The 132,401-nt window shown below is 42.4% G+C and overlaps 6 protein-coding genes across 11 annotated transcripts; 3 read left to right on the forward strand and 3 right to left on the reverse strand.

Annotated features, from left to right (window-relative positions):
- Positions 1–4,198: 4,198 nt before the first annotated feature.
- Positions 4,199–8,031, reverse strand: foxj1b (forkhead box J1b). The gene is made up of 3 exons (XM_082543249.1): positions 7,697–8,031; positions 6,861–7,523; positions 4,199–6,198 (listed from the first exon to the last, which is right to left on the reverse strand). Exons 2-3 carry the CDS (start codon positions 7,449–7,451, stop codon positions 5,290–5,292), a joined length of 1,500 nt encoding a protein of 499 aa, XP_082399375.1. The 5' UTR covers positions 7,452–7,523; positions 7,697–8,031; the 3' UTR covers positions 4,199–5,289.
- A 2,753-nt stretch (positions 8,032–10,784) lies between these two features.
- LOC309712451 (uncharacterized protein) lies at positions 10,785–90,575 on the forward strand. Of its 2 annotated transcripts, none has more exons than XM_082543255.1 (6): positions 10,785–10,839; positions 11,031–11,230; positions 11,647–11,712; positions 11,835–12,002; positions 12,241–12,336; positions 12,785–14,088. In XM_082543255.1, exons 3-6 carry the CDS (start codon positions 11,701–11,703, stop codon positions 13,097–13,099), a joined length of 591 nt encoding a protein of 196 aa, XP_082399381.1. In that variant the 5' UTR covers positions 10,785–10,839; positions 11,031–11,230; positions 11,647–11,700; the 3' UTR covers positions 13,100–14,088. The 2 variants fall into 2 exon arrangements, with proteins under 2 accessions (XP_082399381.1, XP_082399382.1); XM_082543256.1 differs by lacking the exon at positions 10,785–10,839 and adding an exon at positions 88,419–90,575 and having other exon boundaries at positions 11,025–11,230; positions 12,785–12,949.
- Positions 15,664–38,392, forward strand: ubald1a (UBA-like domain containing 1a). The gene is made up of 3 exons (XM_082543257.1): positions 15,664–15,921; positions 16,558–16,617; positions 36,024–38,392. The coding sequence occupies exons 1-3, from the start codon at positions 15,814–15,816 to the stop codon at positions 36,345–36,347; spliced, it is 492 nt and encodes a 163-aa protein (XP_082399383.1). The 5' UTR covers positions 15,664–15,813; the 3' UTR covers positions 36,348–38,392.
- On the forward strand, positions 46,559–62,688 carry LOC309713432 (uncharacterized protein). 4 transcript variants are annotated; one of them, XM_082545066.1, is made up of 8 exons: positions 46,559–46,728; positions 49,417–49,498; positions 56,709–56,857; positions 56,943–57,430; positions 57,721–57,849; positions 59,748–59,939; positions 60,203–60,329; positions 60,479–62,688. In XM_082545066.1, exons 4-8 carry the CDS (start codon positions 57,139–57,141, stop codon positions 60,585–60,587), a joined length of 849 nt encoding a protein of 282 aa, XP_082401192.1. In that variant the 5' UTR covers positions 46,559–46,728; positions 49,417–49,498; positions 56,709–56,857; positions 56,943–57,138; the 3' UTR covers positions 60,588–62,688. The 4 variants fall into 4 exon arrangements, with proteins under 4 accessions (XP_082401192.1, XP_082401194.1, XP_082401193.1 ...); XM_082545068.1 differs by having other exon boundaries at positions 56,963–57,430; XM_082545067.1 differs by having other exon boundaries at positions 56,966–57,430.
- mrtfba (myocardin related transcription factor Ba) lies at positions 66,740–93,109 on the reverse strand. 2 transcript variants are annotated; one of them, XM_082543231.1, is made up of 17 exons: positions 92,863–93,109; positions 85,143–85,224; positions 83,442–83,679; positions 77,587–77,652; positions 77,406–77,461; positions 77,231–77,306; positions 76,861–77,022; positions 76,588–76,751; positions 76,370–76,498; positions 75,654–75,901; positions 74,883–75,054; positions 72,786–73,793; positions 72,496–72,603; positions 72,244–72,393; positions 72,017–72,151; positions 71,782–71,842; positions 66,740–70,636 (listed from the first exon to the last, which is right to left on the reverse strand). In XM_082543231.1, the coding sequence occupies exons 3-17, from the start codon at positions 83,602–83,604 to the stop codon at positions 70,143–70,145; spliced, it is 3,192 nt and encodes a 1,063-aa protein (XP_082399357.1). In that variant the 5' UTR covers positions 83,605–83,679; positions 85,143–85,224; positions 92,863–93,109; the 3' UTR covers positions 66,740–70,142. The 2 variants fall into 2 exon arrangements, with proteins under 2 accessions (XP_082399357.1, XP_082399358.1); XM_082543232.1 differs by lacking the exon at positions 92,863–93,109 and adding an exon at positions 92,717–92,822.
- A 725-nt stretch (positions 93,110–93,834) lies between these two features.
- Positions 93,835–107,317, reverse strand: ercc4 (excision repair cross-complementation group 4). The gene is made up of 10 exons (XM_082543239.1): positions 106,991–107,317; positions 105,248–105,428; positions 98,414–98,609; positions 98,095–98,302; positions 97,420–97,600; positions 97,177–97,308; positions 96,957–97,061; positions 95,027–95,693; positions 94,823–94,935; positions 93,835–94,708 (listed from the first exon to the last, which is right to left on the reverse strand). The coding sequence occupies exons 1-10, from the start codon at positions 107,165–107,167 to the stop codon at positions 93,969–93,971; spliced, it is 2,700 nt and encodes an 899-aa protein (XP_082399365.1). The 5' UTR covers positions 107,168–107,317; the 3' UTR covers positions 93,835–93,968.
- Between the last annotated feature and the right edge of the window lie 25,084 nt (positions 107,318–132,401).

Raw genomic sequence — 132,401 nt, forward strand, 5'->3', positions numbered from 1 at the left:
GAATGGGCCGTGTAGTTTTCAACAGGCTTGACTTTATAAATGTGACGCTCCTACTGTCTCCTTCTGTAGTTCTTATTTTCACAACACTATTGCCACTATACAATAATGTATATCATATATAATACAAATCCCATAAAATAGATGCATATTGATTCGAAGATATATATGCATATCTAGGAATTTTAACATGAGGCTTTCTTAATTGTGTGTGCACAAAATTGCACATTAGAATGCTTTGTAACAGTACAATATATTTAATTTCCATAATCATTTGGAGTTGACAAAAGTGTTGATTAGAGAATTGTTGTTTGTCCTCTCATTACACTAATTTGACCCTGAAACCCACAATCAACACATTTAATTAGCTGCAAAGACTGTGAACTTGCCACAAACACAGATGCAATCACTGTACTTTGCATAGCATGCCAGTGACTTATCGTTTTTTAAACCTTTTGAGCTCTTATGCATTGAGAGTCCTCAAAGTTGTCCAGCACCTACAGATCATTCCTAATTTCAGGCCTCCAGGGTTTGAAAAACTTAGCCTCATCAGTACTATTTTTTAAATGCATTTATAAAGCGTCTAAACGCTGACTCCAGATCAGCTAAATTCTCATCTTGTTTCACTAGCAGGTTAATTTCTTTTTCACTTGGCCCGATACTTGATTTATATTTAGCATGCTTTGCTCAGTGTATCATGTTGAGCAGTCATTATGGCTGTATTAGCAATCCCAAGTTAGCATGTAGCCCAGGTCAAATGCTAACGCATGCTTTTAGCACAAGACACCCAGTTTTAACTTCAAAGTCTAAGCAAAATCAGAAGAAGCCTTAAAGTCTCTACTTTATGGAATAAAAACAAAAAGGTTATAAAGGATGAATCGATTATATCTGTTCGCAGCATGAGGTTTCTTTATTTTTAGCAATAAAACTGATCCATAAGCATCTACCTAACCTGTATCTTGACTTAAATAAGAGCTAGGTATTCTTTGCGCTGAGATGATCAAACATCTGCACCATCAGACAGCAGCAGGATCTATACGAGCGTCTCCTTTAGAACTGAAGTAGTCGTTTCTTTATTAAAGTGGGCATTCTGCAATCCTCTACAGAGCAGAGCTGTTCAGTAGAGACTCCAGAGCTCTGGGTTGGCTTATTTCCCAGTTAACCACATTTTAATGGGTATCCATACAGGAAGTTATTCACAGCAACATGGCAGCTCGAGACCACAGACTGTCAATGACATTTAACTGCTGGCAATTTGAAGAACGCTTGTCCTGTGTTAAAGTTTTCTCATCTTTGAGGCAAGCAATTGAAGTGACTGCCACAATGACAGGGAGGGATACTGCTGATTGACATCTGACAGGGTAATAGATACAATTGAGGGTTACCTGGGCAACTGGATTATGGAAATTCCACCAGTGACAGACCAGCAACAAGAAATATGCTGTGGACACGCTGTGGCTGTGGAACTTAAGAAGAATGGGTGGCTGTAGGTGATGGTAATACCTCCAACCTCATCAGCACCAGCACTGGATTATATTCTAATGGTGAAATTTTTAATACCACAGCTGTTCCAGTATGTTGCTTATACTGCAAAGAACACACTGTTGAGCCTTATTCATAGACCCTTACTGTACAGTTAAGGGGAATGCGTAACATAGAATAAGACAGGAAGATAATATGCAGAAGTTCATGCACTCAAAGGCCAATCACATGGTAGGAACTCAATATGTTTAGGCACGTACACATGGTCAAGAATCAGAATGATAAATAAAGGTGATTTAAGTAACTTTGAATGTGACTTGGTTGTTGGTGTCAGCTGATCAACCATCTCTAGGATTTACACAGGATGGTCCAAAAAAGTGTAAATGTCCAGTGAGCGGCAGTTCTGTGTGCAAAAATGCTTTATTGATGCCAGAGGTCAAAGGGAAATGGCCGGACTGCTTCAAGCTGACAGTAAGGCAGCAGTAACTCAAATAACCACTTGCTACAAACAGAGTAGACGGAAGAACATCTCCAAACATGTCAAACCTTGAAGCAGATGGGCTACACTCAGCTAAGATGAGGAAACTTGGGCTACAATTAGAACTGGCGCACCAAAATTGGACAACAGATGATTGGAAATTATGTTACCTGGTCTGATGAGTCGATTATGGTAGATTGAAAATATGGTGTAAACAACATGAAAGCATGGATCTCTCCTACCTTGTATCAGTGGTTCAGACTGGTGGCGGTAGTGCAGTGCTGTGGGAGCTTATTTTCTTGGCACACGTTAGGCCTCTTAGTACTAACTTGTAAATGCTGCAACCTAACTGAATATTGTTGTTGACCATGTCCATTGCTTTATGACCTCAGACTGGTTCTTTGAACTTGACAAAGAGTTCACTGTACTCAAATGTCCTCCACAGTCAGCAGATCTCAATCCATTAGAGCACCTTTGGTATGTGGTGGAACTTATGTCAATGAGGAATAAAACCTCTGAGAAATGTTTCCAGCACCTTGTTCAATCGATGAACAATTAAAACAGTTCTGAAGGCAAAGGGGGACCAAACAGGGACTAGCGAGGTGCTTCTCTGCAGTGAGTGCAATGATATAAACATACTTTTTATATTTATGGGGATGTCATCATAGTTTTTGTTCATAAAACTGATCATTTCCCACTTTATGACCAAACATATTAGCTATTTTTTTGGTCTGTTCGGGTTTCTTTGCATTTCAATAACATGACCAATAGTTCCTAGATTGTAAGATAGAGCTTGACCCCTATTCATCCAATGACCACACTGCAGAGTTTGGCTTGATTGTTGCATACTGAAAAAAAGCAAGCAAAGACTCAAAACTACATGCAAAACATGGTCAGCTTCATGGGTTACTGGCAGCTTCCTCCCAGAAGGTTTTGCTATGATAATGATTAATTTATATCCTCTTCAACCTCATTTAGAGTTAAAACCGCAGTGCCATTAGCTACTCAGCAAAATGAATATTATGTGAAAAAAGGTTGTGCCAGTCTAAAGGTAGAATGAGCTATTATCTTATGTTTGCTGTACAGGTGTTCATGCTATTATATCTACCCGGGTATGTTTCAAATGCCAGGCAAGTGCAGGCCTGTCTGGACTGATTAATGATAAACCCTGATAGACCTTTTATCTGTTGATTGCACACACACACACACACACACACACACACACACACACACACACACACACACACACACACACACACCTCTAACTCAAACAATAATCCTGACCACCCTGCTATGTTGCTCACCGCCACGTGTTGGTGTTTTAAGATATTTCAAGTAAAGGATGATTTCTTTAATTGACACCATTTATTGCATTAAGGCATGATTGCATTTTCAAACAGCTTAAAAAAGGTACAAATGAAATAACATGGTAAGATTAAAGAGGTCATGTCACCCACCATAATGATACAATAAGAAAGTCTGGCCATTAACTGATGAATTTATGCATCTGTCCCTAAACCCTCCTCCAAGATTTCTGATCGGATTTCTTTTAAACAAACCTCACAAATTAAAGAAAAGTAAAACCTACACTAATGTAATCAATAAGGTCAAAAGAATCCATCACCCTGTGATCGAAAACAGAACTCTGAGAAAACTCCAAGTTAGCTCCAAATCCTCTCACACAAGATCCATGTGCTGTGAGGGCACAACAGAGACGAGACACTTGGGAAAAATTCAGAAGTACAGGGAGTCCATAGGCCTCTATCATCAGGCTAAAGACTGATTTTCAAATCGTCAGCACAATGTGCTCGTTCCCACCTGATTTAAAAAAAAAAAAAAAGTACATTAGAAAGCAAACACCAGCGTTCTAACAATGCCAGTGACACTGATGTTATTAAATCTGCTCCTTAAAACAATCTCAGCTGCAACTCTGCCAAATGTGGCGCAACAGAACTGAAGCACAACAAATGCTACATCCATTTTAATCCTGGTGGTAGGCGGCCTCTTCGCCGTATGTGCTTGGCAGCCTTTCAAAAATGGCGGCTTGGCTGCTTTTTAATAACAGAGACGGCCCGGTAGTGGTGGGAAGGGTTAATCGTCACAGAAACTCCAATAAGCTGCATATCAACAAATTTGGCGGAATATTGTTTTATAAAAAATCCCTATATATATATATATATATATATATATATATATATATATATATATATATATATATATGAAGGAAAAGAGAACAACAAACAAACGCTTGCCAGTTTGACTTATTGCAGTGTCGAGTTCATTTGCAACACATGTGCATTGTTTTAATCATGTGGTCAGTAAATGTTCGAAAGTATGACTTTAATACCGTAAAAAATTAAACTAAACATCTTGAACATAAGCTGTCTTTCTTTCCTAGGAACTGCTGCCTATCAAAGTGCATAATGTCCCATTTCATGACCCACCAACTGCTCCGGTTTTAGCATTGCAATACATAACTGTAGACAAATGGCAAATGATCTTGCCTAGCTTCATGCTATATACTTATATATCTATATGTATATATAGATATATATATATTAAATTGACTATATAACAGCATCTTAAATGAATGAGTTCTAATCTCTTACAACGATTTTTTTTTTCCTTCTGTCTCCATTTTTGCTCCTTCATCCTACATTATCACACAACATGAACAATTGAGATGAATGGCTGATTTCACTGCATGTTAGTTAAAAAAAGAGTTAATGCTAATGTAGCACAATAGAATCCAGTATGTCAGTCCTGTAGTGACAGTGCTTTCTCAATAAGCTCAGAGGGACGAGAAGCTGCAGTCCGGCCGGGTTCAACGCTCATCCTTGTATTCAACCTCCACCAAATCCAATTTAAAGGGTGAGCATTTGTCTCTTCTTCATCATCCTTCCTCCTTCTATTCCTTCTACGCTGTGATATGAGTACATCTGAAAATTGAATTTGGTACGTAAAAGTCTTTCTGTTCTTTTTGTCAGTTCTCTTATTGTTTGAGTATCAGTGCTCCGTCATGCTGCATGCTGCTCCCTGTAAACTGACAGGGAAGACAATGGAAGTCTATGCCAGGTAATGATCAATAATCATCCAACAAGCTTTAAAGTCTTTTTAAGGGAAGAAAAAGTGACAAATTAAAAATGCAGAGTGCACTGCAGTAGAACTGAGGGATGGGATATGATTGTAAAATGGGGCTGTAGCTCTAACTTTTATCCTTAAAGATAATACAGACCACATGGACCAGCAATCAGAGAGGTCATTGAATGTAAAAAAACAAAACAAAAAACACCAAAATATCAAATAGAAGTCAGTGTGGTTAGGGTCAAAGGTCACAGGTAGCTCTCCACTCGTTCCCATGGCTGCATCTCTGTGAAGAAGCCCTCGCACAGGCTGAAGCCCTGATCCAGAGTCAGCGGAATAGCCTGTGCCTCCTCTTTTATCTCCTCCCATGTTTGCAGCATCGCTTCTTCTGGCTGCTCCGGGAAGAGGATGGAGGGCTCGTCGAAATGCTGCAGCTGCAGCTGATGGTGGTGGTGGTGTTGGTGGTGGCTCTGGAGCAAGCGATCTGGGTCCAGCTGCTGCTGCTGTGACTGCGGATGTGCGTGAGGCACGTGGAGCTCTCCCATGCTGACCGTACACTCCATGGAAGCAGCGCTTAGGTCCATGTAGCCATAGGATTGGTGATGAAGGTTCATGTGCTGGCTCTGACCCATAACGTCCACTCCTCCACACCATCTCCCCTGCCTGCCCGGCCCAGCGAGCTCCATCTCGCAGCCCAGGGAGCTCAGCGCCGTGTTGATGTCCAGATCTTCGAAGGTGCTGCAGCTACCGCCGAGGACGTCGTCAAACACGGAGGACAGGTCAAAGTCCCCTCTCAGGACGTCTGCCTTGTTGGCCTCTGTGGCTAGCAGAGGGGACTCCGTGGCCCTCATAACCTTACTGTTGCTGTTTTTTGAGGGCAGGTGCTTCCGTTTGCCTCCCACGCCCTGGTAGGGGCAGCCGTTTTGGCTGGCGTGGTAACTCTGAACTAGTTTGCTCTGCCTGTGGGCACCGCTGTTGGTTCCGCTGCCGCTGCTGTAGTGGTTGGCAGACATCCTCCTGCGCTTGAAGATGCCATTGACAAACATGTCAGCATACTGAGGATCAATCTGCCAGAAGCCTCCCTTTCCCGGCTCGTCCTTCTGTCTGGGGACCTTCTTGAAACACTTGTTGAGGGACAGGTTGTGACGAATCGAGTTCTGTAACACACACACAGGAACACAACGTGATTTAGCATGGACCCCACCGGCTTTGAGCAAATTTAAGTCAGTCATGCAAAAAAAACTGAACATGCCACTTTGAGAGGGAGATGGGCAGGTGGGTGTTGGGGAGGTGGGGCGGCGGGGGTGGGCATTGTTGTTGTTTGTATGGGGAAGCAAATGTACCTAATGAGGCTTTCTAGTAACAGGCAGCTCTGTGCATTTCAAACATGATCAGCTGTGCTTAGCTGCCATCTCTCTCAGGAGCCCTCATTAACACGCACGCACACACACACACAGATTGGAGTGCTTTCTCCACCCCATCACCGTTCCCTTCAGACAAAAACCCTGCGAAGAGCACTGTCTAGGAGGATGGAAATTTCAGATGGATTAAAAACACTTGTCATGGAACTCATCAAAGGCAGAAATGAGACACTAATCCTGCAAAGAGACAGAGAAGGGGGGTCTGAGGTTTTCAATTATTATAATTTAAGTTCCCCCCACACACACTGATAAAACAAAGGCCTCGTCTGATCTCCTGTGGCCTGAATATGCCGTGTATGGTGGTGACACTGAAGTCAAATTGCTGGCCCTTCTCTCCCTCACTCCACCATTTAGCAGATTCATAAATAATAGAAGAAGAGTTATCCGGTCTCTGTTACCTGCCAGCTGGGCTCCGCGTGTCTGTAGTAGCAGAAATTCTCCGTGATCCAGTTATAAATGGTGGACAGAGTCACTTTGGGCTGCTTGCTGGCCTGCATGGCCATGCAGATGAGAGAGGCGTAGGAATAGGGCGGCTTGACTTTGGGGTTGGTTTTGTAGTCGATCTCCACCGGCGGGCTCGGCTGAATCGGGATCTGCGGGTAGGCGGGCGTGGGGTGCGCGCCGCAGGGAAACCGCGGAGCCGCCGCGGTGGAGTCGCTGCCAGAGGTGACGGGGCTCCCGAGATACAGAGGCATCCCGGTTGCGGCGGTGTCCCCGGCTGGGGGGCTGGAAGGAGAGTCGGTGCCCGGTCCGGGGAAGGCGAGGCGTTTGATGAAGAGGTGCTGCTGCGAGGACGGACACTCGAGTCCCGCGCCGCTGGGACGCTCCGGGTCTGCGCTGAGGATGGAGAAATTCTGGAGCCAGTGGAGGCTGGTGAGGCTGTCGTCAAGGGGGGCAGACTCAGACCCAGAGACGTGATCTTCCGGGTAAGCCGCCAGCCATCTCTCCTTAAACTTGTTGGCGATGTCGGGGCTCGTCAACACCGGCATCCTGGCTTTGTACACGCGGCAGAGGCTGAAGACTGTCAGAGGCTCCTTAAAACTGGCATTTAAAGTTCAGCGCTGTCTCAAGGCGAGAGGAAAAGTAAAGGAAAAGAGCGCAAACACGGTCAGATAAACGGATCAAACCGTGCCTCGCGTAAAGGTGTCGAATGGATAATCAGCAATTAGATATTTGCGAGCATAACACTCAAAATGCGATCAATAAATGTGCTAAAGATGCCCGTTTGACCTACCTGCGATGTAGCCTCGCTGGAGGAGATGCTCCGTGTGTGCACCTGTTGCAGTGAGTCCCTGCCTCTCCTCTCCAAGGACTCAGCGGCGCATCCACTCTCTGCGCAACAAGTGCGGCGGGGAGGGTGGGGGCGAAGAGCATCCAGCAGCTGAGGCAAGCTCACATGGAGGCAAAAAAAAACAAAACATACAGAAGAGAGGCGGCACTTAGGACAGATCCATGCTACCGATTCGACCGCTCGGCACTACTGGAGTGTGGAGGGAGGTCAAAGACGTGAGGAGGTGTAGCGGTTGTGAAATAAGTCTCCGTAAAATCTCCAGGGACTGCTCACTATCCCTTTAAATGCGGTCTCGGGGAGAGATTTCTGATTGGTTGGCTGTATATCATGGCTTCTCGCCTTTACTTCAGGTCTCTCTCTCTCCCTCTCCCTCTAAAGACGTCCCCAGCAATGACTGTCAGAACACGAGTGGGGTTGGTGCACGCAGGCTGCGGTGCAATAAGGTCAGTTTAGTGGTTTCCTGTTTGTCTTTATTCTAGGAAGCAGGCTAAAACTGTGACACCCCCCACCTCCACCTCCTGCGCGCGCCTCACACACAGCATCCCCGCCGGCGCTGAAAGAGGCGCGCCACAGGTCCCGCGCGCAGTTTGCACCTGCAAAGAAAGCAGCAGTTAACTGATAAGCTCACGCTTCACGTAGCTTTTTTAATTACAGCTGATACTGTGGTGCTGTCAAGTTTGAAAAGGACACTGTTTAATCTGGCTTTAACCTGATGTGTGTTACTGGAAATGTTGATATCGATCAACATGTCGAGTAAATACAGAGCAAATATTGCAATACAGATACCGATACTTCTAACCGATGGCAGCTTACCTACGGGAGAGCGGTGCTGCATGACTTGCCAGATGAATCATAATCAGTTTTTCAAATTCTGAGTACATTTTAAGCACCATTAAATGACTGTGAGTTTTACTTTCCACAATAATTTGTTAATACAACAAAACACACCTTTTAGCTCTTCGTGTATTTTGAAACTAGGTTTTTTGGATATCTAAAATGTAAATATAGAAGCAGTTTGGGTCAGCTTCTGTTGTTTAATTGTGATGTGGACTATAAATCAAATAGATATTACAGCATAAAAAGGATCAGACATTTCTCATAGTGCATGTTTGAGGTATACTTTTTCAAACCTTCCCCCAAGAAAAAGAAAAAAATATTTTATTTAACGCAGTTCAGTGGGCTGCATACTGAATTTAGTGGATAGAAACAAGGTATCATGCTAGTATCGATCCAATACCGTGTTAATATCGATACTATTGATATGTGTATCTGTCAACTGCCACGGTTTGTTTTCTGGTGTTCTGCTCAGTGATGCATCACCACAGGTTCAGAGTATTCACTGGACTCTCATCAGACAGAAAAAATGAATGGATGGTTGTTTTTCTGCAGGTTTTGTTTTGCCCTCCAGGGAGTTTAAAATTATTTCTAAAAGGTTCTGCAAAATATGCACAAAATATTTTAATACTTTAATCAAGTGGCAGTATAAACCTAGATCTGTAAAGCCTAAAGTGATATTCATTGATTACTGTATCATTTTATGCATGCATATGTTTAGAGTAAGGTGCATAGAGCTTTCACACACACTGTGAATATTTTAAAATATGTGTGTGTGTGTGTGTGCTGTAGTCACATTCTGCGCAGGTTAAAAAACATTAGAGACCAATGTTTTTCAACTGTATGCAGAAGAGCATATTTGAATCATGAGGAAGCACTGCCTCCCCGTGGACCAATTCTGCATTGCACCTACAAACCAAATACAGGTAGAATGAATGGAAGAAAGCAAGCACTGATCACTTTCTGTTGGGGTACACTTTTCTTCCCCTTTTTTATTGTCACAGGCTCACGGAGTATCATGCAAAACTGTTTTGCAAAATGTGTGAAAGACTGGGACAGGGTTGGCAACGTATCTTTCTCTTGAAACATTGGATGCAAGTACCTGGGAATGTGAGGGGAAAAAAACTGTAATTAAACCTTGCATGTTACATCATTAATGGCATATTGCATGATTAATGGTCAACAGAGGCAATTTTACCACTGCTGTGGCCTGCATGCATTAATGATTTTCCTTAAATCCTGGGAATATTTTCAACAGTATGCAGAGCTAGCTAAATCTCTTCCTCCTCCTCCTCTGACTTACTTTAGCAACACATCTGCGTGAAGCTTGAACATTTGGAGTCCAGAGGCCGACAAGAGCTAGCACCAGCAAGCCCTTCAGGCTCTACAAAGCTTGTAGAGCCTGTGCATGTAGGCCAGGTGTCACATCTCTTCAAGGAAGCCTGATTTCTATAATGTTTCAGGTTTATTTAGGATCTTGACAAAGGGCTTGCTGGTGAGACAGGGAAATGTTTGTACAGCTGTCCTTATTGTTGCCAGGATTCCCACTGTCCCTCAGCAGAACCAAAGCACACATCTCAAGGGCTGAGATGTGTGCTGAGTTCAGTAATTCCCTGAACTGAAGTCCCCCACTTTGACTCAACAACCTAACATTACCAACATTTTGTTTTTAACACTGCAGGTCTTCCTGTATCCTTAAAGAGGACCTGTTGTCCATCTTCTTATGTCCTGTAGTAGTATGGAACATAAGTCTACATATACACATATTAAACATGGCTTAAGCTTTAAATAGTCAGTAATAGTCAGTTTTCTACCCATTTAATCTATGCCATGCTAAAACTTCCAGTTTCAGACAGTGGACAGACAGAAGTGCTGCATCACTGCACTGCCCAGCATAATATACATAAGGATCATTTTCATGTGTGAATCACACAAACAATCTAAGGATAAAAATATTTAGAAATGATAACAAAGGATCTCAGTACTGTACACTGTAAACCCGAATGTTCAAAGTAATTAAATAGATTAAATAGTGTATACTCAAAGTCTTTAAAAAGTTCTGTTAACTTAAATATGTCAAGTTCGTGTAACATGTTCTTCTTTTTGAGTAAATGAAACTAATAATATTTGATTGAATTGAACTATTTCTATATTAAGTAAGCATCACTTAAAATCATAACTTAAGCAAAACGTAACACAGTTAAGTTAGGACATATAAGAATGGTAAAGTCCTGTTATTTTTGTTGTTTCAAGTAGGTAGGATTTAATAATAAACTTAATTTATGTAGCACATGCTAAAATACAATAAAATCTCAAAGTGTTTCACCAAATAGGTAAAATCAAATTGTCTTAAATGCATTAGTGGAAGACAAAATGTATTTATTTTAATATTCATTGTTTTACTAATGTATCCTACATATATATTTTCAATTTTTTCCGTAAGTGTTGAGCAGCTGCAGGAATCAATTTTTATTCCGAGTTAATCTCTGATTCACCCTCCGAAGCGGAAGGCGGCGCTAATGAGCATTAATACGAAACACAGAAGAAGTAAAGGTATATGGGCGGGAACAGCACCAAAGAGGCAACACGGACGACTGGAGAAAGTTGGACCTAACGGCAGCAACTAGCATCACTGGACTTACAGTAAGTTTTCAATGTTGATATTAGTTTATTGTTAAAATACGAATATTTAGTTGTATTTTGGGTGCGTGTCAAAAAGAATAGCAGAAATATCGGGTCCGTGTTTTTTATGTGCTTTGCTGCTCTCCCCGAAGGAAAGTTTGTGCTTGCAGAGCTAGCATTAAGTTGTTGTAATGAGGGTCGCAGGCTGTTTAAAAAGTTAGATACTACTTGTTCTAGAGGTGGCGCCCGGTCGCCTAGTATGAAACAAAGTATTTTAATCTCTCTAAATTTTTAAACCCCCTCTCATGACTCAGAATAGTTGGGTCCAAACAAGCCCGTTGTCCCTGCAGTTACACAGCGGAGATACCTGTCTGCAGTGAGAGTGCTTTCAAGCCTTTTGCTTGTTAGAAACGCTATATTTTAAACTATATGTGCAGGGTTAGGGTTGTGAAGGAGTGAAGGAGCTCTTGGACCTCTGGCCTGCTCTAAAAATGGAGTCTGAGGTAATATGGATCAGCTCTGTTTAAAATGAAAATTGTAATTCTTACTCATGTGTCAGCTTTTTGCTGCTTTATAAAGGTGTGCGAGATTCTTCAAATTGAACTGTATTGTCCTTCTGCTGTAGTTGTATGCAGAGTTTCAGCGGATTACAAATCAGAACCTGCCCAATACATTCTACGCTGAACTTGACCGCCATCTTCCTCGACTGATGACCTTATTCAGACAGAAGGCATCAAAAACTGGGAAGACAGCAGATGCCCTGGCTGAAAGTCTAAGAATTCACAATTACCAGGTAATAATAGATTGTTACACATTTCATAGGTTGAACCAGTGGAACATTGGACAGGTTCAATGATTTAAATGAGCTTTTTGAATTTTGCTATTACTCCACTTTGTGTTTGCTATTTGTCTGACTGTATTAAAGATGTGAACAGGTTATTTGTGGACATATGTTCTGATTTGACTGTTGTTGTTGTTGTTGTTCAGTAAACTCACCAGTATATACAATTCTGTTTTTAATCTGGAAATAGGAAATCCATGATATCCACACCAAGCGCACTACCGTTCTCCACGCCCTTCCTGTCTATCTGCGTGAGGATGTCTCTGGATTTTTCAGAACCTGCACTGTGAGTATCCTTAAGTATCTAACAGATACTACTGTGTATATAAACAGTGCATCAAAGTACAAACATGTATTTTGATGCACTGTTTGGACTTACCTTTGTTTAGTCTACCCATACGGTTTCCATGTATGGTCTTTTCTGTCTCCTCACTATGAATGAACTGAATTGGTGTTTTGTTGAAAGTGATAAGATGTTTAGTAAAACATTTTCCTTTGTATTTCCTTTAGCTTAGTTTCAGTCTATCTCACACCACTTGATTCTCTGGTGAATTAGCTGATTTATGTGTGCAGAACATGGATCTTCTGTTTTTCACCTCTTACAGCGAGACTCAGGTCTCCCTTGTGAAAGAGGTATTGAATCTCAATGGGAGTTGGTAAAATGAGAAATTATATGTCGTCTGTTGTATTTCTTGGGTTAGATTGTGATTAGTATCTCTTTTTCATTAATTCAGGACGAATCTGATGAGTTGGAGCTTGATGGTGTTGAAGTGGCCCTCTTCACTGTCATCAGTGACCATGACACGACAAGTCCAGTTCACTACCAACCTGTGAAAATCTCTGTCGTCATTGAAAGTGATGCCGTGTTCAGTCTCCCCAGATTTGGTGAAGCCTTCCTGGTAATGTTTGGACTGATCTATTCACTTCACCTCAGCTACCCCAAAGCCCTGACCAACACTTTAGAATTTACTCAAAAGATTTTACTTGGTCTAGAAAGTGGTAAACTGTCACCCAGGTTACAGACCCTCAAGAATGACTTGGTTATGTAGGAACTCATCTGAAAGAAGGATGCAGGGTGAAGCATTATAAAAGGCTAGTTCAAAGTTCTCTCCTTTTATCTAAATAATGCCTCAAAACGTTATTGCATTACTCTACAGGTGTTCAGCCAATAGGTCCAAACTATACAACGTGCCTTTGTTCTCATTAACATAATGCAAACAACACTAATGTTTTGTATGTTTTAATGTTTTTCGTAATACTATTTCTAAAACATTGTGGGCTGCGCAAGATGACCTAAATTTCACTGTTTGATACTGGTTAATGTAAAACAAATAGCATTGTAATTCACTCAAGTTGCTGCCCTGTTGCCTTATTCAGATATTAGCCAGAGAGCCAAAAGCACATTTTGATATTATTTATTATTATTTGGCATTATTTTTCATTACCGTACTCTGACAGTTTTCCTGACTAAACAATTTTTGGTCTACTTATTTTAATTTATAAATGTTTTTGTTAATTATTTTTAATTTATTTAATTTTTTTTTTGAATGTATTTAATTTCAACATAGTGCTAAAAGGGAGCAGGCAAGATACTGTTCAATGGCAGATGTTTATGACTTTTGCATATTAAGTTACCGATACTCAGTGTAATTGAGGCAATCAATTGCCTCAAAAATTTTAAGTTTTGGGTCACATGTTTTTAAGTATCAAGTAGTCAACATATTTGACTAACGTGTACTTAAAATAATGACAACACAAACTAATAAACATTTGAGTTTTGTTAACATAAAAATGTTGTGGTTGTGTACTTATTTTTTATAAGTTCTGTGAACTTATTCCTTTGAATTTGTAAACTTGAAACTTTAAGTCATATTAACTGCAAATATTTGAGTTGACCGTTCTCAAAAGATACAAGTACCATGTAATCCAAACTTTTATGTTCTGGAAAAATTTGACTTTTGAGTTGATCAACTCAAAAAAATTGAGGCAATCGATTGCCTCAATTTTTTTGAGTTCTGGTAACTTATTCGGGTTTACAGTGTAGCTGTACTTTAACTTCAGTTTCTTTTTTTAAAACTTCCTTTGACCAGAAGGTGTCTCTGTTTCCACTCTTTGCTCCATCAAACAGCCACAGCTGCTACAAACAAATGTTTACAGTTTACATCCATCCATTCGCTTCCGCTTATCGTTTTTCAGGTCCGTGGGGGGCGCTGGAGCCTATGCCAGCTGTCTTAGTGCGAGAGGCAGGGTACACCGTGGACAGGTCGCCAGTCTGTCGCAGCAGGACTAACACATATACACAGACAACCATATGTACTCACATTCACTCTCTTTGGGCAATTTAGAGTTTCCAATTCTTTGGACTGTGAGAGGAAGCTGGGGAGAGAACATGCAAACTCCACACAGAAAGACCCCGCTTGATGGTGGAATTGAGCTCAGGACCTTCTTACTGTGAGGCACCGTGCTGCCCTTACAGTTTACACTTACCCACAATTCCAAGCGCCGTGTGTGATATCCGAAAGCTTGTTTTACACACAGTCTGCACTAAATCTGATGTTTTAGAAGTATGCTGCCTTTGCACACTCTAATCCGCCCACGTAGTTGCTCATTTATTGCCTTTGACTTAAATGCTGAGCGCAAACCAGACGGGAGTGTTTCCAGTCATTTAATCGGCCCAGTGTAACTACCCTAATAATCTATTGTTTATTCATTGTCACAGAAACCAGGACTCGACTGCGTTCTCACATTATTTCATATTAATTTCATTTGTTTAGAGATTTGAAATTATACCCTCATTATTGTGGTAACGGATATCTACTGAATAACTACATGTGGATTTAAAAAACAAAACAAAACAAAACACAGTGTCCTGTTTACTAAAAATAATGAAATGCTACCGATTAACTAACCTGTTGGCAAGTCCTTGGGCAAGTGAAAGGGAAAAAAGGGGAATTTGCCCTGCAACCCATCAATGTAAACAGAGACTGTTATTTCAACAAAGGAGAAATGAGGATGCGAAAGGCTGTAGTACCGCCGCAGTCCGCACTGATACGCTGCGGCACTGATATGACACACACACACAAACACACAAAAGTGAGAGGTAGTTTTGTGAGAAACTGCCCAGAGCAGACACGACGCTATTCACCCACGGCTGTCGACTGTCCCGAATTTAACTCGGAGCGATGTAATTGGCGATGGTGGATTTGTTTACCATATTTGGCGAGGTAGCGACACAGCGAGCCTGGGAATTGGACGAGAGCGGCCGTCATTCACAAAAAGCCTCGCCTTCTGGAACTTTACAAACAAAGCGCGTGCTCACGGGATTTGTAGTCCAAAACAAACCCTTTCTGAGATTCCTGCGGTGTGAGGTTAACCCCCGTTCGCGACGAATTTCGCACTGTGGGTGTGCCGTGTTTTCAAACCTTTTTACAAATGTGAACTGTTTTCGTTTAATGTGCGCGTAGGTGTCAAAATTAACCGGAAGCAGCCGGATAAACACACGCCGAAACGAGACCCTTCCCTTGCGGCATACAAGTCCCACCGGCGGTGCTCTCACGTGATTGGCTGCGTGCTTTTGTCAATCAAGTCTGGTTCCTTCCACTACCGCTCCTACAGTAAATATTTGTGTTTGCTCAACCGGCTGTAATGGTGGACGACTGAGGCAGAGGGAACGGAATACAACTCGAGTGAAGAAAGAGGAAAAAACGGTCGAAAGTCTGCTTCAGAGCCAGCCGCCGCGAGTAGGACACGGGCTTCGTCGAAAATGGATGAACTCAAACATCAAGTCATGATTAACCAGTTCGTCCTGACGGCGGGTTGTGCGGCAGACCAAGCGAAGCAGCTTTTGCAAGCGGCACATTGGCAGTTCGAGGTAAAGGAGTGTGGGGGGGAGCCAGAAAAGAAAATAAAGCTCGAGCGGCTTAACGTTAGCAGCCACACGGCTAATGTTTACGTCTCACCCACTGCTAGCTTTCATTTAAGCGTGTCTGCATACCCTTACCCATATTTATTTTTTAATTTTTTATGTCTTTTAAGCTTTTTAAAACTAAACAAAGCGCTAGTGTTACCCCCTCCCTCTTTTTTAATGTGGCTACTTTCATGCTATAACTTTGGCTGTATTTAAAGTAGAGCTATCTGTGCTTTAGCTGAAGTAAATCCGTTGAGAGTACACAGTAACGCAGTACAGCTATCCAATTAGACCTCACTCTAGATTAAATACTATAATCCGATACATGACAGCAGTGAACAGGCGAGGCTAGAGTACTATTACGCAATAAAGATGACCGCCGTGTTGTATCGACTAGCCTACAAAGGACTACTTTGGTACATTATAATCTGCGCTCAGTCGGCCATAGATCAAGCTGTACTTTTCTTTTTTCTCTTCACAACACGCTCGTTGTATTGTGTCATAAAAACGCGCATTACAGCAGAAATTGCCCGGTAGCTGTGTTTCTTGCTTCTGGCTGCTGGTTAAAAAATGTCATTTGTTTTCTGTGTTTCGTTTTAGACTGCCCTCAGTGCCTTTTTTCAAGAAACAAATATTCCATATGGCCATCATCATCAAATGGTGAGTGTGAGGAGGATGAAGAGGAGGAGGGGGTTGATGACAATCTAGTTCTTCTAAATACATACCCTTCCTTCTTCTCTTTAGACACAGAATGTTGTTTAGGCTGGTGTCTCTTTAAGGCTACCTGCTCTGCTTGTTTTGGGTGGGATGGGGGCAGGGGAACAGCCCTTATAGGCCTAGAGATATGATGTTGTACTAACAATAACAAAGCACATGTCGGCCATGTTGTGAGCTTCCAGAAATAAACACACTAGCAGGCATGCAGCAGCTACACACACAAAGCAGAAGAGAGAGAGGAAGAGAGATTGTGTGTGTACACAAAGGAGGAAGAATGTTGAATGTTGGATTAAAAAAACACCTCATTTTTCATTGTATTAGCTGGACTGCATAACGGAAGGAAGGGCCTCTGTTTCTGAGTAAGCGAGAAGAGGAAAAAAAAAAACCTCTTTCCAGGAAGACAGCTGCCTCTCTCAAATAGACCCTCGTGCTGCTGCTGCATTTGCCGTCAGTAATTCACCCGTTTTTGTCTCATTGCGTTGTAGCTGCTCCCCCCTCCAACACAGTGCACGTTACGGGGGAGACGAATCAGAGCACAGTTAACAGGAAGGCGTTTGTGCTGTAGGAGACTCTGTATACACAGACACACACACACACACACACACACACACACAGGGGTTGAATATTATGAAACATGAGCAGTATTTGGGCTCTTTGCAGCAGTGCACTTTGGCAGCACACATGCCTTTGTTTTCAGCTGCAGTGCATGGCAGCTGGAAGAGCCTGACGTAAACGTGAGAGTATTGTTTTTATGTTATTTATTTTGGACAAAATTGTCCGCCATTATGTTTTCGCATTCTCTCAAAGTCATTAAACTGCTGATCGTTTTAGCCTCAAGTATATGGAGGAGGGATAAAAGAAAAAAAGAGGATTTGATATTTTTTTTATTGCATTGTGTTTTAGTGTGCGCTCGTGTGCATTTCTGTGCTTTTGGGTGGTACGTGTTCACATTGATCGCAGTCTTTTTTCTTCTTTTTGTTTTTAAGTAAATCAGCATTTTCGTAAGAGAGCACGACAGGCCTCCTTTATCATCTGATCACTCAATAAGAGCATCTCAGGCTTCCATTTAGCTCATGAAATGTCTCACTTTAATTTGCGAGTAAGCACTTTGCCAAGAGCTGCCCTGTGCTGTGTGCCAAACGGGAGCTGAGCATGCTGCAGAGACCGGATGAGGAAAGTCAGAATGCGGCTCACCTGTGTGTCTATTGTGTTGTTGTTATGGATGTGATCTTGCATAATCACAGGTTCACGTTCCTCTTTTTTCCTTTTGCATATCTATTTGCGCTCGCACACTTTTTTCATACACAGATTTGTATTTTGTGCATGCACAAGTGTGGGTGTTTTTGTGTGAGTCACAACAGTACTACAGCAGGGCAGCGTGTCCAACCTTGCTGCAGCTTATCGTGCCACAGCGTTCGTTGGTATACACACCTAATCCACTTTGCTCTCACTCCTAACTCCAGCACACACTCTCTCTGCCATGCTGTCTCTCTTCAGCCAGATTTGTGTTTTAAATACGGTCGTTTTTTTTGTGTCGCAATACAAACTGAAGCCTTTAACCCACGCACAGGCATGGGTTTGTTGGCAGCGGAGCAACACTAGGACGCTACATAGATCAGTTGGTTTACAGATGCCATTCGGTGAACTGATTTGTGCCTTTGTGGGTTTTTGTTTGGGGGTTGTTTGTTTGTTTTTTGAGGGGGGTTAAAGTCCCAAAGACAATGTGTGAGCCAGAGTAAGGTTTGGCGAATCATGTTCCTATCTAAATTTGGCGTCCTGAAATTGAAATCACCTCAAGTTCAAAAGTGCTGTTGTTTAAGAACATGTGTATTATCTCTAAACAAAGTGCTGGCCGATAAGGATTTATAAGCTAGCTTGAGCCTGATTTTTGTTTATCTGCGCTTTGGTAATGAATCATTTGTGCCTTCTGTCAGAGGGTTATAGCCCATATCAAATAGTGGGGTTACTGGGTCCACTCACCAGTACAATCTTATGTAATGCTGTGAATGCTGGAGGAGTTGGCTAAAGCTCTTGTCATTATAATTTTCTTTTACTGACTCACAGGAGGGCCTGGGTGTTGGTGTATCATGTTAAAGAGCTGCAATTTCTGCACAGACATGCATTTACCTCCTGTTTGTTTCTACATACGTTGCTGCATGACTCACAGAGTACACAACCACATGTGGATGCTATCTGCACCAGATTGTCCATTCATTTTTGTGTTTTTGAATGAAGTCATCAAAGCTTGCACCTACTTCACATGGCCTAATCACAGCCTAATCTGCTCTGTTTTGTGTAACCTCCTCCCAGTCTACTCCCAGATTTCTCCTCCAAGCGCACACACACTGTACATACAAACACTGCAACCACATTACATTCCTGCAGGATGCAATGCTTGCACTAACCCAAAATGGACCCTTTCACATTGACCGTAGCAACTGCTCCTGGTGCTCAGTGTGCACGGCTCACTATGTTGGCTTTTTTACAGATCCAACACACAACAGTTCTAGAAATGATTCTGTATTTCCTGTTTTATAACCATCCTCTTTTCAGCAGCCCTACAACAACATATCGTTTCGTTTCATTCACACTTGGAACGTGTGTTTTCTGGGTTGTACGTCTGTTGCTGCGGGCTGTTTTGATGCTAATTCCTCATATCAAATATTATGCAAATTCTGTAGCACCTCTGCCCGTTTTATATGTATTTAAGAGCCGTTCTGAGCTTATTTTTCCAGGGATTTTATAAAAATTAATTGAAGGTTTAAAATTTTGAGCTATTTCTCATTTACTGTATCGTTTGTCCTGTTAAAAATCTGCCACATCAGCGGTCAGTAAATCCTCACCCTTTTCATTGTCTTGTCTCATGACTGTAATTAACAGAAAATGATTAGTCATTTGTTTGAAAAAAACAAAACAAATGATTTCATGGGAAAAATGTACACGAGCAAGTCTGCGAAAACCTCATCATCAATTCAGTCATCATGTTTTCTGATTAATGTTGTCTAGACGGTGTAACTCCCCGTCTCCATGTGGTTCTTTGTGTGTCTTTGTAGGGCAAACACTGATGCTGTGTGTTCACACTAGTATCACTGTTTTCCATGATTAATATTTCTCAATGTAGGGCATGCACAAACACACATACAGCCACAATAAAGTGAATGAATACTCATGTGACCACAGATGAGGAAGTAGCCCAACAGGATGACTTCCACATGTGACCCCCATCATGTGACTAAGCCCAGCGCAAACTAACTAAGCCACAGAGCCTGGTTTATATGAGTATGTTTTTTTGTCACTCACTGCTGTTAAAGGAAGTCTACTGAGGTCCTATTGAATGAAGTCAGGGCTGTGGTGTTAAAAACCATGTTGGCTTAGTAGGTCAGGATTAAAAAAAAAAAAAAAGGTCCTCAGGAAATATTTCACCCTCCCTTTTCCCCTTTGAACACATCTAAAGTCACGTCCTTTGTGACTGTCCCCTGTTCATGTCCTGTGGATCGGGCCTTGTCTCTTTCCGATTGTTTCTGAGTGTAATGGTTAAATACAAACAAAGTAACCTTCAAAACATGATTTTAAAGGCCTTTGAATAATTCTGCTCCTAAGACCAACTCATCCTGGCTTACATACTGGCAACACGATGCAGTCCAAAACAATGTGCTATATAGTTTGAATGATCACATTTTTATTGTTGCCTTTTGTTGCAAGCATCACGCGTGAGGTGGATGGAACCGATTTTATGAAGGGCAACGTTCAGCGCAGACTGGCTGCGTGCAGTGATGTAGAAAAACAGTCTAGAGCACTGCTGGGCAGTGATAAAAGTAGGTGTGAGGTTGTTTAAAGGCTGTTTCCCAGCAATATGAACACTCAGCAGGAGAAAAGAGGAAGGTTCTGTGTGTGATTGTGTGTTTGAGGTGGGTTTTTTTTTTTTTTTGTAACTACAAACAGTGGGTTTTCGGTGTCTGGGTGTGGCTTTAAAAACAAGATTTTTTTCGAAATCCCAACTTTTCCTCATCCATGTAAGAGCTAATTCCTGAGAAGTGTGCGGTGTGCTCATGCAGAAGAGCAGAGGTATAATTACCTCCATAAATCACTGTGTGACAACATGGACGACTGTCTGCTCCCATTTCTCTCCCTCTCAGTAGGGCTGAACGATATATCGCATTTGCGATAATATCGCGACATGATCAAGTGCAATTTTCTAACCGCAAAGGCTGCGATTATACTGCGATTATATTATACAATTCATGGGCTGCATCCTCCTGAGGCCGCATTTGTAGACCGATTACGTCACAGCGACGCGCCGAAGGCTGTCCAAATTACTACCATATCCCAGAATTCATAGCGCGGCCCAGCCAAACTCCAGTTTCCAGCAATGGCGGCCGCTACTAAGTTTTAAAATTACTCATACTAATCTTTCTGGGTCACAAAATAAACTTTTAACATATTTTCAGGCGAGAAAGTAGTTGTGTAAACATCAAATATCTGCTCGGTTTATCAAGATATCCCATATTTGCAAAAGTGCTTCGACGTTTTCAGAGGCGTCTGCTACCCACCAGCTCGACAGCTAGCCGGGAGCTCGAGGGTTACTGATGCGGCCGAGAACGGCACAACTCCCGGCACATCATTTTCAGATCACCGCGGAGTTTCGCTGCTCGGGTTAAACGTAATATATAAGTCACTTAGACAACCTAAAAATGTTATTGTTGGGCTTTTTTCAGTGTTTTGTTTGTTCGTGAGTAAATCGGTTTGGCTGAGATTAAAGTTATTAGATTAGATAAAATGAAACTTTATTAATCCCCCGGGTGGGTTCCTCCTTGGTTTTCACACAGCTGACTAAACGTCAAACAGAAAACTTATTAAACAGAAGTATGAGACAGTCGAGAATTTACACCAGTGTCTGGTTATATTTTAGATAGCAAGAAGCAGACGGCCGAGTTTATTAAACTCCACCGAGACAGCGGTGACGCTAATCAGAACTAGCCTTCTGATTAGCTAATCAGAAGGCTAGACCGTCCAATTTCACGCCTTTAAACTTTAAAGGCGTGTTTGTGTGTGTGTTTATACAATTGCTATTATGTTTGCACTTTATGTGTAATGTTACTGACTGCAGAGATCAGTAAGATGTGTGTATTTTTTATTTATTAGTTTTATTTATTTAATATTATTTTTTAATTGAATGACTGTCTAGTAGTTCACAGATGTCGAAAAACTGAGTGTGGTAAAGCCACTGATTTTTTTTATGTATATTTCTGCAATCTGCACATTGTACTGACTTTCATTTTAATGTTTACACCAGGGTTCCTCGTCAGCACTTTATGCTCAGATGTTTGTAAGCTAAAAATAAACTATTGTGTATGTTCAAATATACTGTTGTGATTGAAGAAGTTAAATAAAAATGTCAGTCATCAATTCATGCATCACCTCATGTCATCATAACAGAGGTCTGTCTTCCAGGAAAGAACAGTTTAAAATTAATGTAATATAGTATTGGCCATACTATATGATGTATTGCTTGTCTTTGTTTAATAATACAGAAGACAAATACCTTAAAAAATAATCGCATCGCAATCGCAATATTGGGGCAAAAAATCGCAATTAGATTATTTTCCATAATCGTTCAGCCCTACCTCTCAGTATCTCAACCTGTATCCGCTCATCAGGAAAGGCTAACCAAAGTTAATCAAGGATGCTTGGACTGTCTCTTTAATGCCAGTGAGGAATGAATGAAAACAAGCAACGCTGGGTGTTTAGCTTTGGGCTGAAATGAGGAAATGGCATGGCAATGCCAGGTATTTGGGTGGAAGATACAATAACAGAGTTAACACAAAGCTGCTTTGTGTCTCCGTCACAATCAAAACAGAGTGTCCTCTGTCCTGTTACAGACATTACTTACAGAAGTGCATTAATTTTAAATCCAGTTTGTTTTCTCACAGCGTTTTGTGATGTCATGTGTTCATGCTATGTAATCCCATGGGTGTGCATGCATCAGTGTCTCAGATTGCAGAGTTAATCGTGTCTAGATCTGCTAATGTTGTTAACGTGTGTGTGTGTGTGTGTGTGTGTGTGTCTCACATAGCCATGCCAAGCACCTAACCACATCAGAAGAGGCTTGGCCTGTGCTCTGCATGCTCCAGCATGTTGCCCTGCATGTTTCCAGGAGAACAACTTCCCAGAACCCTTACCACACACACAGACCCACAAACACACACAGAAAGACATGCATGCAGCTACACACACCCAAAGACACAGGAACTTTGGCTCAAGGGACTCAGGGAATGGGAATCCATGTGGGATGGTTGTGAGGACCAGATGTGTTTATGAGCGGTCGAGTTAGATTGGGTTTCACTGTTTCTAAGAGTCACAGGGTACACACACACACACACACACAAGTTAGGCATATGGCTCAGAAAACACAAGCAGCACATAGCACCCTTGTGTGTTGAATGAAGGCAGTGTTGCCACATTGTGTCTGCCCTGTTTTGCTCAGGTGGCTGCAGCACTGCAATCAGGCTGCGGTCAGCTGATTCTCAGCCATGTATCGCTGGTACTTAGTCCTGCTATTCCAGCGGGGTTCTTTCCGGGCCATATCCATCCCTTTCCTGCTTTCCCGACTCGCATTCCTGACCTTGAACTCATCACCAGTCTCTGATCTCTTTTGCTAGCTAGCAGTCTTGGATTTAATTGAAAAGTTAACAAATTTTGATGATACTTGATTTGCAATAATTTAATGCATTATTTTTTTTGGTAGTATTGTGAACAGGAATTTTGGATGGAAGATACACTTTGTGTTTTGTATGGAGCCAACACTTTGAACATTTGAACATTGAGCATTTTTTTTGTGTCTTAATATGTACAAAGGCTTTTAACTTCAGCATACTGATAATGTCTTTTTTACACTTGTAGTTGGCGTTATTGGTTTGCATCAATACTGATAACAAAGATCTGACATGTGTGTTTTTGAGGTAAAACAAAAGCTAATTGTGATGTATCTGAGTATGCACAGCTTTAAGAAGGGTGTCTTTTAGGCAGGCTGAATCCGAGTGCACCTGTGATTGGTTCTCTGTCACGATGACCTTTGGCCTAATTGTTTCCTTGCCAAACTCCTTTTTCTAGATATGAGTTCCACTGAACACCTATTGTTAGCCTGTTGTAAGGGGCACAGTGTGTGCAGCTGGTCACACTCCCAGTTCTCCCGTATTTGTATTTCTGTTGCTGTTATCTGACTTTCATTGCTTCTCACTTCTTTGTTTCTCTTTCTCATTCTCCTTCCTTATTTAACAGCGTCATAACACATGCACACCAAAACAGAACATCCGAGCTAATGATCAACGGAATTTCTCTGGAGCACATTCCAGACAGAGCTCTGTGCGAGTGTGTGTACAGTATTAGCTCACATGCATATGTTCAAAGAGTCAGCGGGACTCAGCTGCTAGAAACTGAGGGGAGGCGATGGTCACTTGAAACGTTCAGCGGCACCGGTTTTGCTTCCTTTATTTAGTTCAGCAAAAAAAACGGCCAGATCTGACGTCCAGCCACTCCCAGAAACCCCAACTGTCACCTCATTGTTGGTAAGCTGTGCGCTGGGATGATAAAAACAGAGAGAAGCTGCCTCGCCTGGTTTAGTTTACTGCGATAGTGTCGATAGGATGTCAGACCTCGAATACTAAAAGAATCTACAGTTTCTTTGAGTTAGCAAATGGATGAATGGAAATCCAGTTGTTTGGAGTTTCTCCACTAGGTGCAAGCGATACCTGAACTTTGAGAAGCATTTGTAGGAGTATTATAAATGTGTCAGGTGTGACAAGCAAACAGTTTTTGTGCTATCCTTGGTTTCATAAAGACTATTGTGTCTAAATGGTCACATCCTCTGTTTAAACAGGCAGCCTGCATGTTTGTTAAATAGCAGTTTTAATCACACGGCTTTTCAATTAACATAAAATCCTCATTAGCATTTCTACAAACATGAACAAAGCAGCTATTTTATATTTACTGATTTAGCATCAGAACCAGAAGAAGCTGATTTTAAAATGAAATGCCCGTTTATTCATTTTTCTTCTTCATAATAACGGCACTGGGACCTAACTACTGAGCTGCAGCTTCAAAACAAAAAACAGTAATGGCTCACACATAAGAACACTCCCTATTTAAACATTTAAAAGGCAGGCAGGCAGAATCATGTACTCTTAATGCAGCAATGGGCTATTCAGCGTTTTCTGCTTTTTTCTGTCTGCCCTCCTTTCCATTTTGTTTCAGCTTTGTCTTGCCAGAGCTCCTCCTGCTGCCATTAGCCTTTTAGCCATTTCTTCCTCTCTATAATTTCTCTTCAAGATTTATGTTGATCCATCTGTTTGTGTTTATGGTTTGCAATGTCAAATTACAAGTAAATCTGGTGTCGAACATCAGTAATTAAATGAACTTAAAAACAGTGATTTTATTTTTTTTTTAAATTTTTGCTGTTGTTGTTTTTTGTTTTAAATTGGGCATACTTTTGTTAAACTGTCGTCATGTTGAGGTTACCCCGTGTTTTAAAAGCATGCTATAGTCAACACTAATTCCAGCTCCCAGTCTCCACACTCTGCCAGCAGTTTAATAAATTAAGGAGGCATTTCATGTCATGTTGTTGTTCTTGGCTTTCAAGTTATAAATACTTCATGTCAGAGATTAATATCCATCCTCTTTTGCAGTAGTGTGCGCGGTCTCTCACAGTGCTGCAGTGTTCCTCACGAACGGACACAGATCTGTGTAGTTTAAAGCGGCATTTTTTCCCTTACAAGTCCAAACAAACACAATACAATTAAAGCGAATGTTTCACAAAGCATACACACTTCTCCAAACTTGTGTAATGTAAATAAACCTAAGACTAGTCCTGACCTGGTGTTGCTGGGAATCGCACATCTTCCCACACATCCAGCGCCTTAGAGCACTCATGCATATCCTGCTGTTTTCTTTTCTGCAGATCCAGAAGAGCACATTTAAGATCTGTGTGGTGGGGCGTGGTCTGCGGTGCCGTGCAGGGAGGGCGGACGCACCTGCACGGCATCCTTAATCACGCCCGCCTAGTTAAAAACACGGGGACTCAGGGGTTTGGAAATTGTTGTGGTGAGATGTGAATAAAGATGGCTTTGAATGATACTCCGTGGTCCCGCCGTGCCTTATTCTCGCCACATTGGTGCCGAAACCCAGGAGGCAGCACGGCGGGTCCATATCGGAGCCAGGGAATGGAGGAGCTGGCCCAGCGGGAGCAGGCGGCGGAGGTGCGACGCCAGCAGGAAGAGCTGCAGGACCAGTCTGAGCGCCACCTGGAAAGGATTGGGGAGCTGGCGGCGCTGCTCTGGGCCTGGGCGCCACCCCCACAGGTGTGTCTCGAGGACAGGGAAGCGGTGGAGGAGCCGCGTGAGGCACCTCAGCAGCCGGAGGTGGCAGACGAGGCGCGCGGGGATCTGCGCCTGCCGGAGGAGGGGGAACAGCCAGGTGAAGGGCTGCTCCTGCCGGGAGTGGTGGATGAGCCGCTCCAACCGGAGGCGGCAGACGAGGTGCGCGAGGGTCTGCGCCGGTTGGAGAAAGAGGAGCTGCACGAGGGGCTGCTCGAGCCGGGAGTGGCGGCGGAGGGAGCAGTAGTGACGGAGGAGTCGCGCTATGGGCTGCTCCAGCAGGGAGCGACAGCGGTGACGGAGGGGCCGCGCAAGGAGCTGGAGGTCCCAGTGCCAGGGGAGCTTGCTCGAGTGGAACTGGCGAGCGAGGCGTGCGCCACGCTTGAGATCGCTGTGCTCGCCAGACCGGCCTCACCACCACCAGAGGCCAGTACACGCCACACCTCTGCCCAGCCACCTGTGAGCTGGGGCTCACACTTGTGCCGGCCGTGCCGGGTGCACCTGTCACGTGTCCGACTTCCGAACCAGCTTTGCCTGCGCCGCTGGATTCGCGGGCGGCCGCCTGAACTCACACCTCCCCGTCGCTTGGCCGGGGCCTGGGGGTGCCAGCTGTCCGGGCTGATTCTCTCTCCCACTGGCGGTGGGGGAGTAGGTTCGGCCGGATGGCTCCCCGGCCTCAATCGGGCGATGGGGGTATGTGGTGGGGCGTGGTCTGCGGTGCCGTGCAGGGAGGGCGGATGCACCTGCACGGCATCCTTAATCACGCCCGCCTAGTTAAAAACACGGGGACTCAGGGGTTTGGAAATTGTTGTGGTGAGATGTGAATAAAGATGGCTTTGAATGATACTCCGTGGTCCCGCCGTGCCTTATTCTCGCCACAATCTGTAACTGGAAGCTGTGAAACAGTTGAATTAAGGCTAAGCACCTTTTTTATAATGGCATTGTTTGAAGACAAACAGCCAAACCCATGGACCCTGAATAAGATGCTCCTAAACATGAGTCTGATAGGAGCATGCAGGAATAGCCTGTCGTAAGGAAAGGAATGCCAAAATGATCCAAGGAATCCTACACAAGTGTTTGGGATCATTTGTAAAGGAAGTTAAATTTAGCGTACCTTTGTCTCAATGTTTGTAGATATATTTTGACTCGGTGTTTCCTAAGGATTAGCTGCTATTACAGTACAGTATGCAGACATGCATGTGTGCATTATTAAATGAATTGACAAGCAATACAGTTTAAGGTGCTCCTCTGCAAGTTTAAGCCAAAAAACTTGGTGACAGCTAAATTACACTTTAGTGGAGTCAGCTGTCTCTCCATTGAGTTTCTCAGCATGCAGATGAACTCCACCATCTTAGACTGTAGCTGGAGATGGAAGTCCTTGTGCTGTTTTCCTTGGTGCAGCCACACGTGAACCAGTGCTACACCGCCTTTCAGCTCAGTGTGGCTTGCAAAAAGAGACTCGCTGGAGATCGAGTCTCCAGTCTACCCTAGTGCCCCCTCCCACTCCCAGGAGCCATTACAAGTAGATGTCTGAATCACTTAATTTGACTTCTTTTCATGCTACAAAGGAGCAGTGACTCCACTTCAAGCTAACTCCAACTGTCTGAGCTTCTCACCCTTTTAGAGGGTACAGTTTAGGCTGTGCCATAGGAATCAATCCACTTCACTGCCCTCATTAAGATACTGTTGTCAGCTTTCAAAATAGCCCTCAGACTTGACGTGATATAACATTTTTTGACTATGAAACTGAACACTTGCTGTAAATATTAATGTGCAACAGATACATTCATAAATCCTAATTATCTAAAAATGTAAGAAGTTATCTGAAACAAAAAGCTGATTTTAAAAATTCATTTTTGGACGTGATGCACTCAGAAGTAATTTGTTTTTAGGTTAGAACTGTGCGTTCACATATATATGGCAAAGAGGATTTGAGCAGAGAGGATTTGCACGTCAGCTCTCACTATTCGTGTGTCTCTCAGATCTCACAGCTGAGTTTGCTGCGAGGGCTGACATAGAATGCGTGAAGTGTATCCAACAGGTCGTAGACAGAAGGGAGACGGGAAGAAGGAAGTGAGAGAAAAAGAGGTGAGAGAAAACGGATATGTCATAGACTTGCACTAATATTCACTTCAGTGGAAAACCATGGAGAAAAAGAAACTAGGATTACATGTCATGTGTTGCTGTCGGGCGGTGTGTTTGCGCAGGCTTTAATTTGGTTTCTTCCATGTTTAGATGTCTCTGTACTAGAGCTGGGCGATAGAACGATAACGATATGTATCGCGATATAACTTTTACTCGATAGAGAAATTAAGCTATCGCGATAGACCTCGCCGCTCTTGTCCTCTTAAAATAAAAAAATAAAAATTAAAAAAAAGGTCAGCCAATCCAAACTAAGTAGCGCAGAGCCGAACCAATCACAGCCGCAGCGTCACGTCGCGTGACTTGTTACATACAGCACAAGTGCCAAGCCGCACGTGTGTTTGTTTGGGAAGCAGCCAGCGGGTAATGGAGCCAGCGCATAATGGAGGAAATGAGTGTGCCGACTAGAAAAATCAACCGAGCGTGACCGAAGAGAAAACAGATGACGGTTCCAACGCCGGAGAGATTGTCGAACGGAAGAGCCATAGAAGTTCCGTAGTTTGAAGGTATTTCGGCTATTTCAAGTCTGACAAAAAACAGAGTAGCGTGCACTGTAAATTGTGCCGAAAGCAAGTCTGGAAATACAATAAACTGGTGCATGCGTCACACTGTGCGCCACGTTATGGTTTCGGTGAAATGAATTTCTACAATACTGTTACTGTTAATTCTACTCTCTGCAGTGTTTAAATGCTTACATATACACACAGTTACTGTCCCTCCACACATACGACTCGGTTCTGCTTCTATGCCGCAGCTTTGTTTACTTTTTCCCACCGAGGCTTCTAGACTTCTGATTGGCCAACATTTCTGCACGGTTAGGAATCTAGCGCCACCTGCTGCTTTGGCATGTTCATAGCAGTGTTTTCCTTCATTTCTGCCTTTATGTGTGGACGGGATTATTTTTTAAAACGAAAACGGAAAATCTCAGTTTTCAAAAATACCCGTGTACGTGTGGACGTAGCCTCAGTCTCTGACTGGAAGCGCTAATTCGTCATTCGGCTTTTGTCAGACTAAAGTAACTGTTAAAACTGTTTGAAAAGCTAAGCTATACAACAAGGAGAGATTGAGAATTTCCTTTTAGTTCTCAGTTTATTTGATATTGACAAAAGTTAGTCAGTTTTGTCTGTTCTTCTGTAAAACAAACTAAGATTTATTTTTAGAATTAATATTTTGTTTCTAAGTGGAATTGACAATTTAGTCTGTTTCGTTTGTTCTATTTTGAAACTTAAACGCTTTAGCGGCTGCCTTTTGTGTAGTTTGCAATATTTGCCTTTATTTATCTGAAAAAGTCTCATGTTCCTTAAGTACATCTACCCTGTTGAACTTATTATGGGAAATAAATATTTAAATAAAAACAAGCTGCTGATTATTTCACATTTTACTTGTGAGCAACGGCACATTTAAATCTTACAAATATAGTTATTTGGCTTATATCGTGATAGATATCGTTATCGCCTGAAATGAAAAAAACATATCGTGATATGAAAAAAATCTCATATCGCCCAGCTCTACTCTGTACGTGTATGTTCATGTTTGAAGGAAATAGACGAGTATTATTTGCTGTACATGAATATGAGACATTGTCTCATCAAAGGAGTGTTTGTTTGCCTCGGTTAGATTAATGGAAACAAACGGATGACGTTTCATCCGTTGCAGAATTTGGCTTAAAATCAGTCGGCTGGGCGGAAAAATCCAGAGAGGCTGAAAAGGGGCTGTGCGTGTGTGTATGTGTGTAAGTGTAAAAGGTTAATGTTACATGGAGGTGGTCGGTTAGGGTCGCCACTTGCAAAATGTAACCAGACCTTGAGCACAGCTTTGAAAGAGGATAAGCATGTCCTAGCTTTCAGCCTGCCTGCATGGCACTCAGACACACGCACACACTTGATATTTCTGAGGAATGTCTTTGGTTAGACTGGAAATAACTTCAGCTCATCTGTGTTTGTGGACACACACATGCACAAAATGAGGAGGTTTACGTAGCTCCAGCGCAGGCTCAGCCCAGGCGTCTTTCGAGCGGTCGCTGCCAGTAAGCCATACGTTTCTCCTCAAACGGTCTTGAAGAGAGCGAGAGTGGACGAGGCCGGGCTGCTGTGACCACAGAGTCTGCCTCAGTCCCGTCCCATCAACGGGAGATCTGTACTGCTTCCTCATAACAACCGTCCCCATGGCAACCTCTTTCTGTTGGCTCTGTTTTGAACACAAACTGCTTCTCGCTGTCTGTTATTCCTCCCCGTCTCTCCATCTGTATATCTGCTACCAATAGCCAGACCTCTGTGCTGTAGCACTTCTTATGCTGCTACTTTCACTTAAACACACAGTCTGCTGTCTTGAAGGTTGTCGCTTTAATGCAGCAGTAACATGTGCTTCTGTTTCGAAACATTGGCTGTCTGAACAGATTCGACTTGCAGGAATATAAGCTAGTATTTTACTCTTTTTATTTTGGGTTACTGATTTTTTTTCCCCCCTAGCTTCTTAACCCATTCAAGTAGTTTCACTTATCTTAGCAAGTTTACCTCATAGAACTAAGTTAAGTATCTCATATTCTTAGATATCTAACAAGTATTACTATCCCTAACTGAGCCATTCGAATACTCGAATGATTCCCATCCTACTTTACTTAAATGCGCATGACACAACTGCAAACCTCCCATGCAGACACATTTTATGTCAACATGTGTGTGACAACACGCACCCCCTGTGCGGTCTCACTTAAATGTTAAATTGTTGTACAATGACTGTTGCCTGAAAAGCACAAGAGCAACTGTGCAAGCTGTTTGCACATGTGCAAGCAGCTCCTTCACAAAGAAAAGACACTTTCGGCCACTCCCTTATTTTCCAAGGGGTTAGCGCAAGAAATGATCCACACATTTGATTTGGCACTGGATGCCCTTTATGATGGAACGCTCCTGTTTATCCGGGCTTGGAACCAGCATTGGGATTACGCTGGGTTGTGTTTCGTCACAGTTTCAAACCAGGGATTTTTTTTTCCTTTTTAATATCAGGTGACTGTGTTAACCTGTGCAGTTATACTTGCATCTCATCTTAATTAATTTTCATTTTAATAATCACCAAGAAATGCAAAGAAATGCATAAAATTATAATTATAAAATTATAATATTTTATTTACCATTACCTTATTATCTGCCACCTTTGCTGTTGTGGAACTTACCAAGAGATTTCATTCATCCATAGATAGGGGTTGTTTTTTAGTTTAGTTTTTTTGTCTCTCTAACAAGAGAAAAACAGTTATTTGATTCAGTTTAGTTTTGTTTATATACTGCCAAACCGCAACAACAATCACCTATCACAAGGTATTTAAGTTTGTAAGTTAAGACACTACAATAACACAGAGAAAATCCAACAATCAGATGACTCCATTGCATTTGGCAACAGTGAGAAGGAAAAAATTGCATTTAATGGGATCTCTGCAGATGTATGTCATATGAGCCACAGGTCAAAAGGCCTAAAAGGTTGTATAGATTAGTTTATAACCATATTTATGGAAATCAGAGGTGTATGGATTTTTTTAGTTACATTTATTCACCTTTTGTTGCATTTTTAACTTAGCATATGCTTACTGTGTGCGCCCGTTGCTTGTTCAAGGACCAGCTGGATTTGAACCCTGGCCTAAAGACTCCGGTCTCAGCAGGTCTTGCAGTGTTAGTCTGTCCTTGAGTTAATCTGCTACTTAATACACATGAAGAGAAAACACACATTAATCTGTTGCCTCAGTACGCTTCACCCGAGCCATGCCTTTAATCTCTGTAGGATGTGTGAGAGTTTACCTCTGCAGGTGGCAGGTCTGATGTTTTCTTTTTTCTCCCCACTCTAATGCTCTACACATAAAGCATACCACTTGTTGTCTGGAGACAAAACAAAGCCTAGCTGTGCTAATATCATATGGTATATCCCAAATTTGGTATGGAAGACTTCTGTGTGTGTATATAGATGGGTGATTGTGTGTTCCACTGTAGCAGTAGTGACACTGACAGGTCTGGGCGCTGCTGAAGCTTTTGTAAGTGTGAAGGTGTTTAATAATCCATCAGATCCAAACTGAGACATCCTGGCAGAGAAGACAGCTGCTGTGATTTTGAAGCAGATCCCCATGCCTGTGGGTCGATATCGTCTATGTCCAAGGTCTCCTGCAAGGACGACGCGCGATGTTTGAGGCTTTCTGTTTATAGCTGGTGAAATGTATTGTCGCATTGCTAACTGCAGGTGTATATTTGTACCTGCTTATGTGTGTGTTTATGGATGAGTGAGTCAGTTGCAATGGTCTCAGCAGACAAGCGCAAAGGTCACGTGTCAGCATTTTAATCCTCATTTTTCATTCCTGAGAAGAAGGAAAAGGAGGCATTGTTTTTTACCTGAGTTCACACGCTCACCGTGAGGCTTAAGAAATCCCGGTAGCACAGGAAGGATCACAGAGGTCACTTCAGCATTCCAGGGTGTCTTTTTACTGCAGGAAGCGGCCTCGGAGACATGAGCCAGCGTTTCCTGTCGGCACAGTGGATGCACTCACCTTTCATAGCGGTTTGCCTCTCAGAGAACCTCATGCTCAGGTTGGCCCGTCCCGGCCTGGAACCTGCACATTCACAGGACTAACCTGCAAGCTACAGCACTTTTAGGGGGCAAGGTGGTTTGATTACAGTCCCAAGGGGAATAATGGTGTTCCTGTCACTGTTTTCTTTTACTTTTCCCTATGATGGCTGTTTGTGTGCCAAGACTATGTGTCACAGTCTGCACATCCTGGGTGGTGGAGCTCAGGGCTGATTAGATACCACAAGCTGCCCTGAGTTCTGGTCATCAGCAAGGAAAACATTTTTTTCCCACCTTTGTCTTGTTAGCATTTTTGTTTTGTCTGATATCCATGTGTCACTGCAGCTGTTATTCCTCATAGCTGATTCATGGAGCCTGTGACTCTACATTCTGGGAAACTTCTAAAACAACTTCCAGTTAAATATGAAAGAGCCAAAAATGTTGGATATTTTGTTTGTAAGTGTTAAGGGGGGAAAAAGGCTTGGAGGATGATTATGGGAAAACTGGAAGTTTGTATTCAAAGTTCCAGTAACACCATGAAGAATGAAAAAGGGAACGAAAGATGTTTTTATAAAGCTGGTTAATTTGAAGAGTGGTCAGTTCCTAGCATATATCAAACAGTAATTTTCCTCGAGATGCCCATCCCAGCTCAGTCATACTTAAATAAATCCGGTGTTATATAACGCCGCTCCTCTGTGTTGCCAAGCTGTTTTCTTCCATTGTTCAGGCACGATGATTTAGGGTTATTTAGTCAAGCAGATGCTTGCCCTGCCCTCCCAGCCCTGGCTCTTATTTTTAGGTGGCGACGCTCCTGCCTAAACAGGGCTCCACCTCTGCTTCTCCCGAGGAACAGTAGGTTGTTGTTTTTCCGGTCATAAACTGAGGCTGGGACAGTGAGTAGGAAGCAGGTCATGAAGCAGTACGCGAGAAGCTGCGTTAGCGAGGATGATAAAGGCTTTCTATTTTTGATCTGCCAAACATGTTGTTTACATGGCCTGGTAACTGCAAGCTGGTTGGCACATGGGTGTAGTGTGTGTGAGTGTGCGCACACTCTGGGTGGCCACTGAAACAGCTCTTGTGTCACTAAAACAATAACAGTGCTGACACAGAGGAGGGTCAGAGCTCAGGAGTATAATAAAGTCAGGTAGACTGTGTGTGTCTTTTATATAAAGGTATATTGTAGCAAACAGTTTTTATTAGCACCTGTAAATGCTTTTACAGGTTCAAGTGGGGTATTTAAGTAAAGCTTTTAAGACATTAACAATAACTAAAAAAGACCCCATCTCCTAGTTATATGCATGCTGATTACTGTGAGCCAAAAGCTCAGGTCTGCTCTAAGCTCTGACTTTTTTCCCACCTGTTGAGTCTGTGTGACATCAGATAGAGAAGATATTCTTAAAATGGTCTTCTCAGGCACACAGTCTGATCACAGTAACCCCTCTAATCTACTGTTTAAACCAGGGGTCCCCAATCCCAGTCCACGAGGGCCGGTGTCCCTGCTGGTTTTAGATCTCACCTGGGTCAACACACCTGAATCATATGAGTAGTTCATTACCAGGCCTCTGGAGAACTTCAAGACATGTTGAGAAGGTAATTTATCCATTCAAGGACACATCTAAAACCTGCAGGGACACCGGCCCTCGTGGACTGGGATCGGGGACCCCTGGTTTAAACCTGTAGTTTGTGAGGGGCAACCTATCAGAAGCAAGTTGCCATAAAGGGAAATGGAGATTGTTCTTTTCAGACAGCGGAAGAACTGAAAGGCCTGCACTGGGGCCTGGTATAAGATGAATAACGATAATTTTGAACTGTGAATCATGAAGTAATAAACACACAGAGTTCAAAATGAGAACATCATGTGCACTTGTATGCTTTTTTTGTATGCGTCCACAAAGCAAGATCAGCAACCTAACCAAGTTTATTTGGTCTGCTAAATCAAATTGGAGGCCCTTCTAGAGATGAAACAGGAAGTGGACCTAAACAGCAGGCCGTTATGTTATCATTAGGACCCTCGGCAGGAAGCAGCGAGTGGCTGGGATTCCCCCTAAATTCCCTTTCAGTTATGTAAAACAGTCTGCCTCTCTTGGAGGAATAACTGCCTTTAAGTGCTGTTAAAGGCCACTTCTTATGTACATTTATGGAATAGGGCTTATTTTTATTATTTTTTTAAACTATAACTGGCATGTGCAGCTACATTTTTCTGCACCACAGCTGCACTGGTGTACAGCGAACTGGGTACACGAGTTCAGTTATAATATGAAAGGGAAAGCCTCTCTCTGGTCCTCCTTTGGCAGAGTTTTGTAGAAGAAATCATTAGACACTTGTGGAAACACTGGAAGTAGTGTTAATACTAAAGCACAAGTTATAGTGTCACAACTCAAATTGTGTCACTCTCTCAGCAGACTAAACTGCAGTTTGTTTGTTGTTTTTGTTCTTTACTATATTCAGTCATTAAGTGTAGAACATTAGAAAGTAGTGATGTTGTGTTTCAAAGAAGAGAAGCACAGATTTACACGTGAGAGGTTGGAGTGGTGCTTTCTCTGGCTGTTGCCTTGAAATAATCAAAACTGTTAACTAACAGTATTACAATAATATATTATCTGCTGTTTAACTGAATGATTTATTAACTTTTGAGGTCTGCTACTAATGCCAGGACAGTTTGTCCTTGCTTGCAGTTGGTTATACGTTATACAGTTATTATACAGTTTTGCAGTGTGACAGGGTGATAAAGCAATGTTGAAATTCTCCTGCAATTCAGTTACTGATGCACTGGAACCCAATTTGAAAAATCATAAAACCTGAAGGCACAATGTGACTTTACTGATGACTTCTGTTTTTTGTTTTTTTGTGTGTGTGACACCTATCAAATGAATGCCACGTTTACTGATTTGCAGTAAATACAGAGGAACTGAGAGCTGGGAAATAAGTGACTGCACAAGAAATAAATGGAGATATTAAAGTTCAGTAACAGTGAAAATTCACATATAAACTGACACCACAGTGCAGAGACTACATATATCATTCCTGCTTTAGCCTTTTAGTGATAATGTCAGTTCCACAAATAACATGATGTCTCACAGGTTATTGTATTGCAGTGCAGTGTGATTGTTATTTTATTTTTTTTTCTGACGTGTTACCCCTTATAAATAAAATTCGTTTGCTGCCCCACCCCCCATCCAGTTGGTTTCTGCCTGAAATGTCATTTATTAATAAACCACAACAGCTCTGTGAGGATGTGTGTACTCCTGTTTTGGACTCCTGCATTGATTGTTGTTGTGTTTTTTCCCTCTTCATCCTCAGATGTGCACCCCAGCCAACACACCAGCGACGCCCCCCAACTTCCCTGACGCGTTGACTATGTTCTCCCGGCTGAAGGCCTCCGAGAGCTTCAACAGCGGCAGTGGCGGAAGCCCCATGGCCGCCGCCATGGCCACCTCACCTCCACCCCACCAGGTTGGCGGCTGGGGGGTCTCATCAAATGTACCTAATGTGCCGCAGCCTCCACAGGGACTCTGGACTCAGGGGCAGCCCCCCACACAGCCCTGCCCAGCCTGGCCGACGGGAGTGAACCCGCATACGGGCGCAGAGCAGAAGGCTAGTGTAGCAATGGAGGCAGAGAGATGAAGGCCGCATGGGACTGAAGAGCCCGCCCCCCCCCACACTCCCATGTTGGAGAGGGGAGGGAAACGGGAAATGAATGTGGGAAGGGGGGGAGGGGGGTAAATGGCTAGAAGTGGGTTTGGGATTTCCCCCCACCTCCCAAAAAACAAAACAAAACAAAAAAAACTGATGATATTGAAAGAGACAGATTCTACGCAAACCAAGAAAAACTCAACGTGGACAATTTGAAGAGGAGAAAACCAATGCAAACGTCAATACAGAAAAAAAAGAATAAAAAAAAGATACGCACACATAGTAATAAGAGAGCAACTGAGATCTTTGTTAGTTTTTCCTAAGTAAATGCATAGATAAAAGAAATATTATTGAACTAAAAAATGAGAAATGGAAAAAAAAAAAAATCGTCACGCCCAAGGAATCTATGTGCAGTTCAAGGACATTCGAGGCAGCAAACATCAGTTTTTCATTTAGTTTCTTCTTCTTTTTTTTATCTTTTCTGCCGGTGTTTTTCAGCCACTGGTGTTTGTGTTTCCGCAACAGTCTTTGCTGCATGAGGAGACGGGACGTGCGATGCAGTTGTTTTTTTTAGTTTTTTTTAGATTGACTCAGAAACCATCACGCACTTGAGTGTGAGCGTGGACGCATGTGAGCAGATGTTCAGTTTGTAATCAGAAATGTACACACACACACACTTTAGGCTTTTAGAGGAAACACCTCCATACTATCATCCCCATCGTGAAGGTGGGACTTCTCTTACCTCACCTGGTGGTCACCTGACTTCTTTCAGCCAATCAGGGATTCTTCTTAAACCAACTGTTGCCACCGCTGCCGCAGGACATGTTTTTAAAAGGTTTTCTTCTTAAAGGCAGCAGCCGCTCTGGTTTATGCTCACTGATCCTCGCTACAATGGCTTTTCCAGACACAGATTTAAGACCTGGACTCAGACGCCCAACTGTCCACTGTATACATTTGTTTTGTTTTGGGGTTTTTCCCTTTTTTTCCTGGAGATTCTGGTTAGTACAAAAGGAAAAAAAAAATCATGGTTTAATATCGTTTCTAATGCTGATTGTTATGTTTTGTTAATGGGTAAAGGGAGAGGTGGCTTCAGAAATGGGTGGGATTTCAGGTAGATTTTTCTTTTTTGGGGGAGGGTGGTTGAATCAAATGCAGCTAAAATGGCTACAGATTTAAAACAAACACACACACATGACTACTCCATCTTTGTAAACCGAATTGCCACTTTGCATGATGTGTTCATAATGTGTAACATCTTTTGTAGCAAACATACATGAGGTCGAGACATGTTTCGGGGAGAGGGGTGGACGGAAAGGTGACGGTGGGATTCCCAAAGGTAACTGAAATGCAATAGATGTCTTGCTGTAAAGGCAGAATTGGACAAAGGTCTTAGATGCGAGGAGGAAAACGAAATGGGTGTGAGACAGCGTCAGGAAGCCCACCACGGGCAATATGGGGACACTACAGACTACTTTGAGATATACAGTATATATAAATATATATACATACCCTCAGATACTGTACTGTGGAGGGGTTTTTACAATATTTAGGTTTCTAGTTTTGACCAGTTTCGGTCCATTGATACTGCTGAGGGGGACACTTCAGGGATGACCCTGATATACGGCAATATTTTAAATGCAGGGTCTGCCCCTTTTTCTTTTTTTTTTGGATTATTTTTTACATTCATTAAAGATAAGTAAGAAGAAATATTTTGAATAGCTGAGGGACTTGTGTTTTTAAAGGCTTAAAAAAACTCATTTGGAAAATAATGGCTATAATAATGAAAAAAAGTAACCAACTTCCATTTTTTTTTCGTAGACTAAACCAATTTTTAAGTTCATCCTTTCTCCATGCTTCATACTTTATTTGGTAATATCAGAGCGTTTCTGGGTGGGCCTGTTCCTAAATGGTTTCTCATGTATGTTCCCCCCTGCCCCTTGTATGACTGTATGAGACCATTCCCACAATATTTGTGGACTACCTGATAATTAACTTATCATTTTTGTGAACCTAAATAAATATTGTATGTCAACCTATTTGGGATGGTTTACTTTTGTGTGCATGAAAGCTGAGAGAAATGGACCTGAGGCCTGTTAAGTATTCAGCATAACCAGGATATCTGGATTTACTTAGCCTAACATCAGTGATCAGGATAAGCGGTCGGAGGAAGCTGGATGTCAACTCAGTAAGTTAACCCAGGGTTTCCAGTGTGTGTTGCTATGCACTAGAAGGCACTAGAAGCATTTGACCAATCACAACCACAGATAAATCTACTGTCATGAAAGATGGCCGCGCCTCCTCAGGCCTGTTTCTGCTGGTGCTTTCCTGTTAAAAGGGAGTTTTTCCTTCCCACTCGCCTAGTGCTTGCTCATGGGGGATGGTCCTCTGATTGCTGGTGTTTTCTCTGTATTATTGTAGGGTCTGTACCTTAAAATACAAAGCGCCTTTAAGCTACTGATATTGTAATTTGGTGCTATACAAATAAAATTGTCAGCAGAGCAGCTCGTCTTCCATTAGGGGGTAAAACTATGAGAATCATTTAAAATATGACAAGGGTTACGTGCATAATACAGACTTGTAGTAACAGACAAAGCAGCAGCAGGAGTGTGTGTGAGAGAGGAAAAGCTCTCTGTGTTATAAGTGTGCAATTTAAGCACTCTGGATTTTCTATCCTTGTTTATAGAGCACTGACCATTTGTAGCCCATCATGGGAAAAACAAGTTGTCTAAGACTCCATCGCTGACATTATAAATGCTACTTAAACATTTTAGATCAGAGATGAGTCATTTTACATCATGGGCCGCATATCTTAAGTGACCAGTGAAACCAGGAAGAATATAAACAGAAAACTTTCTTTCATTTAAGTGTTAATCTGTTAGTTAATTACTTAGTAATTAGTAATGACGTGGTATGAATGGCTGTGGGGGGGGGGGTTTAGGAAAGATTTAGGAAAATACACTAACAAACTGCACTCCTTAACATTTTCAAAGCTGTCCAGTCTTCACTGGGCCGATTCAGGACCCCAAGGCTTCATGTTTGTCACTCCTGCTTTAGACCCTCCTGCTATTCTCAAACATAGGTCAGAGGAACCCTCGGCAATACTGACGTTACTTTCTAAAGAACTGATTGGTCAGCAGGCAGTTAATTTGTATCTGTTGACCTCTAATCTGGAATCTTGTTACTATGGCGATCTATACAGTGGGGGAAAAGTGAGCCATCGTTGTAGTACAGAAAACTTGGACAAGATGAAATCCATCTTTGTAATACAGGCCTCTTGTATAACTTGTCAGTCCCTGTTTGTGTGTGTGTGATTGTGTGTTAAATAATGACAGTAAGAAGATGGATGCATCATAATCTCACACTTGGCTACTTCTCAGTCAGCTGGATTTAATACAGTCGCCCAGCCAGACTACACAATCATGTTCTACAAACCTCATTTTCTGCTCCTCTGTCTGTCTTTCTCTCTATGTGACAGCTAAACAATCTACCTGACACTCTGCAGCGAAACATGAACGGGCAGGAGATGAAAGCTAAAACGGAGAGAAGGGGAAAGGAAAGCTTTTGAAAGCGGCCCCTTCGCTGTCTTCACCTCCTTCAATCCACAGCTCTGTGGATGTAAACACAAACAAATACCAGCTGTCCACACACACGCAATCGGCCATACGTAAACACCACACACCCACGCATGCCAGTGGTATAGTGGTGTTGGTGGTGGTAAACGAGGGGTCAGGGAGGCCTCCGTGTCCTTACTTCACCTCCTGATTTGCCTCCTCTGCTGGATTTGAAAGATTCCTCCATGCTGACTGTCTGTGCCAGGCTTTCTGAGAGGGTCACATGAGCTTGCATGAGTGTCAGCAACTTGGTATCGGGCTGGGAACAGTAATAAACATGGCAATAAACACACTCTGTCCAACAGCAGCACAGAATCGCCCTGTGTAACACAAAACATGAGGGTGTGAGGCCACTATAACCATCATGTCATAAATGAACGGCTATCTGTTCAGACGGGGCTTTGCTCGGTTTACATGTACCTTTGTAGTTCAGTGGGATCTTTAGCCAGTGTTTTTCCACAAAACAATTGTGGTTACTGTTTAGCTGCTCATGCCAAGTACCCGGTTCTTCTTCTGTTTACCCCCAAACAAACTGCACAATACAATGCATTTTATTCTTGCCACCACAGCAGGAGCTATATTTATCTTTTTAAAGATATGTCATAGCAATAGAGTTCTATCTTTTTATTTTTTTATATTATTATTTATTCTATTTCCAACCTGACAACCTTAGAATCAGCTCCTTTTTTTAATGTACAGAAACTTTAGTATATTTAATTGCTAGTATATTTAATGTGGCAATTGTACGTGACAATCGTGATAAAATGAGGGCGGGTTGATATTTTATGTTCTTTATTTGCCTCCTAAAAAACATAACATTTTAAAATGACTTAAACAATATCAATTTCACAACCACCAAGTGTCACAAATCGTTTGTTTTCTTTGTATAACCAACTTTAAACATCAGTATCATGGAAAATATCGTCTGGTTGGTGTGGTTTTAAAACTGAAACAAAACCACACCAATTTATCTATGATGTAGGAAGCAACCGAAGCAAGCGCCGATGTAGATATTTTCTGTTTTTCCGGTAAAGCGTCTGTGCCTTCCTCTACGATACTCTTGCATACAGAGGAGTTGACGTTTGACTCCGTGGCTGCGAGGTGCCCAGTCCCTGTGGCTGCAAAACAAGCCCAAATTATCACCCCTGCACCGCTGTGCTTGGCAGTAAGTGTTTGTGCTGATATCCTGCATTTGTTTGTTTTTTCCTCCAAATATGGAGCTGTGTATTATGGCCAAACATCTCTATTTTGGTCAATTCTGTCCACAGGACATTGTTCCAGAAGTCTTGCAGTTGTGTAAGATGCAACTGTGCAAAGCTAAACCATGCTGCCATGTTCTTTTCAGAGAGAAAAAACTTTTTCCTGGCAACCTTTTTAAACAAACCATACTTGTTCAGTCTTTTTCTAATTGTACTTTAACATTTAACATGCTAACTGAGACCTGTAGATTCTTAGATATAGCCCTTAGGCTTTGTGCAACTGCTCTGAGCATTGCACAATGGGTCTTGCTTGGATACCCACCCCTGTGACACTGTGTTAACAAACACACACGGATGCTCCAGGCCAGCAAACTGATGGTCAGTTAATCAAGCGTATTTGATTAGCAGCGCCTGGCTGGAAATGGTAAAGGTGTATCTTAAAAAGTGTGAAATGCTGATTGACTTTTTGCAAAGCCCACTTACACATTTCATGCACAGCTCTTTAAATCCATTGGTTGATAACTTACTTGCACATTTAAAAAGCAAAAGTTGCAAGCATTGTCTACACTTCAGTGTCTGACAGTTAGGCCTGGACACCAGTAAACACGAACATACACAAAAGATGTAAATCATGTCTGCAAATATTAAACACAGATACATAAATAAATTTCCTGGGAACAGGGGAGCCTCCAAGGGGGGGCCTGTGGGGGCACTCGCCACAGTGGCCCCCTCTGGGAAGACTGCCCTTTGTTGGTAATAATGTAATAAGGTTGCAGTAGAGCTAGTGCCAATCCCTGAACAGATTATTGGTGCTTCTCAGGGCCGACATAGAGACAGGCAACAGTTCCCATTCTTACATGATCTCATACTTATTTGTCTTTCCTGAACAAGTTTGCTCTTAAAATTAACTTCATTCTGTGAGAATGAATCCTGCGTCTGCTCAGCTCTGCTGAGAATCATTTAAGCAGTGGTTGTGACTTCCTGGAACTTTTTCATATGTATCTGTTTTCAGAGATATCAACTTTAATTGTAGGACATTAACTAGGCATAAAATTCTTTCATTTCTCTTTTTTGCCATATTTCTCACGTAACCTATATTTGACAACAGCATAATAAAGGTGGACATTCTGTTTTTGTGGTGTGCCGCCCAATGCGTTTAGTGGCCCACATGTGGCCACCCCTATGAAAAAGATTCTGGAGGCGACCCAGCCTGGAAGGAGGAGCCACAAATCCCCCCTCAACTTGCTCAAAGGAAACCTATGCCCTTGAGTATATGCACATTACCTCTTGTTAGCATAACAGAGTAATACAGCACAGTTCGTTTTATCTGTCTTTCATACACACAGCAGGCTGCTGTTTTCTGGGTCACTGAATGTTGTGGACTAAACACAGTAACACAGATGGCACACCACCAGCACCTGTCTTGTCTCATGTGCAAACATCACCATATTACCACGCTGCTGGAAGGAAATTAAGATTTTGCTGTTGGTAAATTTATTGGTTTGTCTATTTTCTGTAAATTAATTGAGGCTAGACTTGAGTAGCTTCTCCTGGTCATTGCAGTAAATGCAACAAGGTGTTTAAGATCAGCTTTGTGAATGTTTTATAAGGAATTTTGTATGTGAGAAGCAGTGAGCCTAAACAGAAACGGGTTTTGTTTCTGTTTCCACAGGTGTTTTTGTGTGTCAGATGTGTACACTGGGTAATAAATCTTGGTCTAAAACCTCCTGCTAATCCTCCAATTTCAAGACCTCAGTGGTGGAGCTCAAGAGACAGCAAATCAGCCTTGTTTAGACATGCTAAAATGTGTTAACAGTCTAAGGTGTTCCTCTCCTTCTAAGCTTCATTTCACAGTAGATAAATTGCTTTAAGCTTTCTTTTGGTTTGTGGCATCCACGGAACATTTGCCCAGAAGAACTGTGGTTTGTCTGAGTAATCGAAGATTGATTGTTCCTTATTTTGTGTCTTTTGTTTCTTATAAAACCCTTCTTGGTTCAGCATGCTTCATATTGTAAGTGTTGCAATCAGCACACCAGACTCTTCCAGGTCAGACCTCAGCTCCCTGGGTGTCTTAGGTAGTGGTTTTCCACTGTTCAAACCAACCTTTGAAGTATTCTCTATTCTATTTTCCTCTTCCTCCGTCTCTAGGTGGGGTTCTCGGCAGTTGCAAGTTAGTTACAAACTTCTTAATAATTCAAATACCGAGGTTTTTGAAGATGACCTCGTACCGTTTAGCGATCCGGCGTTCTCTGACAGCGCCCTTGTGTTTGCCATTGCGAAAAGGAACAGAGAAGCGGCTTTTGGAATTGTTTAAGTCTTTGCCGGCTAATTTGAGTCATGTGGACAAATACCATTTATCACTGCTGAGTCAGAAGTAGTTACGTTGTAATTGATATGAAGGGTGCCAATGGCAGATTCAGCTAATTAGAATGTTAAAGGCTGCTTGATTAAGATAATCGATAATAAAGTAAAAGTTAAATAATGATTATTGTTGAACGCTGACTCCCTTTATTCTTCAGCACAGCCTGATCTCTCTTAGGCAGCTTTCTAACCATTTTTAAGTAGTCCTCAGAAATAGTTCTTCAGACTTCTTGAAGGACATTCAAAGCTCTTCTTGGATGACTTTTGGTTCTGATCCCACACTGCTTCTATGATGTTGAAATACTGGCTCTGGGGAGGCCAATCCATGACTGACCATGTTCCATTGTGTTTTTCTATCCACATATGCTTTTACTGTTTGGCAATGTGTGATCATTGTCATGCTGACAAAACGAAGTGGCTGCCAGTCAGATGTTTTCCAGATGGTATTGCGTGGTGGATCAAAGTCTAATGGTACTTTCCTCTATTTATTATTCCATCTGTTTTGATAAGATCCTGAACACAACTGGCTGAAATGCTGTCTACACCATGACAGAGCCTCCACCTTGTTTTAGAGATAGCTGGAGACACTCACTGTTGTACCTCCATCCTGACCTCTGCTGTACGCATTCATAATGGTCTGAATCAAAGTCACCTTGTTGTTGCAAAACTATTCTTTTATGCCCGTCAAACTGTGTTATCTTTGGTGTTGTGTTTTAGTGACGTGTTGCAAGTAGGTGGCTTAAAAAGGTCATGTTCAAGGACTCACCTGAAAAAGGAGCCACTCTGTAAAAAGCCTGGAGAGCTATTGCTTTAAGACCACTTTAAAAAATGATGAGAAAGTCTGGCTCCTTAGAAGCATAATGTGAGCGGTGAATCACGACTTTTACAAAGTAATCATGTATTTTAAGCTCATATTGTGTCATATATCATGTATTAGGTATACTGTTAAAAGATTAGAGATATAGAAATGGGCAGGATGCCTGTGAGGTATGCAGACATGGGGAAGGCAGAGGACACTGTGCAGTCTGTGGAGGAGGGCAGGGGAGAAGAATGAACAGAGTGACATTGGGTGCATTTGTAACCTGGCACCTCACCATCCCCTGTTCTCCCTACAGGTGGAGGCTCCAGCTCAACACTGGACGAACTGCAGCAGGAAGTGGGGGAAAGGTGACACACACACAGGATACATACAGAGTGAATACACAGTGTCTAACAAAAACTGGGTGAAGAAAGTTCAGAATGAGAAAAATATTTCATACCTACTGGTGGTGTTCTCTCCAAAAAGGGAACTAAAAACAAAGGAATACTGAAAAAAGTAAATCGAAGGGGTATAGGGTGATAGCTTGAGAGATAAAAACAAACAAGAAGGCTCATAGATCCACTGCAGGAGCAATGCATCATGCTGTCTGGTTGGCAGCAGTCACAGTTCAGCACCGATAGAAATGACTTGGAAAAAATGAGCATCTGTGTCTTGATGTTGCCACAGTGATCACTCAGCCTGTCGTCTTTGTTCTCTAAGAAAAATAGCATTCGCTCCGGTATTACAGTATTTAGAAGTCACCTTGAAGCCTCCTACTAAAACTTACTAACACATTGAGATACTGCTACAAAGTTACACAGCTATAGCAAATATGGTAACTGTGGCTACCCTGCCCACACGGTGTCTGGCCCGCTTTCAGCAGTTATGGCTCTGGCCAGTGTTCTGTGAAGCTGCACATGTGGTCTACAAGTCACAGGCTGGGCTGGACATGAGTGACCCCAAGGACTGGGCTGCTGGCCAGAAATGGCACAAATGTCACAACGTGACATCTGGCAACATCTAGGTGGCTGTATGGTTGAGTTAAAGTAGCCAAAGTCAGTGGCTGGCTACTGGTGTGGAGAAAACTGCAGATATGGGCTTCATCTGGGCTGTCCTCGTGGCCTCAAAGGCCTTCCTCCATGAACAAATTTAGATATTTAAACTAGTTTGCTTATGCTTATAAAATCAATAGTGACAATCCATAAATATCAACTTGAATAAAAGCTTCTAAAACTGAATTTGAATTAGCGTAATTTGAAATCCAATGTATCCAGTCTTTAAGTCATGACGTGAAGAATGACTCTGCATTTAATAAGGCTGCTGTGTTTTTAACATGTTTTAATACTTTGTATCTTGTTCTACTTAATCTCCACACGCCCCTAAAAACAGTCAGTGATCACTGTCGGCTTGTCTCGGTTTCTATTACCGCTATTCATCTTAAAGCTCAGTTTTTAAAACCTTACGATGTAACTACAGCCCAGCCCATGCACCAGTATATTAATGACTAACCTTATTTTGCAGTTGTTCTCCTCACTGAAGTTTGGTCCGTTTAAAGAATCCTGCCATGCGATTGCATTTGTCCTTAACCATCGGGAACCCGTTAACGTTACGTCACGTTAACTTTTTAAAAAGTTATGATGGAAACTAGCGAGCTAGCTCCCTGCTAACTTCTAACCCCATAAATTCCATAATTTCTGTTTTCATGGATGCATGGATGTTTTACTTAATTGTTACACCTTGTAGAGCAGCCACACTGATCATTTTATTACAGATGAAAGAATTTTAGACAGTTTTTCAACTCTCAGTAATGCTGCAGTGATCGTTTGACTTTGGGACCTGCAGCAGAGTTTGGGCCCAGACATGGCTAATGACGTCAGACTTAAAGAACGGATTGGTTTGAAAATGATAGTCACTAAATTGAAATGTAATCTTATATTTTGAAAATGAATTAATTTAATTTGAAATTGTATTCCATACTTCTTTAAATGTAGCTCTTGAATGCTTTATACCAGTCTTGGTATTGATACAGTTGATACTTGGATCTATCTACTAGGGGTGCAACGATATTCGTATCGATATTGAACCGTTCGATACAGTGCTTTCGGTTCGGTACGCATATGTATCGAACAATACAACATTTGTAATTTATTTTATCAATTTTCCTTCTGACGATGCTGTCTGTGTTGAGCGCTCAGTGAATCTGTGTTCGACTACTCCGCCTAGGCTGCACTGTCCAGCGCAGATCCACTGAGCGCTCAACACAGACAGCATCAGAAGGAAGAGCGCAGGGCAAGCTAGCGAGACAGAAGTTAAGCTCTCCTTTTAACATGGACCTCCCCCACCCTCATTCAGATCTGGCGTTTGGAATTATTTTGGTTTTCATGTGACGTATGACCCTGAAGGTAAGCGAGTCATGGACTAAAGTAAAACAGTATGTTGGATGTGCCATGCAATGCTCAATTACATTGGTGTGAACTAGTGTGTTAGCGCAGTTAGCTCGTTAACGTGTTGGCCGTCTAGCCCCATGCACGGAGCGATCGGCGGTAGCTCGTTAACGGAGATTTGCCGTGTTGTGGCGTTAAGGTCATTTCAACGAGATTAACCTGAAAGCACTAGTGGGAACACAACGAATATGACTGCACATTTACGCCGACATCATCCTAGTGCAAAGACAAGTGGAAGCAGACAAAAAAAAGCAAGCATGCTACTAACTTTAGCCGAGTCATTTAGACAGCTGTTAGCACATGATTCTCCTTATGCTGCTGAGAATATAGCCCAGAAGAAGCGGATAGTATAGCTTTTATTTTGGAAAGAGCCATTTCTCTGTAATAAACTCTCTTTTCCAAAGATGAGTGATTCCTCAATCAGATACAGGGCTTGCAATATCGCTAGCCTGACGTCCTGGGGCTAGCGATTTTTTCAGTCGGGCTACCAAAATCTATCTCTTCCCTGCCCGTCGGGCTATTGTAAGAAGGAAAAATATATGTCAATGCTTTTGCATTCTTTCAGAAATGTAGCTGGGTAATTATGTCATTGGCATCGGTGAGCCACTGTCAATATGTGACATATTGAAGTCGCGTTTGAATTTGCGCTTGTTTTTTTGCTTTCACTTTGCAATCGTGCGAACTGTGTATAGAGAGCGACAGCACTGATCTGTGAGTGATGATAATTTGTGCACCAATTCCTCTGACATCGTCTTATTAATCGTTAGCTTACTATGCAAACATGACAAGTGAAATCTCCCGCAGCAAGCTTAAACATGTCTCTCACATGTTTGATCGCGCAGAGAATCGCTGAGCTTATGTGAGTGCGTGTGTAAAAGCATTTCAGTTCTGCTGAGCCAAATAAGACAGGTCAGGGTGAAGAAGTGACAGCCAAAGAAAAGCTTACCACAAAACGGAGAAGTTATGACAAATCAGACTATAAGGCAAAAAGAAAGTGCAGCTTTATGGTTTATATGGACAAAATAATTTCTGTGGCTGCAATATGACGAGCTAAATAACCAGGGCTGCACATAAGTGGTCCGCAGGTGCGCATTCGCTGTCAAAATAAAAAACACGCACAAGGGTTAGGGTTAAATTTAAAAACTGTACTTTTGAGTTAAAATATATATTTATAATTTTAATAAATGACAAATTAAAAATGCTTGAACATTTTTTTGTATCGAAAAAATATCGAACCGTGACACCAAAGTATCGAACCGAACCGAACCGTGAATTTTGTGTATCGTTGCACCCCTACTATCTACCCACCTCTACATTTAATTACCAGAGACATGCACAAAGACTTCTCAAAGGTCTCTTATGTGTTGTTGTTCTCACTGTCTCCTTTTCAAGTCTGCCTTGAGGACACTTTTGCATTTTAGTGCACTCTTGCTTGCAATTGTTTGTAGAAATCTTTCTTTAAGATGGAAAACTTATTGAAAGAGGGTTTTTTTATACACTATCATGGGTCCTCCTACCAAAGTGCACTCGATACCAAAGTAAAAAGCTGCAATAAGCATTAACAGTTTTAGTAACTTTGTGTCAGCTCATAGTTCTGGTTATGTAGCCTGCAGTGTTACCGTTTTCCTGCTGCCAAAAATCTCTCATCGGCCCTGTTTCCAGATGCAGCACGCAGCCGTTTTCTGCCAAAAACCTCCAATAAACACACACCCCATCACCAAATGGCAAAGTTAGCAGCTAGCTGGAGAACACTGAGGAGCTACTTTAGCAACAATTAAATATCAACTCCATATTCCATATTTGGCGTACAGTATAAAATCGGATCTGTTTTGTCCTTGTGCGTCAGTAGGCAACAGTCTCACTTGAAGAACAGCACTCTTTGTGCTTTATCACACAATCTTTCATATTTCCTCTGCAAACAGTTGCAGTAACATGTTTTTTAAAAAAGCCATTAAGTCAAATGATGGTTGTATTTATTTATAGTAATTGTCTCAAACAGTGTTGCAATTGCACCTTTAATATCTATGGTTTCAACCAGCACTAGTGTCGCCAGCTCTCTCTCTGTCTCTGTGTATATGACCGCAATGAACCTGTGACAATGGCTCCGTGCCATTTCAGCCACTCTGTGCCCGAGATCCTGAGTTGGACACAAAGCCGGCTTTATCCCTGCTCTCAGTGTTGTATCAGTGCTGCCTGGCTGGATGCATAAGCACCAGAATTAGCAGCCACACACACACACACACACACACACACACACACACACACACACACACACACACACACATGAGCACTAAAACAATACATTACACTTAGAATGGAAGCAGGGGAAGTTCTTTGTGCTCACACGTGAGCATGTGTGGGAATAACACCAGAGCCCTGACCGCCAGGGGAAGAGACAGACATGGACATGTGCTGTTTCAGTTCCGGTGTTGTGCGGTTGTAGTTGGAGAAAAAACATGAAGTAACATGATGTACAATCTGTCCATGCAAGCGGACGCTACACCTCAACGTGCCAGCTTTACAACAGGGCTGTGTATTAAAGTGTTCCTTTCAGTTTCTTTCTTTCTTTTTCACTTCCCTAGAAATCACCTCCACTGTCATTCCTTGCATGTGGTGGACACTCATTCTTCTTTGACTCCTTCACAGACGGGCAGAGACCAATAAATGTGGAGGGAGACATTTTGAAGACACAAGAGGATGGAAACAAGTCATAAACCTCATTTAAAAGGTGAATTAGCCAGTTGTTACGCTGCAGGATATCGCAGCCAGAAGGTTTTCACACGTAAAAGAGTGAATGTCACTTGTAACCTGCAGTGCCACACATCTGTTTCGCGGTTGTGTGAAACATACAACTGAATTTGAGCTTTTCCAATACGATTTTCTGTTACAGTCCTTGCTCAATGACTCTGCAGTGCTTTTATTTTATCTTGACTGTGAGGGAGCTCTGTGGTGACAGCAGGGGTTCGATTAGATCAGATGAAACTTTAATGATTTCTCTGGTGAATCAGGCCATTGCAACAAGCCAACACAGACAGCATACATCAAAGTTAAAGAGGGTGCAAACAGACAGACAGCAAATCAGGTATATATACATACAGACTGGAGTAATATCACCAGCAATTACATGTTTATATATATGTAGCAAGACTTGTCACATAACAGCAGTAAAATGAGAATAAATGCATTATTAAGAGTCCTTTTTTTAAATTTCTACAAAGTTAATTCCTAAAACATTTTTGAAAACTTGCCGTAAGACCAGACCCAAGCTGGTCTTACGGCAGTGCTCCTCTGCCTCATTTAAAGCTGTCAGAAGTTCAGAAATGATGAAACATATTTACATCAGAGTTATTCACTCACGATGCATCATTATTATTTCCGCTAAAGAGCTGAGAAAACCTGAGCTGATTGGCTAGTTTATCTCAAAACCTTTGCTAATCAGCTAATAATAGCTGCGTGCGGCTTAAGGGCTGTCCACATTTAAAATGCGTTACCTGTGGCCCCGCCTCTTTTTCAGGTAGTTGCCTTAATTATTTGCTTCAAAGTTAATGCTAGCTTAATTTGGTTTAGCTTAACTGTTATTTTATTTGTCATTGTTGTGAGTTTCATTGACATTGCGTATTTTGTAGCCACCATAACGATGCTAGCCTAGTCTAGATAAAAGCAGCATGTTTCAAAATGTGCAACTTTTACTTCACTTTAATTTTTAAGCAAATGCTTTCTGTTTCAAGTCTGCATTGCAATTTCAATTACGAGTGGTAGCGAGAGGTTGCAGTCTTAGATTCCAGCTATGGGTGAACATGGCAACAAGCTAGCAACCAAAGTAGTCACAAGGAGGTTTTTGGTACAGCTTTGTGACCAATTTCACCAAGCTAGCAACTTCTTGTAACCACTTGCCAACCAGCTTTTCCCCTAACGACTGGTGGTTCCCAGCCTGTGTGACCAGGGCCTTGGCTAGCAAATAGTACCCTGAAAATTGCTAATGTGCAATTTTTAAGAGAGGGTCCAGCTATTGTTTCCAGAATGTTTTTAAAAGGCCACAGCAGGCATAGAGGGTACAATGAAGTATAAGATGTGATGCCAAAGTCGTGGTAAATTATGGCCCATAATCAAATGTCAGAGTGGGCCAGTGCCTCCCTAGCTCCCCCCTTTAGCCCTGCCCCTGTTACCAAAACACTAGATCAGCGGTCCCCAACCCCCGGGCCTCAGACCGGTACCGGTCCGTGAGTCGTTTGGTACCGGGCTGCGAGAGTTGAGGCTCAGGTGTGAAATGTATGGTTTTCAGGGTTTTTATCGGTTTTCAGCGTTAATTTGTTATCGTTTTTATCGTTAACTCGGTTTTCCTGGGTCTTTTCACGTGTGTTATGAATAAATCTTATTTTTTTCGGTACCGGTACTAGTTTTATTTTGTTGTATTTATCCGCGACACCTTAAAGGCCGGTCCGTGAAAATACTGTCGGGCATAAACCGGTCCGTGGCGCAAAAAAGGTTGGAGACCGCTGCACTAGATCAATTAAACTGTTGATTTGGTGACTGTGCTAAATAGCAAGATCACCAAATTATTCAAGGTTTATCTTCAGGAGAACACATTAAATTTGAAGTTTAAGTTCATGGTAAATGTGGAACTCATCATGGATCTAGAGAAAAGCTAAATGGGCTGTATGGCCTGTATTTGTATAGCGCTTTACTAGTCCCTAAGGACCCCAAAGCGCTTTACACAACCTATCATCCACCCATTCACACACACATTCACACACTGGTGATGCAAGCTACATTGTAGCCACAGCCACACTGGGGCGCACTGACAGAGGCGAGGCCGCCGGACACTAAGGCTAACCAACCAATAGACCGACACTGTCACTCCTCATATCATATAATCCAGCCTTATCCTTTCAGATACACCAGATGAACAGATCCCACAAAATACTTCTTACTCTTTTTTATCTTTCCTACTGCAACCAAGTGGAAGCATCTACTTAGAACTGTTGAATGTCCATGTTCATTGCACATCTCAAATCCAACATGTCAGCCATGCTTTCATGTTAAAATGAGATATTTGTCTTGTTTAACAGCGTCTGCGGGCCATTTGCACACAACTGACTGCAGATGTGTAGACAAGTCAATCCACCTCGGGGTGGGGGGTGACGTCTGAGGGCGGGACAGCGTGGTAACCAAAGCTTGTGATTTGTTACAGAGATTTATCGCCGCTGTTATATGTTCGAGCTATAACAATGAGGTGCTGCATGGTTTTAATCTCTGAGCGTCACTGCTGAGGGATGCCGCACATAGATTTGGAGAGATGCCTTGTTACGCAACCCTCTCGTTCCACCAGACGATTTACAGCGGCGCTATGAGTGTGAGCATAAGTTGCGTGTCTGTGATATAGTGTCTTCGATGCAGAACAGGATCCATCCTCGCTCGCCTGTCGCTGCAGCCGCAGACATCGTTTTTCACATCAGACCTGCATGGCTGGCAGCGTGCCTGACACCCTCTCTCATGCCCTCCTTTCTCTCTGTCTCTCTCTCTCTGTCTTTCCTCCCTCATTTTCACCCTCCTCTCACATCCCTTTATATTTCTCTCCTCCCTCACTTACTTTACACAAACACACCGCACCTCCTTCATCTGAGTGTTGCAGAGATCTCGCCTGTCTGCCACCAACCTCCCAAAAAGAAAAGGTGGGGGCTGGTGGGTGACTGATGGCCCATTTTTGTGACATCATTGCTGCCACTCGCCTTCAGTCAGCATGCTCAAGACCGTGATGAGAACCAACTGCTGTGACCGTGAGAGCGTGTGTATTCAAATTCTCTTCCCATTAGTCAGTGTGAGAGTCCAGCTGCGAGCTGCTGCACAGGAAACGGTTCTTAGCATGGTTTTTCATTCAGACAAAGAGAAGAGGAACATCCGCACATTGACTCACTCCTGCTATAATAGGAAATGATGGCAAATAGTTTCTGGGTCTTTTTTTTTCTAGGAAGCTTTGTTTTGGTCTTCATAAGTACAGAAATACACACACACACACACTAATCCAGGCATGACGCAACCCTCTAAGCAACTCTACGTCATCCTCAGTGACGTCCTCTGGGAGGGAGCAGGCCAGTCCATCACACTGAATACTAAAGGATAAAGTGTTTGCTACAATAATCTCCATTACAATACAATGATGGCACAGCTGACACACACACACACACACACATATATATATATATATATATACTGTCCTGTTTAACTGCTTTGAACTACCACAGTGTTATTACAGTGATAGTTTAAGTTGATTTATGTGCCACCTCTGTCTGTCTGTTATGCAACAGTCCTCTGCCAGGGCCGGTAATTACAGAGGACTGTTCTAGCACTATGGAAAGAGTTACTCTGGTTTTTCTTGCTAATGTCTGTGTTGAGCCTTTTACTAATTATAGTGTTCTTTACTATACTCTTGCTGCTTTGAAACATTTAAGCCATGCTACTTTGGAAATAAATACCTGCCGCTTACTCCGTAGCTGTCGTGATTGTCCTTTTGTCAAACTGAATCTTTGTTTGTTTGTTTGTTTTTTAGATTTGCAGTAATCCATTTTTATTTGGACACTTGGGGGCAGGATAACAAGCTGATCAGTGCACAAAGCTAATGCATTACTAGCACTGATCAGCTGCCTGCATTGGAAAACCTGTCAGTCAATATGGTGGTGGCTCTAATCTCAAGGATGATTTCTTACAATATATATAGAAGAAGGGAAAGTGCCTGTAGTGGACAAAATGGGTTTTTTTCTTGTTTTTTTTTAAACAAAAAATATCCTTTGTATTGCTGTAACCTGATTTAACATGGCAGACTGATTTCCTTTTGGAGCCAGCTTCCTGTGGGACCTTGAGGAACTGCAGTTCCTAGAGGAACTCGTGTTGGCTTCATCGTTAAGCTCCAAAGGTTGCCCCTGGGTTTCTACTGATTAGCTATTGACAAATCGTGACTAGCCTCTGCTCCATAGTAATGCATTAGAGTGGAGACAGTGTGAGAGTTAAAATGGAAAGAGAGTGCAAAAAGCAGGCCATTCTGACTGATACCAGGCAAGCCATGAACATTTGTTGAAACAGAAAGTTGGAGTAGCAAAGATGAGAATCTGGAAATTAGTTTCGCATGAAAGTCACTCATTTTTAGGTCTATTTTTGGTCTCCAGTTTTGAGAAAATTATTTTGCTTTTTAGCACCTAAATGGTCCGCTGTGACCAATAGCTAGCTGCTCATGTTTAAGACCTGGCAGGAGATGCTTTCATCTCCAGATAATACCTGAAAGACCTACTTTGAAGCATTTAGGGTCCAATTATTTAACATTTGCGCTTTGACTGCAACACGACTGTCAAGTGACACACGAGGAGTTTTGGTTGTTGTATAATGAAGCTCATTAACCATCAATGAGTCTGTGTATCCTTCTCTGGATGACTAATACCCTGACAGGTGGTGCTCACACACGCTTTACTGTTACTTGATCTGTGTGTATCTCCCTTACACACACATGCACACACAGAGCAAAAAGTCAATTGAGAAGGTAGGTAAGTGCGTGTGTGTAAAGTGGATAAAAGGTAAGTCTGACCAAATGAAAGAAGAAAAAGGAAACACTGTGCATAAAGGTCCTGTGAAATGAAAGAGGAGGTGGAGGGATGGATATATAGAGGCTTGCAAGTGCCGAACCAGTGACGTCAAGCTGTAAACTAAAGACTTAATCCTCTGTGAGCCTGTCCAGCTCCTTGTTCTATCCTGACATCTAGTGGTCAAATCATAGAACAACATTCAGAGGATGAGCTCCATCATTTGGTAAGTAATATAATGTATTGTTGTGTGTTGCTGTTTATTCAGGCAAAGCCTGGTGACCCAAATAGCTTCCCGAGTGTCAACTAAGAAAAACAAGTAAATGATGACGCCTTATCCCACCGCAAAGCGGGAAGTGAAAATGAGATCATGGAGAAGGTTTATGAGAAAACCCTTTATGGCTTTAACCTTTTAACCTTACTAGAGTGCTTACATGGAGTGATTCGGTGGGTGGAGTTCGCTGCAATTTCCAGTGTGTGGGGATCATTTGTCACCAACTGCATCACGTGCTACAACCCTGGTCTACATATCACCGTTGATGAACAGCGAACTTATCAGTCTTTGCTCGATCACTGTGGGTGGACTTGTCATCAAAGCGTAGGTGTTGCATGATGTCTTGGAAGCGGTTTCGTGCCATAGTTCCAATTATCTGTGGGTTTCCCAGGTTTGCTGACCAGCAGTCATTTAGAGATGGAACCCTGTTAACCCCCCGCAAGATGACAATTGCAATAAATGCCATTAGTTCAGGGAGGTCCATGAACCAATGAACATGCTCCGTGCACCACTCAGCAGGCCATTTGTAAATATGTGTACAAATGGTTGGTTTTTTTGTACTGTTTTTATCAATAAATCTCAGCAACAAAGGACATACACCCATGTGTGTTGATTTCTCCCTAAGATGGCAAACTGAAACACTCCAAGTTGGTGACTTTTGGAGATTTATTTCCCTGGATGATTGAGAATGCATCAAGACGAACACAAAAGGAAGTTCACAGCTTTTAGCAGCTCGCCCACCCCCTCATCCACACACCCCCACTCCCCTCCCTCCAGAATTCCCAGGTAACAACCTAATTTACATATGAATGACTAGCCAACTTTATTACATACCTAATGTAATAAAGTACACCTCATAATGAGTTCCTGCTCGAACTGGGCTTCATCATTTGTTTACAGCACAACAGGACTCCAGAGCTAGTCAGAAGGATGTTAACGATCAATGGCCAGTGGAAGCCTATATTTACTTAGAATAGTATCATAAAATGATGTAATTCAGCCCTTTTATTGGGTTGTAAATTCTGTTTCACTGTCACATTTACATTTTGGTAACAGCATGAAGCCCGAGAGAGGAGGATAGAGAGGGTGAGAAGGAGAGAGAGCAGGATGAAGATAGCAAAAGTAGCAAAAGCTCAAAAAGAAACCGATAAGAACAGACATGCAGTCAAAGATCTGATATTGTGATATCCTGTGCTGATTCTATACACTAAGGGAGAAGTTATATGAATTTCAAATTTTAATGCAAAAGCAACTCCATTACCAGTTTGCTTTCTGTGCACGTATATGGAGTGTGAGTGTTTTTGTGTTTGCTTGTTTATTGTTTTTTATGTCAGTACTGAATTGTGCTATTTTCGTGGCTTACAGAAAAATGAAACTGAAAAATGTTGTGCATGTTTCTCGTCTTATCTGCTTTACTACAAAACAACTGAGCCTTTGCCACAGGCTTGATAACTGAACTGTCCACCAGATTATAGCTGATCTGCTGCTATGTTGAGATGATGTACAGGTTCCTTCCTGTTAAAAGGCAGTTTTTCCTTCCCACTGTCGCCAAATGCTTGCTCATAAGATAAGATAACCTTTATTAGTCCCACACGTGGGAAATTTGGATAGGAGAGCTTTTGATTGTTGGAGTTTTCTCTGTATTATTGTAGAGTCTTTACCTTACAATATTTAAACTTCCTTGGGTGTTTTAGCGCTGTAAAAACCAGAATTGAATTGAAAGAACTCTTAAATTGCCACACACAGGTCTGTTATAATGCGTTTTGTATGTGATAACAAAAGCAAATCTTTTAATGAGATTATTTTCATATTTACTTCAGTAAAATTATGATAAGTAAACTTTATTTACATTTATTCAAAGAAAGCCTAAAGTTTAAAATAAACACATATTAAAGCACTCTGGGGATGCAGCAAATGGAACCCTGACTTTTGGGGCAGGTAAATATACCTTCCAACTTCAGTGCATTGCATTTAAACGCTTAGTTTTCCAGTAATGTGGAGGAACAGTGCTTAGCTGGAATAGTTCCAGCAAGCCATTGCTTTTAGCCTCTGTTTCCATCTTCTAACATCTCTTATGATCACACTTTTCCTTTCAGCATATGACCTGCACATGCTCCAAGCTAGTGGCATTTGCATGGATTACGGACGTTTGGATCCTCATTTGTTTGTGCACACTGTTTACTTCATTTCAGCGGAGCTATCAGCCATGCTGACGTTTGTGCAAAGCTGCTATGAGCCCTCTGAGGTGAGAATGGACAGATGATGAAAATATTTCCATCTGATGAGTCTTTTTTTGAAACATTCAGAAGGTGGACTAATTCTTTTTACAGAAGAAATGTTTGTCTTCAAGCAGCTCTCCCCGATCTCTGAGAAAAACCAGAAGGGGAAGTCTGGAACCTAACCTTGCCACAGGCTGGCTTGAATTTGGATTAGGATCGTGGGTTTGAGCTGCGTTCTCTGTGGATTTTCTTTTGTTTTTACACCTCCATCGGTTTGAGGACTATATATTCAGATCTCTGTCCCAGGATGGAGAATCAAATCCTGGACATGGTGTCTGATCAGAATTTAGAGGAGCTTCCAAACATGGAGCCAGACGCAGGCGAGATGCAAAAGCCAGAGGAGGAGCAGCAGGACGAAGCTGACCCTGATCCCCAACCTGAATCTAGTCAGGAGACAATGCAGACGAGAAGCGGCCCTCCACCGCTGGCTGTCATTGAGTTCCGCATTCAGCAGCTTCAGAACCGCCGTTTCCTCCTGCAGAAGATGAGGGAATTTACCAAAAAGTCAGAGCAAAAGATGGACAGCGCTCCAAAGCAAAGTGAGTCAGATTAAAAAAACCCGACAGTTGGTGGTTGTTCCTATAAAAGGAAACCATTGTTAGGGTGCATGTTGACATATATTCATCAGCAGTTGACTTAAACAGCAACTTTACTTCATACACAAAAAGCTAAGAATCTAAAACTAGTGTGGCTGTAACTTACAGCCGATTCTGTGACTTGTGTTAGCTCATAAAACAAGCAATCTAATGCAGTAATCACTGAGTTAATGGACCAAGCAGCTTACTGTGCGTCAGTTTAACCTTTGGGGTACTTTGTGTGATGTCATCAGCAAACATCGAGGATGACGATGACAGCGAAGACGAGCTGGAGACCATTCAGAAAGAGCTGAATGTGCTGCTGCTTAAAAAGGAGGAGCTGTCGAAAGAGGAAGAGACTGCCACACCCACAGAAAACAGAGGTACGCTTAATTTCCACACTTTCTCATCTCACCTTTTTTGTTTTTGTTTTTTATTTAAAGCACCCTGAAATCAAATTTGAATATTAATGATCAAGAAACTGACACCAAAGCCTGTTGCTTGCCACTTTCAGTCATTATGCAAATGTACTGTTTATAAGGCTGGGAAACGTTTTCTCACTTGGATGACTGACGAAACGTCCCTCCCAGTGAAAACATTCGTTCCAGATGAACAGAATCAACTTTTTTGGGAGGCGGCCTTCAGCAATTTTTTTTAAATCCAATGTTATTTGCACAAAATCACAACAACCTTTGCCTGTCATAAGTTTGTGCTCCAGGTGAGGCTCGAACTCACAACCTCGGCATCACTCTGCAGGTTACTGTCTTATAAGTACCGCGCGCTGACCGATTGCGCCACTGGAGCCCCTGTAAGCGTTTCTTGAGGTATAGACTTGATGGCTTTCTGAAGGTCTTTCAACGCTTTTCTTTGGACATTGGCTGCTTTTTCATTCATTTTTAGCCCAGTTCTTTTTATTTGACCATTTCTATAAGAAAGAAGTCACAGAACCAATTCAAAACAGGATCTTTAGGGACTTTGTTACTAGTACATAAGTCATTCCTATTACTTTACTTGAATCTGCAGAAAATAACAAAAAGCTTGGGCTATCTCTTTTGGTGTGCAGTGCGCATTTAAAAGATTTGAAACAACTGGAGATGTCTTCGACAAAAGAAGATGTGGCATGGGTAAAAACTATCCACAGGAAATGAACGGTAACTGGAAGAAACAGAAAAGAATTTGAGCCTGAGAGATAGATTTGACCCTTCACTTGATCAGAAAAAGAAGAGAAACAGGGAGAAAAGGCTGAGATATGGCAAATTACACAAGGACTGGACTGGAAATGAAAGCTATTGGGTGTTTTGGAGTGATGAATCTTTGAAGTCATCATAAATATTATTGAAGCAGCTTAGGATCATCTTGACAGAAAACAGAACAAAGAAGAGCTTTGAATTTCCTTCAAGAAACCTGGAGGACTATTCCTGAAGACTACTTAAAAAAATGAAATGAAAGCTGCTTAGAAGAAGGTTGTGCTGAAGAATAAAGGCACTCATGCCAAAGACTGACTTTCAAGCTCATTAAAATGAGCTCGCCATACTCTGTTTTTGCCTCATATACATGGTTATTTGCATGTTTCAGTAAATCATTGCTTTAATTTCCCATTTTGCAAAATATAAAGAAATTAGCGGTGGCTCAAGACTTTTGCACAGTATATTCAGAATTCCTTACATATTTATATCTTCAAAATTGGGTAACTCACAGGAAGCGAGAGGCACATGGATGTATAATTAGTACTGAAAACCACAGATGAAAAATGTTGGATTAAACTGTCCCTTTAGAAACGACTGCCCCTCCCCAAGCCTGGTTCTGCTGGACGTTTCTTCCTCTTAAAAGGGAGTTTTTTCTTCCCACTTTCATCAAAGTTCCTGCTCATAGAGGGTCATATGATTATTTTCTTTGTGTTATTTTAGGATCTTTACCTTACAATGTAAAGCGACTTGAGGCATATAAACAAAACTAAATTGAATGGATTTGAAAGTATGAAAACTTTCATACTGTTACCAGTTTATGAAGAAAATAATATTCTTTTCCCTTTTTGTGTCCGTCTGTGTTTAATATATAATGATACACTGTCAGATTTTCATGTTAAACATATTAAAATAATCAGTGAAAGTGATGTAAAGGTAATCTGAAATGGAGATAATGGCATTTTAGGGGAGGGGCTTCATAGAGTAATGCGTTCATGGCTGAAGTGAAATAGACAGAATGAGATTTTCTTTTAAACATGGCCCATTTAAAGCTAAAGTTTGAACTGCTTTTGTTTTATTCTTTTTTAATCACCAAGTTCATCAAGCAGACCCCAGTTTTTATAAAAATGAAACACCCTGGGGAGGGATCTACACGCTGCCGCCTGCAGAGGTGACCCAGGAGGAGAGCATAGAACCCGAAGACCCCGAAGACCCTGAAGAACCTGTAGAACCTGTAGAAACTGAACCTGAAATACCAATAGAAACACCAGAAGATGACATCGCTCCAGGTGTGTTACACTTTTCCTCTACGACACAAACTAGTGTTTATATATGTCGACACATGGTTCCCTCTTTCTTTGAATATTGTGTAACTTTTTGGACAGATATTGCTGCAATGAAATATTTCCTTGTATACTGAATGCATCTGTTTACTAGCTGTACTGTATGAACACGCCGACACCTGCATTTGAATAAAACCAGGGGGCTGTTTTTGGTTTTTAATTAAGCTCATTCCAGTTTTTCTCTCTTTTTGTCTCTTTCCCCGGCAAAGTTGAAACTCTGTGCAGAGACGCCGGGCTCACCCAGTGTCCGACCTGCAAAGAGCTCATCATCACACAAACCCAAAGGAAAGTGGGCGAGACAACTTGGTTAGCGTGCTGCTTGTGCTCCATGTTAGGGTACGTCTTCTACCTGACCAGGATGATGTCAAAAAATTCATTCATTAAGAACGCATGCACATGATACAAGGCACACTGTAGCACTAACTAATAGCACCAAAAACAGTCGCCTCAGAATGATCTGTGACCTTTCCTTCTCTTTCTAACAGCTGTGTTGGCGGCTGCTGTATAATCCCTTTCTGCATGAAAAACTTCAAGGACGTTCTTCACCAGTGTCCACACTGTCAGTCCACAATACACACCTTCAAGCCATTCTGACAACAAGATTACTGGAGTAACAACAATACAATCCTCACTTCCTGCACTTGAGAGACTTTTCCTGCGTCTTGGAGCTGCTTGGGTCCAAACAGCCTTTGCTGCCCTGCAGTATTGCTGTCAAACTTTGACCTGCGAGCTGGAATAATATGGGACTGTGCACAACACCTGGAGAACTTTAGAACTTTTTTTTGGCATTGATGCTACATCTGTACTGTCCAAAGGCTCAGGATAGCAGAGCTGCTGTAAATAGTTCCTCTCCCTCTGAAAATCTGCTCATAATTCAGTGAGATATAGCTAAAGGATGTATGTTATCTGCTTATTCTATCTTCCAGTAAGCAGATGCAAATAGTGGTATTCAAATATTACTCCCTTCCACAGTTTGACGGCTACATGTTTGTTCCTCTTAGCCAGAAATAACTTTGAGCAAACTCAAATATAGGATCAAGATCTTCATGCTGCTATTTTTTGATCAATTATCTGACCGGTTTCCTTGATGAAGTGTATTTGTTGTACATACAGTTCTGTACAGATGCAAATGATTCACGCAGTGCCACAACAGCTTCACAAAATGCTGTTTGCTATGAGATAATCACTCCAACTCAGTGACTGAATGATCTCCTATTACACCAGGCACTTGGTGATAGTAGGGAGGAAGAACCCTCTTTTATTGTGAAAAAGTATTTTCTCTGATTTCTTTTCTTTTTACACATATTTGTCACACAAGTAAATTTTAATAGTAGTCAAAAATAACCAGAATAATTACAAAATGCAATTTTTTTATGATTTCATTCAAAAAGGGAAAAGGGCTAACCCAACCAGGCTGGCACAATGTGAAAAACTGATTGCCCCCCAGTTTTTAAATCATAAATTAACTACATTTTTAGCTGATTTCAGTTTGTCTAGCTACACTGGAGGGCAGCACGGTGGCTGCCCTATGACAGATGGGATAGGCTCCAGCACCCCCAGCGACCCTGAAAAGGATAAGCAAAAGCGAATGGATGGATGGATCGCTACACTGGATCACCACTGGAAAAGTGGTGAACCTTCCAAGGAGGTTCATGATTGAAAAATGGAATCCACTGCTGAGCAAAACGGGGGGCAAAAGGCTTCATCAAATGTTTTGATGATCCCCAAGACTTTTGATGAAAAATTCTCTGGCTTGATGAGACAGGATTGGAGTCCCATTACATCTGACGCAAAACCATCACGGCATTTCATAAAACACCAAACCAACAGTCAAACATGGAGGTGTTGTGTGATGGTCCGGGGCTGCTTTGCTGCTTTGGGACCTGGATGACTTGCTGTAAGTGACGGAACCATGAATTCTGCTCCCAGGAGAATATCCCTCCATTAGTTTGTGCCCTGAAGCCTAAGCAGACTTGGTTTATGCAGCAGGACAATCGTAAATAAACCAGTAAGTCCACCTCTGAATGGCTCCAATTACTAGTAAGGACTCAAATCCAACTGACAGACTTTGTACAGATCATAAAGAGGACATTAATGTTCAAAAATGTTCAAATATGGCTGAATAACAACAACTGTTCAAAGAAGAGTGGGCCAAAATTCCTCCACAGCGATGTGAAAGATTCATTACTAGTGATTACAAATGCTTTACTGCAGTTCTTGGTGCCAAGGGTGGCACAACCAGTCATTAGGTTTAGAGGTAATACTTTTTCACACAGGGCCAGGAAGGTTTGGATAACTTTTTATACCTTAATAAATTAAATAATCTTCTAAAAACTGAACTTTCTATATAGTTGGGTTATCTTCCTTGAATATTAAAATCTGTTTTTATGATCTGGAGCATGAAGTGTGAGAAATATACAAAAAATAATAATATCAGGAAGTAAAAATACTTTTTATTGACGACACTATATACAATACTGTATATTGATGAAGCTGACCATCCGTGTGTGTGTTCATAATTGTTACTCTTGATGCAAACAAATGCACTTTGAAATCATCCACTTTGATACACCTGTTCAACTGCTTGTTAAGATATAGGAGATTTAATCGGCCAATCACATTGCAGAAACCCAATTCATTTAGCCCAGGGGTCGGCAACTCTGGGCACGCAAAGGGTTAACTGATGGCACGACCATATGTGCCCGATGATTTTTTTTTTTTTAATTTCTGTAACAGTATAAACAATGAAAGGTGGAGGATTGACCAGGTGCTGGCAGATGTGTAAAAATGACTCAGTTGTTTGGTGGTGGCTATGGCGGAGCTTCCACAGAGGCCAGCAGGTGGATGAGGGAAAGGGGAGGCAGGAGGAGGAGTATCAGGTGAACTGAACTTCAGGTAAGAAGTTATGACCTGCAGTCTATCTGGGTCAGATATAAACCAAGTTTAGGTGTATAACTTGTACTGCGTGCTAGCTAGCATGATGGAGTTTATATACAGCTGGGTGGGTGCTTTGATGTTACTGATAGTGAACTTTATTTTATTCATAAGGTTAGTAGAGTTGCCAACCACCCCTTAAAAAACGGAATCGTCTCGTATTCAGAGAAAATATTACGCGTTTCGTATTTAGGTGAAAAGAAACACAGTTTGTCCCGGACTTCAGCTACAATGAAAAAGACACAAAGCTGGAGTTACTCTGTGTCTTTGCTGCACAGCTGCCTCTTCTACAGCTGTAAAGCTGCTGGTCATGATATTGGTTTGGATATGTGGTGAGAGGGAAACATGAGGATGAAACCAGGAGATGTTCTTACTGAACATCTCCGGGCCAGCGATGCACATCACAAATCACCTCGCATAGACACATTAGTTGTGCCACTTCTTGATGACGCTATCTTAGCTAATAACCCCAACTACCAGATTCAACTTGTAATTGGCTAAAAATAACTCGCCTACCGGTGAGAGGGACGTTGCTAGCTGTCAGTTTTTTCAAGCGATGTTGAAATTTCCACATTCCAACCAGAGGCGGAGCCAGACATTTGAAACACCCGGGGCTTAGCCCTAAAGGGTAGTATGCATGTGGGATTTTTTTTTTTTTTTTTGGGGGGGGGGGGGGGTTAGAAATGACTGAAAGATTGATAGGCTCTGTTTTGAGTTTTGTTCAAAAAAGAATGACTTCATATAGGGAAAAATATATATCACATATGCAGGACACCTTAAACTAGTTTTTTAATTAAGCAGCAAGGCAGAACAAAGTCGGGGCTGTATCAAGACACGAGGACTAAACCCCAATTCAACCAGACCCAGAACTGATCCGGAATTAAAACAGGACTACAACAGTTCAAAATCAGGACTACTTAGGATTTAACCAAGACAGAACCACAATCAGAACTAGATGATAGTAGCACTAAAAATCATCATAGACCTGCACTACACTTATTTTTTTAATTCTACCAAAGTCCACTATTTAGATTGAGAAAAGTTTATATAATTATTTAGCCTTGTTGTGCAAACAAGCCTGCAGAACTTAATAAATGTAGAATTTGAAAAATAGCAAACCTAAAAAGAAACACTAGGTACGAGATACATGAGGACCTATGATACGATGATACTTTTGGTAAACAACCATTTGACTAACATGTGTGTCTCACCTGCTCTTGTTCATCTCTGTTCTGTCCTCATTCTCCTCTCTCTCCCTCTTTGTGCTGACAATCATCAAATATACAGTTGAAACCAGATATTTACAAACTCTTCAGATCAAAACACAAACACTTTTTTAATTGTAACATCAAATCAGACTAAATGTTTATTTTTTTAGATTGATAAATATAAAAACATATTTGTTAACTTTAAGAGTAAAGAGAGAAACTATCTGTATTTCTTAATTGCAAATGGCACCAAATTGTATTCAACATTGAGCCACACTTATGGAGCTCCACAGTTGTCTTCCTGGTGTTTTGGTTGACATCTCTTGATTTTCCCATGTCACAGAAACAGGCTCTGTGTTTTGCCTTATATGCATCCACAGGTGTGCCACCAATTTACTCACATGGACTCTACTAACCTATCAGAAGCTTCTTCAGCTCAGAACAGAAACGTCTGGAGTTTCTTATTAATTAACAAACTTAGTGTACATGTACTCCTAAATTTGATCAAAGTGATAAAAATAGACAGCTCTGTCTCTCTTTATTCTGACATTTAACTAATTCAAAAGATATTTTCAATATTTATCTAAAAGTTTACTCTAAATTGATGTTGTACAGTAAAAATGTTTTGTGTTTTCTCCCTAAAGTGTAAATATCTGGTTACAAATGTGAATATCCTGCTGTGTACTGAAACCCCTCTTGTTTTGCATAGAAATATACTGAACAACATACAAAGCATAATATATAAAATAACATTTACCTGAGTTTTTTCTTTGAAAGAACCCTCTAATGTCCATTCTTATATTTCAGTACATAACTGAAACCGATTTAGTCGGGGAGGGTAAGAACTGAAAATATGAAATAAACACACGTAAGCTAAGACTCTAAAAAAATAGCATTTGTTCGGCTTTTCATTTCGCCATTTGTTGATTCACTTGAAGAGCAAGTAACGTAATATTGGTCAAGTGATCAGTTTGATATCAATCTTTCGTGATGCACCGTCATATTTACATTATTTGTACGGTACGAATGATTTGCTTTGGTACCTGGTCAAACTTAAGCTCTCCTTAGTATGGCTGGCTCCGTTTCTCCAACAGCGCACTCACAGGCAGCAGCTGCCCCGCCCTCTCACTCAGTCGCTTAGTGCCTGAGCTCGGATCATACCAATATCAGGGGGGATTCACGCACAGTCGTAAATTCCCACAGTGTGCACTATGTGCTTCGAATATTGTGTGTACTTTTTCTTTTATACAGTTGTCAGCCAGGCATCTAACTATGAAAAAATTACACTCCAAAAGACCCCGGGCTTCTGACAAAACTACCCGGGCTTAAGCCCAGTAAGCCACCCCCACGCTCCGCCCCTGATTCCGACACTTCAAAAGTTTCAGGAGCTGTCCGCTCAGCGCAGCATCAGCACCACGGAAATACACGGATACATCTGTAGACTCGAGACAGAATGCATTTTCGGGACTTTCAGATGTATGGACCAATGTTTTATTTTCTGATCAAACCAGAAAGCTTTAATGAGCAGCTGGGTTTGTCTCGCATTAACTGGCTGGACACAGAGGACATCGAAATGCAGCTGATTGAACTGAAAAGCTCGAGTCTGTGGGGGTCAAAGTTTGCAGAACTACAGACGCAGCTGGTGCATAGCTGTGCGTGTTCATGGAGCTTGTATTTTCACCTGATGGACATCACTACCTGACAAGTTTAACTGTCTTCAGAACACTGCAGAGGCCTTATTGACAGTAGTTGGCTCTACATATCTGTGTGAGCAGATTTTCTCTCACATGAGTGTCCTCAGGTAGCCGTCTGAATGCTGAACACTCGGAGACTTGTGTCTCTGAGTGGGAGACCAGAGATCAGAGTGTATTAACAAACATGCCATATTGGCTCAGTTTATTTTTCTTATCATTGTTGTGAGGAGACCATAAATAGCATTTGCATTTTCTGTTGTACAGTTCATTTGCTGTTATGGATAAAAAGTGTCTTTTTTTTGTTTGTTTCAAAATAGCTGATAACTATTCGCTGATAACTGCCAACATCTGCAAACAAATATAATTCTATAAAGTTCTATATAGTGTGTAACTGTTAATATAGAGCGTTATTGCTAATGCAATCATATGGCACATTGACTTCTGAGGAAAGTTTAGATGGCACTCATCATCAGAAAGGTCGCCGACCCCTGATTTAGCCAAACAGACATTTGGGGGGGGAAAAAACTGCTGAAGTTTAACCTGAGCACCAGAATGAGTTAGTAAGGTAAATGAGTGTGACGTAGTTGTTGGTGCCAGACAGGCTGATCTGAGTATCTGACAAACTGCTGACGAGCTGGGATTTTCCCCACACAACCATTATTAGTGTTCACAGACAAAATATTTTTCAATACAGAGAAAATATCCATTGAGCGTCATTTCTCTGGGTAAAATGCAATGACGTCATTTAAATGTCACAAAGCTCAAACAGGCTCTGTAAACATGACAGAGGTTACTGTCCTCAAACGGCCTTCACAGTCAGCAGATCTCAATCCAACAGACCATCTTTGGGATGTGATGTAGAGTCAAATAGTTCAGATAATGTCGACAAATCTCAATATGGACCAAAAGGTTTTCACAGTACACCAAATCTTTATTGACACAAAAGCATACAGTACTTATATACATCTTTTTGAGTATTTACAAAATAGAGAGCCCATGGATGTTACACATGTATAAAAATATGCATTACATCTATATAAATATGTACACAATGTGCAAAACATATGGCGTTACAAACAACAAGAGGCATGGCATGGGAGGCGGCGATAAAGAGAGGGGACTGGAACTACTAACAATGCGAAGCCTTAGTTTTTAACCTTTCAGCGTCAATCTGCGATTGAGGATGGAGCCTCTCAGTGCCTCATTTGTAAATTAAATATCCTCCACAGAGCTTTGTTCCACCAACAAATATACAGTGTTCACAGGATGATAAACAGTGCAGGTGAATAAAGAGAGCAGGAGCAGGCAGCTGAAGTCTAACAAGCAAACAGCAATGTTCAGAAAACCTGCAGGAATTCTTCCACGAGAAAAATGAGTTATTTCAATCCTGACACACACCCCTCCCTCCCCCTCGTGGGTAATGAAGTGCGTCTGAACTGTATTACTCTGTAGTAAAGGCTCTTACACGAATAAAATCAAGGCAGGATCTGACACACAGTACAGCATATGTCGAGGGAGAGCAGCTATTATTGCTTTTAGCTGTCCTTGCCTGGGCCAGTCAGCAGCCACAATAGCGAGCTGGGAGTTGCGTCGCATCACAAACGTGTGGATTTACTCCAGCAAAGAGATTTATGTTTATCTGATATGAAAGATTTTGTCTTAGAAAAACAAAAATATACACATAAAACAAGATTAAATGTTGAATCTTTTACTTTAATTCTACAAAGAGAAAAGAGATACAAAACATAAAAAAAATGAGAGTGAGAAATATAATGTTTCACTGCCTTTTTGGCAACAACGTATCGAACGTGACAGCCTTTAACGCTGACAATCAGAAGGAGGAAAAACGCGTTGAACATGAATCAGCCAGTGACTTTCACCGTACGTTTTACTCGTCGCAGTGCGCTCCACGAAGCAGAGGTAAACGAGAATACGAGCTCGTCTCTGAAGGAGCGTGGGATTGACGAGAGTTTGTTAAAACAAGCTGAAAGACGACGCAGCAGAAGCTGAGAAGGAAGTGTGTGCAGCATTTGGCGTTTCGCTTTTCGTTTGGGATCCGAGCACATCTGCGAGTCCTGGCCCGATCAGGTGATACAATGTGGGACCGCAGCAGGAAGAGAGTCCGCTCGGGCCTCCACATCACTGCTTTTACAGGCAAAAAAAAGAAGAAATCTAAACATTTTTGCCTAATTTGCTAGTTTTTTTTCCCTGTTTCTGTTACCCTGAAGTATCAACAGCTGCTGTTGAAGATGTGCCGTGAAGCCACAAGAGAAGTGAAACATCGCCCTCTACTGCCTGCGACCATAATAACAGGATAAAGTGGTTAAAATGTAAACGTGATTTCACTGACTGATATAAAAAGAACATTAAAAAAAGTCTTAAAATATAAAAAAGTCCCACACAGTTACACTGCATCTGTCCCAAAAACATAAACAAATACAAAGAATTAATATTCAGGTGAGTGAACTTTGATGCCTTCAATTAAAAGGCAGCCTTCACTGACTACTTCCTGCTGTGCATCACACTGTAAAGGTGTCTACGTTTCTCTTTTTTTAAAAACTTTACTCCGAATGAACGACACAGATACAAGAAAAAAAAAACAGTAAAACAGTCATCGGGAGCCTTACAAAGAGACAAATTTGGAATATTCAAAGCAGGTTGCAAATGATTGGAGTTGGGAGATGTTTTGCAAATTCCTTTAGACAACTTCAGGGCGGCAGCAGAGTTTGAAGCAGCCATAGACTAAACACGAGTACGATCATGCACACGGAGACACGGCTGTACATGCAAGAGACGGAAAGACAAAGACAAACAAACACAGTCACACACACACACACACACAGAGGGGCATGCTTCTCTCACACACTGCCCGGAAACTGACTTTGTCTACAAGCCACAGCAGCTGATGTATCGCCCTTAAACCAGCGGAGTATGATTTTAGAGTATTCCGATTCCTCCAATGAGCAGTCGATCCCGTATTGAAAAGGCTTGTGAACCAAAGCAACCCATCTCTTTTTTAAAAACTAGAGCAATTTCCTCTCCTGTCTCACACACACAAAGTGCAGGCATACTGCGGGACACCCAGATTTAAAGCTCAAAGACATCTTCCGATAACTGGCAGCACACCTATTACAGATGTGTGTCTGCAAATTGATACTTGTTCCCTTTCCTGTTTCGCTAATCAGAAGAAGAAGGAAAAAAAAAAGCTGCCAACTTTTTTTTAGAGTTAAGTCCCACTTTTTAAAAGTACATTCACAATTCGCGACTTGGACAACTGCAGTATCTGCGCAGCCAGTGGCAACGTGATCTTATGTCACAGTCGTGACGATCGCCTTGGATATGCAGTGTTCACATTTCCTTGTTCTGAGGTCAGCGAGGTGCGTCGTCAGATTTGTGCGCCTCTTTAGTGCATAGCTCTCACGTCGACGGGAGGAGCCGCCGCCGCCTCCTCTCGTCGTCGTGTTGTTCTTTAGAGTCATTGGTTGATCAGCTTGACTGATGGGAGTCAACGATAGGTCAGGAGAAAACAGTCACATCTGTTACAAACAAATCACGGACCAGTGCGAACAGAGGCTCGACTTCATTCAGACATTCCTTCACACCTCAGTCTGGCAGCTAGCTGAGTGTATAACCCCGGGCTTAGCATCGGGTGCGTCGTTATAGAGACTCGAGTCTCCTTTTACTTTAGTCTGAGCCTCCAGTCATGTTGTAATCACCAGCTTTTCTAACCTAGCATGTGACAGCACTCACGAGTGTAATTCATATCAGACCTTCAGGAACTGTCTGACACGTTGATCTATCACGATGAGTAAAACAGATGCCGTTTTCCTCTACTAGAAATGATCCCCTCAGCTCAGTTTTCTTAGTGTGGTTTAAACTATTTACAAACAGTCTGTTCTTCCATTTAGCATTTGGCTCTGTCTCCTTGGCTCTGTTTATGATTGCTAAAATCATGACATCAGACACTAAAAAGTCTATTCTGATTAAAAATCCCTTTATTGCAGCGCAGCGTGACCGCAGTCACCTTTCGGCGGACGCTTTCCAGGCCGCCGAGCCGTTACGGGACTCTCTCCTAAAGCTGTGCAAACTCCTGCTTGTAGTTCTGCTCGGATCAGCCTCTCTTCCTCTAGAGTAGTGGGAATATTACAGATGGTATGGATGTACTGGTAAGAGTGGTATGGCACTTAAAGGCCATGTTTTCTCCTTTTATGTATTATTATTACTATTCTTTTTTTATTTAAAATCTCTGAAGCTTTCCCTTCATCCATCCATCCATCTTTCACACTTCTCCATCTTCATCATCAAAGCCTCCATCAGTCCCAGTGCAGGTCATGTGTATCCAGGAAGTCCGTTGGGATCCCCAGTGGTGTCAGCATCCCGCCAGGACCCGGCGGCATGGTGAGGTCCAGCCACTCCATGTTGTCCAGGGCCGGGTCTGACAGGCCCATGTTGAGTGAGGACGAGGAGGAATCGCAGAAAGACAGCTCTGACGTGTCCATGGGTGAGAAGGGCTGCTGGTCCATGAGCTGGGCCTGCAGCTCCTCCATCAGGCCCTGCGTGCGAGGGTCTGACGCAGACGGCGTCTCGGCCAGCGTCCCCTCTAGAAAGGCTTCCAGCTGATTGTCTGTGGCCAGGGACGATAGACCGGGCAAGCACGGGTTCACAAGCATGGAAGGAGGGGCTACCTGGACCTGCGGGGGCGGTCTGGACAGGACGGTGTTGACTGGAAGGGTGGTGATGCTGGCTGTGACAGGGAGAGTCTTGGGGTGAGACACCGGTGAGTTCTGATGGATAAATGGAGTGATTTCTGCAGGCGGGAAAACAAAGATCAAATAAGGATGCAGATTAAAAACTGACATATTTAAACATGTTAGTTTGTCCACAGTGGATCTAAAAAAAGAACTCATTTATAAAGTGATCTTAGATCGTATCGGTTTTTAAAAAGAGTTCAGGCTGTAGAAATAAATCACATCCTTTAAGCCAATTATGAGGCTTACTTATGGGTCAATAACTTGCTGAAAAAAAAAACAGCCATTTCAAAGGATGTTTCCTTCTTTGATCATTGATCAGCTCGTGTGCTTTAAGTTATCGTCTTATTGCATCAGTCAATCTCTCCTAAGCTTCAGGATACAGACTCTTTCCCTGATCCTCTCCCTCAAATTACAGTTTTAAATGATTTGTTCCTTTAATGCTCACAAGGCATCCACACACTCATGTAGCAAAGCAGCACCGAGCCTTTGCCCCTCTGAAAACGAGCGCTTCACAGTTAAAAGAGTAACATGTGACTCTCACATGTCACACAACTTTGTTCGGGAGTTGTCAGCTTTGAACACTTGCACAGAGTTTTTAGTTGGACACGCCAACAAAGATTTCAGAGAAGTTATGGAGGTGGGTGTGGCTGCGTTAGTGCTCTCTTTAGGTTCTTCTTCACTTCTTTCAAGATTGTGTGTCACTCACAAGCAGAATAGCAGTGGTGCTTTGTGAAGTGGGTTTTTAGGGATGTGCATCTCTAATTTATTGAGGAGGTTTATTTTTAAAGGAGGAAAGCCTCCACGAAGGTCCCTTCTAATCTCGTCTCATTAACCTTAAAAACAACTCCTAGAAGCTTTTATAGAAGTCCCTGTCATGGTGAATTCAGAGTCTCTCGCTTTTTATTAGTCGGCAGTGTGAGGACGATCGGAGCATTTTATGACTCATCAATGCAGAAAAAGTCAAATTCACATTTCCAAATTACTTGAGTAAAAGTAACCCCTTTTGGCAGTCTGCAGTTTACACAGTACGTGGTCTCTGTTATACATAATATCCAAAAGGCTGATATCAGATCAGCCACAATCAGCTCGAATCTGCCCACACAGCAGCTTATTCACCGTTTCTCTGACACTTGGGGCTTTTTAAACTTCTTCACACTGAACAGAACGTTTTTCTTTGCACCGTCAGTGTGCACCAACTTACCTCCGCTCTCTATAAGGATGTCAAACAGGTCGTCCATTTGCTGGCTGGTTGCTGTGGGAACCTGAAAAGACATTTAAGGACGTTAAGAGACTCGACGCTTTGTAACCAAAAACGAAAAAGCTGCTCAAGGCTGGAAAAACTGGAAGTATACGCCTACGTTTTTTATGCTTCTCTGTACTCTGCACACATCAGTTTCAGTAGTGTGTGTGTCAGCTGTGGCTTGTTTTCATCTAACCTGTGAAACGTTGTTGATGTGAAGACTGCGGCTCTGTTTGATGGCCTCCTCATAGCGGGGAGGCTCTCTGGTCTTAGGAGGCTGGGGAACCAGGGAGGTGGGCTGGAAGATGAAGGTGGGCTGAGGAGAGGAAGGCTGCAAAGATGACAGAGAAAAGATCAAATCAGAGAAATATGTGAAGATCTGAAGAGTTAAGTTCAGAAAAATGCTGAATTCCTGACAGACACCTTATTGAGGGGCCCGTTGGAGATTTGATGGTTGGGTGATGCTCGTGGAGAGAGCTTATTCTCTGGGGAGCTTCTCAAAAAGCACTGGGGATTCATCTCAGGTCTACTCTGGTTCTCCAAGCCAGCAGTGTTATTGCACATAGTCAGAGTCTGCCAAGACATGAGAGAGTCTGACATCAGACCTCTGTGCATCACAGGTCTTTGAGGCTTTTGTGTAGAGCTAACTGGAACTACTAATGAGACGTGACTCACTTGTAGCAGCGGCTGCTGGCTGGGTGCCATCTCCACCTTGGTGGTCTGCAGCTGAGGGACTGAGGAATGGACCAGGCCTGGGTTTGAGACTGTGGCCTGGAGAACAGGCTAGTGCAGAGGAAAGACATGCGAGACCTTAAGACCTCAACTTTACAGAGGATGAGTCGAGATGGTTCTTTCTAGGTTTTATATTAAGATTATCATTAATAATGCCAAGATGAGTTTATAGTAGATCAACACGCACTTACTCTGTGACACCCTCTGCCATGCTACGCCACTGGCTCACTCACCTGCAGGCTGACGGTGGTGCTTGGCAGCTGGATTGCAGCAGCGTTGTTGGGCAGTGACACTGGAAGGAGGATCTGTGTTCCAGCTTGGCCAGTTGCTGTCAACAAAGTCCGAGGCTGACCCAACACCTGGGAAACACCACCCGAGTGGCTGATGAAGAACTGCTGCAGGCTGGGGGGTGTGGGCTGGGACTGTGGCTGGGCTCGGAGTTTGAGACTTTTCTGGGACTGCGAGAGGAGCTGTGGGCTGCTGGTTACTTGAGGCTGACCTGGGGCCTGGATTTGTGTGATGAGCTTGGTTTGGGTCTGCAGCGGCTTGCCAGAAGAAACGGTCACATCCTCCAACTTCACCACTCCTGCCACGGGTGCTGAGAGTGCCTGTGAACCCAGGATTGAGCTTGGGATAGCAGCAGTCGATGAACAATTTGACAGGACTGCACCTTCGACTTTCACCAGGTTAGAGTTGAGGACAGGAGGAACAGAGTTCACAGCAGCTCCTGGAGCGATCTTGGGGGACATAGAGGCAGAGTCACCCTGACCTCTCTTCTCCACTTCCAGTTGCATCTTCAGCACCTCCACCAGCTTCTGCTCCTGCTCCAGCTTCCTCATCAGCTCTTCTATCTGCCGCTCCTTCTCGTGGAGCCTTCTGTCCTTTTCCTCTGGGACTTTGAAAGACTGTGAGGACTGTGGCCCTAACGAGGTCAGCATTTGAATTTCAGACATCCCTACATCCTGCTGGAGGGCGGAGAGATCAAAAGGAACAGGTGAGACAGGCGGCGTAGAGCTCATGCTCTCTGGAGCCACCTGCTGGACTGGGACTACAGCAGGTGTGGTAGTTGTGGTAACCTCCATGGGGATGGCAGATAGGGTAGTAGTGGCAGGAGTGGGGATGCTGGCAGCAGCAGTGGTGCTGGGATTGTCCTGGAAAGGCTTCAGTCTTTCTATCAGATCCGTCTTTGTTCCCGACACTGGGAGGCCACGAAGCTTCAGCTCTAGTTTCAGCTCGGCCACCTGGGAAGACAAAAGGAGGATCACGTCAGCATCAGATTTTAGACTTTAGTAGTCTATTTTTACAGGAGCAGTTCACTCTCTTTGGAAATGTGCTCATTTTATTGCCAAGAATTAGAAGAAAAAAAAAGATTAACATAATTTATGTGTGTTTGTTAAATTTGTAGCTGGAGACAGCAGATGGTTGGCTTTGCATTAAGACGCGGAAAAATGTGGAAACATGTTGGCTGTGCTTAAAGGGACAACAATCCACCAAACAGCACGTCTAAAGCACATCATATCTTGTATGACTCATGATGAGCCATCATAAAACCAACAAATACCAGCCACAAACGCCTGACTTCATACGTGCTGCAGTTTTCAGGCTTTGTGCGAAGACACGCTGCTTCAGGTTGGAGTTTCTGATTTAGTGCGCAGGCAACATAGTGCCATTAATCTTCTCTAATAACACTGTAATAAAGCAAATACCACACTTCAGCACAGAGTCTTTCCTACAGACGTAAGTACTGTGGCACGGACACCTACAGGAGCTGTGAAACTGCAGTGTACAGTTTTTGTGCTGATGTTAATGTTTGGAACGCTGTAGTTACTGAGTCAGCAGAGCACAACTTTACACACTTTGTGCATCGGCACTCTGCAACTTTACATGATGTTAAGTTTTTAACGATTCAACAAAGATCGCACCCACAGGAGCTGCCAAGCAAACCTGTGTCAGGAAGCTCACGGTGCACCGTTTTTGTGCTGATGTTAATGCCAGAGGAGGCTAGGACTTCCTCTGCCAAACAAGCCAGACTTTTACATCTGCTCTGTAACTTTACATGGTCTGACACTTTGTGGCTTGTTGCAGGGTTGCATCTTATTATAGCAAAACACTTCAATTCAGTCAGTTCTTTAGAAGGCCCAGTTTTTTCACAAACATCTATAAAGGCTAAATGCATAGCTAGGTGACACCTGCAGCAATGGGACTGAAAAAAAAAAAAGAATTCAAAGATTAAGGAGTAGTCATCCAGTACTTTTGTCTATGTTATTTTTCTCTGGGTCAGTTAAACAGAAATTTCCAAAGTGCCTGGGAATGTGATTTTGAACAAATACCTTCATCTCTTCCAGGTTGGCAGGCAGGACACCGGGTTTGCGGTTGGACAGCGAGTTGTTTGGCCGGGCCATTGCTGAAGGCAGAGCAGCAGGGGGAGGTGCAGTGGGCAAAGACACCACAATAGAAGTTGGCAGTGTACTCCCACCGTTATTCTGACCCTCTGCCACAGGTCTGCAGCAGAGGGGGGAGGGGAAAAGACAAACAAAGATGAGGTGATTGTTTTTTTAAGGAAATCCTTTCTGAATTACAGGAATATGAAACAAAAAAAGAGGAAGTGGAGGTGGGAGAGAGGGACGGTGTTGTTATAGAGAGAAGAAAGGCAGAAAGAAGAAAACAAGGAGAGGAAATGGGTTCAAACAGTCCATCCATCCTGTTCCTCTTGCCTCACTAACAACACCAGTCAACCAAATCACAGGCCAACAGCGATTTCAAAGACAGCTTTGCTACACCGCTGCTGCCAGGACTTTCACGAAAACAGCAGCTGGTTCATCAACATCCTGTTAGTTATCAATATGATTAGGCACAAGCCTGTTATTGGCGCTCTGCCTCTCTGTGTTGTTGAAAACAACAATATTTGGCTTTGTTTCATAATTAAAAATCAAATGTCAAGCAAGCCAAACTAGTTTAGAAACACAAAAATAGAAAGAAACCCGTCTGAAGTACAGGTAGAAATAAAACTGCAGAATAACACTGGTTTCAATGTTAACACGGGGGGGGGGGGGGGGGGGGGGGGGGGGGGCTAGTATTTGTAATTTGCTTTGCACACGTACTTGAGCGGTGCTGGTAATATAGTTTGGTAGTTGTAATGCTGCTGCTGCTGGCTGAGGATCTGCAGCTGGAGAAACAGCTGCTGTTGCTGCAGTAACCGGGCGTATGAGGAGTCCATGGGTGCTTCGCTGGCCTCCTGCTTCTGGTCTGGGGGAACATACTGGTGGTACTTAAGCTTTTTCACCCTCGGCTTCGGCTCCTTGCCCTTCTTACTGCGACTCTTCTCTGAGGGAGCTTTCTGCTGACTTTGCTTTGGTGGAAGCAAACGTGGAGGGAAAAAGTATTAACATGTGTTAAACTCAACAACAGTCTCTCCCCTCCTCTCTGGAGGGGAGAGGGAGGGGAAACAGGAGGACAAAGGAGGGGGGAACAACTAAGCTGTAGTGCCTCTTCACCTCACTGTACAATACCTTGTGCAATACTTTTTGTAAATAGTCAACAGTGCAATAGACTCAATACTTGAAATGTGCAATTCACTTGTATTTTTATTTTTTATTCCTATTTATTCTATTTATCCCCTTTGTATATTTTATTTATATTTGTTTCTGTATTTATATATATATATAACAATTCTGTAACTGTAACTTCGGTCGTTGCTGTGCTTTTTTTGGAAATCGAATTTCCCAGAGGAACCCACCTGAGGGATTAATAAAGTTCTATCTTATCTCTTATCTTATCTTAGAAAAGCAGAAAATGGAAACAGATGCGTTGTGCTTACTTTCACCAGTGTTGGGGCTGGTTTTGGAGGTACAACTGTAGCGACTGGATGAGTGAGGGTGACAGCTGGGTGGCTGGCAGGCGGCTCATTGGTGGCGATTACTTTCATGAAGTCTGTTTTTGGGACGGGCTGCAAAGAAATAATGGGTGGAGGGGGACACACTTAAAACCTCCAATGTCACTGTCGTTAAATAACAACAGTCTGGGCCTCCAGCTGACCTGCAGGATGGTGCTGGGCAGTGCTACTGGAGAGGGCGTCTCTGGTGCTCTGCTCTCCACCGGTGAGGGTGCAGAGCTCTGGGACTCCTGGCTGGCCGGTTGCTCCGGGGACAAAGCGTCGTTGCTGTCTTCCTCAAGAACCTTTGGATAATTCACCTGGCCCACTGAAAGATAGTAAAAATTACAAATCTTTTATCATTATTCAAAGGATCAAACAAAGACATCTTTTTGTACCGATGAATTTAAACGTAAACTAAAATCATGTGTTCTCACCGATGATGGCTTGTTTAACGCTGGAATCCACCGGCAAAATGTTTTTCTCCACCAGCTCCATTGGGCCTGGTCGCTGGGCGATCTTCTCGTTGAGGTTGTCTGCTAGTCGGGCTCTCTTCAGTTTCATCTGAGTGGCCTGTAGTGAAGGTTCTGCTCCGGTCTCTGGGGACGACAATAAAAATTGTTATACAATCAGTCATAAATCAAATCAGCTAAATGCTCTAACATCAAGTTAAAAATACATCCTTTCTTGCTTAAATATGACATCAGTCTTTCTATTTCAACACTTTAAAGCACCACAGGAAACAATACTTAAAGCATTGTTAAAAAAAAGAAGTTTGTGCATTGTGAAATAGGCAATTATTAGAACCTTGCAGGATGTGCATCCTGACCAGCTCTGCTCTTTCTGGACGACTGCGGATCTTATGTTTGAGAAAATTCTCAGTCTGGAGAGGAAGGCAGACACAGATCAGTTAATTACTTAAATTTTACTGTTACTAACAACTCAAGTTTACATTTATGTAGTTTTTTCCCCATAAACTTACCCGGGCTCTCTCCAAGCTGCGAATCTGCCCGTGGAAAGCTGCCGGACTCTTCAAAGCTGCAATACAAAACATTTTCATCTACTTTATTTTTTTAAATGTCTCCTGAGTTATCAGTATGAACCAGGGTACCACTTTGTTATTATTTCCCACCCACGCCACAATAGCTGTTGCAGTTACTCACGTGGCATAATGCCCTGGTCCACCAGCTGCTCCCGGGTTCGCCTCTGCTGGAGTCTCAGCTGCAGCACTGAAAGCAAACATGGAAAAGCAAATTTAACTGCTATGTAGAGAAAAAGATGAGAAACCTTGCTTGATGCTTAATGAGAACTACGAAAGCGAGGAAATAAAATAAGGAAGACAAACACAGAAAACCCAAAAGATGACGAGAAAAATGTCTCACTAATGCAACTCATAGTGTACTCATCGTGCTGACGTTACGTATATTTTCATGTTTAGGATGACTGTGCAGACTTTCACGCTAAATGCTCTGCAGCTGATCACATCTTTACAAACGGGGTTAAACAAAGAGGTGCACGCTAGCGTGGCGAGTCTCTCCCAGGTATTAGAATTCTGCCGTTTTAGGCGATTGAACCTAAAACCCTGTTATTGTTTTGTTACTTCACTTCTCAAATCTGCCTGGTAAGACTCAAATCGTGACTGTAACAGTCGCTGCTGAGGGATGGGAGGCAATAAAAATTGCCCTGTCATAACTCATCACTGACAGCCTGCAGTGTGAAGATCTAAAGCACAGCTATCTCTTAGCTAAGCAAAGACACTCACGACTCAATACACAACATTTTGTTTCATTATTTTGTTGAAATGTTCTAAACTACATGAAAAATCATGGACAGGAATATTAATAATGGCATCATGTGTTTAGAGATATTCTATCAACCATTTATTCACCTTTGTTTAAAAGCTGAAAGCCAGTCAAATCCTCTCGACCACGGAGTAATAAGACCATCCAAAGAGCTTGTCCTCCCACAGTGGGATGTTTATGCTACAGAGCCTTTAACCTCTCCTCCACCTCTACTCCCACTACTCCCATTTTCACTGAAACCAATTTGAGATGAGTTTGTTTGCCTCGTCTGTATCGTCGACACATCATAAGACGTAAAAGTGTTTTTGTAACTGCAATACACTACAGGAGCAGTATCACCTATATCGCCTGCTAAGGCTGCACTCAACACTAATGAAGAAGAACGGAGCGCGAAACAGGAGGATGGAAGAAAATGTTAAAAATAAAAAATAAAAGTTTGGTTTCTCCCCCCCCCCCATGTAAAAGCACAGAAAACAAAGTTAAATGCAGAGTGCAAAGCATTGATGCTGCTTCATTACAAGCATTTAAATGCCGCATACTGGGGCTGTGATGTCATCACTGAACGGCGCAGTTTTAGAGCGCGCAGCGTTGATACCTCGTTTATGCTGCTGTTTGTACAGTAATGTTTATGTTAGCTTACCTGTAGGAAGCTTCTCAGAATGTTTGCTAAGCCAACACGAGTCAGTTTTGTTAGCTAATGAGTGAAATATGATAGTAAAGCATTAAACAGGGGCACTCGAAAAGAATCTGCACCTCTCAAATGGCTGAAGTCACGACAGAGAGCATTGTTATCAGCAGCTGGGAACATCGTCTCAAAGATAAGAGCAGGCCTCACTCCAGAGCACGTCCAATTAATCATCTGTAAACTTTGGAAACTTGTTATTTTGGACTAGAAAATAAAATCTTTTTGATTGAATTGGAAGCTTTATTTGAGCTTATGGGCAGCAGCCATTTTTACTTTCCTATCTGCACATTATTTTTTGTTTAAATACTATGAGGACTTTAATTTGTATTAAATAAAAATATTAGCCATTTCATTTTTATTCTGACGGTCTTATCGAGCAATGTTAAAAACACAGCTGATTATTTTAAAATTCATGTTTCCTGGGTCATTATTTGAATTTGCTGTGAGACGAGACAACAGGGTGATTTCACAGGTGGGCAGACTTCAGCAGGTGGAGCCTGGAACAGGAGGTTTGCCCAAAGGGAGCAGAGATTAGAGTTATTGAGATAATCGTCGACTAATTGAAGAAAATTTGCAGATTAGCCGGTCTTAAAAATAACGTTTAGTTGGAACCCTACACCAGACTGCACTGTTTCTTAGAGTTTCAAAGCAGTTGCTGACTCAGCGCTGCAAGACACTGAACGTAAAAAGGCAGCAACAACTGCATGCTCAGCAGAAACCGCTTCTCTCAGAAACACCAGCACACAGCTTTAATGGGATTTCATTAAGAGACAGTCACACAGGGACGTATACACTGAGTGGGAGTTGCAAATGCCCACAGATTAAGCACCGGGCACAAGTACAGTTACTTCTGTATTCACAGGAAGGGACACGTCAAAATTACTGTGAAATACAAACTCCTACAACACAACAGGAAACAGCTGCCTCACCAATATTTTGTCTTTCCCATCTGTTTACCGCCAATCGCTTTCATAACTGATGCCCATTTTACAGACGAAACTGGTATTAAAGGCAACGCAGCTCCGGTCAAAAATTTACAGAAATAATTGCCGATTCAAAAAAAGAAAAAGAAAAAAATCAGTAACGTGGACTCTCGCTGCGCTCTGTAAACACTGCGAGCCAGGTTTCGGTGGAGACATGTATGCTTAAGGTGATTCAGTTAAGACTTCCAGTAAACAACGTCCCCGAATTCCTCCGGGAAACGGCGCTCAGACTGACAAACACACGATGACCTGTGACCTCAGCAGTGTGAAGGGAAACTGTGGATATGAATGAGGCGTTTATGCGCTCACACAGAAATAAGGAAGTAAAAGAAATGAGTGTTGTTAAACCAGTACCACACACAATATATATTAGAGATTATGTGTAAGCAGACTAACGAAAAAACACTTTGGAGACACAGCAGGTTTGACTGCCTTTGTAAAGCGTTTGCTTTGCCTGCGCCTTCAGTGCAGCCTCTCTGCTCAGATTTGCTAAACTAAAAGAAATTAAAAGATAACTACTTAAACGTTTACAACTCAGGACACCTTTTGATTTTAAGCCCTTCTTTAAAGTTTTCCTAATAACAATCTGCAGCAATCAGACACTGAAAGCAAACTTGTGAGATAAGGAGAAATGAGACAGGAAAAAAACAGCATGGTTACTGTTAAAATATTTGAATGCTGGACAGTGCAAGTGTTTCAGAGTACGGAGGAAGTGGAGACAACCAGGGTGGAGTAAAAGATAAGGTCTTTATCACAGAGTCTCTGCTAAGTTCCAGTATTCTGTATGAATCAGGCATACTGATTGCTTCCCGGCTGCAGCTCCTAAAATGTGGAACAATTTGCCTTTGCACATTAGACGGGCCTCCTCTCAATAGTTTTTTAAACCCACCTTTGACACCTTGTGAGATGTTTTAATTTTACTTTTGTTCTATTGTCCTTCTCGTTTTACGTCTTTCGTGTATTATTCTGTATAGCACTTTGGTCCTTTGTGGCTGTGTAACAGTGCAGCCTGCTCGGAGTGTCTTTGAGTTAGTGTGAGCTGTCCTGAGACAATTAATTGCTCACAGTTGTTAATAAATTTAACAGTAGGGAGATTACACAGCTGCTGGCAGAGGCGTACATTAGCAAACACCCTGACAGCTGCTTAATATGACGCTGAAATGGAAAGTGTTGCTGGTGAGCTCAGCAGTTTGTCAAAAGCACTCCTAACCACCGCTGTGTATTTATTTGGACAGTATTAAATGAGTAATGATAACATCCTAATGAAACCCATCATAAATAAAGATTATACAGGGTGGGCCATTTATATGGATACACGTAATAACATGGGAATGGTTGGTGATATTAAAGTCCTGTTTGTGGCACATTAGTATATGTGAGGGGCAAACTCCTCAAGATGGGTGGTTTAGAAGTCGGCCATCTTGGATACAACTTTTGTTTTTTTTTCAATAGGAAGAGGGTCATGTGACACATCAAACTTATTGGCAATGTCACAAGAAAAACAATGGTGTGCTTGGTTTCAACGTAACTTCATTCTTTCATGAGTTATTTACAAGTTTCCCTCCCTGTGGGCTTCAAACTATTTTACATGATCTATATATAAGCTTCGACATGTGATCCTAAAAGAGAGAAGTCATTTGTATTTGTGGAAACGTGGCCTGTATTTATTTCTTTACTTGCTCTCAGTCTGATAAACAATAATTTCATAAAATACTCGATTAAAATCAGTCAGACACGTCCACACCATCTCTTCTACCAAAACCCTGTACAGGTTGGCAGGACAAACTTCACATCTTAGAAGAGAGCCGGAGATCAATAATAACTACTGATAAACACAGAGTGTGAAAAGGTAACTTAAGAAGAAACACTCAGTGCATTATGGGAAGTCCCCAGCAGCCCAGGCCTTTTTCAGAACAACTAAGGGAGGGTTCAGAGTCACCCGAAACAGGCCTAATTATAAGCTTTATCAAAAAAAAGTAGAGCTGGTGTCTGTTTCCTGTATCCAAACTGGTTCCACAGCAGAGGGCCTGAAATCTGACACTGATTAACACACCGTTACCCTGTTTCTGAGAGGCTTGTGAGCTGCCCACGTGACAGACCATCCAGCCATGAAACAGTCGTGCATTTCTGTATTACTCATGCTTAGGCACGTCAGCCTGTCATGTGACATCCAAACAGAGACAGAAAAGTTTGTGAGTTGCAAGAGATCAGCCAGCGCTACACTTGGCTAGAGAACACGTGCGATACGCGTCTATCACCCGTTCTGGTCCATTTCTTAAAACCGCGAATTCCAAAAATAAACACCTCAAGTGAGATGGACTTCCTGTTCAGAGAAGTCAGTTACTCAAAGCTAATTATAGGTAGAACTCACAATTCGCAAACATAAAAAGAAAATCAACAGCTTGGTGGAGATTCGTTTTATTCTTATTATTTGTTTGCATATAAACTTCTGCTTACCAACTTCAATTTTTAGGCTACTTCCTTTTCAGACTCCTAATCTTTGTCAAAACAACCTCAAAACCCTTAATCTCCAAACTCCATCCTGCTGATAGTGGTGCTGTAATTCTCCTCCTCTCCCTCCAGACTCTCTGAGCTCGCCACAGCTTAAGACTCAGAGCCGTCTGATGGCAGACAGATTAACACCTGCATGATAAAAGCCAATATGAGAGGAGGGACTCTGCGGTTGGCAAAGTGCTGTGGAGGGCTCAGAGGGTGGAAAGTATGAGGTATGTTTTCTCACTGGAGGGGAAATGACAAAAGCCGAGATGATGAGTGGGTGCTACTACTGTTGACATTCCACAGAAATTTTCCGCAGTCAAGCCGTTTCTCCTGCGAAATCCTACAGTCACCCAGAACGTGTTAAATCCAGTCTGGAGCAGCTTTGATTAAAACCCACTGCAGCATTTGTTGACTTGCATCTGACGAATTAAGATTTTCTTGGGAATCATGATCAATACCGCAGTGACTGGACTGAATGGCTTAACTGGTCTCCATACGCCAGTCTAAGCCACGATTAGAAGCTGGCGGTGAACCGAACCCGCTCCCAAAGCCTGGTATTTGCATAGCCATCCATCAGTGTCATATTCAGTCCCATGTGGATGCCAAAACAACACTGACACTGTGAGGATTTAGAAGCAGAGCTGGTGGAGGAATCAGGAGTTGAGGACTGAAGCGTGATTGGCTAATAGAGTGGCAGTTAGTGACTGCACATCTTTGTATTTACATTATTGGACAGTGTGTGCGCTATCAACGCATGCAATCTTCAAATACAGTATTTGGCATCTTCAGTTTACACGGTTTCTGCTGATTTTATCTACGAAACTATTTTGTCTGTGTTTTATCTGTATGCATGTAGCTGATAATAATGCTTGTTATTCTCTAACACCTTAGAGAATAACACAGAAAGAGGGATTTACACATATCACTTTTCTCCGTTTTTCACTGCTTTTTAAATAATGTCACTCAGTTTGTGCTGCAGCAGAGACAGGAAGTGTGGGAAGCCAACAGAGATGAACTGTGGAGGTTGTGTGGCAGCAGTGTATCCTCACCATTTTTGCGTTCACTGAGCGGAGGCAGGCTCTGTGTGGGCTGCAGCGACAGCTCCTCCATCTCATGGGTCACAGCCTCGCTCTGGGGACTGGGCACCAGTAGATTTGACATCTCGCAATCCCCCTCTGCTCCTAACTGCCTCTGGGAAGCCTGGGGCTCCATCCTGCCTCAGGAGGTTGGGGAGGCTCTGAGGCAACCAACGGATCACCGTCCCTGTGTGTAATGTCTCCCTGCTACCTGTGTAAGAGCAACAGGAAAGAAGAGAAAGAGGAGTATCAGTTAAAATCCTTCCTCAACAGGAGGAATGCGTCACTCAACGATACTTTGTGGGCTCCTCGAAAATAACGCTAATTCAGAATAACGAGCATCATCATCCTGTTGGTATGACTGCTTCACCCAACTGGTGAAATGCTAAGGGTGGCATTTCATTTCAGCCATCTGGAACAGCTCAGTCGCAGCCCAAATTATTCATTAAGCCAGCTGGGTTGGCTATTATACTGAATAATCACTTCAAACCGCTGCTCAAGAGAAACAACGCCAATTTGTGCATGAATGTTCTCTCTGTTCCGACAGGCTTCATAATCCGGAGCATGACGTCGTTGTGGTGGTTTCAAACGGAGGGAACGGAAACATTTCGGGGAGCAACACAAACAGTTTAGTATCCATGGCGTCCCAACAGTCTGCTCGGTCTGAGCCATTTATCGCTCTCCAGCAGCACCCAAATCTATCCATTCCTGGACCTAAGCACTCTTTAATAACCATCCTGATGTGCTGCTTTTGGCTGAGAAGCACCCTGTTCCTATTGCATCTTTATTTTCTCCCCTCAAGTGTCAAAGGCATCACACAGACCACAGAGTCTGCAGCACCATAAGACATGCAACAAATGCTTGGACTTGAAATCAGTTTTCATTTATAAGTCTCTGCTCTCGCAGCGCTCCACTACACTGTTTTCCTTTAAGATCTGTGCCAGTTTCACAGACCAACATCAAGAGTCTGCAGCTCCATTAATCTGGCATTAAGTACTAACAGGGGAGTCATTGCCAGTTAACTTGACATTTATTCTCAGTTGGTCCATGTTAACTGCTGCAACCACTACAAAATTCACCCCAGTCGCCAAAACTTTGGTTTCTAATCCATCACCACTCACTGCCTCTTATATGATGATTATGTGCTATTAAAACAACCTGGTTCAGCGACAATTCGGGCCTTGAAGTTCAGCAGTGTAACCTCAATGGCTTTCTGTGGTAAAACTGCAGAAACAGTGTTTCACACAGTGACTGTAGAGGTCAGACATTTTCTAAGAAGGGTGCATGCGTCTAAAGAGAGACACAAGCCTACTTTTTTAAGTTTGCAATTTAAATTACCAAGTACTTTGGAACAAAAAGCAACAGGGCGACATACTCCAGTGCATTTGCAGTGAGTCTCATCCTCTGGATGGACGACACACTCCTGGACCGGTTATCCCTCCAGTCTGTCCAAAAGACCAGACTTAAACGCAAAAACTGCCACGTAAACAAAAACAGCCTTGAAATAGAGAAGTGATCAAGCAAAATGGATGGATGGATGCTTGTTCCCACACTACGTTAAAACAAATGCAGTTTGTCTGTTAGCTTGCTGGCACACAGCTGGGACGCCGATGCAAAGAAAACCATCGCCTTGGGTGGTAACTGTATATGAGCTGTTGATGGGACCATTCCTACCTGAGGAAGCAGCAGACAAGGGACGGAGAAAGAAGTCTTGGCTAGTTGCTGTGAAGAGTCACACTAAGCCATTGAGTCGAATCTGGAAGGAGAGAGAAAAACAAACATCATGAGAATGAAACTCACAAGTGCAGCATGTTTTCCTTTTTTTCAGATGACTCAGTGACACTGGACAGTCAGTGTATAATCCTACACCACATTCAGTGCTAAGCCTGTTTCACTAAAAGTCTCTTCTGTTTCTGTCTAGTCATAATGGCTGTTACATTTAAAGAAGAAAAAAAAAAGCAGTAAGCTTTATTTTCCTTTATTTCTGAAAAGCGGTGGCTGAATATTAGCGTGTTTTCAGACCACCAAACCAGAGTTTAACATAATAGAGGGGCAAGAGAAACCACACTGAGAAACAACTACTTGAACCTAATGAGAAATCCGATCTGCAAAACATGGTGCCACTGTGATGCTGCTTTAAAAGGTGCGGCGAATAAAAGTAGTAAGCACCACTTCAAAATGCCGCAATGGATGCGGCCGACACTCAAAGCTTCATCTGGGTCTGAAAAATCACGTTCAAAGGTTGCACGGAAAACATGCACACTATGATCGTCTATACAAAGACAACAGAAACTGCAGCTGTAGTGCAGCATCATACTGCAGCATGAGGCAGAGAAAAGGAATCAATCAGCCACACAAAGAAGCTTTTAATCCTCTCTGAGATGTGTGCAAAGTAGATAACTTAATTAGGATAAGACTCATGCATCAATTCACTGACACTCTGGAAAGATAATGGCCTTGTGCCACATTTCTCATACTGCATGCCCATGTACATACCCGTGCTTCTGTATGGAGTGTTTGTGCAGTGTAAATGAAGCTTTTATAAAAAGGTATTCTACGTGCATAAATGCTAAAAGTTGGTTATTTTAGCCTATTGCTGTGTGGCTGCTAAGCAGTATGACAAGATCTTAATACAACAACCTTTAAGCACCTGTGTGCCACATCACGTTTGTGCATTACAGTAAGATTGCCAGTTATCTTGTTGATGCGGGTTCCTCCCTAACAGCAGTAACAAATGCAGTTTAGCATATTTTAGCCTGTTCAACAACTTCACTTCAAAAACTCACATCGGTCAGACTATAAAAATGAAGCTAGATGGATTTCGTATCACAAGAGTGAACGGCAGGAGAGAACAGCAGTGCAGCATTCCAGCAGCCAGACCTCCGTGACATGTGCGAGTACATGTTGAGCGAACAAGTGAGTGCGAGAAAGGGGGAAGTGAAAGAGAGAGGAAGGGCCCAACAACTGTCGCAGCTGAAGAGGTTTTGTGGGATAAACATCGGTGGTCCCCCTCGCAGAATCAAAGAGCAGATCCAGACGGCAGGCGCAGCATGTTGCTGTGCCCTCTGTTCTTTTAATGGCACGAGGCAACAAGCCGCACATTCCTCATCAAAGGGTAATGCGCACAAACACACCTCTAGAAACAAAAGGGTGCTTAACATTAGCGAGTGAGCGGTCGCTACTCATTCACACAGGTAATAGATGTGCCGCACGACTGGCTTCACCTTCCAGATGCAGAAGCTGCATGTATATTTTACTGTTTATGATTCTGCCCGTGGGCGTGTTACAGACACAGACCACTGTTTGGTGCAATCACAAACACATAAACAAGGACACCCTTCGCTTCCCTGTCAGCACACATTTGTCATCCAGTTTTCTCTACTGTAATGTGCAAAATAAGATCTTGAGCAACGCCTCACTTCTCTATATCATGATAGGAAAATGGGAAATGGGTGCAGTAACAAATTGAAATGTGTGCAAACACACATGGAAATAGATTATAGGAGGCTAAAACTATTTTTAAAATTCCAGTGAGCTTGAAAGTCAATATTTGTTCTACTGCACAGGCCGAACTCTCTTTTTCCAGGAACAGTTCTCCAGGCTTCTTGAAGGACACTCAAAGCTCTTCTTTGGATCCTGCACAAACACTGTACAGACTACGAATGTACAATACATCAGTTTGAGTTAATGCTAGGCTCGTTGATATTTACAGATGGCAGTGGCTGAAAAGATAAACACTTTTCACACGGGAATTCTGAACAATGATGCAAGAACCGGGTTAGCACACCGACTGCTGTCGTCTTCATATGTAGCGCACAACACGAGATGGTCACCTCAAGACAAGTACAGGAGGGAGCTGCCCGGGTAAGACATGAGCAGGCGGGAATTCACCGAACAACTACCACTGCCGTGCTCACGTGTACTTTAACTTTGCATTTGTTTTGGACAAAGACCATTTAATGGTTGATTTGCCTGCATCAGATTTTTCTCTTCTCACACGCAGCACCATTATGCAGTATTTACGAACGTTCAGGGCTGCGGCGCACATGTGCAAACATCCATTTCAAACCAGTTCAGATACAATTATTGTTACAATGTCTTATTTTGAGGAATTTCCCTTTCAACGACAAAATTAAAAAAAAAAAAAATGCCTGTACAGGGCGATGACGACGAACACAGTCAAGTTAACTTTAAGTATTTGCATAGGTAGGGATGAAGACAGCGAAAGGGGTTTTCAAAGTATTTGGAGCTCAGCCGAGGTACCATGGAAATAACAGCCTATGAATTAGAGCAGGGCGATATGGCCAAAAATATTTATCACGATATATATTTGAAAATTTGCGATAACGATATAACTGACGATATAATTGATGCGAGACAAAATACAACTCCACAACATTACTAGCGCAAAATACAACCTTCCATTTATTTTCACTTAAACAAGAAGCTGGTTTTTATGTACATTAAAGCTTTATAAAAATGTAACAGTGCAAATGCAAATTCCTTGCTGAAAGTTTAACCAAAAGGCATTTCCAGTAGAAATGGGCTGACATATCCTGAGCATAACCATGTATAATATCCACTGAAGTTAAAAAGAGGTGCTTTGCAACATTAAACTGCAGTGTGCAGTACGCATTTTTCGGACCATAAGGTGCACGGGATTATAAGGCACATTAAGCGAAACAAAGCAGTCAGATAAATCAAACTTTATTAAACTCATTCTTCTTGCTTCCGCCACTTCTGTACCATTGATTCATTAATGTTGAATTCTCTGGCAGCTGCTCTATTCCCATGTTGTTGCAGTATATTAATGACTGACCTCGTATTGTGGATGGATTATCTCAGTTGTTCTCCTGACTGAAGTTTGGTCCGTTTACAGCATCCTGCCATGCGATTGCATTTGTCTCTAACTATCAGGAACCTTAACGTTAACTTTTATAAGTGGAAAAGTTAGAGCTGGGCGATAGAACGATAACGATATGTATCGCGATATAACTTTTACTCGATAGAGAAATTAAGCTATCGCGATAGACCTCGCCGCTCTTGTCCTCTTAAAAAAAAAAAAAAAAAAAAAAAAAAAAAAAGGGTCAGCCGATCCAAATTCAGTAGCGCAGAGCCGAACCAATCACAGCCGCAGCGTCACGTCGCGTGACTTGTTACGTACAGCGCAAGTGCCAAGCCGCACGTGTGTTTGTTTGGGAAGCAGCCAGCGGGTAATGGAGCCAGCGCGTAATGGAGGAAATGAGCGTGACCGAAGAGAAAACAGATGATGGTTCCAACGCCGGAGAGATTGTCGAACGGAAGAGCCATAGAAGTTCCGTAGTGTGAAGGTATTTTGGCTATTTCAAGTCTGACAAAAAACAGAGTAGCGTGCACTGTAAATTGTGCCGAAAGCAAGTCTGGAAATACAATAAACTGGTGCATGCGTCACACTGTGCGCCACGTTATTGTTTCGGTGAAATGAATTTCTACAATACTGTTAATTCTACTCTCTGCAGTGTTTAAATGCTTACATATACACACAGTTACTGTCCGTCCACACATACGACTCAGTTCTGCTTCTATGCCCCAGCTTTGTTTACTTTTTCCCACCGAGGCTTCTAGACTTCTGATTGGCCAACATTTCTGCACGGTTAGGAATCTAGCGCCACCTGCTGCTTTGGCATGTTCATAGCAGTGTTTTCCTTCATTTCTGCCTTTATGTGTGGACGGGATTATTTTTTAAAACGAAAAATCTCAGTTTTCAAAAATACCCGTGTACGTGTGGACGTAGCCTCAGTCTCTGACTGGAAGCGCTAATTCGTCATTCGGCTTTTGTCAGACTAAAGTAACTGTTACAACTGTTTGAAAAGCTAAGCTATACAACAAGGAGAGATTGAGAATTTCCTTTTAGTTCTCAGTTTATTTGATATTGACAAAAGTTAGTCAGTTTTGTCTGTTCTTCTGTAAAACAAACTAAGATTTATTTTTAGAATTAATATTTTGTTTCTAAGTGGAATTGACAATTTAGTCTGTTTCATTTGTTCTATTTTGAAACTTAAACGCTTTAGCGGCTGCCTTTTGTGTAGTTTGCAATATTTGCCTTTATTTATCTGAAAAAGTCTCATGTTCCTTAAGTACATCTACCCTGTTGAACTTATTATGGGAAATAAATATTTAAATAAAAACAAGCTGCTGATTATTTCACATTTTACTTGTGAGCAACGGCACATTTAAATCTTACAAATATAGTTATTTGGCTTATATCGTGATAGATATCGTTATCGCCTGAAATGAAAAAAACATATCGTGATATGAAAAAAATCTCATATCGCCCAGCTCTAGGAAAAGTGTTAGTGTTCGTCCTCCAGCTTCACTGTTTATGTTATGCTAACATAGCTGTGTCGCTAGCGATCACGTAGCACATCATTATATACCAACTAGCCCAACTTCAGTAACCCTACAAACGTCACTGCTGTTTAGTTTCCTGTCTTCATTTATGTTGGAAGTGATAGCAGAGCTGTAAGTTTGAATTTTTTCAGAAATCTCTCCGTCAGAACATGCTATATCATGCTTAGGTAACTAGCGAAACTAGCGAGCTAACTTCCGCTAGCTTCCTGCTAACTTCTAACTCCGTTAAATGTAATAAATTCTGTTTTCATGGATGCCTGGAAGTTAAACTTCATAATTACACCTGGTAAAGCAGCAATGCTGATTGTTTTATTAAAGATGAAAGAATTTAGACAGTTTTTAACTCTCAGTGATGCTGCAGTGTTCGTTTGACCTGAAGAATACGGAGTTTAGGACCCAGATTACTCCCAGATTTAAGAGCATCTTAGTCCGACAAATACGACAATAACGACGGCCGCTTGCATGTTCTGCAAAAAAATGTGCTTTGTCGTGTATCTGACGGACAAACACCAAACCAGTTCCACATCACTGAAGTTGCACCATTTTTACAAACCAATTCTGGTTCATCTGTTTCACTCAACAATCGGCCATGTGCGTATGAAAACAAAGGCACTGCGCATGCGCGTTTTACTCATATTCTATCGCGATATTTCATTTTCCTATCGTTGCCTAACATTATACCGGTATTACCGTGAACGGTATAATATGGCCCAGCCCTACTATGAATGACTATGCCATCCTTAGATCATTGCGCTTGCTAAACTAGAGCTAAAAATAAACGTCCTCCTGGTGAGACTTCTGAAAAGTCAAACAGATTTCAGATGGTGATTCGGAGGCATTTCTCTACATTATCAATGCTGACTGGAGATGTTAGCACAGTGCGGTGTTCTCAGCTAAAGCCAAACGAGCCACAGAGGATTTTAAGATTAACTAAACTAACACTGGCTTCAGGTTTTATCTGTGTCCGATTATCTGCAGCGTGACAAAGGAAGATCAGTCAAGTCAACAAAGGTGTCCAGGCTGATGACAGAATGTGGGTGTGCCTGCTGCCTTAGGCTCTTCTTTCTCTTTCACTGCCTTATAAAAAAATAAAATAAAAAAAACAGGCTACACTCGTGCCATACAGGTGACATAATTTATGGCATTTTACCGGGAAAAGTGTCTTGATTGTCTTGAGAGAAAAAGGCCTATATAGAAAAAAAAAGGACAACATTTCTTAAGCAGAGAGCAGGATTCTAGAGGTAAAACAATAAAACAATTTATACAATATTAAAAGCAATGGAAAGTGGTTTACAATCACAATAGCTTTGCAGGCATCGCTGCAGCCACAGAGATATGTACCCACAGCCGTTGCAAACATGTCTGAAGAGAAGGTCATGGGCCACCTTACAAATAGCCCTGTAGAGAACCCCAGTGATAAGGCAGCCACACACACCCATTCTCTTAAACAGCCTGAGATAACTGAAATTCTGAGACCTAGTGTCCACACTGTCTTCATAGAAAAACGCACAGACTGAACATCCCCTCTGATGAACTGCCATGTCATGTAGTCCTGTTTAGGACATGCCTGTTTGGCATGGCACAGCAACAAAAAGAAAATCAAGTACTCTTTTTTTTTTTTAAGTCACAGCATGCTATTCTTCAGTATGAAACACAGCTCAGCTTCAGCTCAAACAACAGAACAATGTGTAGGGCGTACATGAGAGCCGCTTTTGAGCAGTTTGAGTCTGCAGATTTCTGAGCCTTCAATAGACCAGGTCTTGCAGGACAAAAATGTCTGCTTTTAACCAAAGATAAGACAGGAATTATGTCATCACCCTGCCTCATTCAGCCACAGTCGCTGCTCTGCTCTTGTTTCCCACAGACACACATGTGGTGTCGTTTCCTTCCTGGCTGCCTTAGGGGACTTTGCTCAAAAGATCCCCTTCAAAAGAAGAAGAGAAATAAGAAAGAACCCGTACAAACAGACCAGGTAAACCACACTAAAAGTTTCAGTGTGGTGACACCTAAGCAAAATTAAAACTGCGACTCGGAGGATTTATAAAAGCCCCTAATTTCCCAGCGCATTGGGCTGCTTCTTTGGCCTGTTCTATTTTGCATGACAAGCACCGCAATACTGGAAACCGCAGTACTGTTGCAAACTAACCCTACACTAAAAGGCAGAAAAAATAACCTACAGCCTCCGTATATTTCCGTTCCCATGCAACCATATGCACAATGTTTAAGATAACGTGAATAATTCACACTTTACAGTGACACGCTGACTCGACAGAGCCGCCTCTGAATAAACGCTTCCTGCCAGTCTGCATGACTCACACACAGGCTGTTTGGATTTGCTGCACCACAACCTCTAGACATTTTTATTTTACTTCTATTTGTTTTTTCACTTCATTAGACTAGGAAGGCTGGAAGAGAACATGCCGGTGTTTCAGTAAGCCAGGAGACTCAGTACACTGCGACAGTATTACTTGAGAAATTGGCCTGTCGGCTCACTAACACACTGTATGCCATGCCTTACAATTCAGACAGTATCCGCAGTTAGCTAGAAGGAAATGGCTGAAATAAACACACACCTTGCACAAACACCATACTCACAAAAGGCTAGTCTGTTTAAGCAGCAATAATAGATTTTCCCGAGGGAGTGTTATTGAGTGAGACGGCTGGGCTGTTATCGCAGAGGCGAGTGGGTGTGGGTTAAGCTAAGGCTGGATAACTACTTTAAATCTGACAGGGGAGTGAGTTACAGACAGCGACGAACATAAAATATAATGAAGCGCTTTCATGACTGTCATTTCTAGGAAAGGGAATAAATACACATCAAGTTACAGTCAAATGAGCCTTGTCCATGCTTTCCTTACCAAGCCACGCTCTGCTGTCTAGGTCTGCACATCACGAATGCTCCTCAACAACAACCTCCTAACATTTTCTCCAGTTAGCTCGCTCCAGCTAACATGGGCTAACATGCTAAAAACAAGACAGCGCCGCCCCGGGTTTGTGCTCTTACCGAAATATGACGACTTGAAAAGCGAATCCATCCGAGCCGTGGTCTGCAACGAGGTATCCAAATTGCGTCAACGGAATTATGCTAAGTATTCAGTTTTTTTTATTCGTCTAGCTCTGAGATTGAAGTTTATTTCGCGGACTAAAATGGCTGCGACTGGTCTAGGTTCGGATGCAGAGTGACGTAATGACGTTGTCGGACAGGAAGCTCGGGAGAGGTCGGCAGGGGAGGAGAAGGGTGGTCCTCTTCACTGGGCAGCACGGTCACTCCTTAAAAACCGGAATTTCTCCTTCAAAGTACAGACGATTGCAATATAATGGATACGTAATGGAAACCTATGTCAACAAGAGCAAAACGAACAAAAAGAAAAAGAAACAAACATAAAACGTGACTTTAGTCCTTTGGTATGTTTTGAATATGTTGCATAACTTTCCACAGTGTAGACCTGCACTGTGAAGAGCTGAAATCAGATCTGAAGTGCACATTGTGATATTTTTTTAATAAACAAGTCATGGGCACAAGATAATTATCACTGTACATGATTTAGAATGGCCCCATTGTCATGGAAAACCAGCTTTATTCTGATTCCTGCCCCTCACAAGCAGAAAGTGTATAAACTATTGGGTGGGGCATCTGTGCTCAAAGAGTCATGTCCCCGAGTTCTGATCACTCACATGACACAGAGCCAACAGCATTTAGCATAGAGGGGTTACTTGTACATATACTGATATCATTTTAAATAAATGTTTGCTGTATTAAATATGAGCATCCCCCACTGTAACAGTATGTTATTACTAACAATTCACTCTATCATTCCTCTCAAAGGAAGAAAAAAATCACGTTAAAGGTTTGCTTAAAATAAATTAAGTGCATTTTATTTATTTTTTTAAGTTAAATAACAGTTTTTTTTATTAATTATAAAAAGACAGATTTTATTCTTCGACAATATAAAAACAGAAAAACGATAAAAGTCACACAAAAACTGTGTATCTAAACGTAACATCTGCATTTTTTAAAAAGTTGATTTTGTATCCGAATATGTCAAATACTCTTACTGCAATAATTTAATCACAGTGGCAAAATCTTCCTATATCCATATAGTCTGCTCGTCATGTCTGTTTGGTCTTCTGTATGGGCGCAGGGACATTAACTACATTATGCAGGAACTCGTACAGCAGCTTGGCATTGTTAGCGTTTCCGAGTATTTCCCCTAACTTGTCCTGGCTGATTTTGGCTAAGTCGGCCAAGCTGTCTGCGTTTTTTATAAGAGCCCTGTAGTTTTTTGTGTTGACCCCAGGCATTTTCATCAGGAAGTCATAAGGTCCGGGATTGTAGAGGTCTGCCGATTCAGCCACAGTGTCTGACTCGGCCGTTACCGCCTGAGCTGCTGCGGCGTCAGGTTCGGGCTGGCCTCGCTTTAGTTCCAGGAAGAGCTCGGCTGTGGCGTGCGGGGAGGGGCACCACAGTATACGTAGCCGGGGGAAGTGTAACGTAAGCAAGGTGAGCTTTGAAGAAACATCATTTGATGAAATCTCGTGACGGAAATCCGAGCGGGCCGTTAGGGAAAATGGCTTAGCTGGGTCAAACTCGATGAGCAGCACAGGTTTCTTGTAGTAGCGGGTCATCGAGAGGCACTGGGTGTAGAGGCGGCCGCTCTGAAGCGAGCCGATCAGGTCGCTGACGCTTTTGCGCTCGACACATGCGTCCGGCGTCAGAATGTAGTCGCCAACTTCAAGGGTGACCGGCTCGATGTCCAGTCCGCGACGGTGGAGCAAGGATGGCAGCTCACTCCGGAACTCGCGCATGTCCACAATGACTCGTGAGGGCTCTGTGGGCTGCTCCTGGCCACCTGGTTATTGGACAGAAAACGGATATAAAAACACAAACTGGTCCAATGCATAGTGAAGACGATTTAGCACACAAAGGAGAGAAAAATCAAAAATGCATAACAACAGAGACTTGCCTGCTTTGCGGGTGTTGGTGGTGGCATTGGCGGGATCTAGATTCCTAGCAAGGTCTAGGTTGGTGTCTTCTCGCCCTTCTCTCTCCTCTGGGATCACCATAGTAGCCTTTTCCCTAAACAAGAACACAAATACAAGAAATGGTGAGCAAATGACCCTCAACAAAATACACCTAACGTGGCTAACGGGAGAGAAACAGCTCTGACCTGATGAGGTGTTCAAAAGCCTTCTTTTCCTTAGACAGAGCTGTCAGGTACTTCTGTTCTTCGGTCGAGCCACCATAGATGAGGAAGTACACCCTAAGTTGCTTTCCAGGCCGGTTAGCTTTGTAGATCTCAAGCTGGCGCACAAAACTCAGCTCGGCATCATAAAGCACCACAAAGCTGGGCTCCACCTCATGGAGAACCCGGGTCAAGCTGTGGGGATCGGTGCAGCCTTTCAGCGGGTGAATGACAGTCAGCGGTTCCTTCAGGACGCCGTAATAAGCATCTGATGGCAAGTCTAGCTTGAGCTGCTCTTCCTCGCCTCCGTCTTCATCCGTCAGTTCATCCTCATCTCCGCTGCTGCCCATGACTGCCGCTTCGCCTGTCTCCTCCTTCCCCACCATCTGGGTCAGAGTCAAGGACGGTCTGCTTTTGCCTTTTGTCGTCTTTGCATTTTTTTTCTGCGCAGGTTGCTTTCCCTTTGTTCCTTTTCTGACCGGACCCTTTCCCTTTTTTTCCAAATCCAGTTCTAAGGCGCCCAGTGCAGCAGAGTCCCGTTTCCCAATCGTGCGGTGGTAGAGCCGGTTGAGCAGCCAGTCGGAGCCGTGCTTGATGTACTGCTGCAGCTGAGCACAGGTCCGGTCGTCACTGGCACAAATCAGGACTCGACCTGAGGGAGGAACATAAGGCAGTTAGAGAAAGATAGATCTTTACAGAGAGATTGTCAGATTGTAATGTAAAAATGTAAGGACTTGGAAAAAATATTCTCCTGAAAGACTAAAAACTACTTTAATGTAAATTGACAATGAAAAGAGAAGCTTTTTTGATTTAAAGTAATAATAAAATAACAAATAACATGACAGATATGGATATTGACAGGTGCTTTCCACGCCACCAAGACAGCATATTTAGGCCGTGAACTGGTGCACCTAAAGTGAGCTCACACAGAATCCTAACACGGGGGCCAAAGATTTTCCTGCTTCGAAAGCCAGGGGGTCCACGGGGGATAAAGAGGCCTACTCTATATTCTGCAATTGACCCAAATTCTGGTGGACTACTTTTCCTCAGTGTGTACAGGTGTACTGTCAAGTACTGTGCAGCTTCAAAGCAACAACACAGTGAAGCAGGACAAATCAGCCCACCCCGAGGATGACTTTGTAAAATGCCAGCTGTGGCTCATGCTTTTCTTGCTGCTAAAAATAAATAAATAAATAAAAATAAGAGGAACACTTTTTAATATAGCACTGAGTGAGTTATACTTCTGGGATATTGATCTGCTCAGTTTATTAGCAGAGGGGGTTGTTAATCAGTTTCAAGATCATGGAAGAGATTCCAGGAGTCTTACTGGAGGAGAGCTGGACAGGGCCGTAGAAGGTCCTTAACCCATCAGCAGGACCATTATCTGCTCCTTTGTGCAAGGAGAAACAGGAGGAGAACTGCCAGAGCTACGAAATGTAGCTTAAGGGCACCCTTTAGTGGGCTCCGTGTCACTGCCTGGCACTTGCCATAGAATACCAGAATTGGCAGGTCCACTGGCAAGTGGAGGCAATATAAACTATTGAGTACTATTTTGAGTTGCATTAGCCTGCAACATCATTTGATTTTCAGGGTTTGTTTGAATTCAGCCCTCTGTAGGCTGATAATTTACATTTCCATCAAACGATGGCATCCTTTCATTCTTAACATATTAGCCAATCTGTATCAGTATAGATTTCGAGCATGATTTTTTTGCCCCATTGAGCTTTGATGTGTTTCCAAAGTGTTGCTTTTTTTGGCAGCCTAGATTTCAAATGAGGAGTTTAACTGTGAGCTAAAATTTACAAATCTTTAGATCTTTACAAATGACTTATAAAAATCAGATCGTATTATAGAAAATCATTTTCAGACTCATTCATGATGACATTGTAACAGTTGAACATCACTGAGATCTAACCTGGCTCATGCTGAGAGCTCTTGTTCTCCCTCTCAATCTCCTCCAGGACCTCAGTCAGAGCCTCCCACTTTGGGCTCCTCTCCAGCACCAGCTCCCGCTTCACCTCTGAAACCCACACACAGACAGAGCAGTTAGTCATGCCAACATGAATACACAGACAAGTTCTGTGGATATCTACTCTGATATCACCGTATCAGAGATTGGCCAACTACACAGTTACCTGAGGCAGAGGATGGCTTCTGTTTCTCTGCCTCTGCTCCCACTTTAAGTTTCTTTTTGCTCTCGGGAATACGGTAGACTCTGCTCCTGGCGTTCACAAACATGGATGTACTGGAGTCCAGGAAGAGCCAACCTGATGGTAAGAGCGAGGTTGAATGCAAAGAATTACAATTAATTTAGACATTTTAAACTCTTAATGGCCTCCAATCTGGCATTTAAGGGCAGTCAAATAAATGTAGTTTACCCGAATTAGAGCCAAAGATCTTTTGGCTGGAGTGCAACGACTCAAGGAGATTGAGGAAGGTGACGCAGTCGTACTGGGTTAGGTAGAGCAGGAGGACTCTCAGCACCTTCAGATCCTGAACCAGTGCTTTGGTCTTTGCTCCCAGCTGATGCCACAAGGGGTCCAGATAGTGACGGATAATCTGAATGGGAGTACGGCAAAGCATACAATTGAACTCACCTACAATCAGAGGTGTATTTTTCTAACTCTTCTAGCAGGAGAAGTCACACAGATGTGCTCCAGCTTATTCAGCATCACACGCGGCACCATTCATTATAAAAGAACTCGCAGTTCCTCACAGAACAGTGAACATCTTCACCTCTCACGGCCTCGCTCGGATGCTCTTTCCATATCCAATCATGCCACTGACCTGTTGCCAATTGACCTAATTAGTTGTGGGATCATACTGTATTTGTACTATTTTCAATTTAAATTTAAGAGGGTTTAGATGGATTACAAATCATTTTGCAGTGTCCTGAATTTTCTTTTAGAAACTGGGTCCAATTACCATAAGCCTTCTTAAAAAACAAAAAAATCCTCCTTTAATAGTTTAATCAAAAATGTTTTCACGCACTGAGGTAAAATTTGTCAAGGCAGCTTAAATGTGTCGTATATGTTAGTAACACACTGTGAAACCTTTTCAAAAGAATTCCCCAGCGTGTTCTCCAGTGAGAGGTCCTCAGCCTCTAGAGTGGGGTTGTAGCGTTTCAGCTCCTTTAAACAGGCGGTCATGATGTCCAGGATGGAGCTCTGGATGGCCCTCATAGCTGGAGTTAAGGACACGTGAAGCTCCACCACTTCTGGTTTGTGCCTGTCCAGCGCTGTGTTCACTGATGCTTGAAACCTGAGTGCAAAGGTTAAAAAAAAAGAAAGTAGTAAAAGAAGTATTATAAATGTTACTACAACAACAAAATACACAAGACAAAACATCTACAGTGAAGTAGTTTGACAGTACCTGGGCCACAAGTAGAGCTTCTTGACAAAGAGGTTTCTCATTACACGCTCCACTTGGCAGAAGCCCGAGGAGAAAGCCGTGGCCTTGTCAGTGAAGGCCTTAATGAAGCCTGTCTTATTCTTTTGTCTGAACAGTCGCAGGATGAAGGCCTCCTGGCATGACTCAATGATTTTATGGGCACGATAAACCAGAATGCCTAAAGGGAGCGGAACAAATAGACAGTGAAGGTAGAGCCTGAATAATATGTCAGCTGGCTGTTAGTTGTTTGATTTTTTGTGACTTTGTCACCTGATAAGTTTGATTTTTCGTGCTCATTGTGGTTTATGCAAAACTGAAATGGCTAAAGTCAAGTTTTCCAAGTTGGTTTTCTTCACAGACCAACTAATGGAGCTGACTGTTCTACTGAGTGAGGCCTGTAATCCTGGAGCAGCTACAGAGCAAACAACAGTGTTTCAGTGCTGGAGCTGTTCCAGCAAATGAGTGGTTCACCAGAGGGGGAGGGAGCTGAATGACTGTGTAGTTAGATGCACTTTAAGCAGGATTGCATTGAGCTGTTACCGCTCTCACTTCCTGGATATGCTGGGCCATTGCAGGGGGGGCGCGGTATGAAAAGAAAAAAAAAAAAAGAATGCTAACATCATTGACAGGTTTTTGACGGGGTTCCCACACAAACGCAAAGCAGGAGATGAAGCATCGCCAAATATGTTTCCAAACCAACTTCATTCCAAGCCAAATACTAGAAAACATGGTGAAGCATATCTTCCCTTTGGCTTCACCTGCACAAGTGCCGAGGTAGATCTCTGCGACAGAATTAGCTTCCCTTGCATCAGGAGCAAGCGCTGGGCTCTCCAAATCACCGACAAACAGTATCCCACATTCTTGATTTTTAGTTCACAAACACTTCTTGTAATGACTAACTACTCCAGACATTTTGGAGATGTTAGCTCTTTATACAGTAAAGTTACAGCGGGATACAAATAATATCAGGCTGATCCTGCCACGATTTGTTTCCCCACAGTTGTTTATGTTTTTAAACCCATTTTGCACAGAGAGGCATTTTTTGAAAAATGTATTGACAGCAATGTTGAATATTATTACACAGGGAAAAAAACAACAACACATAAAATAATTACACCGTGACGCCTCTGCCTTTCTAAATGGAGGGACAGCAACTGCTTGTGTCTATGTCTTCCTCCTAGCGTTTTTCCCGCTCGGTTGCAGGGTCCGCTTTTCTGCAAAGTCGTCTCCACTTGGGTCGGTCAAGGGCGTCGGTCAGATCGGCTTCGATCTTCTTCACGTCGTCCTTGATTCGGTCCATCCATCTCCGCTTTGGTCTGCCTCTAGGTCGACGTCCTTGGGGGCTGAGCCGCAGTGCTGTTCTCACCACTGAGTTCTCATCGCTCCGTACCACATGTCCGTACCACCGCAGCCTCGCTTCTTGCATCTTATCTGTGATTGGCGCGATTCCCATCCTCTTTCTAACGTCGGTGTTCATGACGTGGTCCCATCGTGTCAGGCCTAGGCACCATCACAGCATCCGCATTTCCATCGTGTGAAGGGCTTGTTCGTGCTTTGCGGTGGCTGGCCAGCACTCAGATCCATAGAGGGCGACGGGGCGCACTACACTCTTGTAGATCTTTGACTTGAGGCGATTGGGCATTCTTCGGTCACACAGGACGCCGGTGACTTGGCGCCATTTCATCCACGCTGCGTTGATCCTGGCTCGTACATCTAGTAGGATATCGCCGTCATTGCTGATCATCGATCCGAGGTATTTGAAATGAGGTACTTTCGCCAGATCTTCTCCATCGACGCTGATCGTGCCGTCGGTCTGGGGGCCAGCCTCTAAGTATTCGGTCTTGTTGGTGTTGAGCCTCAGGCCGAAGTCAGCTAGGCGAGTCTTCCACTGCTGCGTTTGGTATTGCAGTTCTATTCGCGATTCATCGGCCAGGAAGACATCGTCAGCGTAGAGAAGTGTCCAGGGATGGGGTGACTGGAGATCCGCCGTCGCAGTGTCCATGCAAAGGATGAAGAGCAGCGGGGAGAGTGCCAAGCCTTGATGGACGCCCACATTGATGTTAAAGGGCGGCGATGTTCCCACTGGGCTTCTGACCACGCTGGTGACTTGTCGGTAGAGGAGCTTTGTCCAGTTGACGTAGGCTTCAGGAACTCCATGTGATCGCAGGGAGTGCCAGATGAGTGTGGGACACGGTCAAATGCCTTTTCCAAGTCGAGGAAGGCCATGTGGATGGTCTTGGACTTCTCTCGGTGCTTCTCCAAAAGCAGGCGGGCAGCATGGATGGCGTCCGTCGTGCCACGCCCCCTGATGAAGCCACATTGGTTGGGCGTTAAGTTGACGATTTCTCGCATCCTGGCGTCGATGATCCGTTCGAAAACCTTCATGGTATGGCTTAGGAGTCGGATCGGGCGGTAGTTAGAGCATTCAGCCACATCGCCTTTCCCTTTCCAGATGGGCACCGTTATGCTGGTTGACCAGGCTGCTGGGACGGTCCCGTCTCTGATGATGCTATTGAACAGGCTGGCGAGGACTAAGGCGCCTTGGCGCCCGAGCAGCTTCCAGACTTCGGCTGGTATGTCGTCTGGTCCGGTCGCTTTGCCATTCTTCATATTTTTAACGGCTGTTTCCACTGCCTTGATGGTGATTGGCGGGACAGGTCCTGGGACGGGCGGGGCACTGTGGATTGGCTGGTGAGGGAACTCCACGTTGCAGATATCGGAGAAATACTCGCTCCAGCGATTGAGGATGGCGGGCGGGTCGCGGAGGGTTTGATGGTTGGCATCCTTGATGTGTTTGACCTGGCCAATATCCTGTGTTGCTCGATGGCGGCTGCTGGCAAGGCGGTAGATTTTGTTCGCTCCTCCGGGCTTGTGTCTATGTAAGCGTGTAAAACCTGAAGATAGTCAGATTAACAGTAACAGTATTTTGTCTCTATCTGCCATTCTGCAATTCATCTCATTGAACATTTTTCTTGTAAAACAAAGGGGGGCCCAGCAAAAAAAGTTTGGGAACCACTGGTTTAGGTAGAGACTCTGACAGGTAAGAAGAAACGTGAAGGGACTGCACAAGTTGTGATAGAAAAGTGATGTCATCCATTGCTGGAGTGCATCCATATCATTCAAACAACATCGTTGTTGTTGTCTGAATCCAGTTTAGATCAAAACACTGTTTGGATTCCTCCTTTAGCTCACACAGAGGTCATCCTAGTGACTGTAGATATAGTGAAATGCGGATGTAGATGAAGGCGTTCTCTAACATCTGCCATAAAGACAGATACAGAAAATCTTTATCTACTTAAACCACAACACCTGTTTAATCTCCTTACTGTATCACATTTCGATTTCTGATTAAGCTGTTCGCTTTAACTGCACTCATTTTTAAGTGTAATTTTTTTTCCCTTTAAGAGCCATATTTATTTTTTGGAGATAAGTTGTTTTTGTCATATTTGCGGCACTGTAACACAATAACTTACCCACATAGAGATAAATAAAATATTTCTCTTATTATTATTTTCCCACAGAAATTGATTGTAACTGTGGCAGTAGTAAGAGGTGGATGTGTATGCCAGAGCATGTTTTCAAACTTTTTCAGCAGTTAAGAAATAATACTATAAATACTTGACAGTATAACAATAATACACTGCGTCACAATAACGACATCAGCTGTCTGTCCACCAACTTCCACATCCTGTGAATGGACTCCAACTTCCCAGCCTTAGACTGCAGCCTATTCTCTACCCGCTCAGAGTGACTCTGCGGAGCAGAACCAAGACTACAGTTGCCAAATGCAGTCCACAATAGTGCAAGAAACTCAAATGAGCTGAATGACATCATGAAACTCATAAGACTGCAACAGCTGCGAAGTAACAAAGCAGCATGCAAGAAAACATTACATGGGAAAGGCCAAAGTTAGCTGTTAGGAGTGACTAACCTTTGCATGAAGGAGTTTAGTTTAACTATATGTCATTCAGTCAACATGCTGCCACTGAATTTTACTGATAACTCAAATGCATAACCATATGTTGCAACTACAAGTACTCAAACAAGTATTGCAATCCAATTTGGACTGCTAGTGATAAATACGGCTGTGAATTGCTGTTTTAGTTAACAACCGGTGGTGTAACCCTGCCAACATAACAATCAAAGAAAGGATTTGTTGCCCGGACACTGAACTGTGTGCTGTTGGACTCAGGCCGTATTATTTACCCAGGGAATTCTCTCACGTCATCTTGGTGGCTGTCTATGTCCCCCCTCTGCTAACCCCACAGCTGCATGTGACACTATCCACTCTGCCATAGCTCGGCTACAGACTCAGCACCCGAGTGCCTTTATTGTGATCTCGGGTGACTTCAACCATGTATCACTGGACAATACACTACCAACATTCAAACAATATGTGGACTGTCCCACCAGGGGAGAGAAAACTTTAGACTTACTGTATGCTAACGTCAAGGATGCATACAGCTCCTCCTCCCTCCCCCCACTTGGTAGGTCAGATCATAACCTGATTCACCTCACCCCCCGCTATGTGCCAATTGTGAGGAGGGAACCTGTGACCACCAGGACTGTTAGGAGGTGGTCAGAGGAGGCAATAGCGGAACTACAGGGCTGTTTCAAGGTGACCGACTGGGAAACACTCTGTGAGCCTCACGCCGAGGACATCAATGGGCTTACTGAGTGTATCACAGGCTACATAACTTTCTGCACCGACTCCATTGTTCCAGCTCAGACTGTTCATTGTTACCCAAATAACAAGCCGTGGGTGACTAAGGACATCAAAGCCCTCCTCAACAACAAGAAGAGGGCTTTCAGAGGGGGCAACAAAGAGGAGGTGAGGAAGATCCAGGTGTTACTAAAGGACAAGATCAGAGAGGCTAAGGACAATTACAGGAGGAAGCTGGAGTGGAAACTCCAGCAGAACAGCATGAGAGAGGTGTGGAGGGGCATGAAGACCATCACTGGATTCAGGCCAACCAACAGCAGGGGAGCTGAGGGAGGTGAGAATAGAGCCGACGAGTTGAATCTGTTTTTCAATAGATTCGACACCACAGTGTCTGCTCCCACCCCCACAACCTCACCTGCAGTCAGCCTGGAATCCAGAGCCACACCACTGTGCCAGCCTCTCTCTTCACATGTTGCCTCCTGTGAGATTCCTGACAGCCCTCCCCCACCCATCACCTTCACTCAATACCAGGTTGAGATGCAAATGAGGAGACTTCACTCAGGCAAGTCTGCTGGACCAGACGGAGTGAGTCCCCTTGTCCTCAAGACCTGTGCCCCCCAGCTGTGTGGAGTCTTTCATAAACTGTTTATGCTGAGTCTGAGTCTGCAGAGGGTCCCGGTGATGTGGAAGACATCATGCCTCGTCCCTGTACCAAAGACGCCTCGTCCCAGTGGCCCCCAGGATTACAGGCCCGTGGCACTGACCTCCCACATCATGAAGACCCTGGAAAGGCTCATCCTGGACCAGCTGCGACCCATAGTAAGACCACATCTGGATCCCCTTCAGTTCGCTTATCAGCCTCGTCTCGGAACAGAGGACGCCATCATCTACCTGCTCAATCGTGTCTACACCCATCTGGACCAGCCGGCGAGCACTGTGAGGGTCATGTTTTTTGACTTTTCCAGTGCTTTCAACACCATCAGGCCGACCCTCCTGGGTGATAAGTTAGCAGCGATGCAGGTGGATGCTTCTCTGGTGTCCTGGATTGTTGATTACCTGACAGGAAGACCACAATATGTACGTCTCCCACAGTGTGTGTCTGACAAGGTGATTAGCAACACAGGGGCACCACAGGGGACTGTCCTCTCCCCCTTCCTCTTCACCCTCTACACCACAGACTTCAGCCACTGCACAGAGACCTGCCATCTTCAGAAGTTTTCTGATGACTCTGCGGTGGTTGGATGCATCAGCACGGATGATGAGACAGAGTACCGGGCTGTGGTCGACTCCTTTGTCACGTGGTGTGAGCAGAATCATCTGCAGCTCAACGTGGCAAAGACCAAGGAACTGATCGTGGACTTCAGGAAGACCAGGAAACACTTGACCCCTGTTTCAATCCAGGGGGTCAGTGTTGACATTGTGGAGGACTATAAATACCTTGGAGTACACATTGACAATAAACTGGACTGGGCTAAAAACACCACAGCACTTTACAGGAAGGGCCAGAGTCGTCTCTATTTTTTGAGGCGACTGAGGTCCTTCAACATCTGCCAGAAAATGCTCAGGATTTTCTATGAGTCTGTTGTGGCCAGTGCGATCCTCTATGCTGTTGCATGCTGGGGGAGCAGGCTGAGGGTCGCAGATGCCAACAGACTTAATAAACTGATCCGTAAGGCCAGCAATGTTGTGGGGATGGAGCTGGACTCCCTCAAGGTGGTGTCGGAGAGGCGGATGCTGTCCAAGATAAAGACAATGTTGGATAACACCTCCCACCCACTCCATGACATGCTGGTCAGTCACAGGAGCTCGTTCAGTGAGAGACTGAGATTACCGAAAAGCACCACTGAACGACACAGGAAATCATTCCTGCCTGTGGCCATCTCCCTGTACAACGCATCCACTTAACACACTGTTTGCTGCTACAGCTACACATGTTTCTTTTCCAACTATTTATTTATAAGTGACTTATGTATGTATGTATGTATATATATGTATATATTGTACTATTCTTAGTTAGCGTATTGTCTGTCTTGTCTTAATGTTGGTTTAAAATGGAGCACTGTAACAAAAAATAATTTCCCCCAGGGATCAATAAAGTATTCTGATTCTGAATAAAATGTTCTCATATGAATTTAGCTATGTACAAGTCTGACCTGTTATTAGATGAGCAGGGATGCGGTCCGTGAGGAAGTCCACCACCAGGATTCTGCTGGTGACAAACAGCACCCCTCCCTCGGTGTAAACATTGTAACGCTCAGTGCTCTGGACATCAGTGGTCACCGTCCTGGGCAGGTGGGTCACACCCTCCACTCGCAGCTGCTCTGTGAAATATTCCTGAGAAGACAGGATGAAAAGAAGCAAGCTTTTGGTTAAAGCTGTACGCTATGTTCCACACAAACATGAGGTAAAGCTCAGCGGTCAGCCTCTCTGATTATCTGAAAAGGGTCTTCTAACTCTTATTTTAATAATGAGGCAATCACGCTTCTGAGGTTGTAGTCCTCAGCCTGTCAGGTTGGCTGAATAAGTTTTTTACAGAATAATTATTCCTTAGTCTTTCACCCATTATTTTTGCCTCCTGTTCTTCTAATGTGTGTATGCAAGTGTTTATGTAGTAACTGATGTAAGGACATTTACACTTCTATCTTTAATGTGTGGTTTTATACCAACTGAACCACTTTGTAATTGTGTGTTTTAAAATGCAATACTTCCTGTTTCAGCTGTTCCTTTTCGGGAGGATCATGTGCCTCCATCTCACCCTATCCCCAACATTCTCCTCTGTCACGCAAGCCCTCTCCATGTCCTCCTTCACTACACCCATGAACCTCCTCTGACGTCTTCGTCTTTTCCTCCTGCCTCCAGCTCTATATTCAACATCTTTTGTCCAGTATAACCACTCCTCTGCACATGTCCAAACTCTTTCAACCTTTCCCTTCTAAATTTCTAACCCAAACTGCTGAAGTACTCATTTCGAAACCTGTCCATCTTCATCACTCCCAATAAAAATCAGAGCATCTTCATCTCTGCCACCTCTAGCTCGGCCTCCTGTGTTCTTGTCAGTGCCCCATCTCCAAACCACAAATCATAGCAGGTCTGACTACCACCTTGCATACCCTCCCTGACACTCCTGCGGTTATCCTTCTGTCACAAATCACCCTGACACTCTCTGCTTCACCATCAGTTGCTTTAAATGGTCAACCCCAGGTATTCAAAGTCATCCACATTCACTACCTCTAATCCTTGCAGCGTCATTGCTACACCCGTCTCCCTCTCATTCACACACATATATTCTGTCTTTACTTCATCTCCTCTCCAGACTTTCTTCCACCTGCTCCCACTACAGATCGTAATGTCGTATGTCCAAAGACACTCCAGCCTGACTTCATCTGTCAATCTGTCCATCACCATTGCAATAAAAAAGACGGGGTTTTCACATCTCACTGCTTTCTCGCTGTCCTCATGCACGATACTACTGACTTCCTCATGCAGTTAACGTTACTGTTATTAAAATTATCTTTCTTAGACGAGCTCCATCACAGAGGGGATTCTATAACAACTTTCAGATGAAAATAATAAACTATAATAAATTCTTTATATATCAAAAAATGTATCAACAATTTCATCTGAAATAATGTATGAAACCGAGATGGCGCCAAAATTGTTAGCAGGTGCACATCTCTTTTATCTTCATCTATTTTAGCCACCATGTCTATGGACAAAAAAAGTGGCCCCTTCCAAATTCTAACTTCTAACACTTTCTTTCTTTTTATTTTTTTTTAAATGTATGGTTTATGTTAAGGCACTGTTAAGTCAGTTTGCTGGGGCACATCACCTCGCACCGGGTAAAGTGTGAGATAATCATATGAGCTGTGCCTCTAGCTAATCCAGCCTCTCCTAACCTGTTCTGGTGTGGTTGTGTTGAGCAGAAGAACCAGGCTGCCCGGTTCCGAGTAAACCCGCAAGAACTGCAGTAGGATTCGGTCTATCCCCAAGCCTTCAGCCGTTACTAGCAGCCCGTCACTGCCGAAGAGACTCAGGAACATCTCGGTCTCAAACTCCAGCAGCGGCCCCGCCATGTCTGAGCTTAAAAATGTCCCCAAAGCGCGGAGGTAAGTAAATTATCCCCGACTTTCAGAGCTAACTATTTGCCCAAAGCGGTCGAAGTCACTGCAAGACAGCCATTGAAGTGTTTTGAAGCAGCATTTCCGGTGAGGCGGAAACAAACGTCAGTGCAAGCGTGACGTTTACGGGCAAGAGCGCCATCTAGTGAAAGGGAGGTTTATAGCAGGTATCATCAGGATAATGTGATGCAATAAAAAAGGCAGTGATGACCGTTCAGAGAGACTCTCAGTGTGATTTAGAGTTAAGTACCAATTTGCACAAAAGTATTTACATGTCTAAATGCAAGTTTTTATAGGGATAACTCTCTCTCGCTCTCGGTAAACATATCATGATGTTTGGCACATGTAGCACATAGATTTAAACTTATTTATTAGTCTACATAAAGCAAAAAATGTCTGGCTTTTTTGTGTTGGTCATCACCAATTGCTGTTTTAGTGGCAGTTGTAATGCATTTGGCGGTTGATTATTCCTGTAATCGACTAACATACACAGAGCTGCAATGTGCTTACATAACAAAACCTGGTGGATGGGCTTTAAAAAGCTCTGTTGTGCCAGCTCTCATGTCTCTGTTAAGGAGAAGGCAGAGGGGACCAAAAAGGATCTTTGCCCACATGATAATACTAAGCCAACCACCGCTATACTCAGGGAGACATACTCATTTATACCTGTGAGACTTCAGGCTTTAATTTAGCCACCTTGATTTTCACGCTGCGATGTACCTACTCCGAGGGAGTTGTTGTGAATTATCTCTGCAGGTCTTTTCTTTCTTTCTCCTCTGTTCTGTTGTATTTGATTAATGATAAGGTTAAGTTATTTATAAGCTTAAGCAGAAAACTTACATGTTTGTTAACTCTCTGTCTTTTCCATCAGGAAACAGAATATCTTCCAATATTCAGATTTTGAATAAATGAACGATAAAGAGCTGTTGCAAACATTAACTAAGCACTAATTAAAACCCACGTTCACTAAAGGATGGTATTAATGGTGTTGGTAAGTAAAGGATGAGTGATATGATCTTAGTCAGTGCTTCTCAAAATTTTCACCAATAACAACTTTTTACTGAATATAAACTGATTCTACTTAAACATAGGTTCAAATCATAATAATAGCATTGTCTTGACACTTCCGCAGGCACCAATGCACCACTGCACTATCAGAGATGCACACTGATAAGCCTGAAGATCACAGGCATACAATAATGTTTCGCCTTCTCTCTTGTCCTCTTTTGTACATATTATGTACAGTCAATGATGAGATATTCAAGGTCTTTTTATTTTATGTTGTGCACCGTTATTCCGAAATTGTTCAATAATTTGTAGACACATCACATCTTTAGGTACGATATGTTATCAGTCAGTACACTGTGGGGCGATCGTGGCTCAAGAGTTGGGAGGTTGTGTCCTTGGGCAAGACACTTCACCCGTTGCCTACTGGTGGTGGTCAGAGGGCCCGGTGGCGCCAGTGTCCGGCAGCCTCGCCTCTGTCAGTGCGCCCCAGGGTGGCTGTGGCTACAATGTAGCTTGCCATCACCAGTGTGTGAATGTGTGCGTGAATGGGTGGATGACTGGATATGTAAAGTGCTTTGGGGTCCTTAGGGACTAGTAAAGCGCTATATAAATACAGGCCATTGACCATTTACTACAGTCATATATGTATGCGATTCTTCAAAATCATACTAGAAAACAGACCCGCTGTCTAGTATGATTAGGACTTCTAAATAAATACGCAGCATAGAAACTGTTTTCTTGCTCTAACAAAAGACACAAAAGAGCGCCTCAGTACATCAGTCCTGTGTTTGTCGGTTCAGCAGCTAAATCGATAAATTCAGAGTAATGCATATTGGAAAGCAGAACAGTATGCCTGAAAAACTTACTGCATTATGTGCGGTTACATTTGAAATTCTAACCTTGTGCCTGAATTTTGTATTTACAAAAGGATATTTCTGCCACAAGCTGTGAAACAAAAACACAGATTTGCACATCAAATTTCACCAGAATGCAGAAAATAAAGTGTTTACTTTAAAAATTGACATTGCTGCCAACTATCTAAAAGTCTGGAGTTCGTGCAGAATAAAGAGTTAATCACAGATGCAGAAAAAGTGTAATTACAGGTTTTTGAAAATAATTATTTAATGTTTTTCATAGTTTACCCATAGCTACATGTATAGAGTACCTCTTACATTATTGCTAACCCCACCAAAGCTGTTGTGTTTAATAGAATTGAATCATTACACTTCCAAAATCTTATTAAAAACCTTTCCTCAAGACTGGATGTGAATGTAACAATTTCTATTCCATTCATAAACCACACTCTGCAAGTATATGACAGTCTGTCTGTACCTCAAGGTCTATTAGTAGTCTGTACATATAATCTAATGCTGACATTTCTCTCAAACTGAAGGCTAAGAAGATGTTGTGTAGAGAGAGAAAAATATTAAATCGGGAGCTGCAGCAGTCCAGCCAACATCACAGGTATCTTTGGTGCTAGAAGGGGACACAGCATTCAGCCTGTGCTGCATGGACAGAGTAATGCTGCCGGGAAGGTTTGTGCTTTGAACAGAAACTGAGCTCTTGCACCTGTTTTGAATGTTAGAAGCCTATTAAATGGCCCGCATCAGTTGTTTTCACTCCTAGACATATTGCCAGTAGGCGGCCTCCTCCACCAGCTAGTACACTCTGCAGGTTTTTTCATCATTTAAATTTGAAAGTGACGGAGCTGCTATGCTCTGCTAAATAGGGCACAGCTTGAACCTCTGACCTCTGACATCAACAAGACATTTCAGCCCAGATCTCAGAGGGTATTTTCTCTTTTTCAGATAATTCTCTGTGAACCACAGAAATTTTTTTGTGGTAAAAATCCCACTAGATTGATTTCTGAAATGCGCAGATCAACCCACCTGCACCACCAACCGTGCCACATTCAAAGCCACTTAAATCACCTTTCTTTTCCATTCTGAAGCTCAGTTTGAACTTTAGCAGGTCATCTTAACCATGTCTATCAAAGTGGCCAGTGAGTGTACATTTTTACTTAGGATTATTTTGGATTTGAATTCCATTCACATTGCAGTTTAGTCTGTAGACCTTCAACCTAGCTGTGAAATTGAATAACAAATTATCAATGTATGACACAATGGGTAAACTGAAAGTGCAACATTCTCATTGTTTAACTACAATGGTGTCTTGAATTGAACGGCATAGTTAATGTTAGCTAGTAGTAGTGTATTTAGCTAACTATAATAGCCTCAGGGCCTTACAAACAACTGCCTGTTAGCTTGCTGCTAAGCTAACTGGTAGCGTATTCGTTAATTTACGTATTTTTATTAAAATCTTAATCAATTCTAGCCAGCACATTATGTGAACTTAAAAGAATGTTGATAGTATTTATAAATTTAGGCAACAATATACCAACAGTAGCCTGCTATATTCAGCATCAAGTATATAAATTCAATGTTTTAAAAACCTAATAATGAAGCTAGGCTAGCTGCATATTTACATCATAATGTGTTATTAACCATTTACTTAATTTTGATGTTGGTTTTATAGGTTTGCAGGTATTTTTGCTAATTCACCACATTGCATAGTGTTACATTTTTTGATCACCAGTCTTTCAAATAAATGAGATCTTTTGACTGCAGTAGAATCTTTATTTCACATGCTAATGAGCTAGTTATTCCAATTACACAAACTGCCCGACATTCAAGTCAACGTTTTTTGCACAACATAATATGTTTGTGAAGAAGAGTGAATCCTGCATTAGAAGAAAAGTATGCAGACTCCAATTAAATGAGGTCATTGCCTAGAAATGTTAATGTAAGGGGACATTATTTGAATTTTTAATCATATAAAATGCCTAAAAGAAAGGGGGATAAAATCAACCAAAGAAACTTAAAAAAAAAAAAACCAGCTGAAAAAACTTTTTAAAAAAAATTGTTATTTTTAGATCAAGTTTCTTTAACTTGAAGGGGAAATAAGACATTAAAAAGAGGATCTGCTACATCTCTTGTCAAAAGTAGTCCCTGGTAACTTAAAACAATGAAATCTTTCAGTTCAAGGGTAACTGTACTACTACACTATTGCAGCCAAACAACACAAAATTATTGATACTGGTTTGTCCATACTCTGAAGATTGAAGTACTGCACTTTCACAAAAATGCCCATAGAGAGCAGTGGAGCGCTTTCTTTTGCGCTACATCTTTTTTGCAATACATCTTCCAAGACGTGTCTATCTCCTCTGATCAGTGAGTGAGAATGTTCATGTTTGTCCAGCCTCTTTTAGGGAGACGATCCACAGCTCAATGTCAGTATGAACACATGAAGCAGGCAGCTGTGGCAGTGTGGTTGAGAAAGAGAAAGACAAAAAAATGCAACATAATTGATTCAGCTGTCACTTCTGTTTCATGCCACATGGAATTAAATCCAGTGATCCATAAATGTGTTTGGAGGAATGAGCATGTTTCCACGCATGGAATGTCAGGTCAGCTGGCACATGTGAACGATTGTGCTGAAAACTGTTCATCTGCCTCTCTTTGCACTAAGCCATATGAATGAAAGGGTACGTTTCATAGCTGATGCAAATCCTGATATCGTACTTGGTGTAGCACCGATGTAAATGAGAAGAGAACAGCTTGAAATTGATGGCAGCCCAGAGGATAAAATAAGATGAGATATTTAACACTGCCTGCCTGCCTGCCTGCCTGCAGTGTAGGAGGCAAAACAGAGAGAGAGAAAACAGAAAGAGAAGAGAAAACGGCTAAAGGCCTGATGCATTCTTGCAGCTCTCATTAGGGAAAGACAGACAGAAACAGCAGGGTTAGGTAAATTGGGGGGGGGGGGGGGGGGGGGGGGGGGGGCTGAGAGTCAACAGGGCTCTAAGGTCCAAACTCAAAGCCTCCGGATGTTAACAGACACACACTCAGTTTCTGAAGAAATGCAATTCATTGCTGTATTATTTCTGGGAAAATGGCAAAAGCACAGACACTTTCTCTAAAGCTCAATGCTTGTGAAAATGTTGTGCTTTTATAGTATATATGGTTTATTCTGCAAGACTGGGAACTAGCGATTGAAACCATGAAATCCTTAGGTCAAAGGGTCAGCTTTGTACATTTCTGTATAACCAGATTTTTTTCTTGAACCAGTGTATAACATCCTACTTTGGCTCCAGCCCTTTAGGTCTAAAAAGCTGTCGGTTGCTGGGGAAAATTGGCCAACCCTCTATGAGTGGTTGCTGAAAGTTGATGACGGTTTCCACTCTGGAATTGATTGCTAAAGCCCCAGTCACGCTGGCCTAAAGACCAGTCTTTGACCATCTTGTAACCACTGGTTGCTAGGTAAAAAAATAGATTTTCCCTGACTTGTTTGTAGGTGGTTGATGGAGGTTGCTTGTTGAGATTGGTCTGGGAGGGGGATATGGTGTTGTACTGAAAATGTCCATGTAATTGCTTTGGTCACTAGCATATTGCCATAGTCACCTGTAGTTTGCACTGAAGACAGTGACTTGTCTACAAACACTCACTTATGTTATGAAACCAGTTTCACCCCGGTTCTTTTTATTCCTCGGGCATCCAGAGACGGCACCGGACTCAGTAGTCATTTTCACAAAAACCTTTATTCATCTTCATTCATCTTCAGTTAAGCATGCATCTTACATTTACAGATAAGGTGGAAAGTCTCCTGCAAACCTACTTGTAAGTTTATAACAATTATGAGTTTTTATTAAAGGTTCAAGCATCAGCATCAGCAATCCCCAACTGTAACTTCCTGTCTCCTTTTATGACAGTGTCCATAAATTCCTTTCCCTCTAAACAATTACACACGTTCTTAGGCCTATAGCTAAACCAACTGAAACAGACAGACAAATCCTTCCCTATTCCTCCTATCTACTGCTGGACCCTCTTATCTAAGCAAATTTAACACATTGTATTCTAATAATTATTTTCTTGTACTCTTAACAGTAGTCACCTTGTGAAGAGCACACGCAAACCGCGAATAGAGACGGTTCAACTTTAAAGTAAAAATGGTGCCTTTTGAAACATGCTTCAGTGATAAGGCTCTCTTAATCTTACCCTCTCTGCAACAGCCAGCAACCTCCGGCAACCACTCACTAACCGGTAAGGGAAAAACACATTTTTCCTAAAGTCAGGTGGTTGCCGACCAGTCACTAGGCCTGTGTGCCTCAGGGTTAATAGCAATGGTAAATGTAATTTGTTACTTTTGACAGAGCCTGGCTAGCTTAGCTAATATGTCTGTAATAAGTAACTGAAAATACATTGATATTATTAAAAATGGTAATAAATGAGCATGTTTATGTAAGTTTTAATTTGTTAGAAACCTGACTTCATGATGATACTTGAAGTGAAGGAGGAAAAGATGGCGTTTTATCCAAATGCTGGTCATTTTGTGTCTTTCCTTTGCGTTTTCACTTCTTTGGTGAAGAGGACTCCTTTGTAGAGGATAACGCATGGGTATGATCATTCATATCTTCAATCTGAAACTGCAGACACAAATTAAAATTTGCTTTCACAGCACATAAACACCTACAAGTTCCTATGGCCAGTCTTTAGCCACATACATGGGAACACATGGGAAGAAGAATTCTGTTTAAGTCACCTGCAGTTAATGCAAAATACAAAAAATTTAAAAAAATTAAAATCATAAAATAATGTCCGTATTTTTTGGGGGCCATTAATAAGGTTTTTGTAAAATTTTGTATAATATTGGTAACATGACTCACTGAAAGTCTTTCAGCAATAAGAGCAGTCACGGCTTCAGAAATTGTGAAGGCTAAGCTGAGCTTTTAGAGGAAATAAAAGTACTCCAGCAGCACAGGCAATAGCTGCTGCAGACTGTGCATGTACAGTATAGGCTTTCAAGCTGTCATGACCCTTGTTCCCTCCAGCCCCTTAGCAGAATGTGACTAAAGATTATGGTGCTTGGAAGTAGCAGAGTGGCGCCACTGCATACTTGCAAATTGGGATTATTACAGAACACCCTCGGTGCGCTGAAATATAGATGAGGTGGAGGAGCATTTTGGCACTCAGAGTTGGGTCAAGCAGCTCCTGTGATGCTCAAATGTAATGACATGCACAAAAGCAATTTCTTTGTTTATGTAATGCTGGGAGCTGATTATCAGAAGCAGAGTGACCTACGTTTTTTTTTCCAGGGTTGCAATTTGCATATATTATCACTGAAAACAACAACAACATAGGAATAGACATAAGAGCAGAGAAGCAGAAAAACCCCAACACATTCCTCTCTTGGTCCAAGAGTACAAAAGCAGAAGAAAGTTCAACATTACTGAAGCAAATGTATGGCTTGTATAAGAAAGAAGCATGAACAAGACTTGCTGCCTTTCACATCCACTTTAGCAAATCACTGTGACGGCGGCTGATAAAGAGGAATGGAATGTAGCGTGAGAGCTGAGGGATGAGGGACAGGAAGTTAAAAAGCCAGAAAACATAAACAAAAATTTCCTGCTTCTAATGTTTGCTGAACTAAGTGAAACTGCTGAATTTGTCAAATAGGCATATTAGATTAATAATTCAAGGCGGCTGGTAGACTGGATGTTTGGAGGATGGTGTCAGGAGGTGACAGGGGAGCCACGTTACAGGCTGGAGTGGATGTCAATGACGCATTGAAGGGAATAGCTTCTGTGTGTGTGTGAGGGAGAGACAAAGGAGGAAACACATGAGACTTGTTTGGTGAGAACATGAGACACATATAGCGAAGAAGGGGTTGTGTGCTTGTGAGATTGAGGAGCATGCACAAACACAGAAATACCCACACTTGCAGAGGGACTCACACACAGAGTTTTCAAGATTTATTAGCATATCTCACTCACTACGGATTGGGAAGCTAACTCTGTGTGCAAACCATCCCCACCCCTACCATTCTGTTTGATGTTGATGTGGACTCACGTTTTCTCTCATCCATAAACCAATAAAGTCTTAAATCCCAACAAATCCGGGGACTGTTATCGACCAGTGGACCCAATGCTACACTTCCTGGGCGAGATATAGAGATGTGAGGAAGAACAAAAAGCACCAAAGGAGAGAAGCAGAGGGCTAATTTGATCTCTACCGGTGATTTCCTGGAGAGGCGAACAGCTAAATTCTGTGATGGCGAGGAGTAGGTAGAAGTTAGGAGGATGCTTGCGTGGAATGAAAAACCCAAGCATAACTGCTTATGTTAACAAAATACATCTAAAAGCATTTTATAGTCTCATAACTTTTCTAGATAGCTGACTCATAGCTGACTTACAGTAGACACTTTCATCCGGTCCGGCCGCCATGTGGAATAATGGCAATGGGTTGGTCAAGGTTAGCCGCCCATGTCAACTAAAAGTGACTCAAATATAACAACTATGCCACATCTCTGACAAATGGTGCCCATGTTTGTTTTGTTATTATTGGGCAAAAATCACTGATAACCACATGAGCCACTTCAGGGTGACATCCAGATTATATATTGCACATATACTGCATCCTAAAAACACTCCCCATTATATTTGGGAGTTTCAGACCATATTTGCTATTTTACACGTGGGCCATTTGCGGCTTACATCAAATCATTGCCTACATGCACTATCTGGGCTTAATGGCTTTAGTAATTTTGTAGCAACTTCAGTAAAATTGTCATGTATTGTATCTGCGAATTTGCCTGCATACAGATGCTGTGCTTTATCGTCTGTAGCGTCTCATCACATTCACATACACATCTTCCACAAAATGAATTGAATACAACTGCCACCTTCTTAGATGAAAATGTTCATCAGTATGCTGCTGATGTGCTGGACTTTACAAAAAGTTGTAGGTGTTTTGATGCCCATTATACACAGGTGAACTGCATCCATCTCAAAGAAAATTATTCTGAACTCGGTTTCACCTTACAACATTTATAGTGGTTGAGAGATGAATACACAAGTCAGAGGTTATCAAACTTTTTGAGGTATTTTGAGCAAGTTTTAATTGTGAATGTTTTGTGTCTTCTTGATATAAAGCAGAAACCAATTAGTCTCTCTTTTTATCTGTGGACAAGTGATAGTGATCATAAATCATCATTAAAAGATCACATCTGAAAACTCATTTCAAGTATGTTTTCATTTTGCCTAATTATACCTCTCATTAGGACTGTGTATATACCCTCAGATTGGACCTGATCTCTCTCACACTACTTCTATTTACAAGAAGAAGAAAAAGCAACACAGGTACAGTAAATTAATAAATCAGAGCCAGTATAGATACAACACTAGACCTTGTTAAACCAAAGTATAATCAAAATTAACAAAATTAATTTGTTTTACAGTGTGTTTTATGATCTATGGTCAAAAAGTCTTTCAAATGAAGACATACTGACTATTTATTCCTACTGTGTGAAATCTCTGTAAGCAGTCCTATGATCGCAAAGAGGAATGTTTCCACATTAGAAGCCATTGTGAAGCAGGCTAACAGATATATAGACACACCAAAGAAATCAATGTGAACAATAGATTGCAGTGTCTCAAAGTCACGTAAAGTCAAGCCTGCTTCCAGAGACAATGGGTAACTGCAGCCACAAGATGGCAGTAAATTACTGAATGGAAGCAAGCAGACAATAGGAGATGACTAGATGAACTAACTTTGACTGTGGTAGGTTTTACTTCATGTTTTAGATTTCACATTTTTGATTTCAGAGGGCAAGCACTGCTTGCCTTGATTGCCCCAGTGAAGAGGCATGAGAGTTAGGGGTGGAGTATGCAGCATCCTCTAGGGCTGACAAAAGGCATTTTCTTACCACTTGGCTTGGTAAAGTGGCCTGGACCTGGCACATATCACAACTGTTACTGGGTGGTCAAGTACTGTGCATCCTAGAACAATTAACATTCCTTCACAGGTTCAACTGATAGGTCTTTGTTTTTGCTAGACAATATTATCATCCTATTTATAATCAGAATAAATTATGCATACATCTTGCTAACCTACTTAGCTAGTCTTGATGCATTCTCAATCATCCAGGAAAGTAAATCTCCAAAAGTTGATTCTGTTCATCTGGACGTAGCGTTTTGTGGGAGAAACGTTTCGTTACTCATCCAAGTGACTTCTTCAGTCTCAGCTGACTGCAGGTTTCCCCAAATCTTATAAACAGTATATTTGCATAATGACTGAAACCAGCCCACTGAAGGAACGATGGACTGGGAGGGCAGTTCCTTAATCTTAATTATGCAAATTATGCAAAATTTATAAGATTGGGGAACACTGCAGTCAGCTGAGACTGAAGAAGTCATTTGGATGAGTGACGAAACGTTTCTCCCACAAAACGCTACGTCCAGATGAACAGAATCAACTTTTGGAGAACTACTTAGCTAGTCACTTCTAACCTCAGATCATAACTCTCTAGCTTGATCAGTCATACCTAGTCTAAAAAAAGAATCCAACAGGGTCAAAACAGTCAAAATACCAATTCAAGGCTTTAAAAGTTCTGCATAGGTATACATTTATCTAACTTGCACACACTATTTCTCTAGTATTGTGCAAGCTGCCTCACAAGGTTTATTAGCACTTAAGCCATTCGTAAATTGTAACACCTGTGCTTTTCTTTGTGGCTTTCCTTTCCTTTTGAATAGCAAACTAACAGCTATTGGGAGTCAACTGCATGCCCTGGCAAACATCCAGTGAAGTTATTAATTTTATTGGTACCTTTATCTTTTATTCATATCCACAAAATCACTTTGGAAGTCCACCAGGCTTGCTCATTATCAGTAATGTAAAGAGCTGCAGTGTATGTCTAATTTGAATTCAGGCCACCAAGCCTAACTAAATAATGGGGAAAATGTCTTTAGATATATATGGATTTTCAAGACTGAAACCTATTTCTAGAGTCTCAAAGGAGGTAAACTATGGACAAAGTTCACATGAGAAACATCTAAAAAAAAAAACCAAACATATATTCTCATTTGGATATATCTCAGCTAAAAAGAAGGGCTGCAGTATGGTGCAAGGTGTGGATGAAGTGTATTTAATGTGTCAGTCGAGGTGCTACCATGCAGGGAAGATTTAGGAAAGATGTATATGTGAATTATTTAAAAAACACACAGAAATACACACTTATTAAAACTAGATAGCTGTCAAGTGTCCAATGCAGTAAGTCAAAGGCAAAGGAGGATTTCAAACATTCCTCCATAATCCCTCTTAATCCAAACACTAACATAACAGTAGGAAGTTCAGTCTAATTGAGAAAAGGATGAAAGCCAAGGAGATCCTGTGTGGGAAAAGATATCTGGATTAATTGGTATTGTAGTGCTTATGTATCTGTGTGTGTTTGATTGTTCAGCTGTTTGTATGGGGTGTGTCTGTGTAACAGTGTATACGCGTAGACCTGTGTTTGTGTATTTGACAGGATAATTGTTACCGTATTATATCCCTATGTGTGGAGCCGCCACCTCATCAGTGAACGTTCAGTCATAAGAAGCATGTTTGATTGGATTTTCTTGTTTTAATCACTCTGCCTCTATTTTTGCTTATGGTAGCGGTAATTACAAGGATGGATTAAATTTAAATGGCAACATGTTAAAGGCATGCAATCACCGCCATGAGCACCGTAAACACAGAGGGATCTAGAGGCATCGTTTAAAATGGAAAACAACACACGCTTGCATGCACGTGTGCACAGATCAACTACAACACTGAAACTGCTTGTTGTTGTGGATGGCACATATCAAAGTAAAACCCAGATGAACTTCAGGATCAAAGTTTCCCAACAAAGATTTCATTGTAATAGGATGCTCTACTGATGCACTGAGCATTTCTCCTTCACTCATCTTTTTCACTCTCTGTATTTCTCTTTCCTCTCTTCTTTTACCCTAACTCCAGCTGGTCTTGGCAGGTGGCCACTCCTCTTTCAGCATGGTTCAATCAGAGGTTTCTTCCTGTTAACAGAGAGCTCTTCCTTCCCACTTTCACCAAGTCCTTGCTCATAGGGTAAAAATTTCTCTCCTGTGTTGTTCCATCATAACAATGTTCCAGGATCAATATTCCAACTGACCAATCATGTTGTCCGAGCATTCAGTTAGCATTAGCCAAAAAGTTAGCTGATGCTATTAAAAGCTATCACTATCAAACCTCAGTAATGTAAATCTGACAAACAGGAAACTTAACTTGGTAATATAGTTATGATATTGTATAAATTAATAAAGAACAAACCTGAAATGCTTTCAATTTGTTCTAGAAGAGCATTTTATAGAAACATTTTAATCCTTTTTTTCTTGTTCCTCCACATTTCAAAGATACAGTCCCGATCAAAAGTTTAAGACCACTTGAAAAATGGCAAAAAATCCTGTTTTGCATGGTTGGATCTTAACAAGGTTCCAAGTAGAGCTTCAACGTGCAACAAGAAGAATTGGGAGTGAGACAAAACATGCAATTTATTGAAAACAACGCTTAAACTGTAACAGGTTGTTTTACAGCTGAGCCAACAATGCAAAATAGGATTATTTGAGTTTTCATTGGTCTTAAACTTTTAATTGGGACTGTATGACATCAGAACAATGTGACTGATAAATTGCAATGTTGATCCTGGATAAACATGATGATGATGCAGGACCAACAGCTACATGGGGATATCAGATAGACCACTTATAGGGAGTCATGTGATTGTTGGGCTTCTTTATAATACTGTGGTCTCTTTGGCTTACAACATAAAGTGCTTTGATGTGACTGCTGTTATGAATTGGCACTATATAAATAGAACTGAATTAAACTGAATTGAATACAAACATATGGACATTTGCTTTGGCCATCAAGGTGTTATAAAGAGTCCTTAAGCAATTACTTTTACACAGCTCACAGTGGATTCATGTCAAATTCATAAGCTTGTTGATTTCAAGCAAAGTTACAAGTGATGAATTATCATCATAAAAACATAATAATGACTGATATAGTGTTTTAAACAGATTATCCAAATAGCATTAATGTGGTCACTTTGATTGATGGACTAGCTACTTTGAAGTCTTTCAGACACATTTGTCTTTCAGACATTTGTCCTTGGTGATTTAATATAAATTGCCAACAAAATAGCAAATATAAGAGTGAAACCATGCATGAAGATTTGTGGATTACAAAATGAAAAGCAGGCTAACTTGTAGGCTTGATATTAAGTACAGCGTTTCCCTGGGGTGCATGTCCTTATTATTCCCATTGCTCCCCATGCTTTCTACATGTTCCCATTGACTCAGGCTCTACTACTTTTACTGTTGATAAATGTGACTGACTGAGCAAGTACATTAGGTCTGACCTTTTCTTCTTTTCATCCTTCTCAGAGAAATTGAGGTATATTAATATCTAGAATGATTGTAACCTCGCCTCTCAATGCCTCGCCCTAGAGGCGCTTTCAACGATGCGCGGCAAGACAGCAGCCGTCAGTTTAGTGTGTTGTTAGTGTGCATCTTGGGCGTTAATGTTCCCTACAGTTTATTGCTTAGTGAAATGGCTCCATTAATGTCAAAAGCCACAATAATGGTAGGCAGATGGGCTGCCATGTGCTAAAACCAGCTAAAGGTGTTGAATGACTGATAGACACGAAGTCAAAATGTCTACCTGGCTTTATATGTGTGTGCCTTTTTGTACACATAAAGCCTTCATGTGTGTGTCTTCTTAATATAATTAAGCGTGTTAACACTGTGTGTGTGTGTGTGTGTGTGTGTGTGTGTGTGTGTGTGTGTGTGTGTGTGTGTGTGTATGAGACCATATGTGCGTCCTGGGGGATGGTAGGCAGTTTTGAGACGTGCTCACCTCGATTCAGCTGTTACACTCTGCCGCTCCTTGGGGGACACACTAGTGAAGGCAGAGTGCTGTGATGACAGTGCGAAATGGCCACCATGCTACAAATAGCTTTGCTTGGCAAAAGAAACTTTAAGTTAGTTAGCAGTGGCCTGAAGGAACGCTGAACTTGATGTGAAATATATCTGCCTCTGCAACTGCAGCATGCTGATGAAAAAAAGAGAGAAACAAGGCACAATGCTGTTTGTGAGAAATGATGTGACTTCTGAGACTGCTGACACTGATACTTAGGATCATAAGGGTATCTACCCATATGGAAAAGAAATAGTAAAAACTTATATGTGATTACTCATGAAAGTGGCCACTTTCTCATTACTTTCATACATTGTTTTAGTAAGTATCCAAAACATACAAGTTTCATTATATAATTTTACAAGGGATCTTATATCTGTTTTCACTCCTATATGCTTTTCATACAAGTTTCACACAAGACAGATACAAACTTTATAAGATTTATATATATCTTTTCCATATGGGTATCTATCTAGATATAAGTATTTACACAAACACACATATACTCTATCTACCCTCTTCCCTAACAATAGTCCAGCTGTGGCTCAGGAGGTTGGGCAGTTTGTCTCCCAATTATATGGTTGGTGGATTGATTCCCCAGCTACTATCCTTGAGCAATACAAGGAACCCCCAGTTTCCCTTGATGTATCCATGGAGTGTGCAGGTATAGAAAAAAGTGCTTGTATGAATGCAGGAGGCTGGGTGACTGAGGCTTGTAACAAAAAGCAGTATATATATGTACAAGTATTTAACATGCACATCTATATCTTCATCATGGTAAATGGACTGATTCTTATATCCCGGAGTACTCAAAGCACTGTTTACAACATGCCACATTCACCCAATCACACAAGCACTTTCTCTATATGTAGTGCTTTCTAACTACATTCATACTCCGACCGATGCATCGGAGAGTATCTTGCCCAAGAATACTTGACATGCAGACTGGAGGATCCAGGGATCGAGCCACCAACCTTCCGATCAGTAGGTGACCTGCTCTACCTCCTGAGCTACAGCCACCCGAAGACAGTGCAACATCGGTGCTCAATAAGTAAATAAAACATGACTCCTGCAACTAACTCTAGCTGAGTCCAAGAATTAAAATCATAGAACTGAAAATTAGTGGAACAAGTTGAGTTGAAACTGAGATATTTTATGTAATAAAGATCTTGTGCAGATACATGCTGCAGTTAGTGATCACATTTCAACACAGGAGCTACTACATACTGTAGACTAATTTGAGTACTTGATTCAATTCATTTCAAATCAGTTAGATTTTATTTATATGGCGCCTCATCACCTCAAGGCGCTTTATATTGTATGGTAAAGATCCTACAACAATACAGAGAAAAACCCCACAATCAGAAGACCGCATGCTAGCAAGTCCTTGGTGACAGTGGGAAGAAACCTCTAGCAGAACCAGGCTCAGGTAGGGGCAGCCATCTGGGGGTGAGGGGAAGGAGACAGGATAAAAGACACGCTGTGGACACTTAAAGTTTGACTTGTCGAGCTGTCTGACAGTACCTTAAATGGTAAAGTGATCATATAATTCAAGCCTCACAGGAAACACTGTGGGTTTTACCTCTGAAACTGATGCACAGGCGTCAGTATAGCAACACTTTGAAAAGCTTTCTTCTAGTTCTGGGAGTTTATGTGTCCATTAATGTGTGAAAATGCTGCTTAGCTCCAATGGCTATTCAACAGGTGGCCGGTCTTTGCGACTGAGCTAACTTTAACATATAGCTTTGGTTTTGTGATCACAGGAATCGCAGGAGGCCGGGGCCAGATTTGCACATCAGATGGGCACAAATTCTGCACGACTGTGGTATTTAGGTGCAGCGGTAGTTTCAATGATCCAGCATACCCCTCGTCTGGGATGCCTTCCAAGCTTTAATGAATTCTGGTTTTCATTTGAAATATTTGCCCTCGTTACGCTGCAATTAAAGTGGATGTTTCTCAGTTTCGTGCAGCTGCTTCGATTCATTGTCTCGGACTCACAAACATCGCTCTCGGTGCAACTCCGACACGTACGGAGATCTGCAGCCAGGCGGGCGCAGGTGCTCCTTATTGTCCTGATGAAACACTGCTGTCTCCGTGCGCCTCGCAGCCACTACATTCACATCCTGTGTGCTGGTAAATAACAGCACTCAGACATTTTTAGTCAGCAGGTGGCTAGTTGAAACAATCTTCCTTCTTCACTTTGAAAGAGAGTGGGAGTCCAGTTGGTGGTGGTGCGAAGAACAGTATTGTGGGTAAATGTCACAGAGAGCCTTCTGTTCCATATCTGACTAAGTGAACGAAGGAGAAAAAAAACACTTTGTGTTGGCTATGACAAAACAGGCAGATAGAAAGAGCTGCTGATGAGTAGGACAACAAGCTGACTTAACAAACACATACCTGCAACTGCTGATTGTTTAGTGGGAAACATCTTTTTAGGGAAAATAGACTCCTGCCTCTTGCCTTAAGCATCATTCCATACTGTACAGTATGTCCCCTCTGTGCTGTGAGCACATGCAGAAGGCACACTGAGGACTCATCCAACCAGTGACTGTTGCAGACATATGGCTCACTTCCTGTTTTTGTGTCTAGTGCTGCACTCATGTCATGTGGGATGGAGGGCAGACATGGAAAGTTTCTCATGTTCACAACTTGCAAGCGCTGTTATGTTAGAATTATGCGCAGAAGTTGGCAGTGTGCTGATCCCAGGTCAGCTGGCACTTTGTTATCGCTCTGTAGTTACACTGCTCCACGACTATGCTCATCTCTATGCTTTTTCCTGTCAGAGGTTGACTTTAAAACAGCAACAGCGGGTTTAATAACTTGAAGTATGGACTTGAAACAGCGAGGTGATTTGACCTTTTAAAAATGACCAGCAAGAGGAAAAAAACAGGTTTATCAGCGCTGCTAAAATGTTCACTACTGCAACTGCGGTGCCTGTAATACAATTAAAAGACTGAAATGAAAATTTGTACGTTGTGTTGACTTATCTTAATATAAGAAATGTTAAGAATTCATCTAGAGAATGGGTGCTTTATGAAAAATAGCCTTGGTCCACTCCATCATTATGTTTATGGTCGTGCCCTTTCTGTCTTTCATTCTGCTTGTCTTCTCTCGCTCATGATATCTAACGCCAGCTTCTCAAACACTCATCACTTATTTATTTCTTCTTTTTAGCCCTCAGCCTTTATAACTGTGTATAGTTGGGAAGGGGGTTGGGAAGCGTATCTGTAACCGGAAGGTCGCCGGTTCGATCCCTGGGCTTTCTGTCCTGGTCGTTGTGTCCTTGGGCAAGACACTTTACTCTACTTGCCTACTGGTGTTGGCCAGAGGGGCCGATGGCGCGATATGGCAGCCTCGCTTCTGTCAGTCTGCCCCAGGGCAGCTGTGGCTACAACCGTAGCTTGCCTCCACCAGTGTGTGAATGCGAGAGTGAATGAATAGTGGCATTGTAAAGCGCTTTGGGTGCCTTGAAAAGCGCTATATAAATCCAATCCATTATTATTCTGAGTCTCAGAGCAAGGTCAGATTAGAGATATGGTCAGTGCATCAGATTAGGCTACTAACCGAACGTTCAAAAATATTGCATTTTGTGGGACTGATTGACCACACGTTGCTCCCTTTCATGACTCTTGAGATATGGATGGAGATTCAAAGGAAAGGAATCAAAAGAGTATTCCTCTTTAGCTTTGCCACATTTACAGCTGTACAAAGCTGAGCGGCAGTCGACTGTTAGCGGAGCCTCTCTTTTCACATTGGTCAGCTTCACAGAAGTGACAGATCTGTCACATGACCCCAAAAGACTCAAACTTGCTAGTCTTTCTGTTGGGAAGTGTCCCAGATTCAGCATCGGTTTTCATCCCATTATGACACACCGGTCAAAATAAACAAAACGTAGTCTTTTCCGACCTAAACTAAAATCCCACATTGTCTGTGTCAGTCTATAAGTTGGATGATACTACATATTCTGAACCCAGCATTAGTTTAACTCTGTTGCTCATGTTCAAGATCAGTAGTGACCCAGCCTGATCCTCTGTCAGCCCAGCTTCATCTGACCCCAGCCCGTCTGCTCCACACTCGGCATGCCCCTGTGTGCTCTCATCCCCGACTTGCCAATCTGCTCCCTCAGCCAGTCTGTTCTTCATCCAGCTAACCCCTGCCAGTTACCATCTCCCTGTTGCCCCCTGTTCCATCTCTGACTTTCAGCCACGACATCACTCAGCAATTAGCTGACACAAAACACGATCAGATCTTGTCTGATCTGATTTTAACGGTGTACCCATGCACAAATCCATGCATTAATCTTAGTCTAAAGAAGTACTTTTGGTTTCTGTAGAAGTGCAAAGCTTGCCTGGAAACCAGACATCTGCACTTTGAAACCCAGAATTTTACAAAATTACAAAATCAGTGCATGAAGCACAGACGCAGCAGAAGTCAGGGGAGCACTTGAGGTGCATGTTGCACACATGAAGACCATGAGTGGGTGCAAAAAAACATGACAGTACAGACGCAGTGTAGCTGCCAGCTGAATGCTAATTTTGGCCCATCCTCTCTACTGTTATTAGACTGAAAACTTCCCTTTTAGATAGAACTTACAGCTAGGGCTGGATCCGGTGACCCCGAATTCTCACTTAGGCCAAGGCTGCTCGGGGCTTCCCATCGTGCACTGAGTATTTCCTGTTCACTCTCAGTGTGTTTGTACACCACTCTGAATTTACTCATTAGTCATGGAGGATTCCTGCCCCTCCCTGAGCCTGGTTCTGCTGAAGGTTTCTACTTGTTAAAAGGGAGTTTTTCTTTTCAGCTGTCGCCAAGTGATGGCATACAGGGGTCTTCTCTGTATTATTGTAGGATTTTTACTTTGAGATGACTCTTGCTGTGATTTGGGACTATATAAACAAAACTACATTTAATTGAACTGAATGTCCCCCCCACTGCACCCCACTGATACTCTTTCATTAGAAACTTCATACTGATACTTCATACTTATACTGATACTATACTTATGTACTTGTATACTGAGCCACATCTCTAAGTCCAACTTACGGCTCGACGATGAGGCAGAGAGTTTTTTAAAAAAAACAACAACTTTTGACTTAACTACCCCACAATTATGCTTTGGACAGAGAAACCAAAAACAAGCCGGTGACGAGGCAACACCTCCATACCTAGAACCACACCGTCGGCACGGCTGCGAAGTTTGACAGTTGAATTAGAGCACACTCTAGTTTAATACCGGTTTTGTCAGCTGTCTGGCAACAGCACAGCACCTTTGAGACTTTGGAAAAATCTCGACGTCTCGCTCCCTGACTTACCAGCAGGGCACATGTCACAAAGGTTTAAAAATAATTCTTTTTAGTATACTCTATGGACTGCTTCAAGTGAGTCATTTGGGTTCAAAAACGTTTCTCTGGAACTTGAATGAGAAAACGGCAGCTTTTAGTTCAGGAAGGAAGACAATTATCATTTTAATTTTCTCATCACACCCGGTCTCCACCTCTCAAATATTACCCACAGAACTCACTAAGTTACGTGCACGTACACCACTGTCGACCATGATTAGCCAAGCTGGCACACTTCTTTACTGTCTTTGCTATCGTTGCTGCTTCACTGCTCCACCATCGGGGTCTCTCGCAGACTTTCATTGCCGTGACTGCGGGGTAGACGTGTAATAAGGCCAAATGTGACATATCTTTTAAGGTGTATCAAAGCATTTTCATGTTGAATTTGAGGAGCTGCGGTCAATCAAGCAGTGCGCAGGCCATTCTGTACTACTGTGTCTCATCTGATATCAGAGAAATAAGAAAACAAGGAATATGAGTAACATTATTTATGGCATTAATGCAACAGTTGGGATACATCTGTGACCGGTCAAACTGAGTGGGTGAAACCAAACAGTCGCATTAAATAAAGCGAATCGTGCTCATTTTTGACCCCAGTGATTTGTAGAACCATCAAAACACGCCTCGGCTTGGTGAGCGAGCGAGGAGCGCTGATCCCGGCCAGCTCTCCCAGTCTGTCTCACTGGCTGCAGGCCCAGAGGGCAGGACACAGGAATGGATGGGCCTGTCGCCGCTTCTCTGCTGCCCAGATGGCTCGCGCTGTCAGCGGGCCCACCGCCATAATGGGTGGCACCCTGACGTCAGGCCATGATTCGATACGCCAAGTTTCATTTGCTCCTGCCCCTTCCCCCCAACACCTGTGGACAGCGTGGAGAAATGAAGTGGTGGCGATACTGGAGCCCGGCCAAGTGTGTGCATCTCTGTTCTCGTACTCGTCTCCTTTTCCGAGCCAAGTCTCATACTTGCAGCAGGAGGATGCAAGTAGGCTGATAATTTACATTAAATACACAAGGTTTAATGATATTGCACCATCTTCTGAGCACGTTATTGTCATTCAGTTGTAGATGTTCACATCTACATTCATGGGCTGCTGTGGACACAGTTTGCACAGCAACAGTGAAACAAATTATTCTATGTGGCCTGAAATCTTACATCAACTCTACATTTCCCATCAGCTCACTGGTAAGTTTGATTCACAGAAAGGAGAATGAATGTTGGGAATAAACCTGTTTCTACAATAAAAATAAAACATAATTTTTTCCCAGATTTATGAGGTTCTCGCTGGACGTAGAGAAAAAGCCTTTTTATGTATGTTTGTGTGTGTTAGAGCCCTGCCTTCAGTTCAGGAGATGAGGCTCAAGGTGAGGAAGGAGGGGATGACGTTTTATCCAGATGCCGGTCACATTGTCTCTTTCCTTCACGCTTTTGCTTTGGTGGTGAAGAGCACCCTTATCAGGTGATAAAGCACCACGTGAATGCTTATGACTTCTCTTCTCTTCTGCCTTTGGCAATAATATATATGTGGCCATCTTTATCCAAATACATGAAATACCATTAAGTGGATCCACAACCTGAAACCGGCTCATATCTATTTTTAATTAATTAATTTTAAGTTTATGGAAGACATGAGTTTGTTAAAAATGTAATTACACCCTAATCAATGTATATTTACTCTCAAACCCAAAACGTTAGTAGCTGTCTCTTTAAAGCTGCTGAGTTATGTGGTTAAACTGGAGCTTCTGGGTAATACGTAGCTGTTTCTAATGAAAAGGTTCCTTCCTGGGAGCAGAGCAGACGTGACCAGATGTTTAATTCAAACAAACCGCTTTCTTTTAAGCTAATAATCATATCACACAATTATCAGGACGTATGCCACAACCAGACAAATCCTTTTAGAGAGCAATTCTCAGTCTGGGTCTAATTTTTGATAAAACTCTCAGTGCTCTCATTGTTTACAGCACAAATCTCCCATTTACTGCAAGTCCCTTCAGACTTGCGCATGAAGTAATTTTAGAGAGCCAAACAACGTGGATTTAAGTCCTCGAGTATTATAATTCAGAAGATTTGTGTTGTGAAATTAGTTTTTTTCATTACAACAATAGGAATGAGAGCCCTATCTATGGGAGCATGTAATTTAACTGCCTCGGCTGTCACCGCTTTGAGCGTAAGAACTGTGATGAAGGGTGCCGAGCTGAATGTCGTTTCTTTGCTTTGCCGACTGGTTGCTTCACCTAATGCTCTGTCTGCTTTGTAATTTTCCTCGCGCATCCAACAGCACGGAGGACGGCCAAATTATTCTTGCCACCATGTAATGATCACTTCTTGGATTCCATTAGGACCCAAAATATAAAATAACCTGGTGATTTATTGTTCTCACTTTTGAAATGTCAGCCCCACCCCTCCATTTCACGCTGTCACCCTGCATGTAAGATTCTCACGGGTGTTGGAAAGCAAGTGACCCATGACCCGCGTCCTCTACGCCCACTTCTGATATGCTTTCGTGTGAGAAAAACAGTGTTGTGGAAAAGGCTTCAATGAGCGTGTAGTCTGTTTTATAGGTACGTGTGTGTTTCTTTTCTACACCTGTAAGCGTTCCAAGACACTGTGACAGCACTTTACATCAAGAAACAGGAACTAGCTTTCATCTGTCACTCTGTCACAGTAAAACAAATGTGTAGGAACTGAGCAGGAAGCACATTTGTACACAAAGCTGCCATCCTATGGGAACTTTGTGTGTCTGTGTAAAAGTCTTTATATTATTTCAAAGAAATGACACTGAGCAACAAAAAAGCAATAAAAGTATTGGACTAAAAGCTTTGTGTGAGGAATGTTTGGAATATTTGACTAGAATTCCACTTACGTTTGAGGTGTCTGTACTTTCATGTGAAAATACCACATTTTAGCACAATCCCTGCTGACGTGGTATGTCTATGATCCCCCGGATTTGAGATTAAACTACAAAATGATGGATTACAATCATCATTATTCACCTTTCCCTTTGAGCCAGGCATGGTTCTGCTTTGTGGAAAGGTTAAAAATGGGTATTTATGTGAAAATGGTACTCTTAAATACTGGATCAGTGTACATCACAAAAACATGGATTACATTTTGCCATGAGGGGTATTTTAAAGTAACATGGCATAGGGGTTTATAACATCCCTTAATCTTGTTTATACATTATATGGCCAAAAGTTTTTACTTGACTTTACATCGAATTTAGGGGTTTATTTAGAGCATCCACTATTAAATATTCCACAGTTCACTATTAGTGGTTTGATAACAAAGTGGAAGCAATTGGGAACGACAGCAACTCAGCCATGAAGTTGTAGGTCATGTAAAATTACAGAGCGGAAACAGCAGATGCTGAGGCGTGTAGTGCGCAGAGATCACCGACTTTCTGCAAAGTCAATTGCTACAGACCTCCAAACTTCATGTGGCCGTCAGATTAGCACAAGAACAGTGTGTATCGCTGAGCAGCTGGATCTGAGCCGTAGAATGCATTGGTGTGAAGCACGCTGACATGTCCTCTGGAGTGGCTTCTTTGTCTGGCAAACCAATGGACGAGTCTGGGTTTGGCGATTGCTAGGGGAACAATACTTCTCAGACTGCATAGGGCCATGTGTAAAGTTTGGTGGAGGAGGATTATGGTGTGGGGTTGTTTTCAGGAGTTGGGCTCAGCCGCTTAGCTACAGTGAAAGGAACTCTTAATGCTTCAGCATAGCAAGACATTTTGGACAATTTCATACTCCACACTTGGTGGGAACACTTTGGAGATGGCGCTTTCCCACCTTTCCCACCTTCCCAACATGAAGGTTGTTAGGGATACCCTAAGGGTCCTCTCCTATCTGACCGGGGCAATGAGCTCCGATTGGATTGAAATAGCGCAGCAGCACAGCATTCCAGTCCTTCTCAGCTTTACAGTGGTCCTTGACCATCTCCTCGATGAAGTACTTGGTCTTCCCGTAGGGGTTAGTGCAGCCTCCCACGGGGTGCTGCTCATCTATGGGGAGACGTAGATGAGCAAGTTCGGTGTGGAAGGACTTGACTGGCCTGCGCAGAGTCCTGACTTCAACCCGACAGAACACTGGATGTAAAAAATGTTGTCGCTCAAGGTCATATGCGTGTTTTTCCACCTTGTCACACAATCATGACATCTGTTTTTCAGCAGTAACAGATTCTAATATTTACTCAGAAAGAATTTGAACAGTCGATATGTCTGATACATTTTCATGTGAATCGAGGTGTTGCTCGATCATGTCGTGCTCATGCAGAGACCCTGCAGAGCCGTGGCTCTCAACCTGCGGGGAAGGCACACCTGGTGGCGCATAGAGCCGCCGCAGGGGGTTGCATGGACGACCAGCAGAGAAGCAAAATTTAATGAAAAGGAGTACAAGGAAAATAAACAAGACTTTGCTGATGTTATTGTGCTGACCTTTCCCTCGCTAAAGTTTAACTTTTCATCCCTTTGTTCCGCTTTCTTTTTTATTGATTGATTAAAAATGTGCAACTGTTTGCAGGTCATATTGGATGAAGTTTTGCTGGAGAGGAAGAAGAATAGTCATCAATATATTCTGAGGTGGTTCATGTATTCAGTCTCAGTTAGGCCTGCACAGTCTGAGGAATATCTTGAATGCTGGATTGAATTGGTCAGTGCTGTAATCAAAGTTTGTTCATAGCTGTACAACTCCAAGGTTTTTGTGGATTAAAAGGTAAGAAAAGTGTTTCTTAGAATGTGTTTCAGGCAGTGATGGCGATAAAAATACGATATAGCCGCACCAATCTCAGTCGCTATAAAGAAGCTGGTGTTTTCTAAAGGTGATGGACATCCTGTGTCTTCACTGATTATTGGAGAAGTTCTTATCAAAAGTGTTCTTTTGATTATGATATAAATTTTCTGCTTTATGACTTCCTCTGGAGGTTCTCAGAATATCCTCAATTTGCTCTGAAGAGTTGCCAAGTAACATCCTCTGTCCCTCAAAGATGTGCATGCTGAGAACGTCACCAGGTGGCGTCCAGCTGAGATGTTCTCAGAAAATCAAAAAACACTAGCTGAGACGTTCCCTTTTGGATTAGTGCGCAGATAGCACCTGCTTCCTGCTGTCCAACTCCATCATGGGGCAAATTTAACCAACATTGCTTCTAGACTGAACCTAGATCTGCTTTAGTGAACCATTGCTTAAACGTTACAGTTTTATAGGAGTATACATTCAGCGCCCACTTTATTAGGGACACATTGTTAGTCCAAGTTGGACCCCTTCTTGCCCTCTGAACTGCCTTTATTCTTTGTTTCATCCATGCAACAAGGTGCTGTAAACATTCTTCAGAGGTTTTGGTCCATGATGACACAATAGCGTTGCACAGTTGATGCAGATTTGTCAGCTGCACATCCAGATGTGAATATTATGTTCCACTGTATTCCAAAGGTGGATTGAGGTCTGATAACTGTGGAGGCCATCAGAGTCCAGTGATTGGAGCTTTGTCACATGGTACATTATCCTGCTCGTAGCAGCCAGGACAAAATGAGGAAACTGCAGTCATAAAGGGATGGATATTGTCAATAATAGTACTTGGGTAGGCTGTGGGTTTTAATCCACGCTCACTTGGTATGAAGGAGCTCAAAGTGTGTAAAGAAAATATCCCCCACACCCTTTCACCACTAGCACCAGCCTGAATGTTGATGTAAGGCAGGTTGGAGCCATGCTTTTATATTGTTTACACAAAACTCTGACCCTACCATCCAAATGTTGCACAAGAAATCCAGACTCATCAGACCAGTTAATGTTTTCCAGTCTGCTGTTGTTCGATATTTGTAAACTTGCGCAAAACGCATATTACAAAGTCAATCTAATAAGAGGGAGCCCTCAGCGCCAACTACATATATTTTTAATTTTGCATAAGATACTGGGATATTTATAATTGGAGCTATTTTGTTCTTTTTGTAACTTTGTAATATTTTGTATCATTTAATTTAGTTACTTACTGTTCTGTCTTGTAGCAACTGTGAGGACATAATTTCCTAAGGGGTTAATA

Source organism: Aulonocara stuartgranti (assembly GCF_965226115.1).
Source record: "Aulonocara stuartgranti genome assembly, chromosome: 8".
NCBI classification, from domain to species: domain Eukaryota; kingdom Metazoa; phylum Chordata; class Actinopteri; order Cichliformes; family Cichlidae; genus Aulonocara; species Aulonocara stuartgranti.

What these genes read in the sequence shown, in the direction of transcription:
- LOC309713432 (XM_082545066.1), top strand. Translation starts at nt 57,139, where the DNA reads ATGGAGAATCAAATCCTGGACATGGTGTCTGATCAGAATTTAGAGGAG. An exon ending in AGAAGATGACATCGCTCCAG is followed by an intron (nt 59,940 to 60,202) that starts GTGTGTTACACT and finishes TCCCCGGCAAAG; the next exon opens with TTGAAACTCTGTGCAGAGAC. An exon ending in TGCTTGTGCTCCATGTTAGG is followed by an intron (nt 60,330 to 60,478) that starts GTACGTCTTCTA and finishes TCTTTCTAACAG; the next exon opens with CTGTGTTGGCGGCTGCTGTA.
- foxj1b (XM_082543249.1), bottom strand. Translation starts at nt 7,451, where the DNA reads ATGCCGGTGTTGACGAGCCCCGACATCGCCAACAAGTTTAAGGAGAGA. An exon ending in ACGCGGAGCCCAGCTGGCAG is followed by an intron (nt 6,199 to 6,860) that starts GTAACAGAGACC and finishes TGTGTGTTACAG; the next exon opens with AACTCGATTCGTCACAACCT.
- ubald1a (XM_082543257.1), top strand. Translation starts at nt 15,814, where the DNA reads ATGGATGAACTCAAACATCAAGTCATGATTAACCAGTTCGTCCTGACG. An exon ending in CGGCACATTGGCAGTTCGAG is followed by an intron (nt 15,922 to 16,557) that starts GTAAAGGAGTGT and finishes GTTTCGTTTTAG; the next exon opens with ACTGCCCTCAGTGCCTTTTT. An exon ending in ATGGCCATCATCATCAAATG is followed by an intron (nt 16,618 to 36,023) that starts GTGAGTGTGAGG and finishes CTTCATCCTCAG; the next exon opens with ATGTGCACCCCAGCCAACAC.
- ercc4 (XM_082543239.1), bottom strand. Translation starts at nt 107,167, where the DNA reads ATGGCGGGGCCGCTGCTGGAGTTTGAGACCGAGATGTTCCTGAGTCTC. An exon ending in GATCTTTGGCTCTAATTCGG is followed by an intron (nt 97,309 to 97,419) that starts GTAAACTACATT and finishes TCTTACCATCAG; the next exon opens with GTTGGCTCTTCCTGGACTCC. An exon ending in GCTTTTGAACACCTCATCAG is followed by an intron (nt 94,936 to 95,026) that starts GTCAGAGCTGTT and finishes GTTCTTGTTTAG; the next exon opens with GGAAAAGGCTACTATGGTGA.
- mrtfba (XM_082543231.1), bottom strand. Translation starts at nt 83,604, where the DNA reads ATGGAGCCCCAGGCTTCCCAGAGGCAGTTAGGAGCAGAGGGGGATTGC. An exon ending in CAGCCCCAACACTGGTGAAA is followed by an intron (nt 75,902 to 76,369) that starts GTAAGCACAACG and finishes CTTCCACCAAAG; the next exon opens with CAAAGTCAGCAGAAAGCTCC. An exon ending in GCCAGCAGCCGCTGCTACAA is followed by an intron (nt 72,394 to 72,495) that starts GTGAGTCACGTC and finishes ATGTCTTGGCAG; the next exon opens with ACTCTGACTATGTGCAATAA.
- LOC309712451 (XM_082543255.1), top strand. An exon ending in TAAGAATTCACAATTACCAG is followed by an intron (nt 12,003 to 12,240) that starts GTAATAATAGAT and finishes ATCTGGAAATAG; the next exon opens with GAAATCCATGATATCCACAC. An exon ending in GATTTTTCAGAACCTGCACT is followed by an intron (nt 12,337 to 12,784) that starts GTGAGTATCCTT and finishes TCATTAATTCAG; the next exon opens with GACGAATCTGATGAGTTGGA.